The 103,662-nt window shown below is 51.7% G+C and overlaps 4 protein-coding genes, 1 long non-coding RNA gene, 1 other non-coding gene and 1 pseudogene across 17 annotated transcripts; 4 read left to right on the top strand and 3 right to left on the bottom strand.

Annotated features, from left to right (window-relative positions):
* Positions 1-9,368: 9,368 nt before the first annotated feature.
* Positions 9,369-17,830, bottom strand: CA4 (carbonic anhydrase 4). 3 transcript variants are annotated; one of them, XM_059908413.1, is made up of 8 exons: positions 17,740-17,830; positions 13,093-13,146; positions 11,950-12,105; positions 10,890-11,035; positions 10,672-10,770; positions 10,355-10,418; positions 10,059-10,222; positions 9,369-9,685 (listed from the first exon to the last, which is right to left on the bottom strand). In XM_059908413.1, exons 1-8 carry the CDS (start codon positions 17,828-17,830, stop codon positions 9,491-9,493), a joined length of 969 nt encoding a protein of 322 aa, XP_059764396.1. In that variant the 3' UTR covers positions 9,369-9,490. The 3 variants fall into 3 exon arrangements, with proteins under 3 accessions (XP_059764396.1, XP_059764397.1, XP_059764395.1); XM_059908414.1 differs by lacking the exon at positions 17,740-17,830 and adding an exon at positions 17,415-17,623; XM_059908412.1 differs by lacking the exon at positions 17,740-17,830 and adding an exon at positions 15,853-16,215.
* ZNHIT3 (zinc finger HIT-type containing 3) lies at positions 16,848-60,230 on the top strand. 3 transcript variants are annotated; one of them, XM_059908415.1, is made up of 10 exons: positions 16,848-17,131; positions 46,252-46,335; positions 46,982-47,117; positions 48,019-48,111; positions 49,551-49,786; positions 51,457-51,700; positions 51,800-51,831; positions 56,733-56,819; positions 57,812-57,892; positions 59,719-60,230. In XM_059908415.1, the coding sequence occupies exons 6-10, from the start codon at positions 51,615-51,617 to the stop codon at positions 59,898-59,900; spliced, it is 468 nt and encodes a 155-aa protein (XP_059764398.1). In that variant the 5' UTR covers positions 16,848-17,131; positions 46,252-46,335; positions 46,982-47,117; positions 48,019-48,111; positions 49,551-49,786; positions 51,457-51,614; the 3' UTR covers positions 59,901-60,230. The 3 variants fall into 3 exon arrangements, with proteins under 3 accessions (XP_059764398.1, XP_059764400.1, XP_059764399.1); XM_059908417.1 differs by having other exon boundaries at positions 46,982-47,032; XM_059908416.1 differs by lacking the exon at positions 16,848-17,131 and adding an exon at positions 38,062-38,131.
* LOC132354548 (large ribosomal subunit protein eL31-like) lies at positions 29,282-29,728 on the top strand (annotated as a pseudogene).
* Positions 60,134-95,520, bottom strand: MYO19 (myosin XIX). 6 transcript variants are annotated; one of them, XM_059908405.1, is made up of 27 exons: positions 95,440-95,520; positions 94,929-95,244; positions 94,102-94,258; positions 92,724-92,877; positions 89,170-89,308; positions 88,688-88,836; positions 86,379-86,492; positions 79,052-79,184; positions 78,338-78,407; positions 77,684-77,801; positions 76,939-77,035; positions 76,724-76,800; positions 74,958-75,048; positions 74,323-74,494; positions 72,239-72,312; positions 71,416-71,537; positions 71,106-71,219; positions 70,683-70,859; positions 70,194-70,346; positions 69,113-69,220; positions 68,148-68,218; positions 66,421-66,524; positions 64,298-64,446; positions 64,046-64,175; positions 63,351-63,436; positions 61,812-62,114; positions 60,134-60,856 (listed from the first exon to the last, which is right to left on the bottom strand). In XM_059908405.1, exons 4-27 carry the CDS (start codon positions 92,733-92,735, stop codon positions 60,728-60,730), a joined length of 2,892 nt encoding a protein of 963 aa, XP_059764388.1. In that variant the 5' UTR covers positions 92,736-92,877; positions 94,102-94,258; positions 94,929-95,244; positions 95,440-95,520; the 3' UTR covers positions 60,134-60,727. The 6 variants fall into 6 exon arrangements, 5 of the variants coding, with proteins under 5 accessions (XP_059764388.1, XP_059764387.1, XP_059764389.1 ...); XM_059908404.1 differs by having other exon boundaries at positions 94,929-95,502; XM_059908406.1 differs by having other exon boundaries at positions 77,684-77,786; positions 94,929-95,501.
* On the top strand, positions 62,299-62,427 carry LOC132356277 (small nucleolar RNA SNORA11). The gene has a single exon (XR_009499801.1). It is a non-coding gene; the product is annotated as a small nucleolar RNA SNORA11 (small nucleolar RNA).
* LOC132355853 (uncharacterized) lies at positions 79,541-80,721 on the bottom strand. Its single transcript, XR_009499705.1, has 2 exons — positions 80,557-80,721; positions 79,541-80,427 (listed from the first exon to the last, which is right to left on the bottom strand). It is a non-coding gene; the product is annotated as an uncharacterized LOC132355853 (long non-coding RNA).
* On the top strand, positions 94,605-98,537 carry PIGW (phosphatidylinositol glycan anchor biosynthesis class W). Of its 3 annotated transcripts, none has more exons than XM_059908411.1 (2): positions 94,605-94,700; positions 96,719-98,537. In XM_059908411.1, exon 2 carries the CDS (start codon positions 96,731-96,733, stop codon positions 98,240-98,242), a length of 1,512 nt encoding a protein of 503 aa, XP_059764394.1. In that variant the 5' UTR covers positions 94,605-94,700; positions 96,719-96,730; the 3' UTR covers positions 98,243-98,537. The 3 variants fall into 3 exon arrangements, with proteins under 3 accessions (XP_059764394.1, XP_059764393.1, XP_059764392.1); XM_059908410.1 differs by lacking the exon at positions 94,605-94,700 and adding an exon at positions 95,078-95,249; XM_059908409.1 differs by lacking the exon at positions 94,605-94,700 and adding an exon at positions 95,272-95,725.
* The last annotated feature ends 5,125 nt before the right edge of the window (positions 98,538-103,662 follow it).

The following is a 103,662-nucleotide window of genomic DNA, read 5'->3' on the forward strand; positions in this document are numbered from 1 at the left end:
GGAAGTGGGAGCAGGGAGGGAGAAAGAAAGGACTCTGGGGCGGGTCAAGGCCACTAGCTCCAAACTGGACTTTGGAGTGCCTGGTAGTATCAGGGATTTAGCAGGGAGGTGATTGTGCCAGAGGCAGGATGGGAAAGACCAGGATTGAATGAACTGGTTTCAGGAAGGCAGCCATCAGCCACAGAAGCCGTGAGAATCCCATGTTCCCCACAGGCCCCCTGCCAGACGGGCTACCTGAGATGCCTGACCTACCAAGTACAATGCCTCCTCCCTTCAGCTGAGGCCTTTTCCTTCCTGGCCTTTCCTGGGAAGGGAGGGAGAACAATCGAGCCTGACCATTTATAACTAGGTGTTTGCGCCCATAAGCCTGGGCTTCTAAACCAGATACCACATGTCCATCCAGCCCACAGAGTGGGCCAATCACGCAGCAGGCTGACTCCTCAGCGGCCTTCCATTCAATTCTGACTGTGCTGAGCCCCAAAGAAGCAGCCCATTGTCTTTTTCCCCAGGGTTTATGAGCCCAGCTTTGGTTTTCTCATCTCTCCCCTTTGATGATAATGAAATGTCAAGCCTCAATCCAAAACTCATATACGTCAGGAGAGAGAAAGTATGCCTAATCTGGACTCTGGGAACATAAGCAGTATAAATGTAGAGGGAAATCTAAACTCCCTGACTGATTAGAAAAGAAAGGGAATGTCCTGGAAGTGGCAGCATGGCCACAGCGCCCGGCAAAGGCTTGAACGAAACGTTTCATCTAATCCTGCTTGCATGGGTATTTGTTGAGGCAACCGTTTCCTCATCTAGAGCGCAGACCAGCCTCATCCTGCTCCCTGAACTTGAACCGTCACCAAATTCCACGGACAGCATCTGTGAACCAGCTTCTGTGCCGACTGTGTTGGCCTGGCCAAAGCAACCTTGGGCTTCAGTGAAGGTCACTCTCTGAATACACAGGTTTCAATGGATCTCACTCTTACTCCTGCAAAAATCCCACTCTCCGTCTACACATTGATGCAGCCTCCGGAGGGTATCTACATGTGTTTTGAACTAGTCCTTTCAGCTGTCATGTGGTATCCGCTGGGCAGGACCCCCTGATCTTTTAGGCACCCCTAATCCAACACCACCACTGCCTCCCCCCACAGACTGGGCACCAGGATCGGAGTCCCCCGCTGGGCCCTTCTACTCTGCTAGAGTGTTCCCACAGCAGAGCTGCTGTCCCCCACGTTAGTATTTGGGTAAAATTGCTCTTCCGGTTTTTATAAGCCACTTCCATTCCCCTTATGACCCCAGTGTGAACCCCAGAGGCTGACTGAGAGATGCCACTCCAAACTCCGCATCCCTTCACCCCTACAACTCTGAGGCTTCACGTGGACCCAGCATGTCACACCCAACGCCTCTCCCTTAGGAGAGGTGCCTCCCAGGAGTCCACTCGGGCAATAGTCCCAGCACCCGTGGAGGGTCCTATGACCCTCCAAGCAGCCCCAGTGTGACTCAATCCTTGATTGCATGTGAAGCCACAGCTTAAACTAGAGTGAAACCCCAATTTGACCTGCAGCCTTGTGGAGCCTGGCCAGGCCTGCAGGATGGAGGGGCAAAGGGACTTAGGGCCCAAGGATGGGGAAGCAGATTCACTGGGGAGAACACATGATGCTGGTGCACAGCGGAAGCCAAGGATTAAGCACCTCGTACAGGGCTTCCCTGGTGGCGCAGTGGTTAAGAATCTGCCTGCCAATGCAGGGGACACAAGTTTGAGCCCTGGTCCGGGAAGATCCCAGATGCTGCAGAGCAACTAAGTCCGTGCGCCACAACTACTGAGCTCGTGTGCCACAACTACTGAAGCCCACGTGCCTACAGCCCGTGCTCCATAACAAGAGAAGCCACCGCAATGAGAAGCCGGCGCACCACAACAAAGAGTAGCCCCCGCTCGCCACAACTAGAGAAAGCCCGCGTGCAGCAACGAAGACCCAACACAGCCAAAAATAAATAAATAAAATAAATAAAGCACCTCTTATGCCCTGGCCCCACGTGTGGAAACAGCTGTTCAAACTATAACAAAACCAGGTTGATTGTGTCAGTTACTGAAGGAAAGTCTGCATAAATAGAACTCAGAAAACAAGGATTATCTCTCAGGATTGCCCGATGGGCAAGGTAAATATTTAGTCCCAGCCCTGGACTGGTGCCTGCTAATTCTGTGCTTTACTGTCATCTTTCCGTTTATTCACTCACCCTGACATTTGTTGCCTGCCTCCCTCCCGCCCCCCGCCTCCACGTGGCCAACCCTGGCCTGGCACTTCCATCCTCCGACAGCTCGACAGCTCGGACGGGATCCTCCAGTCTTCCCTTAGGGGGTCTTGGTGGAGAAGGAGGGGAGCAGGGATCGGGGAAGCTTTCACAAAGGAGTTAACTTTTAAGCCAGGTTTTGGCTGCTGTGTGGACCTCATGAGACAAGCCACAAGCAGGGGAAGGGCAGGGAGAGCAGTGAAGATCTAGGGAACAGCATGTGTCCCCAGCATCTCTGGCCAGACTGGTGGTTTCTAAATCCAAGCTTCCCTCTGAGGACTCCTTAGAAGCACTTTCAGGCCAGCAGCACTCATTTCAAGCAGGGACTGTGGGGCTTGTAGATCGGGTGGCCACTCATTGGCTGGCAAGGGGCGAGATCCTTTACCTTGCTAAGCCTTGGTTTCCTTCCGAAAAGGGATGGTAAGAGGGTAGGCTTGAGTATCAGATGGTCTGGGTCCAAATCCTACTACTGCTCTCCTACTTGTCAGCTCTGGGTCCTCTGTCTCGTCTCTTCATCTGAAAGTGGAGGACATGCCCATCTCAGAAGCTCATTCTAAGGATTGAGATAGAGAGCATGTCAAATAGTTTCACCTGAGTAAACGTTAGCTGCTCTGATTATACCTTTATTTGTATAGAGTCAGGAGCAGCAATGCCTGCCCCAGGGTACTTCCAAGTGAGTATTGATTGAGAGCCCACCGTGTGCTCTGTACTGTTCGGACACTTGATGCCCTTGGGGTTGGCTTCCTGAGAAGCTGATGGCGTTGCGTGTGCAGGATGTTTATTAAGGAGTACCTCGAGGACCAGCACCTGTGGGAGGGAAGAGACGGAAGCAGGACTGGGGAGAGAAATGCAGCAGCCACGAGGGCCCAGTGCTAACCTCAACTGGCCCCACCGAGAGCTCTGATGCTGGAATGGCCCTTTGGGGTCACCCTAAATGGGGCCGGCCCTTTATCCCACTTTTTCCCCTGTTGGTCAGTCAACGGCTGCGGGTCTGCAGAGAGGAGTGTGACCTTGAGCAAAGAAGCCTCCCCTTCCTGGAGAGGCCAACGGCTGAAGAGGTCCGCATGCCACAGCACCCGGAGCTGGGACACACCATTCCTTGAAGGGGGCTCTGAGCCATGCATCACCATGCCCACCTCAAGCAGGAAACAAAACAGATGAAAATCCCCACTGTCCTGCAGCAGCTGTTCCAGTGGGAGTTTACGTTCTAAAGGTTGCTGTCAGGATGAGATGAGATAGTAGGTGTAAATTACCTTACAAACGGCCTTGCATAACAGTGCAGGAGTGCAAATAGTGAGAGCTAAAGGTCGTTAAACAGATGGGGAGATTACAAGGTGAAAGGAGTTAGAGGAAGAGCATCTGATTTGAACGGACCGGACTCAGTTGTCTGCTGGTGTCTCGATCCTTCTCTGCCTGCACCCCAGGCTGTGACGTGGACGGGCGTTTCAACCCCGTCGGGGTCCTGCACCTCTTGAGACTCTCCTCAGTTTGTAAATAAAATCCTGGCATCAGGCCCCTTCAGACCCCTCCTGGGACAGCCGCCAGGCGCTCCCTGGGGGCTCCCTTCCGCGAGAGGTGGCTGGGATGATGGGCGGGAGCCCGACTGCAGGAAGGGAGCCCCGGCACATCCAGCGCAGCGAGGGGGGCTCGGGCAGAGACCAGGAAAGGGAGATAAAGAGATGTCCTTGGCACCGGCCTCTCCCATTTCTTTGGAAAACAGTGGGGAGGAAATCCACTGGCAGAAGGGCCTGCTCCAGCTCCCTTCTGAGGCGGGCCCAGCTGCCCTCCCCATGGGGAGCCCGATACACCAGAATCTTCTATTCCGGGAGGGAAAACCAGTTGGCTAGCAGTTCCTGGGAGGTGTGGCCAGCCGGAGGGAGAAGGAGAAGGACCAGGAGGAGGAAGGGGTGGTGGTCTCAGCCTCTAGTCCCTTCTTTTGCCCACCCTTCTCTCTTTACCTCAGTTTCCCTGGCGTATGTGGGATGAGGGTAGGGCCATCAGATTCAGTAAATCCAAATACACGACCCTCAGTGCAATGTAAATCTCAGATAAACAACAGGTAATGTTTTAGTGTAAGTGTGCCCCATGCAACTTGGGAGGGATATATTTATACTAAAATTTACTTGTTTTTCTGTTTATTTGTTGTTTATACTGTCCGGCAACCCAGACCATGTGCTGGGGGAAGCCTGCAGCAAATGCGAATAGGAGAGGCCTGCTGGCAGACAGCAGGGACAGAGCCCATGCTGGAGAGAGGGATGGATCAGAGGGTGCGTGCGTGAGTTCGCGGCTCCTCGGGAAGAGGGAGGGGAGGGGCTGGAGGAAGGTGAACTAGGAGCCCAGTCAATCCCACAGGAGCAAAGCAAACTCCCACCCTGACCCCACCTAGCAAAGCAGGGACAGGAGAGCTGCAGGCAGCCTGGGCCTCCACTGGCCCCCTTGGCTCCTCCTGATGATGTCCTGAGGGACCCTAGGCAACGCTGGGCCGAGGTCGGGCTGGGAGGTCTGGCTCAGTGGACGTCTCTGTGCACGGGTGGGGTGGGGCGGAGGGCTCTGGGGACGCCCCTGCGTGTCTGAGCAGAGCGGCAGTCCCCGTGAGTGTGTTGGGGATGGGAGGGTCCCCCCTTGGGTAGGAGCAGCCCTGCTACCCAACCAAACATCAGCTGCTGACCCCAGAGGCGAACCAATGCATCAATCCTCGGAATTCCAGCCTCTGCCCACCCTTCCCTATCTCCATCCCCAGAAGCAGCCAGTGTTTCCCCATCTGTAGGCCTTACCCATCCTTCAGTGCTCTCTCTCTAGTAAAAAGAATCATAATAGTAACTACAAATTATTGAATACATCCTCCTGGCCAGGCACCTTGTTTCATCTTTACAGCAACCCTATGAGGTAAATGCCGTCCCGGTCCCCATTTTACAGATGAGGAAACAGGCTCAGAATGGTGAATTAAATTACCAAAGTCACCTCACCAAGCTAGTCAGCAGGGGAAAGGGACTCAAACCCCAGGTCCGGGGCCCCTGTGCCCCCCTCACGGCCCATGTTTTGTAGGCCCTCCGGTTGGGAGTCCTGTGGGAAAGGCACAGATGGGCCTTTTTCTCCCTGAATCATCAGTCTCTGGCACAGAGGAAATAATAGTGTTTGTTGAAAGACTCGATCTTGTTGAAAGAAAAATCTTGTTCCATGTACCCACGTCCCTTCCCGGGCCCCTGTGCCTATCCCCACCCTCCCAGGCTTTGCAGCAGCAACACTCGGAATATGAGTCCAGTCTCAGCTGGGACTAGGGCTCTGAGGAAGGAACTGGCTTGTGACTTGTCTGTCCTGTCACTCCCTCCAGAGGAAGCCCCTCCCTGGGCACAGGGGGGCCAGGAACATGTCCTTGGTCCCTAGAGGAGATAATGCCTTTGTCCCTATTCAGATAAACAAGCAGAGCCGCTAGAACTCGTGCAATGCAAGGTGCAGGAGCAGCGTCCCACCCACAGACACGGGCCTGGCCTTCCTGCCAAGGTCACCAGCAGGAGCCTGAGGACAGCTAGACCCCGTTAGATAGAAGGGCCAGCCTTAGCCCATTTTGCAGGGGAATAAAGAGGCCCGTAGCAGGGAAGCCACATTTCCATCCCTGCAAGGTTACCAGCTTCCCTGCCTCTTCCCACCCCTAACCCACTCAGAAGCACGGAGCCTCAGGGCCCACCACGCCGGGGCAGCGTTCACAATGCGGTCTCCGTACAGGCAGCCCCTGGAGTTTTGTGACACAGCAGCCTTTACACTTACATGTGCGCCTGGGCACGTCCACCACCACCACGCTTGATTCTGGGCCCCTACAGACCCTACTACTCCCCCCACCCCCTGCTTCCCTTATCCCCCTCCCAACACTGTCAGATCAGAGCCACAGGAACCGGGGCCAGCAAGTGTGCACACTGAGAGCCAAGACGGGGAAGTTTATTTTCTAAGAATCATCTAAACACATGGAGAGTATTTTTAGCCCCTGGCTCCCTCCCAGGTGCCAAATCTAAACAGGGGGCCAGAGGGACAGCCCATCAGGGATACAGAGCAGCATGTGGAGACAGGGTGGGACAGCGTGCTGCAGACCCCACCCCGCCCCTGTTCCAGAGGGAAAGCTGGCCGTGCAGCCCAAGAGGCAGAGAAGTGACCCCGGGTTCTGACAGGTCCCGTAACCCCTCTCTGTGCCTCAGCATCCTCATCCGTGCGACGGGAGAAATACCCCCCTTATAGGATTGTCGTGTGGCCCACGGCGGCGCCTGCAGGCATTCAGTGAACGTGCATATGGTCTGTGCTAAGGGACCTAGACGTCAGGTGGTGGCCCAAACCTTCAGCCATGGAGCCTTCCCCAGCCCTGGTCGGCCGCGGTGAAGTGTGTGTGCACGCGCGTGTGCTCGTGTGTGTGCGTACGTTGTTGTACCCAATGCAGGGACTCGGGAGTGGGTGAAAGTAGGGCTGGGGGCTGCTGGTAGCCCCCATCGTCTCTGGCGGAGCTGTGTCAGGAGCCAGGCTGGCTGGGCACCAGGAGCTTAGAGCACCTTCTCCAGAGAAGGGGTCTGCGGAGGGTGGAGGGCGGGGGCTGGCGGGGGCAGGGGAGTGAAACTGCTCAGAATCGGACGCTCTCAGGAGCACACGCGCGCAGCTCATTGGCCTCGGCCTTCAGGACGCAGGGGCCAGTTCCAGGGGCGGGGCTGCCCCCTCCTGGGGTGACTGGCCAGCAGTGACCTTGCTGTAAGTCGAGCGCTGACAGCACCTGCTCTGGCCTCCAGGTGCAGGGGCCTGGACAAGCTGTGCCCGTTCTGGCCCCCACTGGCCAGGTTTATTACTGCGGGGTCAGAGGGACGGTGGGGGGCGGGGTGGGGCCGGGGGGAGGGTCGTGTGCCTGCAGCGGGGGGTTGGAGAGGCCCAGGCTCCCCTACTCTCTAGAAAAGAGCTGGGACTTCCTGGTTCTGCTGCCACATTATTCACTGAACGTTGCCTTGAGGGTGTAGTTGGGGGGGAGGGGCAGTTCAGACTTGTGAGAGCCCTGAGCCTGAAAGGGGGAGGGGAGGAGGAGGGCGCAGCTTGGATCCTAGATCCCCCCAGCCTGCCTGCGTGGGAACCAAAGAGAACAGGTTTGTGTCCACACACCCCCTGCTGACACAAGCTGCCTGCTGTTGCCATAGTGACAGTAATACCAACCCCCCACCCCAAGGCTGGCTGTGTGGTCAGCAGTGAAGGGAGGGGGTGCTTATTCTTGGTCACGAAGGAGGAAAGGGAGAGGGAGGCTGCAGTGGAGGAGGAGCAGCCCTCGTCCCTCAGCCCAGCTGGGGGTGGTCAGGGACCTGAGGGTATCTGAGTGGGAGAAGGCTTAGAGGTCACCTCCAACCAGCTCCCCTCCAGAGACCAACGGCAAGCCAGGGCTTCCAGCGTCGGGTAATGGAATCCCGTGTGTGCTGGCCTAGCTCTGCGTCTTCCTGTGGGAATCCATCTCATCACCTCCAGACGGGAAGCCTGTTACAGAGAGGTTGTCCCCGCACCAGCTGACCTGGCCCCAGGGCCCCTCGCCACCCAGCAAGGCCCATTCTTGGCCTCTTCCCCTCTTCTCACGCTCCTCCAAAATCCATTCTTTTTTTTTTTTTTTATAAATTTATTTATTTTATTTATTTATTTTTGGCTGCGTTGGGTCCTTGCTGTGCACCGGCTTTCTCTAGTTGCGGCGAGCGGGGGCTACTCTTGGTTGCGGTGCGCGGGCTTCTCATTGCAGTGGCTTCTCTTGTTGCGGAGCACGGGCTCTAGGTGTGTGGGCTTCAGTAGTTGCGGCACGTGGGCTTCAGTAGTTGTGGCAAGTGGGCTCTAGAGCGCAGGCTCGGTAGTTGTAGCGCACGGGCCTAGTTGCTCCGTGGCACGTGGGATCTTCCCGGACCAGGGCTCGAGCCCGTGTCCCCTGCATCAGCAGGCAGATTCTTAACCACTGCGCCACCAGGGGAGCCCCCAAAATCCATTCTTAAAATCCATCTCACGCTCCTCCAAAACTCCAGCCCTGCCCTGGATGACGAGGTACCAGAGCCTGAGGCCCCTCAACCCCTGGCCCCCAGGGCCCAGCCTGGCCTGGGACCCAGCTGTGGGGCCCTTATTTCTTTCTCCCTGTTTTCTGGACCCTCCTCTCTGCACCTGCTGCCTCCTAGTCTCACTTCCTTCTTGGGCCCCAGAAAGGAAAAAGCCATTAGAGACACGATCTTGGGGCGGTGGGAGGGGTGCCTTCATTGACAGCTCCTAAGTTCAAGGGCCAAAGACCCTTGGATTCACCTGTGACCCAGTAGCTCCTGGATGAGGCATCAGGCTCCTAACTGCTCCCCTACTCCTCACCCCTGCAGCCCCTGCACCACAGCCCCCGCTCCCCTCTCCCCCTTCCCCCTCCCCACCCTCCTCTCTCGCCCACTGTCTCTCTCCCCCTCCCTCCCTCCCTCTCCTCCACGCATGAACACTTGCTGGCCTCCAGGTGGCCTCCCCCCACTGCCTCCTGCAAGTCTTCTGATGGATGCCCCTTCCCACTGATTGACCACAGCCGTCTGATACGGTGTACAATGTGTCTCTTTATTTATAGTGTCTCCTGCTACACTGCGAACTCCAGGAGGACAGGCATTTTGTCTGTCTCATGCCCCGCCATAGCCCCAGTGCCTAGAACATAGATGCTCAAGAAACACTGGGGCAAATAAATGAACCCCACCACCCACCCCGCCTAGACTGTGCCCACACAGGACCCGCACTCTCCACCCCTAGTACAGGGCGGAAGGTGCTGGCTGGCTCTCAGCTGGCTCTGCCGTGGCCTCACTATGTGGCCTCCACCCAGCCTCCTTTCCTTGCTGGGCCTCAGCTTCCCCCATTATATAATGAAAGGCTGGATTGGAACTTCTCCAGCTGTGGCTGTGTTGGAGCTCTGAGGTCCCTTCGGCATCTCTCCAAATGGGGCGTCAACGGGGAATTCACAAAGGTGGGAGGGGTGCCTGCTCAGAAGAAATCTCCAGGCCCTAAGGCCCCTACCCTGGCACGCGGGGGTGGGTTGAGGGGAACAGGGCAGCAGTAGTCGTGGGAACTAAAAACAGACGTGAGAGAGGTTTCTCCAAAAACATGTCCATATTTTAATCATCACCAAAGTCCAACCCGGGAAGCCTGAGGAACAGAGGCTCAAGCCCTCTTAAGGGCTGAGACCAGAGGTCAAGCGTGCAAACATGAGTCGTCATCGGAGGAAGCCTGCTGTCAGGCAGGTGAGCGCGAGGGTCAGCAGGGTGGGCAGTGGCAAGGGCAGCAGCCGTCCCGGGGCCTGGGACCTGAAAACCTGGCGCGGCCCCCGGGGCTGCAGGGGCCTGACATTGTCTGTCATTTGCAGCTTCTTCTCGTTGTCATAATACAGCTTCTGAGAGAATGCCAGGATCTGTGGAAGGCACAGGGCTCAGCAGGGAGGGATGAAGCTGGTGGAGCTGCACTCCTCACTGTGTGACCTCAGGCCAGTCGTCTGGCCTCTCTGAGCCCTCTCCGGTTCTTGTGCAGAGGAAAAGCGTCAGGGATGTAAAGTGCTTTGCATCCATGGGGGCTCAGCTCCCATGAGTTTCCTAAGCAGAGGGGACTCACAGCTCTGGGCTTTGAGGGCCTGTGATTGCTATTACTGTCATCACCGTTACCAGAGAACAGTGGTTCTCAAGCTTGAGCTTGCATTAGCCTCACCTGGGGGCTTGGTGAGCCCCAGACTGCTCTGGGGCCTCCCGCAAAGGGACAGTTTCCAGGAGCTGAGCCAGGGCCCCGTGTACCTGGTCCTCGTGGAGCTGAATGGGCTCCCGGAACACGGTCCAGACCACCTTCTCATCGCAGCCTGGTGTGGTGAGCGAGCCCAGGTAGCGGAAGTAGTGCCTCAGTTTCTCCTTCTTGGGGAGCAGGTCGAAGAGGCTGATGTCTTTCAGCGTGGTGTTCATATCTGGGGAGACTCGCACGCCTCACTCTGAGAGTACAGGCTCCTCCACCATCCAGACCGTCTTTTGTAGGAAGATGTCTTCTCCCCTCCCCCAGCCCCCCCCCCCCCCCGCCTCCCCTCACCATCCTGACTCACTGGGACTGGGGATGTCAGACAGCGCCTGCACCAGGGGCTGGAAGTTAACATTCTTGGATCCGGCCTGGAACAGGAGGGAAAGGGGCTTGAGAGAGGCTTGTGGGGAGCCGGTGGTGACCCAGTCTGGGGTGGGGCGGGCACGCAGCTTCTGGGACTGAGGCCCTCAAAGGCCCTGGGTTCCCCACATGGGGATGTACAAGTCACTGAGAAACAGAGGGGAAGTCGGGGCTTCTCCAGCCCCCTCCTGCCTTGCTGGGATCCCAGGTCTCTGGATCCTAAGAAGCAGCCCCTCAAACCCTGAGGGATGGCAGCCCCACCTCCACCATGAAGGCCAGCACTGCGATCTCATCTTTGGGGTCCTGGTTCTTGTTCGTGTTCCTCGATGTCCCCTTTTCTTTCTCATGTACCATGTGTATCTGGTAAGGGGTGAGAGGGATGGAGAGAGAACCCGTCAGGGTGCTGGACCCTCCTTCTTGCCCAAGGCAAGTATACCCAGAGCCCAGCCAAGGCATCCACCTGGGAAGAGGTCCCTCACCTCCATGGCAAAGCGATCCCCGTCGAAGCTATGCTCCGAGCCCCAATCCATCACCTTGGACCAGTGTAGGTGCAGCTGCTTGGCCCGGTACCGGGCGGTCAGTCCTCCTCCAGCAATCGAGGCCTCGTCCCCCAGCAACACCATCACTGGAGGGCACAGGAGGGGGCAGAGTCCTCGCACCCACCTCCCCCAGCCTCTCCCAGCCCCTCATCCCAGCTCCACCCAAGCAGGACCTTCTCTCCTACCTCGCACCCTTCACGGGCTACGGTCCTGGGCCTGAAGGGACAGGAACAGTGGTACAGCCTGGACCTTCCCCTGGCCCCCTCATTGGCCTCCCTGTCTGCCTCTCCCTCTGTACACCCCTCGCTGCCCAAACATGCAACTCAGCCCGGTCCCGCCCCTGCTTCAACCCCCTCCACGCGGTGCCCCAATGTTCCCAGGGCCACGTCCAGACTCCTCAGCCCTGGGCGACCTGCCCCAGGCCCGGCTGGACTGACCCTGGGCTGGCTCTGGCCGCTCCGGGCTTCTCTCTGTCCTCCATGCACATGGGGCCACATGCAGCCCTTTGAACACCCCAAGCTGTTTCACGCCTCTGTGCCTTTGCACATGCTGTTCCCTCTTCCTAGAACCTGTCCCCTCCCCCACTACAGATTGCTCTGATACAGGATTGAAAATACTGATACAATGTTCCCTCCTTTCCAACGTCCACCCTGTACAATGTGTCTCTTTATTTATAGTGTCTCCTGCTAGACTGTGAACTCCAGGAGGACAAGCATTTTGTCTGTCTCATTCCCTGCCATAGCCCCAGTGCCTAGAACATAGATGCTCAAGAAACACTGGGGCAAATAAATGAACCCCACCACCCACCCCACCTAGGCTGTGCCCACACAGGACCCGCACTCTCCCCCGCCCAGGGCTTTTCAGCCTCTCCTCAGCAGAAGTGGACCCCCCGGTGTGCCCTCCCAGGAGGAGCCCGACCCTCCAGTCCTTGGGGAACTTGGGTCCCAGGATCCCGCGCCCCTGCTGTCCGGGGCCTGCATCCAGCCCATCTGAGACCTACCTGAGTGGCCATTGTTTTGCACGGCCCACTTTTGCTTCTTGTCGTAGCCGGAGAAGGAGAAGGGTCCCAGGTTTGGGTCCAGCAGTGTCTTGGCAGTGACGATGTTGATGGGAGACTGGCGGTCATTCTGGCAGCTATCGCCCCACTGGTCCGGCCCTGAGCAGGGAGGGAGGGTGGGCCGGGAGTCAGGGGCGCCTGGCACCGAGGTGTGGCGTCCTCCACCCGACTCGGGTCAGGCCCGGCTCAAGGCAGCAAGGTCTTTGGATGGCTGGCAGGCTGTGCTGGGGGGACGCCCGGCACAGAACTCCGCCCTCACCCTTCTCCCTCCTCAGACACACACTCACACTCACACAAGACCAGCAAGGCGTGGTGTTGGACAGGGTGGGACTAGGGTGTGAGCTCCGGGGTAGGGGACCACCTCAGATGCTGGGCTGGGAAAGGAAAGCTCCGTGATAACCTGCTTCCTAGGGGTTCCGAAGTTCAAAGCAGGTGGATGGGAGAGTGCGTGGAAGCGGTGGCGTCCCCTGGAAGGGCCGCTTGTGAAAGGACCCCGTGACTTGACACTAAGCCTTATCTGAGCACTGGGAGGCAGGGAAGGAGCCCCAGGGGAGCCCAGCCCCCTGCACCCGGGACCTCCCACACCAGTGAGCGGGGCGGGGGTTGGGGAGCACTGCCCAGTCACCAAAACAGCAACGGTGGGAGGAAAGCAGATTGCAGGAGACCGGGCAGCGCTTGAAAAAGTACAAAGAACCGCCACCCAGGCCCACATGCAGGGGTGTCACTGGAACAGAATCAACTCTCCATTTTGTTATGAGAGGAGCAAACTGAATTTCTCCCTTTGATGCTGCTCCTGATTTATTTCAGAGGACCAGAGGGCTGACTCTCTTGGTGTCAGAGATGATGACAGGAGGTCCCAGTAAAAACTCAGGTCACTCTATGTTCCCTGTGCCCTGAGCACCGGGAGAGAGAGAGAGAGAGAGAGAGAGAGAGAGAGTGTGTGTGTGTGTGTGTGTGTGTGTGTGTGTGTGTGTGTGTGTTAGGAGCTGATATCTGACTGGGGCCACCATCACCTCATCCTTCCCACCTTCCCTGGGTCTCCATTTCAACCTGGAGGGTCCCTACCACAAGACTCGCTGCACTTACCCAAGCAGGTGTAGTTGGAGGGCTTGACTTGATTCTGGTAGCACCAGTGTGACCCTGGAACAGAGAGAGGAAGGATGTGAGGCCTGTGCAGAAACATGTCAGTGTATCTGTGTACACACATGTCTGTCTCTATGAGTGCTGGTGAACTGTGTGCACACAAGCAACTCTGTGTGTGTGTGTGTGTGTGTGTGTGTGTGTGTACACAGTGGGTCAGAGGCTGGGAATATCCCTGGAGTCAGAACCTGGCCTGGGATGGGATAGAGCATTCCTGGGGTGCCATCCTGGGGGACAGAGGGCCCAGGGGAAGGAGCCTTAAGAAGAAAATGTAGGGATGGAGAAGGAGGCGCTCAAAACCGCCAGGCTCCAGGTGTCCCTGACCCACAGCCAATCCGCTGGTCCTCTTGCCCAGGGCACTGTCCTCAGACAATGTAGACCAGACAGCCAGCAGCCCTCGAGGGGCCCTCCAAGGCGGGTCAGCTCTCCCCAGGGGCTAGCCTGGACACTACCTGTTGCTCATCGGCCTCCCCCTCCCTCCTTGCATCCCCGCCCTCAAACCTGGAAGGGAGGCTGGTGAGAGGGGAAGAGGAGGCCCCCCAGGACAATACCGCCACGTTCAGCTTGGCTGCTTTCCCAGAGTTGATGGGATGATGAGGGAGATTAGGCTAGTCCCTCCCTGGAACACACCCTCTTGTGCTATTAAGACCCATTCTTGCCTAAACTCTCACAGTCCTGCAGGGAGGAAGGCAGCTAGGTCTTTTCCCCTGTCCCTCCAACCTGCAGTCCTGGTGTTTGGGACCAGACAGACTTGCCTTCCAATCCCCCACTCTGCCTCCAGACAGGAGAACCAACATCTCTGAAAAGAAGGCTGCATCATGAACGTAGCTCACTAATGCAAGATGTTGACAACAGGGCAAACTGTGCACATGGGAACCCTCTCCTCTGTGCTCTCTGCTTGATGTTTCTGTAAACCTGAAACTGCTCTAAAATTAGTCTATTGATTTTTAAAAGAAAGTCTGTGCCAGCAGGGTGGACAAAGCATTTGATAAGAGCTGGAATTCTAGCTGGGCCACTTAGGAGCTGTGGGTTTAGGGACAAGTCACTTAATCTCTCTGAGCCTTAGTTTTGCTGTCTGTAAAATGGAACTAATACCATCCACCTCATAGGACTGTGGGGAGGATTAAATGAGAGATGGTAGAGAGTGTTCCAGGCAGTTGGAATTTAGTCAAGTCCCTGACGAGTCCTTCCCTTCTCCTTGGCTCCCTCCCTCCCTCCCCTCCTCAACCTCCTGTCAGGGCACAGATGGCCAAAGTCAAGGAGGGGTGGAGAGGAGAGAAATGAAGTGAGCTGGAAAGAACTCAGGGATGAGGAAATTCCTAAGAAAAGCAGAGCTTCCTGCTCAGCCTGAGCTAAGGCCTCTGAGCACATCCATCCCCACCCAAGCCCACCTCCTCTGGGGTCCCTGCAATGGGCATGGGGTGGAGAGGGGGGGGCAGGTTCTCAGTAGGGGGTGGGAGGAAGGCCAGGAGACTGAGCATCTATAGGAAATTGACCACCTCCGCACCCTGGGCCCTTCAGAGCCTCCTGGGGTTTCCCAGTCTCCCAGGTCTGGATCAAATGCTGTGCCTACTTTGCTGGCACAACCTCTTTCAGAGATGGACAGTCCCTGCAGTGTCTTCCCCTGGCCAGTCCACCCCCTGCCCGGGACAGGGCTCTGCTGACCCTGGGACTTGCTGCATCTGGGGAAGCCTGACGAGGGTCAACTCTGCAAAGGGCAGTGGCCACTTCCCATCCAGGCCCGTCTCTGCATGTTGGCAGAGCTCTGATGCCGGAGCCCATCACCCGGCCTCCAGTCCTGGCTCTGACTCTTGCTTATTCTCTGCAGGAGAGTTCATTAACTTTTCTGAGCCCACTTTCTTACTTGCTGCCTCAGGCAGAAGGAGCTGCCACTGATCTCCCAGAGTCAGTGTCTAAGGACACACTGGATGGGAGGTCATTTGCATCCGTGAAAGGCTTCCTGTTATGTTTCTCCTGGCTCTCCACCTCTCACAGGTCCTGAAGGCAGAAGGCGCCTCTGAGGTCGAGCTGGCCCCTCCTGGTGACTGACACCCAGGGGGAAGCTGTTTCAGGGGAAGCCTGGCTTGAGCCGGAATCCTCAGGAGCCAGCTCTGACGGGTGGAACCCCTGTCAGCCTCCCTGGAGCCCATCTGGTCCAGGCTGAGCTTTTCTTAGGAATTTGCTCTTCCCTGCTTCTGGCTACAGCTCCTAGGGTTGTCATGGTGACCTCTGATCCACTGTCTTAATCACAGAGACTTTTGACCTGCTTGGTTGAATGCTCTTGAAACTACCCTCTTTAGGAAGCAGGAGCCAGGAAAACATGATGTTGATGAGGCCAAGGCTGGGGGTCAGGTCTATATCCAAAGGCTGAAGGTAGGGGCTGGTTTTTAGGCAAGTGGTGGCAGGGTCACAAACCAGCTCAGGTTCCTGTACTGGTTCATAAGGGAGCGGCCCTTACAGATAATTACCAGCCAGTTCTCTCAGGCCACTTCCTAGAGGGCCTGGGAAGGAGAGGAGCTACCCACAGGTCTTGGCTCCAAGCTCAGGATGCTGCCTAGTCCGTCTGCCCTGACCAGAGATGGAGTGAGAGAACTAACGACCATCGCCAGTCACCCAGCCGCTGTCCCCCACCCTTGACGTGCCCACCACCCCAGCCCCCTGCTTTAGAGCTGATTGAAGAAGTTCTCTCGGGTGGACCTTGCTCACCCCACCCTCCCACTCCAGGGGGAGGGAGGAATCCTGAAAACCAGCTCAGCGAAACCCGAAGATGTCCTGGGCAAAGTCTCAGCAGCTCCTGGCTGGGTCTGGGACTCTGAAGGGGCCTATGACCCTCTCCCCTCCTCTCTCCCTGGCAGCAGATGGTCTGAGGACGTCGATGTACAGCCTGGTCACTCTCCAGCCTCAGGTTCCCTAGGAGATGAAATGGGGGAGGAAGGCCGGACCCTCGGCAGCTCCCAGTCAGAAAGCCCCAGTGCTTAAGGGGAGCACAGCCTGTGAGAGGGGGCGGCTGAGAGAGATTCCTGGCTGGCAGGGCCCAGGCCATGTGGCTATGGAGTGCCTGCTATGTGCCACACAGGCACGGCACTAAGCACCTACGCCCACTATCTTATTTGAATCCTTAGAACAATACCTGAGTCAGATTACTCTCTGTTTTGTAAGCGAGGAAACTGACTTACCCAAGGAGGAAACTGACTTACCAAGGAGGGAAGTGACCCAAAGCCACACAGCTACAAAGCAGCCACATTAATTGCAAAACGTTTCTCTTCTACAAGCCCAGCAGCTTAAGTAGGTTTCAAACCTCCAACCCTACATATAAAAATGTTCACATCCCGCCTTTTCTGTTTCCTCCTCTCCTAGGAAGAGGCCGGGAGTTGCTGCAGGATGCCCCTCATACCCCACCATGGGCCGGCTAAGGGTCTCCTTCTCTGCTGCTGAGGGCACACTCAGCCCGCACCCATGACTCCAAGAGAGGAGCATCTAGCTTTACAGAGGAGATTCGGCCAGGTGGACCCCAAGGACCATCCGAGGGGTAGCTGAGATGGGGACTGGCAGATGGGTACCTCCTTCCGAGGAGATGGCTCCCCGTGGGGTCGCAGAGAAGGTGCCAGATTGGATCCCTGTGCCCAGACGCTGGAGGCGCCTTCAACTCCTTATCAAATATTAACACCCCTCTCCTGCCACCTTCCACCTAGGCGAATAATTAAGAGCTCGGCCTCACCATTAATCTTTAAAGGAAAATCACCCCGGCCGGAAAGACCGGCTTGGCTCGGGTCTCCGGATGTCCCCCTCCAGGCTCCCTACACAGTTCTGGAGGTGAAGGATGCTGGCAGCGTCCGGGGACAAGGCACCCAGGGTGGGAAGCGGGGATGACCGGGCCCCACCGCACCCAATTTGTTGTCCTTGCCCCGGGCCGGGGGCAGCCACCAAGCACTGAGCCCCCGCGGGACGGACAGCGACCCACGCAGACGGAGGAACACCAGAAAGGGTGAGAAACGGAGGCGTGCGCCGCGGCGGCTCAGAGACGCATCCTTGCCCCGGACCCGCACGGCGCCCGGCCGAGGGCCGCGGGCCCCGCACACCGCAGTCGCGCACACGCTTTGCACCCGCTGCCCCGCGCCCGCCGCGCCCGGCCGCCCGCGCCTCTCCGCTCCCGCCGCCCGCGCCGCCCCATCGCCCCGGGCGCAGCCTCGGCGGGGTGCGCGGGGCCCGAGCGCCGAGGGGCCACGGAAGGGCCACCGAGGGGTCCCGGGGCCGAAGCCCTCGTTCACCTGCGCGGGCCCAGGGCCAGGCGGCGGCGAGGACCAGGAGCGCCGGTAGCAGCCGCATCCTGCGCAGGAGTGGCGACGCCGCCGAGCCGGGGACCGCGCGCTGAGGAGGCCGCCGGGCGGGCCGCGGTCCCGCCGACCCAGGTTTTATAGCGGAGCCGCGACGGGAGGGAGCCCCGACAGCAGGACGCGGGTAGCGGCTCCTCCCCCTGGCGGGTCCTCCCCTCACCTGTCCCTGATCTGAGAGCCTCCACCCCCCACTTGCGCGCCGCACCCACCCCCACCGCCTGGTCACCTTCCGACCGGTGCGCGAGGGCCCCTCACCCACCCCTGTCCTTCAGCGCAGAGGCGGCGTCCTCCTGCCTCGCTCCTCCCCCGTCCCACACCTGGTCTCTGGTTTGGGACCAGCGTAGCGACATCGCAAGGTACTCGATCCACACAAGGGTGGGGACCCCGGATTCCTGCCTTGGATCGTTTTGGCGCGGACCGCTGCGCAGCCCTCTCGCCTCGGAAGCAGCCCGGGGGGACCTTGGAATGGGCTGGGGCTGGAGGCTCGGGGAATGGAGATAGCGTCGGAGGGATGACGGAGTTGAGGGATGTGCGACGGTGTTTCTTGAATCCGGTGTCCCCAGAAAGAGAGCTTGCTTTTCTCTCTCAGGCAGTGACAGCTGATTCTCTGGGTCTTATCCCTTTTTCTGTTCCCTCCCAAGCTGCTCCAAACTTAATTTCTAAGCAACCCAGGTACTCCCGCGGTGGTCCAATGGCTAAGACTCTGTGCTCCCAATTCAGGGGGCCCGGGTTCGACCCCTGGTCAGGGAACTAGATCTCACATGCCGTAACTAAAGATCCCGTATGCCGCAACTAAGACGCCGTGCAGTCAAATAAATATTTGAATTTTATTTAAAAAAAAAAAGAAAAAAGCAACCCAAAGACTGTTCTTCTAACAGAGAGTGAGGACACCTATGAATTTCTGTGCGAGTGTGTATGTGATGGCCAGCGCTGGGGATGCTGAGGGGGCGGAACTGAGTAATGGATTGCAAAGAGTCTCAGTGAGAGAGGAACTAACGGGGTCAGAGGAGAGGGGCTGGTCCTGTTGAGCCCACCCCCCTCCCACCCCCAGACTCCAGAGATAAGATGGAAAGAGAAGAGACTGGGGTCTGAATGGACCTCTCCTTTTCTCATCTGCCAGAATCTTCAGAGGAGTTCAGGGAAAGGAAACTTTCCTGGGAGGAGGCCCTAGCATTTAGGGAAATGGGGCGGGGGGCCTCCACGAGAGGAAGCTGCCTCTTGTCTCAGGAGGGACGCCCCCTCTCCTGGACTTGGCTCCCCTGCTACAATGCCTCTATAGACTTCTCCATGGCTCTAGGTACTGTGTGTCCCACATGGGGTGGGGACTTCCGTGGCAGTTTGAGAAGCTCACTCAGACTTGAGTGGGGAAGATGGACTTGGGTGGGCCTGGGCCCCCTCCTTCAACAGGAAGCCCCAGTTTTCTGGTCTAGTCACTTCCCCATCCTCTGCCAACCTCTCAGCGCCCACGGGGCTTTGAACTTAGGCAAGAGACCTCTGAGGAGGGATTGCCTCCTCCAGAACTCTCTGGGCAAAGGGGCTTCCTCCAAGGTTAGAGTCCTAGCTGACTGCCCCCCCCCCCACCTTCTGGCCCAGGGTCACACAGCCTCAAGGAGCAGCTTTGATCTTCCAGAGAGGAGGGGGGTGGTATCCACATCAGGCTTAGAGTCCTATTGTCTGCGCTGCTTTAGAATTTCATCACCAGCCTGGGACTTGGACAGTCAGGGGAGGGATTCCACACCCCGGGATCTTTTCTGGGGGAGTGAATTTGTGTTCACAAGGCTGTAAAAATATATCTTTTAGGACTGGGGAATGGAGTGGGGAGGAAGCCCACTCCTGGGAATGAAGTCTACTTCAGGGGTCCCTGTAACCCCAAGCCAGCCCCCCTTACAGGCAGGAGAGAGACTTAGAAACCTTTGGTGGGGTTAAGGGGCTATTGACTGGTGACCTTAGAGTCACTTCAAAGTCCCTTTGGGAAGAGGAAGAGGAAGAGGAAGCTGATTTCTAAGTAATCCTCTCCCTTCCCATCAACGCACCCCCTACTATGTTTTGGGCCAATGAGCTGGGGGAGGAGAACCACGCCCCTGTGTGGTGTTCCTGCCGAGGCATGGGGAGGGGGAGGAGGTTAAGAATGGGCACTTCGGGCTTCCCTGGTGGCGCAGTGGTTGAGAATCTGCCTGCTAATGCAGGGGACACGGGTTCGAGCCCTGGTCTGGGAAGATCCCACATGCCGCGGAGCAACTAGGCCCGTGAGCCACAACTACTGAGCCTGCGCGTCTGGAGCCTGTGCTCCGCAACGAAAGGCAACGATAGTGAGGCCCGCGCACCCTGATGAAGAGTGGCCCCCACTTGCCACAGCTAGAGGAAGCCCTCGCACAGAAACGAAGACCCAACACAGCCAAAGATAAATAAATAAATAATAATTTAAAATAAAAAAAAAAAAAACTTAAAAAAAAAAAAAAAAAAAAAAAAAAAAGAATGGGCACTTCCTCAAGGATGCGTCTTAATCACGGGTACCACTGAGACCGCATATTTGCGATGCGGGAAGTCAAGGGGGGTGGCTCCTGCTCTATCCATCATCTCTGACTCCAAGGTTACACAAGGCAGGTTACTCTGCGTTACCAAGGTCACCCAGCCTTATCTCCCAGCCTGGACCCCTGTCCTGCCTGCCGTAAAGTTGTCACCTGTCACTATCTAGGTCACCCTGGGCCTAGTTTCCCTGGAGGGGACATGACCCCTCGTTACAACAGGGATCATTAGACCAGGGATGGGCCCTGCCATGTCTTGATGACTTATAGGGCCCATATAGCTGCCAGCCCAGGCCCAGCTGTCCCAGCCCTGCTACAGCCTCCTTCCTCTTACTCCACACAGGGTCCCCGAGCATCATGCGTTCAAGTCCCTGCTCTTCCTTTGACTCAGGGATGACCTTGGGCAACTTTCTTACTCCTCTCTGATTGCAACTTCCCCATCTATAAAGTGGGGATGATAAACCTGCCCTGCTGACCTCTGCCAATAAACAGTTATTGGGCCAGAGCCTGCCCAGCCCAGACTTTCACAAACAGCCTCCTGGCGCCTTGGGTGTAGCCACTGGCCCATTGCGGATGCAGAAATGAATCACAATTCTCATCCTCTGGGGGTTTTCACGCCATGGCCCTGTCTGGAACAGGAGGGAGGCACTGGGGGAGCTACAGGTCTTTGAGGTCAGACAACCCTGGATCACTTCTGGCTCTACCCACTTGCTTTGTGACATCAGCCAAGCCTTGGTTTTCTTCATCTGTGAAATAAAAATCATACCCCTAACTTCCTCATATGTTTCTTTCTTTTCTTTTTGACATGGACCATTTTTAAAGTCTTCGTTGAATTTATTACAATATTGCTTCTGTTTTATATTTTGGTTTTTTGGCTGCGAGGCACATGGGATCTTAGTTCCCCAACCAAGGATCGAACCCGCACCCCCTGCATTGGAAGGCAAAGTCTTAACCACTGGACCACCAGGGAAGTCCCCCTTATAGGTTTCTGATTCTCATAATTCATTGTGAGAACCCAAGTGACTAAAGCCTGAGGAGGGCTGACCAGGGGCCTGGGTACATTAGCATACTTCACCATGACCTCTATCTAAGTGGACGTCCTTTCACCTGGATTGAACATGACCCTAGGCAGGCATGGATGTGACATTGAGTGGAAGCGGACACTGAGCTAGGCCCAGGGAGGGGCCCTGGCACATCCAGGCTCCTCTTGGTCTCCCAAGGCCTAGGGAGGGGTGAGGAAGGCTGAGGGACAAGGAGAGAAGCCCCAACTGCAGGGACCCAAAAAAGGTGAGATTCGGATTCAGCCTCTCCTGGGACTCTGATGGGCATGGGGTGGAGACACAGGGGAGCAAGATGCTGCACTCCTGGTGTTCATAGGTCAGAGGAAGGCCTAGGACATATCCCTTAACAGGAGACTACCAGGTCTGTGATCGGGGGGTGAGGTGGGCAGATGGAGTGGAAGGCCAAAGCTTAGAATAGGTTTTGGAGCAACACTGCCCTGGATTCACATCCCCACCTCACACTCACCCTTCCCTCCTTCAAGCTCAGTGTCCTGATGGGGAAAATGGGGATGAAGACAGCGCCTCCCTCACATGTATGGTTAGGATTCAACTAGATAATGCTGGGTAAAGGGCCTGGTAGAGGTCCTGGCACTTAGCAAGCGCTCAATAAACCTCAGCTGTTAAGCATAACTGTTACGGGTAGGAATAGCAGATGCCCATGAGGTTACAGGAGCCCAGAGGACTGGCACCTGGCCCAGCCAGTGGGTGGGGAGCCGGGGCAGGGTAGGGGGGAGGCTTCCTGGAGAAAATGAGACTCAAGCTGAGTATTGGAAGACACACAGATGTTAACACGAAAAGGGAAGGGAAATCCAGGCAAAGGAAACACACTGAGAGAAGGCATAGAGGTGGGGTGAGAGGGAGAGTGCTCAGGAATGAGGCTGGAGAGGTATTTGGCCCCAGAGAGACCAGACTTGTTTGTTGGGATTAGAAAGTTGGACTGATCTTTCCTTTTTATTTAAACAAATTTATTTATTTTTGGTTGCATTGGGTCTTCGTTGCTGCGCGCGGGCTTTCTCTAGTTGTGGTGAGCGGAGGCTACTCTTCGCTGCGGTGCACAGGCTTATTTCAGTGGCTTCTCTTGTTGCGGAGCATGGGCTCTCGGCACGCGGGCTTCAGTAGTTGTGGTGCACAGGCTTACTAGTTGTGGCTCGCGGGCTAAGAGTGCAGGCTTAGTAGTTGTGGCGCACGGGCTTAGTTGCTCTGCAGCATGTGGGATCTTCCCGGACCAGGGCTCGAACATGTCCCCTGCATTGGCAGGTGGATTCTTAACCACTGCACCACCAGGGAAGTCCCCTGGTCTTTCCTTTGATAAGGGGTAGATATCAAGATCCTGATTTTATAGGCCAGGAAATATTCTCAGAGTCACTCGGCCGTAGAAAGAGACAGGGATCCTCAGCTACTTCTTTGAGTTGCAGAAGAGGGAGCTGAGGCTCAGAGAGCGTAGTGACTCACCCATGTTGCCCAGCAAGGATAGAGCAGAGCTGGGATTGGAACCCTAGTCTCCTGCCCCACCCCCATTCTCTTTCCATGCCATCTCATCCCCCCAACACACACACCTCCCTCCCATTGGAGCCCCCAGCCTCCATCTCCCCTTGCTTTCTGCACCTGCAGAGTCCCCTTCAATTAACAGGGAAACGTTTGCAGAGACTCCAGCTTTCGTGTCCCTGGATATTGAGATTAAACCTACATGCAAAGGGAGCACGTGCAGGGGCTTCCCTGGTGGCGCAGTGGTTAGGAATCCACCTGCCAATGCAGGGGACATGTTCGATCCCTGGTCCTGGAAGATCCCACATGCCGCGGAGCAACTAAGCCCGTGCGCCACAACTACTGAGCCTGTGGTCTAGAGCCCTTTCTCTGCAGCAAGAGTAGCCACCGCAATAAGAAGCCCGCGCACTGCAACGAAGAGTAGCCCCTGCTCGCCACAACCAGAGAAAGCCCATGCACAGCAACGAAGACCCAACGCAGCCAAAAATAAATAAATAAAATAAATAAATTTAAAAAAAAAAAAAAGGGAGCACATGCAAAGTGGGCTCCGCCATTCCGGAACCTGGATCTCTGCCATGATCTAGCAGAAACAAGAAAGCGCCTCTCCAGCCAGCATCTGTGGAAGATGCAGTCCCTCTTCCCTGGTCTTCACACCCACCCTATTTCTCTGGTCTGTAGAGAGAACCCCGGGGGAGCAGGAAGGGGGGAACAGAGAGGAGCTATCACGGGGGCAGGATTGGGGCCTCTTTAGTAGAGAGGTTTGTGGAAACTTCTGCCCCTGAAAATTTTGAAATAATAGTAGCAGGAAGAAGCATGGAATAATCCAGCAATGGAGATGCCATATGTCTGTTCCTGCCCCGTAGAGAGTTCAGGAAAACTCCCCCACGGCTGTCCCTCCCCTCTCAGCCACAGGAGCCGGATCACACCAGCAGGAGGCCAGGGTCAGAGCTTCTTTGGATTTTCCAATGTAGTATTCATATATATTCTGGTTTGTGGTGGAAGGAGCTCTAAAGAGGGGGATGAGGGTGGGACCAGGTGGGGAGAAAAGGCAAGAGCCACATAGGCTGCCTTGGGGGGCGGGGGGGAAAGGGAACATTCCCTCCTCGGTTAAATGGTATGGCAACACGGAGAGAACAGACTCTTTTAGGGGTGTGTGTGTGGGTCTGTTAATTTCTTTTTCTCTGGTCATCCAGATAATACCTACTCATTGTAGAATATTTGGAAAGAAGCAGGGGAAAAAATTGCAGATAACCTTATCTCCCAGAGGTAACCATTTTACAGTTTAACATATTTTTAAAAATTTATTTATTTTATTTATTTATTTTTGGCTGTGTTGGGTCTTCGTTGCTGTGCACGGGCTTTCTCTAGTTTCGACGAGCAGGGGCTACTCTTCATTGCGGTGCACGGGCTTCTCATTGCGGTGGCTTATCTTGTTGCGGAGCACGGGCTCTAGGCGCGCGTGCTTCAGTAGTTGTGGCACAAGGGCTCAGTTGTTGTGGCTCCCAGGCTCTAGAGCGCAGGCTCAGTAGTTGTGGCGCATGGGCTTAGTTGCTCTGGGGCATGTGGGATCTTCCCCGACCAGGGCTCAAACCTGTGTCCCCTGCATTGGCAGGCGGATTCTTAACTACTGCACCACCAGGGAAGCCCATTTTAATGTTTTGTTTTTTGTTTTTTTTTTTAAATTAATAGAGTTTTACTTTTTTTTTTTTAAGTATTTATTTATTTATTTATGGCTGTGTTGGGTCTTCATTTCTGTGCGAGGGCTTTCTCTAGTTGTGGCAAGCAGGGGCCACTCTTCATCGCGGTGCGCGGGCCTCTCACTATCGCGGCCTCTCTTGTTGCGGAGCACAGGCTCCAGACGCGCAGGCTCAGTAATTGTGGCTCACGGGCCCAGTTGCTCCGCAGCATGTGGGATCTTCCCAGACCAGGGCTCGAACCCGTGTCCCCTGCATTGGCAGGCAGATTCTCAACCACTGCGCCACCAGGGAAGCCCCCCAAATGTATTTTTAAGAAAAAATATTTTAAAGAGAATAGTCATCCACCCCCACCTTAATCCATCTGTTTCATTTTTCCAACTTCCCTTTCAAATTTAATCTATATGCACAACACTGCTGACATAGTCCTGCTTTCTAACCTTCACCTTCCAGTGTCAACATGAGTCCACGTTACCTCACAGCCTCTGCGACTGTCATTTTGTGGTTCCACAATGTACACGGCTTGTGTCATCAGCTTACTTTCCATTGTAAATAACACTGAAGAGAATATCTCCCCGCTGGAGAGTCAGGGCCACAGACTGGGGAAAGAAACCAGGGGTCCCAGATCCTTTCCTCAGCTCCTCATTGAGAAAAACTACTTTCAGTTTATGAAAATAGTTTGGAGGTGGGGTAAGTGTCCAAGGGACACCCAGAGGCCAGTTAAAGAATCTGAGTCAGGAGTTCTAACTGATCTCTGAAGTACCTGTAAGATAGGGAATATGGGGGGCAGGGTTCAGGGGGTAAGGAGTGTGTTTCTGTGTAGATTTGCAGGGTAGAGACGGTGTGAGAAAAAGTGTGTGCCTGCGGGCGCCTCCTCTTACGGGTGTGTGTGCACAGCAGCGCCCTCTGCTGTCCCTGCTCCCCCAACAGTTCTGTACCGTTTACGGTTTGAAAGTCCTTCCCCCTAACTTTAGTCTGTCTTTCCCCATATTTCTTTTTCAGTTGTGCGGAGCACAATAAAATAGCATTCAAAGAGTTGAAAAACAATTCTTTAGGTCCACCCTATACCCATTGCCCAGACCTTTAGCCCTGATAAAAAAACCATATTCACCTGAGTAAATTTTAAAGATCTTATTGGCTTTATTCAATGATTCATGAATTGGGCAGCATCCAACCTAGCAGATGGAAAGGAGCTGTACAAAATGAAAGACTTGTATAGGCAGAGGGAGTGGGAACAAGGAAGTTATACTAGATAAAAGAAGCAGATTGGCTGTGGAAAGGTCACTTTCCTTTAGAGAACAGTAGGGGTCGTTCAGAATGACGCAGATTACTTAACTAGTGCTGGTTAGGCAATTCCTGACTGATTTAAGATTCCATTTTGGGGAGAGATGAATCTAAGTTAAGTCTCAGTTGGGTGATGTGGGGCTAAGCATAAGTGATTCCATTTGTCTTGTTTTTAACAGCCCCCTTCAGGAGACTTCCAGGACACTACTATCATGTGCAACCTCATTTAATGTGAACTACTCTTAGGTGTCATAGGGAAACGGAGACAAGAAATTGAGAATGTGTCAGCAAGTCCCCTAAAGACCCCACCCTAGCCACTTCCTTCAGGAAGTGACTCCCTGGCCCTGGCTCACCCATGACCTGGGAACAGACGAGGGTGTCAGAGCTACAGGTAGAAGCTGAGATTTAGCAAGGCTGCATAGATAGCTCACCTCCCCACCTCTGATAACGGCTCCACATGGATACCTGCGGGATGGTGAGATCAATCTGCCCTGACTCTTCTCTTATTGTGGCAACAGAGGACAGGGGTGGCCGTGGTTCTGCTATAGTAAGTAACCCCAAAGTTAACCTTGAAGGGTACAGTTTATTTAATGACTCCCTTGTGGGATGGGTAGGGGCCGGGCCGCCTTCAAGGGCATGGGACTTGTATAGTTGCACAGGCGCTGCACTTGGTGTAATGTTCTGCTGTCGCCGTCTTGAAATTCTTAATTTTTGAACAAGAGGCTCTGCATTTTCATTCTGTAGCAGATCAGAGTTGGGGGCGGTAACGTGCAAGTCTTCTCACTGGATCTCCACACTCCCAGAGCTGGCTGGGAAGCAGCTGCGCAATGGCGCCTCGGAGAACCTGTGGACCAGCGGCCGCTTGTGGAGTCCTCGGCTGGCTTCGGTTCTGCTTTCTCGCAGGAAACGTTCCACACTCGCTTGCCCGAAACCCACGGCGCCGCGCTGCTGCGGCCCCTGCCCTCGAGGCCGGCAGTTCTACGTGCCGGTTCGCGCCTAGGCCTCCGGAGCGCTGCCGGCTCGGTGCAGAGCTGCGTGACTCTGAGGCGCGCGCCACTCCCAGCCCGAGCGCCGGCAACCCGGGTCAGCCTCCGCTGGGAGGTAGTGCCGGGCGCTTTCCGCAGGCTCTCCTGGAACGTGCTGGACAGCACCAGCAGGCCCCGCGCTGCAGACTTCTGCCTCCACTATCTGGTTTCACACCGTGCCCGGGGCTGACGATCAGAAGGTGCAAGAAGGCCCCGAGCTGCGTGCGGTCTTGGAAGACCGTGCAGGGGCACAGCGGAAACGCAGGTGCGGCGGGACCCTCCCAGGGCTCGGTGGAGTGCACGAGCCCGGCGTGCTGGCTCTTCATTGTACCTTCTGAGCCCTCATTTCTGAACTAGCCCCAGCTTCTTCGGGCTTCCCAGAATTACTACCATTGCGATCCACACCCTCAAGGGCAAAAAATCTGGACCGGGAGTTACGGTACTCTACATTGGGAACAGCTGGCACCTTCCTCCTTGCACAGTCTTTGGGAGGCACGGAATGGGGACGCCCACACGAGCTGGGGGTCACCCAGAGTCGAAGGAGGGCATATTCACTGTGTGAAAGGTACATGCGAGGAATTCTAGGGATTTTTCTCTCCTGCCTTGCAGGCAGCAGAGTCTGCACAGCTTGGATGCTTGTAAGGGGGTTGAGTCCGTGAAAACTGAGGGAGCCTTCCCAGTCTCACCAAACAATTCACAAGACAGGTTTGGAGTGGGCAGGGACTATGTCCATAATGTGTGAGCTCCTACCAGCCCCAGGACAGAGTATGAGATTCGAGTTTTGCCCACCTCTCCCGCGGTCCCTGGGTCTGGTCCCGTCATGGACATTCTCTCAGGCAAGCTCGGAGCTCCTGCGTGCCTCCAGTTCAAACCGGTGATGGTCTGAATTGTTGAGGCAGACGATGACCCATGCGGGTTATTGGACCAGTGTGAACATGCCCTGGAGTTCGGAGCGGATCCTGAGCAGGGGACGCGTCGTCTCCTAGGGGGCGGAGGCCTTGGGGAACTTCAGCACCATGGGATGGACAGCACCCTGGAGGTGCAGGCCTAAGCCCGGCAGGGGCTGTGAGCGCCCAACTTCCCCACGGCGAGCTTTAGGGTGGGAAGCCAGGCGGAGGGACGGTCCGGACGGGGCCGAGCTCCCGGACCCGGGCCTCAAGCCCCAGAGGCTGTGTGGGGCTTGGGGCCAGTGCTCAGAGGATAGGGCCCGAGTTTGAGGTCCCTGATGAGGGGGAAGGAGGCGGGGAGGGAGCCAGAGCCGAGCTAGCCTGGGAAAGCTGGTGTTCCAGAACCGCGGAGCCGACGGCTGAAGGCGAGTCCTGGTCAACCCCCCTTGAGCCTCCATCCGGTTCGCTTGGAATTCCAGTGTAGACGCTGACTCTGGTGTTCTTTGCGACAGATCTCTGGCATTCGCAGGCCCAGGTATGCAGCCTCCACTACCCGCCCCAGATTAAAAAGAAAGATAAGGGCATCTCTTGAAGGGAAATGGAGGTGTGGGAGGGCTACTCCAGGGGAGGGAGGCAGAGCACTCGGCAGAGCTGACCTGGTGACCGCGAGGAAAGTTACAGACTTCGAGGAACCGTATGAATGACCCTTCGTAGGGTTCAGATTACACACCTCACGGGAGCAGAGCCGCCTCCCTGAAGCCGAACCGGCCCCAGCGCCTCCGGGGGCCGGTCGTAGGGCGTCCCTGTCGGACTGCAGCCCCCGGACTGAGCGGACAAAGGCGGAGGGGGAGGCGCTTGGGATGGGCGGCAACTTGTGGCTCTGGGAGGGCGAGCGCGCAGGTGGCGCGGGAAACCTGACAGATGCCCCCCTCCCCATCCCGGGGCCAGATGAAACCCAGGTCTCCCACTAAACATGACTCCACCTAGACACAACACCCATCCCCTGAACTTGCATTTAAGGCACCTGTCACACCCCACTAACTCATCTCTGGCCACATCCACTCCGCAGGCAGTCCCAGGGTTCCACCTCGTCGCTATTTCGGTCTCCTCGAATTTCTGATTCCACCCACCCGGAACATCCTTCCTAGTCAGGCTTGAAGATCCCCTCTCTCCTGAAATGTCCTAGTTCCAACACCTCCAACCGGGCAGCATGTGCCGGGTCCTCTCCTCTGCCCAGGCTCCCTGCTCTTGTGGCAGATGTCACTCTGCGGGTCTCTCCTCTCTACCCTGGTCAGTCTCTCTCAACCCCAAGGCCCTGAGTTTTCTCAGGTCAGGAACCGGCTTGGCTTCTCCTACAGCAGCACTACACAGTAGGAGCTCCACAAATGTTTGTCAGTGAAGGAGGCTTGTCTTGCTTTACTCAGCGTGGGAAGCATGGACTGAGGAAAGGTGGGCTCCTGAGGGCTAGTGGCTCAGGATCGCCCCGGGGAGAGTCTAGGTGAAGTGACTGCCCCCCTGATCCAGCCGCTGGTCCCGATCTGGGTTTATCCAGTTGTAGGACGTATTGGCAGTGTTATGAAAATGACGTGACGGGGGAGAACCTTAGGGTCTCGGGCGTTCTGAATTTATTTTACAGATAGGGCTACAGGCCCAGAGACAGGGCTGTAATTTGTCCCAGGTCACATAGCAAGGAAAGGGAGGGCCAATGTCAGAGGTTTTTTAACGATGAACAGATAGGGGAAATCAATTTCCAGCCCCAGAAAACTGAACTGGGGAAAACCTGGCTGCAGTGTGTGTTATTGCTCAAAAAGCTTCAGCTTTCCAACCCTGGCCTGGCAGGATGGCTCCTGCAAAGAAGGGTGGTGAGAAGAAGGGCTGGTCCGCCATCAACTAGGTGGTGGCCAGAGAATACACTATCAACATTCACAAGCACATCCATGGAGCAGGTTTCAAGAAGTGTGCCCCTCAGGCACTCAAAGAAATCCGGAAATTTGCCATGAAGGAGATGGGGACTCCAGATGTACGCATTGACACTAGGCTCAACAAAGCTGTTTGGGCCAAAGGAATAAGGAAGGTCCCATACTATCTCTGTGTGTGGTTGTCCAGAAAACATAATGAAGATGAAGATTCACCAAACAAGCTCTATACGTTGGTTACCTATGTACCTGTTACCACTTTCAAAAATCTACAGGCAGTTAATGTGGATGATAACTTACTGCTGATTGTCCAATCAAGTTATAGACACCCCCCCCCCAAAAAAAGCTTCAGATGTCCCTGGCCAGGGTGAGACCACTGACATCATCCAGAAACACACAGGCGCTGATCCCGGGTTTGCTGGGCCAGGATAAACGAGGGACTGTAGAGACCGTTTTTGTCCCACTCATTCATTTTATAAGACCCAGAGAGAATAGATCACCGGCCCCAAGCCACACCGCGAGGTAGGGAGAGGGCCTGGGATAGTGTTCTTCTCGGACCTGAACTGTTCATGGACAATTTCCTTCCACGCGAAGGAACCTCGCCCTCCCAGACACGCATGAGGCAACCACCTAGCAAGGTCCTCCAACTTAGCAAGGTCTCTGCCTCGGCCCAGGGACCTGCCACCGATCGAGTGCACGACGCTCTACTTCTAGTCTTGAGTAAAAAGCAGGAGCAATCGATTGGTTTCCCTGCCCGGCGTCGCCGAGCACTGATTGGCTCTGGTTTGGAACGGGGAGCAAGGCGGGGGCGGAGCGGTGGGAGGGGCTTGGCGCCGAGCCTGAAGGTTCTGGAGCAGTAGGAGAGCAGTCCTGTGCAACAGGTACTCGGAGCCCAGGAGAGCTGTCCCGTCTGCAGGTGCTCAGTGAGTGCAGGAGGCCGGGCAGGGGCCGGGGGTCCCATTCCTCTTCACCGCCATGGGGTCTAAGTCCCGTCCAGTCCGCCTTTTAAATCGCCCTCAATCTGGCGCCTCCTTGCCGCGCTCAGAGGCCCTTCCGAGGCTCGCAGGCTCTATTGGCTCCGTCGCTAAAATTCACCCATCTTATAACCGCTCCTTCAGTCTCGATTTTAAAGTAGTTGTTTTCGAAAGAAGTCATTTGCAAGCGGCCCTCCCGTGCTGAAAGCAGGGCTGGGGGTCTAGGTTCGCGAACCCTTCTCTACACCCCTGGCCTCTGGGGTTCTGCCTTCAAGCACATTCCCGTTCTTTCTTGGTTGCCCGTAATACACAAAACGGTGGCCTTGGAACATTTACTCACCTAGTCACCATTTCCTCAGCTGGAAAGGGAGACAAGTTAGAGTAATAAGATTTGGAACAACAGCGACAACAAAAATCACAACAGCAAAAAATGTTACTAAATGCAATGCCATTTGAGAGAACAAGCTGTCAACAAAAAACACTCAATTCTCAGGAAGGGGGGGGGTGGGGAGGGGGAAGGAAGGTGACTCTGGAAAATTCCTAGATGTACTGATACAAATAATCCAAACCTAGATCCAAGAAGTGCAGGCCCAGCCAGTTTAGGGACAGCCGTTTACCCAGCTTCCCCTGGGGATTCCTGGGCTGTGCTGCCTGCCCTTTACAGTGGAGTCACAATCACACACAAGCTCCCTGAGGCAGTGCTCTGATGGATGTGACCCCAGCCCAGCTGTGTCCTACCATCTGGATAGTGTAATCACTGAGGCTGCCCCAGGGAAGCTGGAAGCAGGCCAGAAGCATCAGTTTCCTCTGAAGGCCCCTCGTATTCATGGAGGTGTGGTCCAGGGCCAGCCCCAGAGGCCAGAGGCAGATTATTGCCCCCAGGAGCCTGATCTGCACTGGGGGCAGTGGCAAGGACCTCACGGAACAGAGGGCCTGGAAGAAGGGATTCTCCTTCACTCCTTCAGTCCTTTGACCTTAAAAAAAATTCTCTATACTCCAAAAAAAGTTTTAAAAAATTCTCTATAACTTTAGATTTTCCAGCCCTCTAAATAGAAACTTGGAAGCAAAACTCTGTTTTAACATTTTCCAGTACCTGACTACAAACAGCTGGAGTCCTTTAACTGGACTGGCTCAGTGTGACTGCACTGGCCTTGTATTACCCGTGTCACTTTTTCACTCTTAGAACCTTGCAGTGTGGGTGGAATCACCCCATTTTATACACGAGGAATGCAAGGCTCAGAGAGGTTCAGCTGAGAAGCCACTCAGCTAGCAGTGGCAGAGCCAGTATTCTGACTCAGGTCTGTCTGATGTCAAAGTCTCTCTGTTGCCCCCCGCTCCCTTCCCAGGCCAGACAGTTAGATGCTCACTTTCCGCGTCCAGCCTCTGGTGTGTTTCTAAGTTAACCAGGAACCAGTGGCTAATAATTTCCTCCTGAAACTGAAAAGGTGGAACAATGAAAGTATCATTAGAGCAATCACTGTTGCTGCATTGATGCTGCAGCTTTGCTTAAAAGTTTGAAATGTGGGAGTTCCCTGGCAGTCCAGTGGTTAGGACCCGGCACATTCACTGCCGAGGGTGTGGGTTCAATCTTTGGTCGGGGAACTAAGATCCCACAAGCCGTGCGGCACGGTGAAAGTTTGAAATGTATTTTACTTTTTTATGAGGGCTGTATCATGCTTTTTCATAAAGGGTAAGTTCTGCACTGAGAACAAATAAAAAAGTTGTTTAAAAAAGATCCCTCAAACTGCCCTCAAGCTTGGAGAAATACTACACTTTGAAGAGGCAGATGGGAGCTGAGACTTGCTGAGGGGCTGAGGGCCCAGCAGAGTCATGCCTCCCGCCTCAAGCTCAGTCCTGGAGAGGAAAGGAGTGAACTACCTGCACCTTTTGAAATGCTTTCTTTCTCGTTTATTTTATTTTTTAAAAATTTATTTATTTGTTTTTATTTGTGGCTGCTTTGGTCTTTGTTGCTGCGCGCAGACTTTCTCTAGTTGCGGCCAGCGGGGGCTACTCTTCATTGTGGTGCGTGGGCTTCTCATTGCAGTGGCTTCTCGTTGTGGAGCACGGGCTCTAGGTGCACGGGCTTCAGTAGTTGCGGCACGCGGGCTCAGTAGTTGTGGCTCGCGGGCTCTAGAGCACAGGCTCAGTAGTTGTGGCACACAGGCTCAGTTGCTCCACGGTGTGTGGGATCTTCCGGGACCAGGGATCGAACCCGTGTCCCCTGCATTGGCAGGCAGATTTTTAACCACTACGCCACCAGGGAAGTCCAAAATTAGTTCATTCTTAGAAGTAGAATTACTGGGGTCCAAGTTATGAAGATTAAGCTTCTTGGTGCATACTGCCACAGAAGTAATAGGAGAGATTATGCCCAATATATATACACGCCCCAGTCAAGTTGACATATAAAATTAGGCATTGCAGGGGTAAATTACTGATACATGCTACAACATGTATGAAACTTGAAAACATTATGCTAAGTGAAAGAAGACAGTCACAAAGGACCACATATTGTATGTTTCCATTTATATGAAATGTCCAGAATAGGCAAATCTATATAGATAGAAAGTCTCTGTAGTGGTTGCCTAGGGCAAGGAGGATGGATGGATTTGGAGGTGATGACTGAGGGGTGTAGGGTTTCTTTCTGGGGCAATGGGAACGTTCTAAATTTACCATGGTGGCGTTTGCACAGCTCTGTGAGTATAATTAAAGGCATTGAATAGTACACTTTAAATGGATGAATTGTATGTTATGTCAATTATATCTCAATAAAGCTGCCAAAAATATAGCAGTCATTCATTTTAGCCAAAAGAGGGGTATGCTTGATATTTTATGGGTGGCAGCACAGTGACCTTATTTTTGTCCGTGCTTAGACAAAATTATGAAGGAGCCTTATTTTGTCTCATTTTATCATGGTCTCAGAATAACCTTGACTGAGGTTGGTATTCTGTGATTGTTTATGTCTGACAGAAAGAGAAAATGACCTGGCTCTGAGTGTCTGAGGTCTAACTGTGAACGTCAGATCAGTTCTGGATGTCAGGGGCTGCTTTTTCTTTTCCTCAGCAGACACTGGGAACCTCAGCTGGTCCCCCAGGGGCCCACAGGAATGTGAATAAACATACTTGGAAGGTCCACAGAAGCTCTGGTCCCAGCCTCCTGCTGGTGTGAGCCTGGGCTCCCGTGCCTGGGATCTGGGAGGTGGGGACACCAGGCCTGAAGAGAACATGTGTCACCTGATTTTTTGTGCTTGTTATGTTTGTTGCTATTGCAAAATATTTAAAGGCAGAAGTTTCCTCCACTGGCTCTGCCAAGGAGGCCCCCCAACATATTCCAGTGACCATGTCCAGCTCCCTCCCTGCTCTGTTTCCTCCCCCAGGACTCCCTCAGTAGCTCAGGGAGGACTTGTAGGGTGGGGGTGAAGGGGATGGGAGAGGGGCTGCAGCTTTTTCAGGCTTGGCAAGAAAGGGACTTTTCCTGTCTCTGCCTGCTCTCCGTTGCAGAGATCCGGACTGAGAGTTCAGGCTATTGATTAAACTTTATTTGTGTTGGGTTTATCTCAACAGACACCAAGGGGTATCCGGAGTCCCTGCAGACCCTTGCTGGTATCAGCTGCCCATCAGAGGACGCAGAGGACAGGATCCAGTAGGGGCTGGGTTCCCACTGAGAAGGCGGCAGCAGAATGGCATGGAAGGAGCACTAGCAGGGGGCAGAAGCCTAGGGTTTGAATTCCAGCCCTACTCCCTTCCTGCAGGAGACGGAAGGGCTTATTCCTAAGGAGAGCCACTCTTGTCTGGGCTTTCTCTCCTATTAACTCAAAGAGGTGGTTGAGATCCATCGTTTAGGGTCCAGTGACCCCTAACCTGTTTCCTCCCCTATAAAATCAGTGATCCCAACAAATAAGCTCACCCCTCTGGCTCCACGGACCTCCTCTCCAGTCTCACCTCTCAATGTTCCAGCCTCTCACCAGATGCTCTGTACACCCTACCTCTGTGCCTTCTCTCATTCTGTTCCCTGTGCTTGGATTGCCCTTCTTTCCTTCTTTGGTTAAAGTCTGCTCATTTCGAAAGACTGAGGTCAGTCGTCACCTCCTCCAGGAAGCCTTCCCCAATCTCCTGCCTACTGGCTGTGTTAGAAGCCTGTTTGATACTCTTCTGCTCAGTACCTCTGGGCCTAAGGTTCTGCTTTGGGGTGTGTGTTGTTGGCCCTTCCCTGAGCTGTCAGGACCAAGAGTGTGGGCCTCACTCCCCTGTGTTTCTTCCCCACGTCCAGTATGGGTCCAGGCAGAAATGAATTTAAATCTTACATTATCTGGGGCGGGGGAGGGATAAATTAGGAACTTGGGGTTAACATATACATGCTATTATGTGTAAAACAGATAAACAGCAAGGCCCTACTGTATAGCACAGGGAAATATATTCAATGCCTTTTTTTTTTTGGCCAAGCTGCGTGGCTTGCGGGATCTTAGTTCCCCAACCAGGGACTGAACCCAGGCCCTGGCAGTGAATGTGCCGAATCCTAACCAGTGGACTACCAGGAATTCCCTCAAGATCTTTCATAACTCATAATGGAAAAGAATCTGAAAAAGAATATGTATATATTATATATATAACTGAATCACTTTGCTGTACACCTGAAACACTATAAATCAACCATACTTCAATTTTAAAAAATCTTACATTACCTGGTCTGTATATATCCTCCCCATTGTAACCTTCCTCTCACTGCTTCCCACTCCTATTACTGGGTCTTGGTGGTCCAGGAATACCCTGCCCTGTACCTGGGGCCCCAGGGACAACAGGGTGATTGAACTCTTGTATTGGGGACCACACAGACCGACTATCCCCTACTGAGTCAACCCAAGGGCTCTTTTCTAGAAATGCTGGGTCCCTGCCCAGGAGGGACAGGTTTCTGACTTGAGGTTGTGAGTTAACACCTGGGTTTGGCCCAAGGCATAGTGCAGGAGACAGAGCCTGGCACACCTACCCTGAGGCCCAAGCCTTCAGTGACCTCTCTGTAAAATGGCCTCTGAGCAGGTTAAAAAGCCAGTGCACATAAAGCGCTTGGTGCCATGCCTGACACATGCTCAGGGCACCCCGGAAGTTAGCTGGATTACTTGTGGGAAGGGGTTTACTGGGGTAGCTGCCTGCCTCTCACTGGCATCACTGGCATCCGTTCCCACAGGGGCAGGGGCAGTGTTGAAGACCGGCAGGGGGAGGACAGAGGCCCCTGGGGTGGCCACAGGGCCACTGAGTGGCAGCATCACAGCTGGTACAAGAACATACTGTAGAAGCCTGATGAAGAGTGGCAAACTGGTCAAAGGGAACCACCTGCCGGGGCCTCACTTGTGACTTAGCACGTTTACTTTCATAAGACCTTCTCTGTCTGTGAACCGAGGCTGCCAACATCCATGTCTAAGAGCGTTGAGCTCCTGTAGTGTGCCAGCCCTGGGCCAGGTACTGGAGGTGGGAGGGTGGGGGAGAGCGATGAACAGTGCATCTTTCAGGCCTTCTGGGGGCTCTCAGTCCCCTGGAAGAGACAGTCAAAGAGACAGATGGGGACGGGAGGGTGAGAAGTGCCGTGACTGAGGGCAGTGCTGGGGGTGGTGGGGACAGAGGGGGGATGCCAAGCACGGGAAACAGGAGAGTGCATCTCTGAGATCTGTGTCAAGCAGTGGAGTGGCCCAGGCCTCCGCTCCTGGACAAAGCCTGAACTTCCCCAGAATGCAGAGCACGTGGGCTGTGCAGACTGTGATCACCTCCCACGATATGCTCACCAGACCAGGGCTGGACTTGGCCAGAGGCCCACACAGCTAGTTTCAGTGGCTCTCTGGTGGTTTTAAGTTTAATTTATTTGAGGAATTCCCTGATAGTCCAGTGGTTAGGACTCTGCCCTTTCATTGCCAAGGGCACGGGTTCAATCCCTAGTCAGGGAACTAAGATCCCACAAGCCCCGTATGGCACAGCGAAAAAAAAACAACTTTGTTTGTGTCTAAGTAATACAGGCAGGTGGTTGAAAAGAAAAAGAGTACTGTGAGGCTTATAACAGCGTCCTCCTCCCACATGTTCCAGGGCAGTTCCCTACTTTGAGAGGCAGCTGCTTTCGGATTGTTCTGTGGCTTTTGGAGCATGTATGTCCATATCTTTAAATCATATGCTTCTGTTGTTACTCACTGAGTTTAAAATTTTAGACATCTGTTCACTTCCTACTTTGATGAGGATTTAGCCTTTACTTTCTTTCCCTACAGTCTCGATATTATCACAATTTCTGATTAAGTTAATTTGCAATGTCTTTATTATTATTATTATTATATTATTATTATAATTATTATTATTATTATTTTGGCTGTGCCATGCGGCTTGCAGGATCTTAGTTCCCTGACCAGGGATCAAACCTGGGTCCCAGCAGTGAGCGCCAAGTCCTAACCACTGGACCACCAGGGAATTCCCTTCATTATTATGATCATGTAAATGTTGTTCACAGCAGAGTCTCATAATGCAATAGAACTGAATTTCCTATGTTGTAAAATGTTTTGTTTTTTCCTGTAGTTAATAGTTAACTTATTTTTCACTTGCTTAGTTTCTTTTATAGCTCATACATTTTATGTCATATTTAAGAACTCTTTCCCAAACGCTTTATCACCCCTTTGTTTTCTTCTAGAATTTTATAGTTTACCTTCTTACATTTATTTTTATTTATTTATTTTTTAATATTTATTTATTTATTTTTGGCTGCGCTGGGTCTTAGTTGCGGCACACGGGATCTTTGCTGCGACATGCGTGATCTTTTAGTTACGGCATGCGAGCTCATAGTTGTGGCATGCAGGCTTCTTATTTACAGCATGAGGACTTCTTAGTTTCGGCATGTGGACTCTTAGTTGCGGCATGCATGCGAGATCTATTTCCCCAACCAGGGATTGAACCCGGGACCCCTGCATTGGGAGTGCAGAGTCTTACCCACTGGACTACCAGGGAAGTCCCCCTCCTTACATTTAGGTCCATGATCCATTTTGAGTTAATTTTTCTATGTAGCATAAGATTGTAGTTGAATTTTTTTTTTTTTAGTGCATATGTCAATTTGTTGAAAAGCTTGTTCTTCCCCCCTATTGAATTGCTTTGGCACATTTGTCAAAAATCAGTTGACTGGGAATTCTCTGGTGGTCCAGTGGTTCGGACTCCATGCTTCCACTGCAGGGGGCATGGGTTCGATCCCTGGTCGAGGAACGAAGATCTACAAGCCGCATGGTGTGGCCGATAAAAAAAAAGGAAAAAATCAGCTGACCATATGGTATAGTCCTATTTCTGGATTCTCTATTCTGTTTCTATACACCTATTATTAATTCATTCCCGACCTGACCACAAGAGCCAGCAAACATCCATTGATCATGCTGGCAATCACGGCACGTCCCTGCAGCTCCCTTTCCCCTACAGACATCCTGGAGACTCTCAGACCTCATGCTCCTGTTTGGATTGGGAGCTGCCTAGTGCTGCTGTCACGTAACTGTCACCCAAGAGCATCTCTACACCTTCGTCTGGGGAGCCCCAGGCCCCTCTCCTATAACAGGTCCTCTTTTTCTGGATCTGGATCCCATGGCTTCCTCATCCTTTTTTTTTTTTTTTTAGATCTTTTGGCCAGGACATGGTTATTTCCCAACCAGGGATCGAACCTGTGCCTCCTGCATTGGAACCGCGGAGTCTTAACCACTGGACTACCAGGGAAGTCCCGGCTTCCTCATTCTTAGTTCACTTCTTTGTGTTTGTTGTGGAGCATATTCTCTGGCAGTTTCCTGGTAGAGGCACATGGAAGGTAAATTTTTGAGACCTTGAACATCTAATGATATTTTCTTTCTACCTTCATGTTTGGTTGATATTTGAATGGATAGATAATTCTATGTTGGAGATAATTTTCCCTCCAAAGTTTGAAGTTTTCTTCTGTATTCTTCTAGTGTGCTGTAACAATTCATAGTCCCTAGTGTGTGACTACTTTTTTTGCAGAAAGTTTTCAGATCTCTTTATCTATAAGTACTGTTAAAATTGCCAGTGCTGTGCCTTGTGTGATATTTCTCATCCATTGTGTGGGTATGTGGTATGAGTCCCTTCACCCTGTCAACTCATGCTCTTCCATTATGGGGATTAAAAAAATAGTTCTAAAAATTTCCTCCCTACCATTTTCTCTTTCTAGAACTCCTACTAATATGAAGTTTAATCATCTTAGTTTCTTATCTGTTTTTTAAAAATCCATTCTGTAACTCTCTGGGAAACTTTTCTCAAACTTAGCCTCCGATTCTGCCTGTTTTGAGGGGATGAGAGTATACAGAATTGGGGATGGGGGCAGAAGAGGGGACGGGGACCACCCTGGAGAAATGTATGGGGCGTTCTTACTGCTCTGTACACTGCCCGGTGTGATGTTCCCAACCTCGCCCCCGGTAATCCAGGCTGTGGAATTCTAGTTCACATGGATGCCCAATCATTCAATTCGGCAGGATCCCTGCCACACTGGCCTTTAGAGAAACTCTTTCTCGGTGGTCCCCTGCAGTGGCCCCTCCGCTGCCCTCACTCTGCCAGGCCTGCTGGATGTGTTTGGACTCACATTCTTCCCCAACAAGAGCCTGGCACAGCTGTGGCTCTCCTGCAATGAGAAGCTTAGGCAGCACTTCTGGCTCACCACCTGAGGGCCCAGCACGTGCGGGAGGTGTCAGTACTTCCACCAGGCCCCCTACCCTTCTCCCAGAGTTTGCCCAGCAGCCCCCTTCCTTCTTTGGATGCTGTTCATGTCCTTGCCATGGCTGTGGGGCCAGCCAAGGTCGGGCATGTTGACCCTCAGGCCACAGGAGCCCTCCTCACGTCCTCCTAGGATTCTGTTGTTGAGAGTCTGGAGTGGTCGTTTGTTACTTACCGTGGTAACCAGAGCTGTTTGGCTTTGACGGAGGGGACCGCCATTAGCATCGGCTCCTTGCCGGGTGAAGTGGAGATCACGTGACAGGAAGGAGGGTGTTGCAATAAGCTGAACATCAGAAAGTTGGGGGAATTACCTAGCAGACCAGTGGTTAGGACTCGGAGCTTACACTGCCATGGCTCCAGGTTCAAGCCCTGATCAGGGGAGCTAGATCCAAAAAACAAAAAAAAGTTGGACTTTCTCTGGGGCTTTGGTGACTGTCCCATGCCTTCTCTGCCCCTATTTTCCCATCTGCCTAATGGGTTTGCTAATATCCACTTTGCTCTCTTGGGGTCACTATGATGCCCAGGGCAACATTAGTTATTAGTCCATTGCCATGGGGGCTACAGGATGGGGCCCATGTGTTGGGGGATGGGGTTAGACCTTCTCATTCTGTGGTTGACTGTCCACTGCCGTCCCACACAGGTATGTCCCTTCAAGGGGCTAAGCGGCACTGGCCATCTTCAGGCACTCATCCAGGGTGCACCAGCAGGCACCCTGAATAAGGAGAGGGGTCAAGCAACTTGATTCACCATGCAGCACAATTTTAAGAATCCTCGTTCTGGGATGATTCAACAATCCTGAGGCTGCCGCCTGCTCTTCCTCATGGTGTGAACTCAACCCTGCCACCGTGCATTGTCCCCTGGGGCTCTTTGAGCCACATCCAGCCAGAATGCACTATATACCGCGGAGAACCTTAAACTGGAGTTGCGTGGCAGTTGTGGGCACTGAACTTGGGTACTTTCACGCATCTGAGGAGACCAGGGCATGACATTTGCTTTTGCCAAATGAGTGCTGGCCACAGAGTCAGCTCCTCTGGAGTACCCTTTTAAAACTCTCTAGCCTAGACTTGTACTTCTCTCTCCCAGCCTGAACTGAGGCTCGGCTGATGCTAAGGAGGTACGACTGGGTCCTGGGCTGCCACGATAGCTCTGTGGGGTCCTGGGGTGAGCCAGAACATGGTAGGTCCAGTGTGGGCTTGGTCCTGGACACCAGTGGCTACTCCTTTTGGCATCTTACCAGCCCTCTTTTCTGGACTAATTTCTGCCCTGTACCCAGCTTCTTCATGCTGCCCAGTATCACTGCCGTCACAATTATGCTCAAGTCACTGGGCAACCGTGTCATTTACTCCTTCGAGGGCAAGATTCTAGACTCCAAGTTGCAGAGCCCTTCACTGGGGACACCTGATCTCCCCTGCCTGCCTGGATGTTGGGTTGCGGGGAGGGGTTGTGAACATCCACGGAAGTTGAGGGTCATCCAGAATGGAGGGAGAGGCATCTTCACTACAGGGAATGTGTATGGGAGGAATTCCTGGGATTGTCTCACCCCACCCCCTTCAGGTAGCAGGGCCTGCTGGGTTTGGATGCAAGTGGGAAGAATTGAGTTCCTGGAAAGTAAACGGACCCTCCTCTGGGCCCAGTCTCCCCATATGACTCATAGGACAAGTCAGGAGGGGTCAGTGGAGATGCCCATAGTTTTACTGGTTCCAGGATGGAGCACAGGAATTGACTACTGTCCACTCTCCCTGGGCCTCCTCATGGACAAACTTGCTCTCCCTGGGCCTCCTCATGAAAGCTCGGGCCCCTGAGGCGATTCCAGTTTAAACCCGCTAGGCAGACAAGGATCCTTGTGGATTATTAGGCCAGTATGGACGAGACCTGGAGCCTGCCAGGTTGGGAAGGATCTCTGTTCTCAGTTGTCAGGGCGCGGGACGCTTCAGCACCGTGGGCTGGACAGCGCCTTCGGAGCAGGCGAGCGGCGCCCTACGGGAATGACTGTCAACTCTTTGCCAGAACTTCTCACCGAGGGGACAGGGCGGAGTTTCTGGGGCGGGCCCTGAGGGGGGAGGGGAAGGGAGGGGGCAAGGCATCCTTGACCGCGCGCGGGGCCAGGATTTGACCAAAGAAGGGAAGGCAAAGAGGGTGGCGAATTAAGGCTCTGGAAGGGCGAGCGCCACGTGGCATGAGAAACCCTAACAGGCTGGGATCCCCTCTGGGGCTGAGATGAGGCGCAGGGCTCCTGTTAAAGCGCGATTCAGTGTATACGTAACGCCCAGTCTCCTGAGCCTGGCTGCTCTAGGCCGGTCACAACCCGCCTGCAGGGACTAATTTCTGACCAGTCCACGCCCGAAGGCTCCTGGACCCAGAACTTCCTGGGCTAGGTCTGCCCGGCTGGGGCCCCTCATCCTGGACTTCACTCCCTTGGTACAGAGGTCACGGGGCAGGTCACTGGTTTGCTCCCTGCTCAGTCTCCCCACCCCATCCCCACCCCCAGGAAAGGCACCCGATCGGCTTCTGCCCACGGCCCCAGCGCCCGCTCCGTGCCGGGCAGAAAGTAAAAGCAACTCCATAATTATTTGTCAGGGGACGAGCCTCACCTTTCTTCGGCGAGGATGGCGGGGGCTGGAAAACAATCCCGAAGCGCAGATTCCTGCGAAACCTTGTAGGCGGCGCTGTGAGGCATGTCACCTGACCCAGCCAGAGTCGCAGAGTCGCCTTAAGCCCGTGCCGGGACTTGTTATGCAAATGACGTGGGCGGGGAGAACCCGGCCCCGCGGGCACGCGTGCTGCCTGTTGCCCCAGCCGCCAGGTCTTACGTACCGCAGGGTGTGCAGTCGGGCTACTGGCCCAGAGAGGGTCTGCGAACCGTTCCAAGCCACACAGCGAGGCAGGGGAGGGGCAGCACTGGGTAGGACCTGCAGCACTGGGGAAACATCATTCCAACTCAGATCTATGCGGGAAAACCGCCGAACAGCAGCTCCGAACTTAGCCTCTCGCTCTGGACTTGTGGACCCTCAGTCTGCGTGACCACTTCTCGCCTTTGTCAAGGCGACACATACAGCTGTGCTACATACTCCAGACAAGCTCTCAAGGTCCTGGCAGCATTAAGTGTTTTTTTTTTTTTTTTGTAATTTAAATTTATTTATTTATTTATTTATTTATTTATATTTTTGGCTGCATTGGGTCTTCCTTGCTGCGCGGGCTTTCTCTAGTTGCCACAGGTGGGGGCTACTCTTCGTTGCCGTGCGCGGGCTTCTCACTGCTGTGGCTTCTTTTGGTGCAGAGCAGGGGCTCTAGGCTCGTCGGCTTCAGTAGGTGCGGAGCATGGGCTCTTAGAGCACAGGCTCAGTAGTTGTGGGTTATGGGGCTCGAACCCGTGTCCCCTACATTGGCAGGCGGATTCTTAACCACTGCGCCACCCGGGAAGTTCCAGCCTTGCGTTTTGGACACTGTTCTGGGGTTTGTTGCGGCTGTGAGGCAGTGGGACTGGTTCTCAGGCCACAGCTGTCCCCTCCAGTCCCCGTAAGTGGAGAATGTGACTGAAGGAGTGCTCACTTGCCAGCTGCCAGGAGAACCAGAGCTGTTTGGATCTAACTGGGAAGACGAAGTGCAGATATCAGCTGTCTCCAGGTGTTCTCTTGAAGAAGAGCAATCAGGTAGAGGTGGATGGTACTGTGCCATCAGAAAAGGCCTATGAGCAGCATGGCTCCAGCATGTTTGTATGATAAGAGAGATCCAGGGGAGACCCCGATGCAGGAGAGGGCACTTTTTTAAAACTATGTTCATTTTTAAACTTCTTACTTTGAAATACTGCTTTGAAATGTACAGAAGAAGGTGGTACAAAGAACTTCAGTAAACCCATCGCTCATTTAATTATCCTTAATATTTTGCCAACTTTTCATGATTCTCTGCTTCCTCTCTCTCTCTGTGTGTCTCTCTCTCACTCTCTCACTGTCTTTGTCTCTCTAGCAGACACACACATTTGTTATTATCACTATTGTTTTCGAACCATTTGTAAATAAGTTGTATATTTCTTACCCACAAGGGGTCTTTGTGAAGGAGCCAGGTCTTTGGGCATTGCTGGGAGCTACAGCCCAGTGGGGAATCAGCCTAAGCGGGATGGAGAGACTTAGGAGGGGGTAGGTGGGGATCTAGGTAGAGTGGTAAGTTCAGTGGGGACACTGAGGGAGCCTGAATCTCATGGTTCTCATCTCTTTAATGAGCCTGTGAGGCAGGTTGTTGCATCCCTCAAAAGGAGGCAGGCAAGGTCCCAGCCTCTGTCAGGGTAAGTGCCCAACCAGGGGAGGAAGCCAATTCTAGTCCCTAAATCGGTGTGCAAGCTCCCATTGCGGGGCTGGAGTTGGGGAGGGGACTGAATTATCCCCCTACCACTTCCTGACCACCATCTACCATATTCAGCTATGTGCCCTCCCTTTAGTGGGACCAGAATCTTGGTGGGAGAGGGCAGGTGGGGCATTGGGAATAGGAAATGGGTCCTGTCTAAACAGAGTGGGACACCCATACAGCCTTACCTGGGGCCCAGTGGGCCCTGCTGAGACAGTTCTGCTCTGTTTTCCTCCTGTCTTGGGCACAGCTTTGTCACTTTCCTTTCACTCTCTCTTCTCCCCTCTCCCCGCCTCTCTCCACAGTGTGCTCTCCTGTTCTGTGTCTCTTGCCCGAAGTCCCCTGGCCCCTGGTTGATCTTGCTGCTGTTTCTCACCTGCTGTGTGTCCAGGGAGGCACTGGGCAGCTAAAGGTGGTCAGAGCTGTCAGGTAAATTCCAAGTCCACGGGAGTGGGCCCCATGAATGCAGGAGGACAGGCAGTGGGACCCACTCGGCCTTCACAGTGCTGGGAGGTCTCGTCTACCTTTTACTCCTGCGCACGGGGCGGTGAGAGGACTGGGCTGGGCTGCCCTCCTAGGCACTCACTGGGAGGCTTGGGACTCCAGGTTGGAAGGAGTCACCCTGCTGGCCACCAAGCAGTCTTTGCCCCCTGCCCAGGGAGCCCCACAGGAATAGAGGTCACAGGCCAGTCCAGGGCACAGCCTCAAGTGAGATTACAAGACTCCTCGGAATGGCCGGATCCCTGAACTCAGAAAACTGGGAGCCACCTCTGGCTTTCCCCTTCCCAAAGGGACAGACAGGGAAATTAGAGGCAGGAACAGCAGGAGAGGCCGGTGGAGTGTTGAGGGGGCAGAGCCATCCTTGGGGCTGGGGACGGGGATGCAGACAGCAGTGCACTGAGAGGCTCTAGTCTCTTGCCCTTGGGGTGGCCCCCAAGTCCCAAGGGTGTCAAGCTGCAACCTCTCTTCCAGAACATTCTCTAACTAGAGCAGTAGCCACACCTGCCACCCAGATGAAACCACTCCTGCCCCAGTGCAGTGTGACACCACCCGGGAGTTCACCAGTGTCTGTGTGGGAAATGTCTGAGTCACCCGGGAAGCAGAGGGGCGTGAGGACAGCTGCGGGCTCAGGCACAGCACTCCCGGGGCGCGGGGATGGGGACGGGCTCACGGGGCTGTGGGGCTGTGGCCCCTGGGGGTGCTGCCTTGCTGCTCGCTGGGGCCACGAGAGGTTATGGACAAACTCAACCGGGGGCTTTGAAAGTAAAGAGAAACAAAGAAGAAATGGGGGAAGAGAGACAGAGAGAAGGAAAGAGAGACAGAGACTGAAGAAGGAATTTCAAAAGGCGCAGGTAAATCGGACTCCCTGACTCGCTTCTGCTCCCTGAGTGAGTGTCCTGAATGGAGACTGAGAGGGGCTGGGGCCTCAGACAGTCCCAGCTCCCGCTGCCTCTTAAAAACTTAGGGATTTCTCCAAGCTATGGGTTGTTCCAGGGTTGTTCTTACAAGTAATTTCTGACTTTTGTGCTGACTTTAGGACCTAACCTTTATGAAGGAGTCTAATATATTCAAACCTTTACGGTAATGCTGGCATCCCTGCAGGAACAGGTTGCTAATAGCTCTAATGACACTTTTGTTTTTCTCCTTTTTCTGTTTGAGGCTGAAATTATTAGCAACTAGTTCTTGGTCAGCTCAGAAACATACCCGGAGGCTGCAGGTAACTGCTTTCCTCACCAAGCGCGCTTGGCGGAGCGGGGAGTGTCTGACTGTCCGGCCTGAGGGGGCGAGGAGGGCAGAGGAGGGTGACCAGGCACCAGACAGAGCTGGGTTGGAAGGCCGGCTCTGCCGCTGCTGCATGGGTGGCTTGGGCAAGTCATGAAACGCTTTTGGGCCTCGGGTTCCTCGTGTGTGAGGTGCGGGTGACACCACCCACACTGCAGCTTTCCCTCTGGGACGTATCTCAGGCCCTGGTGCTCCCAGACCAGAGCTAAGGCTGCATCTCTTTCTTCCTAGCCTCTGTCCATTATAGGACATGTCCACATGTTCACCCACACTGTCCCTGAGCCCAAGGCTTAAGGTGTGGCTGGATTTACTCAAATCAAATCCTGCTTGTAAAACACAGGCCCATTCAACCATGATCCCTCCTAGCCAAAGACTTCTTATGGGGGCATTTAAATTAGAATTTCTGGGACTTCCCCGGTGGCACAGTGGTTAAGAATCCACCTGCCAATGCAGGGGACACGGGTTCAAGCCCTGGTCTGGGAAGATCCCACATGCCTCGGAGCAACTAAGCCCATGTGCCGCGACTACTGAGCCTGCGCTCTAGAGCCCGCGAGCCACAACTACTGAGCCCATGCACCACATCTACTGAAGCCCATGCACCTAGAGCCCGTTCTCCGCAACAAGAGAAGCCACTGCAATGAGAAGCCCGCGCACTGCAACAAAGAGTAGCCCCTGCTCGCTGCAACTAGAGAAAGCCCACGCGCAGCAACGAAGACCCAATGCAGCCAAAAATAAAAAAATAAAATAAAGCAACAATTTAAAAAAATAAATTAGAATTTCCTTGAATGTTTAGATGAATTAGGGGATAACTAGCGTTTTTAGCACAGAAGATTAGCATTCCGTTACTTAGGTTCGCTTTAAAGTTTTTCTAATTGTTGTATAACTTCCTCCACAACATTTTATGATAGCGTTTTTATGGATTCCCCATGAGCACTTTGGAAGAGAAGGGTATGACTACCCAGGCAAAGTCAGAACGAAATGTGGCTGGAAATTTTGGCTGAAGGAGGAGGAAGTAAGGATTTGTAGTAGATGCATCCCTATGTTCATTGCAGTTTAAGTCAACCAACCCGTGTTTGTTTTCCACAGGCTGTTTTGAAGAATAGTGCCTGGTTTCTACAGAGAGCGCTGATCCAAACAATTCTCCTGATCAGATGGTTGCTTGGCCACACCGTTAGTGTTTTCATTTTTTTCAATATGCATAGGCTGAGAATCTTTAAGTTCTGCTCTTTTTCGCTTAGCAATTCCTCCTTTAAGTCACTTCTGTCTTCTCACATTTTATCGGATGCAGTCAAGAGGAGCCAAGCCAGACCTTCAAACGTCTTGCTTAGAAATTTCAGCTAAACATCCAGTGTCATCACTTGCAAGATCGGCCTTCCACAGAACTCTGAAACAGGAACATAGTTCAGCCAAGTTCTTTGCCACTTTATACTAAGGATCACCTTTCCTCCAATTTCCAATGTTCTTTAGTTCCTTCTGAGACCTCATCAGAACGGCCTTTACCATCTGTATTTCTACCAACATTCTGTTCACCACCACTTAGGTATTTGCTAAGATATAGCTCTCCTCCTCTTCTGAGCCTTCACTCAAATCACCTTTGAAGGTCCCTTCATGGCAATGTAGGCTTTTTCTAGCATGCATCTCAAAACTCTTCTGGCCTCTACCCATTATGCGGTTCCAAAGCCACTTTCACATTTTTAGGTTTATTACAGCAGTACCCTACTTCTTGGTACCAATTTCTGTCTTAGTGCGCTTGGGCTGCTGTAACAAGAATACTATAAAATGGGTGACTTAAACAACAAACATTTTTTTCTCACAGTTCTGGAGGCTGGGAAGTCCAAGATCACAGTGCCAGCAGATTTGGTGTCTGGTGAGAACCCTCTTCCTGCTTCACAGACTGTCACCTTCACACTGTGTCTTCACATGGTGGAAGGAGGGCACGAGAACTCTCTGAGGTATCTTTTATAAGGGCACTAGTACCATTCACGAGGGTTCCATCCTCATGACCTTATCACCTCCCACAGGCCCCACCTCCTAATACTATCACATTGGGGGTTAGGATTTCAATGTATGAATTTTGAGGGGACACAAACATCCAGTTCATAGCAGCCTCCTCGCAGGCACTTGGTATTGCCAGGGTTTGTAATTTTAGTTATTCTAGTAGGTGTGTGGTGTTATATTGTGATTTTAATTTCCATCTGGTGTCATTTTCCTATTGCCTGAATAACTTTCTTGTGCGGATCTGCTGATGAAGAATTCTCATGGCTTTTATTTGTCTGAAAAGTTGTTATTTTGTATTTAGTTTTAAAAGATGGGGAAGGAAACGGGATCTTACTTCCTTTTCCATGCTCCCCACTGAGCAGAGTTCCTATGCATTTCTGTGTAGGGACCCAGAGTAGGCCACCGCAAAATGTGCCTCAATGGTATATTGATTATTTTGAATTAAAGTTGCTTAAGAAATGGCCAATACAAGAGGGATGCTCTGACCCTCCTTGCTGTCTCCTCGAAAGCAGGGAAAAAAACCTCTCATGTGAAAGATGCACTCCCCGCATCTGGAGGTAGAAGGACCCCCTTATTGCCAAAGATAGGGAATTCGGGCCGAGAAGCCTATATAAACAAGCCTTGTTACTTCAATTTACTATCCCGAGCCCGAACTCTGTTCTAGTTCACTAGTTGGGCACCCAAAATCTGTTTCTTTGTCTTGTCAATTCCTCACAAATTCATTGTTTCTTTGTCTAGAAAGTATAAAAGCTGCCTGCTTTGGCCTATTCTTAGGTTTCATTTCTATGGGACCTCCATGCATATGAGTTAAATTTTGTTTCTTTTTCTCTTGTCTTGTGTCAATTTTATTATTAGTGCACTATTTATTATTAGCGGCAACCACAAGAACTCAAGAAGCATAGAGGGGGAAATTCTCCCTCCCTGACATCTGCCGTGTGGGAGATAGAGGTGAGTTAGGAGGTTTGTGCAAGCCCCACTCCCACTCCACATGGGACCTTTAGAGGTTCCGTGGAGAATCTGTCTGGGAAGTCCTGATTCCTTTGACCTCTGTCCTAGGGAATGTACGATGGGAGATATATGTTGATTTGCATGTGGGAGAGGGTGGGAGAAGAGTGTGGGGTTGTGGGCAGTACGGTGTATTCATGAAACAATGGTGACCTTTAAGGTCTGTGCTCTCCCATCAGTTCTGCTGTAGATAATGCAATTATTTTTCTTTTGTTGTTTGGAAGTTCTCCTTGGAGTCTAACTGAAGGTCAGACTGTCATTGTCTAGAGCTGGGGAATGAATGTCATTTCAAGATAAAATAACATGCAGAGAGTTGTAAATGGATGACTTGGAAACCACAACAGCAGAACCTCAGGCTTCCTTTATTTGATTCGTACCAGCAACCTCACCCCCTTTAACATCTGAACTACTCTCTTAGACACCAGAGAGTAAGTGGAGGGAAGGAGATGAGAACCGGGCAGTATAGGTCCTCTAAAGATACCATCCTAGACACTTCTCTTGCTGCCGCCAAGAGGGCGGAGGGATAGAGATGTTAGGGCTGCAGAAAGAAGCTGAGATTTAGCTACACAGAGAGCCCAGCCTTATCAACATCTGGCCTCAGATAAGGGCAACATGCAGCCCGCGTGCCCGCCCCATCATAGCATCAGGGAAGGTGCAGGGCAGTGGTGCACCCTAGTTAGTAACCTGAAAACTCCCGAAGTACTATTAAGCTTTCACCAGGCCAATGTGGGGTGGCCAGCGTCCAGCTGGATCTCCACCCCAGGGGTTGCCGAGAAGCGCGGGGCGATGGGCACCGCGGGAACTGCCCCTGGACAGCCAGGCGCATTTGGAGCCCTCGGCTGGCCTTGCGTGGGCCTTACTTTCATGGAAGAGACACCGCTGCCCATCCGGTCGCCTGCTTCAGCCCCTCTCTCCCGCCATTTGGCGATGATCGACGCGCCAGGCAGGCCTGTATTTACTCTTCCCTGAATGGCGAGACAGTATGGCCTCCCACGCAAGGTCGGTGCGAGCGGTGCTCCAGTCCAGCTCAGGCTACGCCAGGGCCGATCTCGATCTGGAGCGCCCTCTGGCGGTGCTGAGTGCCGGGCCTGGGACTCCACGCGCGTCTCCAGACTTTGGTGTTGGCGCCGGGCTCGGCCCGCCTGGAATGTGCTGGACAGCGCCTGCCAAGCAGCGGAGCTCCGGAAACCGTTCTGCCTCGATTATTACCTCGCCTCTCTCCAGGTCTGGCCCTGCTCCTCGGCTGACGCTGAGAAGGCGTGAGGCAGCCTTAGACAGCCGCTAGGAGGGCGTGATGGGGGACCAGGGAGAGCCAGGCCACATCAGTGTGGACATCTAGTTGCTGGGCCCAGAGTCATACCCGTCTTTCTTCTCTGAACTAGCCATTGCCCAGAGGAGCTGTACCCGGCGTCCTTCACTTCTTGGTGTTCTCCAACCTCATCACCATCAGAGATGAGCCACCTTCTTTCCTGGATATTGGAGCAGGAAGAGTGCGTCTTTCCAGGGAAGCTGGAGGTCACCCAGAGTAGAGGAAGAGGTATTTTTACTGAATGCAACGTGCATGAGAGGAATTCCAGGAATTTTCTTTTTGCTGGAGTCACCATCTCTGGACCCAAAGGTAGGAGAGTCAGCATGGTATGGGTGTGGGTGGGGTCAGGCTGAGCCCCTGAAAATTGTGGAGACTCTCCATGGCCTCAGCCTGCAAACACAACTCACAGTAAAAGTCTGGGTGGGCAGTGGTGAAGTACCTAGTAGGAGAATTTGTGCTGGTGCAAGACAGGGCATGGGGTTCAAATGTGGCCTGGACAAGTCACTGACCTCTGGCCTTCCCTGTTAAGCATGGGCTCTCTGGAATACTTCTGGGTCAAACCAGCAGTGGTCACAACTGTTGAGGAAGACAAGGAACGCTGCAGATTATTAGGTCAGTGTGGAAATGTTGGATTTTGGCCTGAGTTCTGTTTGGAGGCTGGAGGCAGGGGCAGCTGCATGCTGGGGCAGGTAGGCAACCGGAGGGGCCGGTGCCACTTCAGCACTGAGGACTGGACAGCGCCCTCAGGACAGTCTGGCAAAGCCAAAGGAGTGATGGATAGTCACTCAAGCCCAACCCCAGCATGGCTCACCGAGGCTGACAGTGAAACCCTTTTAGAGGGGCCTGAGGTCCAGGAACCTGGGCTCCAGGGACTTGGGGCCTGGAGCCCACGCTCATGGGGTAGGGACCAGGGCTCCAGGAGAGTTGCAGACTCTTCCTAGATATCACATAAATAACCTTTTTTAGCACTTCAGATCACAAACCTTTCTATAGTCTCCTCTCTGCCTTAAATAGCTCAGGAAAGTAGGCCTGAACATCCACTCTAATAGATGTAGGGTAGACAATTGTCCAAGTCACACAGCCAGAGAGGGGTTGGAGCTAAGACTTGAATGACTGCTTTGGTTGTAGCAGATTCATCCCCACAGACTGTGACAGTGGTTCGGGGCTCTTATAATAGTGAGATCCTGAGGGCTGATGGACCAACACAAAGGGGAGGCTCTTGGGGGTGAGGGTGACTTATGGCCCTAAGAGGGCACCCCACACGTGTGGGCTGGGAACCCTGGTTAGGCTGGACAATGCTCAGGGCTTTGAGGAGGAGCAGGGCTCCCAATAAAATGTGACTTTGTCTATTCCTAAAGCCTGAGGTGGCATTCAAGGCCCATCACAGTTCACCTCTCTGGACCAGGATCCCCACCTTTGGGCCAGAGGTAACTCATCTGTTCCCTGGCTAATCAATCCCACCCAGGGATTCTCCCTCCTGCCTTCACTCTAAGCCTTAAGGTCCCAGAGACCGTGCCTGCTAATCCCTGGGTGTCCCCAGCCCAGCGTCTGGGCAGTGCGAGGCTCACAGTTGGAGCTCAATAAACATCTATCAGCGGCCAAGCCTCATCTTCCTTTCCTGTGCGAAAGATGGCTGGGAAGGGCACATGTGTGTCATGTGATTTAACGGCCAGTGTGTGGACTTCTCATTTGCTAAAAAAAGCAAATGAGATGTGCGGGGAGAACCCAATGCCCGTGCAAGACTGAGAAAGTCCAGGCCAGAAGGTAAAGGACATTTAATCCCACGTATTCTTTTTACATACATACAGGGCAACAGAGCTGGAGAGTGAGAGTGACAGTGACTTGCTGCAAGTCACAGGGCCGCGTAGGGACAGGGACAGGGCTACATAACAAGTTCTTCGACGCCGTGACCTAATCAGAGAGAACCTCTGATGGGGGTACTGGTTGCGCATCGAGTGCATCGACTTTCTACTTCTCAGGCCTGAAACAATGAGCTGGATCAATCCATTGCTTTTGACTGCCAATAAGTGCTGCGCGCTGATTGGTCCTGGTTAAGGAAACGGAAGAAGAGGCGTGCACGTGGGACCTGCGGCGAGAGGTCTGAGCGCCGGGGAGGGAGCGCGTCCCGGGATAGACCATGGCGTCGCTCAATTGCAGCACCGCTGTCTGCGTTATCTGTTTGGAGAAACCCAAATACCGCTGCCCCGCCTGCCGCGTGCCCTAGTGAGTACCGGGGGTTGTGGGGAGCGGACGGGTGGCGGGGTGGCGAGAGGGTCCGCGCGGCCTTCGGTGCTGACGCGGCCTGTGGCTTTGTTTTTACAGCTGCTCGTTGACCTGCTTCCGGGAGCACAAAGGTAAGGCCCCCTCCTCGTGCACGGCAGCCCCCACGTCCCTCCGCCGTCCCCTGCTCCCTCCCGCCTTGCAACGCCTGATCCTGTGGGAGCTCCCCCTCCCGTTGCGGTGGGGGCGGATACCTCTACCTGCGAATGTCTCTCCACATTTTGGACAATCAAAATCCTTTCTTCTGCCCTGCTTTTCCTTCTACGTACCATTCTCTCTCTCTCTTTTTTTTTTTTTTTTGCATGTGCTGCGTGGTATGTGGGATCCTAGTTCCCTGACCAGGGATGGAACCCCTGTCCACTGCATTGGAAGCGCAAAGTCTTAACCACTGAACCGCCAGGGAAGTCCCCTAACCTCTTTTTCTTCTTTAAAGATAGTCGACCAGTTTTGCCGCAGAAGTCTCCCCTAGCTGTTCCTTCCTCTTAGTGTTCTGACGCAGCTCCGCATCATTTGTTGCGCTGGCTGAGGTTAACGACGTTTTCTTTCTTTTAAATAATATATTGATAAAAACGTGGAGGTAGACCAGTTTACAGTAAGGAGCAAGGTCTTTGTCAAGTCTACACTTTTTAAGTCTCTTCAATCCGCGCCTCTTCTTAGTCCTTAGGGACTCTTTCCCACGACCTCTCAGTGACTGTTCGGTTAAAGTTCCTCATTGGTGGTTTGCCTCTAGTTTCATCCCCTCCAGTCTCTGATTCACAGCTGTGTGTTTCAAGCACCACCCTCTCCGCCTCCCCCCCCCCCCGCTTTTTTTTCTTAACCCTAATGTCTCTGGAGCATTTTCAAAAGAAACCTTTCAGCTCAAGATAGACAGGAAAGAAGTAGAAATGCTTTGCTGAAACAGGGTTGGGGAGCTGGGTGTGGAACGCTTCCCTCTGGTCCTGCAGCCCTGTGAGACCTTACCAAGACCCCCTAGGGCAATCTGGAGCTCTTAACTATGAGACCTGGCAGCTGCCTGGGTAGTTTTTCTGAAATACAGATTTGAGTAATTCACTCCCTTGGTGAACACTCCAGTCTCTCTGGCAGTAGTTTTTTTTTTTTTTAAAGTGAAGTATAGTTGATTTACAATGTTTCGGGTGTACAGCAAAGTGATTCAGTGATATATATATATATATATATTCCTTTTTCATTTTTTTTCCATTATAAGTTATTACAAGATAATGAGTATAGTTCCCTATGCTATACAGTAGGTCTATATTGTTTATTTTATATATGTGTTTCTGTTAATCCCAAATTCCTAATTTATTCCTCCCCCACCCCTTCCCCTTTGGTAACCATAAATTTGTTTTCTATGTCAGTCTGTTTCTGTTTTGTAAATAAATTCACTTGTATCATTTTTTTTAGATTCCACATATAAGAGGTTTCATGATATTTGTCTTTCTCTGACCTACTTCACTCAGTACGATAATCTCTCGGTCCATCCATGTTGCTGCAAATGGCATTATTTCATTCTTTATTTATTGGCTGAGTAGTATTCCATTGTGTATATATACCTCATATTCTTTATCCATTCATCTGTCTGTGGATATTTAGGTTGCTTCCATGTCTTGGCTATTGTAAATAGTGCTGCTGTGAACATTGGGGTGTATGTATCTTTTTGAATTAAGAGTTTTCTCTGGATATATGTCCAGGAGTGGGATTACTGGATCATATGGCAACTCTATTTTTAGTGTTTTAAGGAACCTCCATACTGTTCACCATAGTGGTTGTGCCAGTTTACATTCCCACCAACAGTGGTAGGAGGGTTCCCTTTTCGCCACACCATCTCCAGCATTTATTATTTGTAGACTTTTTTTTTTTTTTGGCTTACTGAATTATTTATTACAAGGCAAACACCACCCAGATGAAGAAAATAGAACTTTGCCATCCACTCCGGGAACCCCTCCACATGACCTGTCCCGATCCAGTGCCCTCGCTTCCTATAAATAACCACTCTCCTGGGACTTACCTGGCGGTCCAGTAGTTAAGACTTTGCCTTCCAATGCAGGGGGTGCAGATTCAATCCCTGGTCGGGGAACTAAGATCCCACATGCCTAGGGGCCAAAAAACCAAAACATAAAACAGAAGCAATATTGTAACATATTCAATAAAGACTTTAAAAAACGGTTCACATCAGAAAAATAAAATCTTTTTAAAAAAAAAAAAGTAAAAAAAAAAAAAAAAAGTAACCACTGTCCTGACTTTTATAGTAATCACTTCTTTGCTTTTTAAATTTTATTATGTAAATACGTGTCCTGAAAGCATATCATTTAGTCTTGCCCATTAAAAAAAGGTGATATTTCTTTCTTTTTTTTTTTGTTGTTTTTGGGCCATGCTGCTCAGCTTGCAGGATCTCAGTTCCCTGAGATCCAGGGATCAGGATTGAACCCTGGCCCCAGCAGTGAAAGTGCCGAGTCCTAACCACTGGACCACCAGGGAATTCCCCCAAAATGTGATATTTCTTCTTTTTTTAAAAAATTTATTTACTTTATTTATTTATTTTTGGCTGCATTGGGTCTTCGTTGCTGCGCGTGGGCTTTCTCTAGCTGCGGAGAGTGTGGACTACTCTTAGTTGCAGTGCGCGGGCTTCTCATTGAGGTGGCTTCTCTTGTTGCGGAGCACGGGCTCTAGGCGCGCGGGCTTCAGTAGTTGCAGCACGTGGGCTCAGTAGTTGTGGCACACTGGCTGTAGAGCGCACGCTTAGTAGTTGTGGAGCACGGGCTTAGTTGCCCCGTGGCACGTGGGATCCTCCTGGACCACGGCTTGAACCCATGTCCCGTACATTGGCAGGCAGATTCTTAACCACTGCGCCACCAGGGAAGCCCGATATTTCTTTTAAGTCTCTTTTAATCTGTAAATTCCTCCTCCATCCTTTTTTTTTTGTTTTTTTTTCTTAACAATTTCTCTGTTGAAGAATTCAAGCCATTTGACTTGTACAGTTCCCCACAGTCTGGGCTTTGCTGATTGCAAGCTCATGGTGCAGTTAGGCATACTCCTCAGTCCTCTATTTCTTACAAATTGACAGATCAGAGACTGGATCAGAGCTCAGGGTCAGTCTCTCTGGCAAAACTACAGGTGGTCTTAGGCATGACTATAGAAGGTGCATAATGTCTGGTGGTCTTTATCTTTTTTTTTTTATTGAAGTATAGTTGATTTACAATGTGTTAACTTCTGTACAGCAAAGTGATTCAGTTATACACATATATATGTATATATAAAATTCTTTTTTCTTTATATTCTTTTCCATTATGGTTTATCACAGGATATTGAATATAATTCTCTGCTATGCAGTAGGACCTTGTTGTTTATCCGTTCTATATATAAAAGCTTACATCTGCTAACCCCAACCTCCCACTCTATCCCTCCTCCAACCCCCTCCTCCTTGGCAACCGCAAGTCTGTTCTCTGTGTCCGTGAGTCTGTTTCTGTTTTGCAGATAGGTTCATTTGTGCCATATTTTAGATTCCACATATAAGTGGTATCATATGGTATTTGTCTTTCTGACTTCACTTAGTATGATAATCTCTGGTTGCATCCATGTTGCTGCAAATGGCATAATTTCATTCTTTTTAATGGCTGAGTAGTATTCCACTGTGTATATATACCACATCTTCTTTATTCATTCATCTGTCGATGGACATTTAGGTTGTTTCCATGTCTTGGCTATTGTGAATAGTGCTGCTGTGAACATAGGGGTGCGTGTATCTTTTTGAATTATAGTTTTCTCTGGATATATGCCCAGGAGTGGGATTGCTGGATCCTATGGTAATTCTATTTTTAGTTTTCTGAGGAACCTCCATAGTGTTTTCCATAGTGACTGCACCAACTTACATTCCTACCAACAGTGCAGCAGGATTCCCTTTTCTCCACACCCTCTACAGCATTTGTTATTTGTAGACTTTTTGATGATAGCCATTCTGACCAGTGAGAGGTGATACTTTGTTGTGGTTTTGATTTGCATTTCTCTACTAATTATCGATGTTGAGCATCTTCTCGTGTGCCTGTTGCCCATCTGTATGTCTTCTCTGGAGCTCTGTCTATTTAGGTCTTCTGGCAGTGGTTCTTAACCTGGGTATTGCTCTCCCTAGAGACACGTGGTCACAGTGTTTTTGTTCTCACAGTAGCGGAGGCGATGGTGGTACTTCTGGTAACTGGTGTTGACTCACAAAAACAGCCTGGGGTGTGTGAGGTTATCCCACACCATTAAAGATCTCTCCAACCTGAATACAGTAGCGCCCTCTCTGAGAGACACTGGTCTGGGGAAGACAGACAGACCTGTGTGTGGCATTCTTTTGCTCGGCTTCCTCCTCTTGTGCCCCGGCCACATGCCTGGCCTGCCCCGCCCATCAGCTGCCAGTTGCTCATCACCATCTCCTTGCATCTGCCTACTCTTTCAAGAGTCCGGTCCAGCCATGGACCTTTCCCTCTGCCCCACATGCTCTTTCCACCTGGCAGCACCTTCCCCTCTCATCTCCCCGCCCTCTCAGGTGACTCGGATCAGACTCTCCTTATCTTGTCCATATCTCTGTCATCTGTGCGACTAAACCCCTCTGAGGGCCTGATGGCTTTCATCTGTGTGTTCCCAGCGGCATGTGGTACATGCAAATTTGGTTTCGGAAACTGCTGAGAACACAGTTTGATGCTGATTGAAGTCATTGTGCTACTGAATCGTGGTGAAAGCCCTGTGCGATTCGGCCAGGCAGGGAGGTTGGAGACAGGCCCTAGGGGGTGCACGAGGCCTGCTTCCTCAGCCCTTCTGCCGGGCTCAGGCTTTTACTGGCCCTTGAGTGGATCTCTCACTTCCTCTCCTTCATCCCCACCCCCACTACGTCCCTTACCCCATACATATGCTTCCCCCTAGAGGCTGGCTTGGTGGTGGCATGTGCGGCCTTGTCACTCAAGTGGAGGCGATGTGCACCTGAGATTTGTGTCTTTTTCAGAGCAGTGCAACCCTGAAACTCGTCCCGTCGAGAAAGAAATAAGATCGCATCCTACTGCAAAAACTAAAAAGCCTGTGGAAAACACAGGTGGGTTGGTTGACTCCAAACAAACAAACCTAGAGAAGGGTTTCAAATAGAATATGCTGAAAGGAGAGAGGAGAGGAGACTGGGCTGGGGCCAGGAGTCAAGTTCATTAGGGAGCAGCAGCTTCCTCAGCCCTGAGCACTGGGGCTGGGGGCACACGTCATCATGGGTGATGTTACAGAGCAGCCTGACGGTTCAGGAGAAGAAAGATGGGGGCAGGAGGCAGAGGGGGAGAAAGGCCATCGCCATGGTTTGGGGGTGAGTGGTGGACACTGCTGGCGGGAGCCTTCTCCAGTCACGGCTTCGGGTCCCCCTCCCTGCGCCTGGCTGGGGCTGTAGGTTCACCTGAGCTGGGCCTAGGCGGGGTGCTGCCTTTGGTCTCGCTGCCGCTGGGGCCCTCACAGCTCACAGCGGGAGTGGGCTGTCATCCTCTCCATCCATCTAGCCTTTCTTCTTTAATGCCTCCTGCGGGTGATGCACCATGCCAGGCTCTGGAAGCAGCCCCTCCCAGCGCCACCAAAGAGGCATTGAACATTCACAGCCAGGGGATGGCCCATTTCTGCCCTTTGAGAAACTGTTGTTGGGTTCAGAAATTTCTGCCCATGCTGAAAACACAGGGGAATCATGTCAGTGGGTTTTTACAGAGCACCTAATCTTTTGGCCATGACAGGGCTGGAGCCGCCATGGTGAGGGGAGATGGGGTGGCAAGAACTGGAAAATAAGGCCCTAAAGCCCACAGACCACAGGGAAACACAGAGTAAGCGTGTGAACACTAGGATGCATTTGTTAGTCACCAGTTCTTTGCTTTCCTAAAAGGAGTGTTGGTTTAGTCACAAATTCCAGAGAAGAGGTTACTTTTCTCTGTACCCACTTGCATATCTCTGTTCCTGTCGCGTGTGTGCACGTATATTTTTTATCCATTGGAGGAGTTATTAAAACCTGGCACCTAGGTTTCCTTTTCAGTCATAAGCAGTTGATTGTGTTATATTTCTCAGATGATGATGACTCTGTAGCTGATTTTCTCAGTAGTGATGAGGAAGAGGACAGAGTTTCTTTGCAGAATTTAAAGAATTTAGGTAAGTCTGTGCTGTGCTTGTTTACTTCTTTGTCAACCATTGAGATACACTGGATTGTACAGAATGATGTTTTAAAATAAATTTATTCATTTATTTTTGGTTGCATTGGGTCTTCGTTGCTGCGTGCAGGCTTTCTCTAGTTGTGGCGAGCGGGGGCTACTCTTCGTTGTGGTGCGCGGGCTTCTCATTGCGGTGGCTTCTCTTGTTGCTGAGCACGGGCTCTAGGTGCGCGGGCTTCAGCAGTTGTGGCTCCCAGGTTCTAGAGCACAGGCTCAGTAGTTATGGCGCATGGGCTTAGTTGCTCCGCAGCATGTGGGATCTTCCCAGACCAGGGCTGAAACCCCTGTCCCCTGCATTATCAGGTGGATTCTTAACCACTGTGCCACCAGGGAAGTCCAGAATGTGATTTTGTAAAGCTATTAAACGCTTTAGTATGGCAGGCAGAGCCCTTCCTCCAGCCACGTGATTCTGTAGGCACACAGGGCTTCTACACCTCCCAGCCTGCCTATAAGGCCTTCCTCTGGCCTGGAATCCTACTGACTTTGGGGGTTGGCAAAAATTCTGCTCCTCTTTTTTTTTTTTTTTAATAAATTTATTTATTTATTTATTTTTGGCTGCATTGGGTCTTCGTTGCTGTGCGCGGGCTTTCTCTAGTTGCGGCGAGCAGGGGCTACTCTTTGTTGCAGTGCATGGGCTTCTCTTGTTGGGAGCATGGACTCTAGGCGTGTGGGCTTCAGTAGTTGCAGCATGCGGGCTCAGTAGTTGTGGCTCACGGGCTCTAGAGCACAGGCTCAGTATTTGTGGTGCACGAGCTTAGTTGCTCTGCGGCCTGTGGGATCTTCCCGGACCAGGGCTCGAACCCGTGTCCCCTGCATTGGCAGGCGGATTCTCTACCACTGCACCACCAGGGAAGCCCAATTCTGCTCCTCTTTCAAGGCTTGGTTCAAATTTCCTTTCCTCAGCTAAACTTTTCTTGACCTTTTGTCTTACTCTCAGAATTAGGTACATTTTCAGCTTCCCATGGTGCCCTGTAATAGACCACCCCCCCACGTTTTGTGGTAGTTTGTCTCTCTCACACCAATCAGGGGCCTCCGTTTATTCCCGTTCCCAGTGCTCGCTTTACAGTCCAGTCATTCATGCAGACTGGGTCATCCCAGGATTTGATTTTTCAGAGGGACGCAGTGTTAATAATGCCCAGCATTTTTGTAGGACTGCATTTCTGTTATGTGTATAATTAACTGGCCAGTGTAATTCCTAAAAGTGGTGTTATTTTCATTTTCCCCATTTCACAGGGGTGGTGCTTTGTACCCAGTCCCATGGGAGTGATTAGTTAGACTGAGGTAGGAGCTGAGCTGGGTATAGGTGTGAATGATTTTGTAAACTGTAAAGCACCATCCACGTTAGTGTCAGTTCACTGCTATTCATCCTGCTTTATGCTGGATCAAGCGCAGACTTAAACATCATTCAGAGATTTGGTGTAACTGTCCTTGTCACTGAGGACCTTAATGCTTATAGAGAGAAAACATGCCAACATGCTGCTATTCTTTGTATTTGTGCTGGTAAAATAATGCCATTTCAGCCAAGAAAAAATTAAGTTAAAATATTTACAGAGATATAAAGAATAAGAATCTGATAGCGTTTAATTTGGAAATCATCTGATACGCTGATCTCACCTTATGTGAAGTGCTGGGTTAATTTGTGGGTTTAAAGGGTAAGGGGATGCCACATCCTTGGTATTTATTACACTTGAAACATTTGGCTTTCAGCTATCTCTGCCTATTCCCACTTGAACTCGGCTTGGCTCTCTTTCCCTGTTCATTTTTAAGGGGAGTCTGCAGCGCTGAGAAGCTTACTGCTCAGTCCACACCTTAGACAGTTGATGGTCAACCTCGATCAGGCAGACGACAAGGCAAAGCTCATGCGAGCCTGCATGCAGGAGCCTTTGTTTTTGGAGTTTGCTGACTGCTGTTTAAGGATCGTGGACCCATCCCCGAACGAGGATTCTTAAGGTGGATTATTGTGCTGCCTGCTGCTCCCAGGAGGCCAGCTCGCGTGGGGCCCTAAGCAGGGGCGGCGCTTTCCAGGACGTTGAGCGGCTGACGTCGGGTAGGTCCTGCACATCCTTACGTCCATTGCCGCAGGCTGGGGCGCAGGTGGACGGAGGTACTCCAGGTGGCAAACCCTTTATGGAGAGAGAACTTGACATTCAGATGGTTGCTTTTAAATGTTTTATTTTCGGTACAATTAAGACATAAATGATATGGCTTTCACACCCATTTGAGTTAAAACTTGCTCAGTGTTTCAAAATAAAATTAAAGTGTGGTGGTTCTGTGGTGCATTGCATTGCTCAAATTCTTGATTTATAATCTAGTTGCTTGAAATTACATTAAATGACAAATACTTAAATAGTAAGGCTTTGTTCCTTTTAAAGGAACTAAAGGCAAAATTTCTGCCAGCCAAAATTTTAGAGCTCATTTCAAGCTGACTTTGCCTGTGGGGTTGGAGGAGCGGGGTGCCTGCTGTCCAGCACCACCGAGTGGGGTCTGTGAAGGCCCTGAAGTTTCTTAATCCAGGTTTGGTAGCTACCAGCCCTGACACCCATCAGGGCTGGAGGTGTAGATCGGTGTCCCGGGCCACTGGTGCAGCTGCCGCCCCGGCCTGGCCTGCAGGCTGGAGCCGTGGCTCCCCGACGTGTGCTCCGAGTCGCTGTGGGAGTTGTTTGGCAGCTCTGTGTTGATTAGATGTCTTTGGCAAGGCAGCTGGCAGGAAAAGGCCTTGGAGAAACAAAGGCACCAGGGAGGGCCCGGCCAGGTGAGGATGGAACGTGAGGAGAGATCACACGTGGCCCAGCCTGTGTCTTTCCAGCAGGATCTGATTAAAGCCAGTAACAGTGTCGGGCGAAGGTTCAGGGCAGATGTCAGCATAGCGCAGTGGAGACTTTCTGCAGTGAAACTTTATCGAACCCTGGGGAAAGAGATGCAGCTTAACCCCAGCTCCCAGGAGTGCCAGGGCCAAAGGTACCTCACGGAGTGAACGCTAGAAATGCAGGGAGGCGGGGACATGTAAGTAAGTACCCAAGTGAGAGTCACAGCAGTAGCAGGATTGAGTTAGTCAATATTGTTTTCTCCTTATTCTAAAACAGTGGCAAAGTCCAAAACGGTATTAAAATACAAAATTTCACATCCATTCAATGCAAGACAGATGAGGAAACACTAGGAGGGAGCTCCCCCCTACTAGGAGGAAGGCCTGTCACATTCTTATGCCTGCTTAAAGCTGGAAGATCAAAGAACTGCACTTCTGTTTACACTCTGGCTGGCCTGTGTGTTGTCATGGAGATTTTATCTAGATTATGTCCTATAGGAATTCCTCTGGCAGGAAATTCAGTGTTTCCTTCCTTCTGCCTTGTCAGTGTCACCTAATCCTTGTAAAAGGTCGGTATTAGCCCTTTTCTGTGCTGGCTGGCTCTTTCCCTGGCTGCTCATAATATAAATTCTTGCAGCACTGACTCACGTGCTTGTCATTTCCTCGGCTGGAATAGGGTAAACCAAAGACTACAACTTGGGGAGAACATGGTGCCAAATCCAGCGCCATTGGAGGGAAGAAAGCTGCTGTCATCACGACCACAATTTTTTGGAAGTTGGGCTAATTTAAAGGCGATTCAGAGGAGACGCTAGAACACTTAGAGGCAGCTTTTAAAAAGTGAAAGGGCTCTGGAGAACTTGTAAGGATGCAAACAATCCACCTGCAGCCGCTTGGGATGCGCAGGCTTCTGGTTTCCCCAGCAGGGTCACGAGGCTCTTCTCGCAGCCCCAGTCCTGCTCCTGCTGTGACCCCTGGGCTCTGCCCCCTGCCCTCCACGGTGGGGCGTGAGGGATCTGGAGCCATCCTGGCAGGACGGCCAGCCCGTCACACGGCTCACCTGAGGCAGCGCTCGGATGGACGTGACTCCAGCTTGTTCTTGTGCTGTCTGGACAGTGTAGCTGCTGAGGCCGCCCACGGGGAGTGGGAGGCAGGCGAAGACCACCAGCTTCCTCCGGAAGCCGCGAGCACCCACGGCGGCGTTGGCCAGGACCAGTCCCAGGGGCCAGAAGCGGGTTACTGCCCCCAGGAGCCTGGTCTGTGCCTGGGGCAGTGGAAAGGAGCTCGGGGAACAGGTGACTTGAGACGAGTGTTGTTCTTCCACACCGTCCAGTTCTTTAGAAGCGAGGAAGGCCATTCTGATCTTAAAAAGAGAACACCACTTTATAGCTTTCTCTTAATGCAAAACAGAAACCAAGTGTCTGTCTAATAATTCAGCTTAACAAGGTGAACCGAAGGGCACCTGGTTTGATGTGGCACAACTTTATACCCAAGGCAGCTGTGCTGAGGCCTTACATACGCTGCTTTAAAAAAAATAACAGCCTTTGGGGGTGTGCTCAGAGCAGGGGGTCTGAAGAAATGGCTTGTCTGTTTACAACACACCCGACAGGAATCAGGGTTCGTTGTGACAAGGGGCACAAAACTTGTGGCTTCCTATGAGCAAATACCCAACACGTGTCCCCCGTTCACCTCCACGTGGCTGCTGGGCAGGACCAGTGGGACGGGGCTCAGTACTGGAAGGAAAGCTACGGTATTTAGTGGGGGTGTTTGCCACCTGGAGCCTGTCCGGTCCACGTGTGGCTGGGCCATGAGTGGTGTTACAGGCATAAAGGCTTTGAACCCCTCTCTTCAAGGAAAAAAAAAAAATAGATTCCGTCTATAAGCCATTCTGGAAAAGGCAAAACAATGGCGACAATAACAAGATCAGTGGTTGCCAGGAGTTTGGGGGGGAGGGGAGATGAATACGTAGAGTACAGAAGTTTTTTGAGCGGTGAAAATACTTTGTATGACATTATAATGATTTTATGTCGTCATACTTTTGTCCAAACCCATAGAACGTGCAACACTATTCACTTCATAAAGCGAACCCTAAGATGAACTAGGGACTTTGGTGATTATGATGTGTCAGTGCAGTTCAGCCTTCGTTAAAAAAAAAAGTCTTAAAAAGAATTAACACTCAGGGTAGACGTTATTGGCAAAACCTTTGTTTCACTTTTATATATGTATACACATTATATATGTGTGTGTGTGTTGGACTGTGATGTAAAATGTGATTTTTAGAATAAAAAAGTTTGCAGGTTACTGTAGTTATACTGGCAAATAAAAGCACAAATTAATCTAAAAAGAAAATAATAGCCTTATTGAGATCTAATTGAAATACCATGAGATTCATGCTTTTAAAGCGTACAGTTCCATGGTTTTTAGCATATTCCCAGAGTTGTTTGAGCCACTCTACCGTGTCATAGCCGTCCTGCAGTGTAGGCGGTGTCGTGTCCACTTCATTCATGAGGACACGAGGCCGCCCGCTTTGCAGTGGCGGGGCCAGCACTCCAGCCTGGGTCCATCATGGCCCACCCTGACTTCTCGGGTCAGTACTCACTCTCCACTCCTGCCACGCGCGTTTGATGACCGTGGCAGCTGCGTGCAGCCTCTGGATGTGCTTCCGAGTCAACCAGGAACGAACAGCTGAGGGGTTTGTCCAGAAACAGGAAATAAGAGTAAATGTTTGTCAGAGCTCTCGGTAACCAGGCTGCAGCACCACCAGAGCAGCTGTCAGATATTTGGGTTTCTAGTATTTTTGTTTTTCAAAATGAGGCTGCTGTGTCATGGTTCATACATTGCTTCCTTAATCAGATCGTCTCAGTTTTTACCTTCTCCTTAATTAAAGTCAGCACGCCCGGGAGCGCAGGTTATGATAAGAGTTGTCATAAAGGGAAAAAAAGGTGGCATAAACAGCTATCTAGGACCGGGAAAGGGGAATTGAAGGCAACTTTGGAGCCTCTACTACCTACAAAGCACCCTTAGTTGTGGTGTGGCCTGGTCTGCACTGAACTGGAGATGCTCTGGGTGAACTGGACAGGGAATTCGAATCCCAGCGCACCACAGGGACATGCAGTTAACCTCTTGAGGCTGGGACACAGTCAGCTTTGGTCTGTGGGGACTCTAGCAGCAGCATTTCGAAAGAAACAGGTATCATGTGGGCTGGATCGTGTGCAGCTGCAGACAGTGGCCGCATCTAGGCCCACCTGCTGGCCAGGAGCAAGGATTGCCGGCCCAGGGCCCCACCTCTCCTACCTGCCTGGATGAGCACGGCGGCCCGCCGCTGCCTCTCCTGCTTGCGGCCCCGGTGTCGCCTCCAGCCACCCTGAATGCAGCGGGCACACTGCTCCAGCACCTGGGCACGCCCACGTTCCAGAAGCTCCAGCTGGGAGAAGGGGCATCCACTGAAGTCCTCAGCCTCTCCTCCCCCTGCCCTCAGGAGGGCCCAGACCCTGTCCTGCTAAGGACAGCACATGGCTGGCCACTCCTCATCCCAAACCATCTTACCATGGAGTCCGTCATGAACACCTTGGTCCTGCCACAGTGCACTGGGGCCGGCGTGGCCTCAGCTGGTGCCCGAGCCAGGGCTGGCAGAGTGTGGAGGATGTCCTGGAGGAGGGCTTGCAGCGTGGCCTGCTCGGAGTGTGGAGACCATTCTGGGGGACGGAGACAGAGGTCCCATCAGTGCTTCATCGTCTGCACACTTCTGTGGCCTTAAGAAACTGGCCTGGTCTCCCTAACATTCCACAGGATTCTTTCCTGCTGTTCTTGCCTCTAACCATTTCTACCTCCTTCCTTTTGGGAGGAGGCCAGAGGTGGCCTCCCAGTGTCCCTCAGGTCCCTGACTGTTCTGAGGAATCTCGAAATCCCACTTGAGGCTGTGCCCTGGACTGGCCTGCAGCCTCCATTCCCGTGGGTCCCTTTGGGCAGGGTGGCAGAGGGCACCGGGTGCCTTGACTCCCACATGGACTCCCAGGCTGCTTCGCCAGCATCTGTTTCTACGGCCCCAAACATGCTGAGGGCCAAACGGGGCAGCCGGGCCACTCCCTCTGCCCCTGAGCCCTCCCGCCACTGACGGGAAAAGGGGAACAAATCCCAGCCCCGTGGAGGCCCACCGGGTCCCCCTGCCTGCCCTCCCACACCTGGCAGGGCCGGCTCCTGTAGAAGGAGGATTTACCTGAGGGCTCTGACCACCTTTAGCTGCCCAGTGCCTCTCTGGAGGCTGCCAAAGGAAACGCCGCAGACGAGAAACAGCAGCAAGATCAGCCAGAGGCCAGGGGGCTTTGGGCAAGAGACAGAACAGGAGAGCACACCATGGAGAGAGGGGGAGAGAGGGTGGGGAGAAAGGATGAAAGGAAAGTGACAAAATCGTGCCCAAGAGAGGGAAATACACAGCAGTACTGTGCCTGGGCTCTGCCGGGCCCCTGGGTGTGGGGTGGTGGGTGTGTGTGTGTGTGTGTGTGTGTGTGTGTGTGTGTGTGTGTGTGTGTGTGTGTGTGTGTGTGTGTGTGTTTCCTGTCCTCGGCCTCTTCTCCCTGTGTGTGTGTGTGTGTGTGTGTCCTTCGCCTCTTCTCCCTCCGTGTGGGTGTGTGTGTGTGTGTGTCCTGTCCTTGGCCTCTTCTCCGTGTGTGTGTGTGTGTGTGTGTGTGTGTGTGTGTGTGTGTGTGTGTCCTGTCCTCGGCCTCTTCTCCCTCTGTGTGTGTGTCCTGTCCTTGGCCTCTTCTCCCTCCCTGTGTGTGTGTGTGTGTGTGTGTCCTGTCCTTGGCCTCTTCTCCCTCCCTGTGTGTGTGTGTCCTGTCCTTGGCCTCTTCTCCCTCCACCTGTGCCCAGGCCTTCTCACTGACTCCCACAGCCTCAGTGACACCACACGCAACAACCCCAGCAGACCAGGCCTTTCCCCTGAGGTGGGAGCTGGCCAGTACCTTGCGGATGTCTCCACTGGCTGGGCAGGGCTCGGCAGCCTCCCCAGACCTCTCTTCCCCACCGGCCGGGCGTGGCTAATTCTCTCCTCTCCTCTCCTTCTACATCGAATCACATGCTTGCCAAGTCTGGCCAATTTCTTTCCAACATTTCCCGGCTGTGCCCACATCTCTAGCTTCCTCCCCTCTGGCCAACCACGGGGCCCCCCACGGTGGCCTCCAGAAAGCATGAGGCTGACGCCACTCGCTTCCTGCCCCGAAGTGCCTCCCATCTGCCTGGAGGAGAAGGTCCAGCTTCTGCGAGTGGGCCTGCCTGTCCCCCAGCCTCACCGCCTACTGTTCTCTGCCCTTACGAGCCAGCAACACTGAACAGCCGGGAGCTCCTCGCACACACAGTGCTGTCCCCTGCCTGTGGAATGCCCCTCACCTGGCTAATCCCATCTAGCCTCAGACACCACCTCCTTCAGGAAGCCTTCCCGATTCATACCCCTCCTAGCACCACCCACAGCATCCTGTTCCTAACTCTGTGTCGCCATGTTCCCCGTTGTTTAATTGTCTTCTTTTAGTCTGTTTCCCCCCACTGAGCCAAGAGCCACGAGGGCAGGGCTGTGTTTTATTCATCTCCGAAGCCCCAGCCCCTCGCCCTGAGATGGCCCAGGTAGGTGCTCGGGAAACTGGGTGAACAAGTGACTGGCAAATGGGCGCCCTCACCTGAGCGCCCTTCATCTGGAGGTGGGCCATGGGGGCTGGGGGCTGCGCCAGGACAGAGCCTTCTCAGTAACTCATACCGCTCCAGGAAGTTCCGGTGAGAGACCCTGGAAGCCAAAGCAGGCGGAAGGAGAGATGAAGTGACTTTGGCCGTGAGCCAGGAGTCACTGTTTAATCTGCTCAGCCACCAGCGAGGTGCTGCCCTGACTGTGCCCACTGAGCGGATGACATTACTAGGGCCCCTTGGCGGGAAGCCAGTGGAGACCACTTTATGCTGGGCCTCCTGCTCCTGCAGCCCTGGTCCTACCCAGACAGAGCCTTGCTCTTTTAGGAGGGGATTTGCAGCCTGCCTCCTCCCAAAGGGGCTCGCCAGCCTCTCCCCAGACACCTGGGTCACTCCTGCCGTGCACAGGGGCTCAGCACGTCTCCCCTCTGACGCCACGGCCTCCTCCACTGCCTCCCGGGGTCTCGGCTCCCCGTCACAGCAGCGCTTCTCTACACAGCGGTACTTCCTCCTCCTGAGTCTGGCTTCTGCCCCCAAAACTGCACCAGCGTGGCCACCAACTCCAGGGGTCAGTGCTCTGACCAGCCTCTAGGCAGCAGGTGCCCAGCTGACCCCTCTCCCTTGTAGAGCTCACTCGCTCTCAGCCTCCAGGACACCCACGGTCCTGGCTTCCTCCTTCACCCCGGCCCCCTCCAAGTTGTTGCTGGTTTCTCGTCATCACCCTCTCTAAACGTGAGCGTTCCTCAGGGAATGGCCTCAGACCTCCCTCTCCCCCTGTGATCTCCTTCTTGCTCACGGTGTTAAGAGTCACTGAGGACAGACCCTCACGTGCCCCTCCATTTCAAACCGGACTCTCCCCTCCCCTCTCCCCCAAACCATCCTGTGTCCCGATTCATCCACTTGCCTCAGATGGAAGCCTGGAAGTCGCTTCTGCAGCCTGGAAGTCGACGGCTCCCCTGCCCCGTACCCCACGGTCTACCCATTCACGGTCCCACTTCTACGGCAAGCCACACTCCACTTTTACCCACTTCTCTCCATGTGTCACTGGGCCCCCATCCCACCCGTCATACCTGTAACGGCCGCCCGCTCACCTCCTCCCTCCTCTCCTGACCCCGGGGCAGCCTCCGCACAACAGCCACAGAACAGGAGCGAGCGTGCAACATGCCCTGCTTACGACGCCCAGCGGCTCCCACGGCTCTCAGGAAGACCGCGGCCTTCACGTGGCCTGGAGCCTCCCCCCTTCCCCCGTCTGCTGTGTGTGCTCCGGTCACCTTAGCATCTCTCAGGTCCTAACCTGGGAGCTTTGGGGTTGCTGTTCCCTGGGTCTCGAATACTCTCCCCTCCTCCACATCTTCCCAGGCTGGCCCCTTGGCTTTGCTTCCCTAGGCCTGAGCTGCTCAGAGGGCCCCTCCCTGAGCAGCCCTGACCCCTTCCCCGTTAGTCCACCTAACGGCACTTTTTGTTCCTTTCCACAGCAATGTACACCCCAAGAGGGCAAGACTCACCTTTCTTATTCACTGATACACACCAGACACGGTGCCTCCACAAAACGGGCCACAGAAAGTGAGCGCAGCCCTAGAGCTCCAGGCCGACTTCTGTGGACCTGCCTCTTTCTCTTCATCTCCACATCCTGCTCTGGGCTGGTCAGGCTCTCGTCTGACCTGCGTCCTGAGCTCCACCCTGGCATTGGCCCTGCCCCCTGCACTGGACGGACCGGCCCACTCACCGGATGGGGAAGCCGGCGGCACTGATGTGGATGGTCTCCACGAGGCCACAGGCCTCCAGCTGGCTCAGGACCTGCAGGGGTGGGGAGACAGGGCTGCAGCATGGGGCCAGCAGGCCCCAAATGCCACCCTTCCCGTGGCCCTGCTGGTGTGGATCTGCAGGCTCTCCTATGGGCAGACAGTCTTTGGGGCAGTGAGAAATCAAGGGACCTTGAGAAAATCTCCCTGTTAGAAAGGGTCCTGGGGGCCCCAGGTCCCCTTACCTGAAGCCTGGCTTCTGGTACAACTGAGGCCAATGCTAGTCCTGGCTGTCTCACCGCTCCCGTCTTTGCCTCACAATGCAGCCCAATCCAATTCCTCTTTTTTATTTATTTTATATTCTGCAGTCGATAGAGTGAGTCACAGCTAAGAAGCAGGGGAGGTTATACTGTGAAGATGCTTCCGGGACCCAACCAAGGTCTTTACCACAGAGCAGTGGTCCTATGAATCCTAAGGTCATATCTGCCAGTCGACTGTGGGACACTCTCCAGCATCGTCCAGCTCTCATACCTCTTCCACATCCCTCCAAAGGGCAAAGGGCAGCTGCTGGCCACAGAGTGCTTTTGTGCAAATTTTAGAAACTATCCTTCCATCAGAAACAGTGCACTGTGTCTGGCCTGTAAGGTGACACAGACTTTCAGCTAATCACAAAAGACACCCATTCCTCTGGGCAGCCTCAGTCTCTTGTCAGGGCACATGGCTTGGTGAGCAGAGAGCAAGATGCACTGTAGCCCCTACTTGCCTCCTGTGGTTGGGCCACTGTGCATTGCACAGACCACACAACTGTACATGACCGTCCTGCCAGAGCTGGGAAGATAAGCCCTCCCTAATGTCACTCCATTTGGAGCAGACATCCTGCCCCTTACCCCTCCAGGGTCTTGGCTGAATGGGACCCTCCACAAAGCAGCTCTGGCCCAGTGTGAATTACCTCCTCCTGGTGGAACATCTGCGCCCGGCCCTGGCTGTTGGGCTTGATGCAGCGAATGTAGTGGGGTGTGGTGCTATGCAGGACCTGCAGAAGCTGCTCCAGGGAGGCCTGCAGAGGGGAGAGGCCGTGGGTCAGGCTGCTGGGGGGGCACCGGCTGGGCCCTGGCTAGTGACACGTCCAAGCAGCCCTCCCAGCCCCGAGACCTGGATCCTCACACACCCTGAATGACTCCTGGCGGCTCTCACTGGGTGTGCCCAAAGCACAAGCCACTCCTCACCTCCGCCTCCAGGGATCCTTCCTGACCTGTGACCCTCCCCACCTGGTTGGTCTCCCTGCATCTGGTCTCAGCCGCCCCCCACGAGAGCAACCTTTCCAGAAGAGAAGCATCTCAGAACCCCCTGCCATTTGTTCAGGCGACAGTTGTTCGGGCGACTAAGCCCGTCCTATGTGCTGGAAGCCTTGCCAGGGCTACGACACGGCCGTCTGCCATCGTCTCACAGCTCAGGGCCTAACGGGCCTTGCAGACGTGGGATGGGCTCTCTCAGTGGTGTCTGAGGCTGGGCAGGAAAGGGCTAACCAAACCTGGGCTCCCCTGGTTGCCTCCTCTGGGAGGTGATGAGAAGGCTGCGGTTGGAAGGAGGACAAGGAATAAACTAAGAGAAGTGGCATGGAGGGCGGGAGTGAGGGTGGAGCTGAGGGGTGGTGGAGCAGAACGTGCAAGGGCTGAGAGACGGCAGGAGGGGACAAGTCTGCGCTGGCCGAGGACAGAGTTTGAGCAGGAAGCTAGGGAACTGGGAGTGGGCCAGTCACAGAGGTTCAGGTAACTACTGCTCTTCCATGATCACCCTATCAGTAGTGGGCAAAAGGCCGCACTGCCACCCATGGGCCCCTAGGCTTCCTGTCACGTCAACTACACACAGTCTCTCTGTCAGTTTCCGGTCTCTGGCTTCCGTGGACCAGGACCACGGCTCCCTGACTCCTCAGTGCTCCCAGCACACAGCACTGATGCTGGGAGGTGCTTGGTAAGCACTGGAGATTGATTACTGAACCAAGCACGTCCCATCAGCACCACCGGACCCACCTTGAACTTGGACACCACGGTCAACACAGGGGCCCTGCTCTGGCCAGAGGGCTCCTCCTGGGACTTCTCTTCAGGGTCAGCAGGAAACAGTACCTTGAGCAGGGGGTCCTGGGATTGCTGCAGGAGCCTGGTCAGCTCAGGGGGGATGGGGTCCTATGGGGAAAGGACAAGGACAAGGGTGAGAGCAGGCGTGGTGCTGCCCACGGGCTGCCAGCCCTGCTCACCCAGGCCCCAGAAGAAGGGCAGTGCCTGAGCCCAGGAGACTCAGAGCTGGTCTACTGGGTGCCTAGAAACCAAGAAATGCAGTCATTTCTGGGCAGGTCGTGCCTGAGGAGCAGAGACCTCAGACAGGTGGGCCCAAGAGGCGACCCTGGATTCGGGAGGATGTTCAGGAGGGGAGGGTGCACGATAGAAGCTTCCACACGCATGCAGCAATGACTCGGCATCTCATTTCACGCCGGGGCCCACAGGCCACGGCCCAGCCCTCACCTTGTTCTTCTCCACCAGGCCTGCGGTGTGGTACCGCACAGACCCCGCATAATGCACCACGATGAAGCTGGGCTCCCGGCTGAGCTTGTTGTGGCCCAGGCAGGGGCTGCCTGCCAGGGAACTCTCAATGCGTGTCTGGAGCTGGGCTGCACTGCTTGGCCGATTAAGGCGGCATTCCTGTGTGGGCCGGGATGGGACAGGCGGTCAGCCACAAAGTGAGAGGGGCTCACAACCCTCAGAGTCCCCACCCTGTGGACCCATGGGAGCATCATAGTGACCCTGAAAAGGAGGGGTTATAGGGCTAGCACACCCATTATGCAGATGGAGAGAAAGAGGCACACAGAGGGCACAGGATGGTCTTCAAGGTCCCAGAGAAGCCCAAAGCCCCACTCGGGTGTTCTGCACACGAGCTGACCCCCCCACCTCGTTTATGAGGGAGCAGATGCTGATGGGGCTCCCCTCGATGAGATCCAAACAGGTCTGGTTGTCCTGGTAGCTGACAGTCGACCACTCCAGGCCCTCAGCTGTGTACTCCTCCTGGGGGCAGAGGTGGGAGTGGGGTGGCAGAAGGCAACTGCGGTCTGAGGTCCAGATGGCCATCCCACGCTGGCCTCAGCACCACAGCCCGTTCCAGAGCAGTGTCAAAGAAGGAACCGAAGACGTCTGGTCAGATCCAGGGATGGGGCTGGGGGCCAGGGAGAAAGAGAGGACGCAGGACCACCCTACCCCTCACCTGCTGGGCCCTGAGGTAGTGAGCCACGAAGTGCTGCTGCAGCTTCTCATTGGCATAGTTGATGCACAACTGTTCCAGACTGTTGGTGGGGAAGGACTCAAACCCGTACACATCCAGCAGGCCTGGCAGGAAGGGGAGATCCCGTGGGGCCAGTGCAGGAGGAGGCGGGGCCCGCGGGACGACAGGAGCCCAGGGTAAAGCCTCATGCTTGGCGGCCCGGAGCTGAGGCGGAGCGAGCACGATACCCAGCGGTGAGCAGAGCACCTCCCACCCCAGCGTGGTTCCCAGGGCAGCCTCCTGTCCCCTCAGAGCTCAGAGCAGGAAGAGGCCGAACGAGGTGTCAGGGGACCAGGTCCCGGGGAACGCTGTGTGTCCAACCCGGTTTGGACGGCCTGAGTCTCACGCGCTCAGTTGGTGCCTAGAATTCCACCATTCTGTGAGCAAACTTCACCGACGCTTCTGAGCTTTGCTTCCTCCCCTAGCAGGTTCCCATGATGTTACCATGTCCCCCATGTCCCTTCTAATCTAGCTCCTTCACCATCCCCCACTACTCTCCTGAGACCGGAGCTGGGTCTCCGGGGAGAGAAGGGGCCCCTCGTGGCCCGGCCGCCAGCTGAGCCTGCCTGGAGAGCTAGGGACGGTCAGATGCGGGCACCGGAGAGCAGAGACCTCGCCCACACACTGGCGGAGGGTGAGGAGACGGGTGCAGAGGAGGGAAAGGAGCTGCCCGGAGTCCCGCAGTAGACCCAGGGCTCTGCTCTCTGTGCGGGGCACTCCTGTCCTTTTTCTGGAGGAGGGTTCCTGGAGGGTGAGCCCCTGCTACCTATGAACGTGGTCCAGGAGTCGGGGTCCGCACAGATGCTGCTGTTGATCACCGATACCAGCCAGTCAAACAGCCTGTTGGGGCGGGGTGGGGGGGGGTTTGGTGAGAGGCGTCAGGCTGAGCCTGAGGGGTGGCAGGACTGTCCCTGCAGCCTGGGTGCCACACCTTGGAGGGCCTGTCTTCTGAGCCTGACAGGTCAAGGGCTAAACACTCTCCTCTCGTGTCCTGCCCATCCTGTCTTGACCCACTACACACACAGGCTGTAGTCATGCGTGTTTCCGGGCACACGAAGACCTGGCCTGTCCGCGAGCAAGACTGAGCACGGGACCAACTGCAGGCATATCCCTTTTTATTGTGCTTTGCTTTATTGCGTGTTTTACAAATTGAAGGTCTGTGGCAACCCTGCATCGAGCACGTCTATCAGCGCCATTTTCCCAACAGCGTTATTTTAAAATTAAGTTATGCACATTGTTCTTTTGGACATAAAGCTATTGCACACGTAATAGTCTACAGTATGGTGTAAATATAACATTGCTATGCACCACAAAACCAAGAAATTCGTGTGACTCACTTTATTGTGGTGGTCTGGAACTGAACCTGTGATACCACTGAGGTCTGGTATAGCCTCTGGGGCTAGATGGGGAGTGGGTCTGCCTCAGTCCCCTGGCCGGACACCCAGCTGCATCTTGATGAGAAGGGGCTGACAGGCAGCTCTGGGTGGGACTGTGAAGAACTGACTTCACTGGACTCCCCTGCAAACCTCGGCCTGCGGAGGCCAGAGCTCAAGGCCCCACCACATCCCCCTACTCCGTCCTGCACGAGGGGGCCCCGAGTCACCCGAGGTGGACAGTGGCATCCTGCACTCTGGAACCACCGCCGCTGAGATGATGGGGTGGTTGCTGTACAACGTGGTGACACATATGACACTACATAAGGGTTTCTTCCTTACCATTTATTTAAGTGATTGCTCTGCAACTTTTTTTCAATTCAGTAAATGATTCCTGTTTTTGCAACAAGGGCTTCAAATACCCATTTGAGGTACTAAAAATGAGTGGCCTAGTGATACAATGACCTGTTTGCTGTGTGTAAAATGATCCATGATTAGAGACTCACTGTGTCTGTGATCATCACACTTCACCTGCTCATTTTGCAGTGATTTGACACAAAAGCTTTAAAAATCTTTGGCCTCAAATTCTGACCTGAAATTCGCTTCTAGGGAGTGAGAACAGAGTACCTTGCTGAACTGGGTTCAGTCTGGGCCCAGCTGCCCTGGGCCATTTTCACTCAGAGGATCTTATTCCCTTAGCAGAGCTTCTCAGCCTCTTAGCTCTTGAGAAGTTCGTGAAAGCAGGGGGACCCTCTCCACAGGTACCCAAGTTCCTATAAGCACATGCACACACACATACACACATATGTGTTCTGTCCCATAATTTCAGAGCATCCTGGGCCCCCAGACACTCTCAATGGCACCCCAAAGGGTCTCAGAACCCAGAGTACCAAATCACTCCTTAACCACATGGCCAAAGGGTAGAGATGCCCACAGAACCAACAGGAAAAGACCAGGACCCCCGCCTTCCCCCTGTTCTGGGCTCCACTTGCTGCATAGTGTTGCTCAAGACTGTGGGCAAAGCTTCTGGCTCTACCACCATCTATCAAATTCCCCAGGTGACTACCAAGAGTACAAGGGCACACAGAGACAGAGGAGCCTATTCACCCATGGGTCTGCACCTGGACCTGGGAGGGACCCACATCACCTCTGGGGCCGGCCTTGCCAGCAGGCAGGCAGGCAGGCCTTCCTCACCTATCACCAAGGTCAAGGCAAGCTCCTGTACTTTAATAACATGCTGAATCTAGGCCAAGTGGCAACTTCTCCACGCAGAGTAGTCCGGAATCAAGCCAAGGGCCTTGCTTGGGGAAAGCCCAGGAGCCACTCCCTCCTGCCCCCCAGGGTCTGGGGAGCAGGGCAGGGAACCCGTCTGCTTTATCTGGCAGCCCTCACCCTGGGCCCAGCTGTACTGCCTGAGGGGTCTGTTCCAACTCCAGATGGGGGGGCCTGGGAGGAGGGCAGGGCCCAGAGCACTCACCGTGCATAGACCAGTTTGGCCAGACAGTCTCTGCGGGTGTCACACTCGGCCCGGGAGCAGGGCTTCCGGAACACCTGCTGCCGCCTGCCTGCCCTGATGGTCCGAATCTGCAGTGTCTCCAGCAGAGGGTCTTCTGGGAGCCGCAGCAGTGAGGCCGATGTCCTGACAGAGCCTGGGAGGCACAAACACCCTCCATCCAAACATCCCTCTGCACAAGGCCCCGTGAAGTCATCACAGTGGAAACACGACCCACCCAATGGGGCAGAGTGAACCCAGGTGCAGGTGGGTGAGGAGGCTTGGCCAAGGCAGAGGCAGGACTTGAACCCAGGGCTTCTGTGTGCCAGTCCACACGGCCATGAGTGGGATAAACCACTTTATAAACCCCCCAACTCTCGTTTTCTCATCTGTAAGATGCGGGTGATGCTATCTGCTGCAGCAGAGATGGGGTGAGGAGTAACTTCTCCAGGGCAGGGCCCTATAGCTTATGGCTTCAAAGGCACTGATTCCAAATTTCACCTTCTGGCCTCCCTCCCACCCAATCCCACCAAATGCTGCCTCTTTTCCGGCAGGGCCTGCCTTGCTCCCTGGGTGTGTGACCAGAGCCTGAGGTGCAGGCCCCCCATCCCTGCACTCACACTCAGCACCGTCCATCAGTGGGCAGGGCTGGGCTTCGTCCTCGGAGTCAGCAAACCGGGTGTTGCCGAGGTGCAGCAGTCCAGCTAGGGCCTGAGGGGGCAGGAGAGGACACGAAGTGGGCCCCTTCTCAAGGGCTAGAGCCCAGCCTGGGAAGGGTCTCTCTCCTGCTGAATATGAAGATTATGATAACAGAATAATAACAGCTCTCAATTACTGCCCACTTACTCCATGACTCGGCCAGGCACAATTCTACACAAGTTACATGCATCATTTCATGTAATCTTTTCAACAACCAATGAGGCACGTGCTATGGTGGTGCCCATGATAGAGATGAGATGGGGAGAGGTTAAATCACAAGCCCGAGGCCACACACTTGGTAAAGGAGAAAGGCAGGATGAGAACACAGGCAATCGGACTTCAGATCCCTCCCGGGGCAGCCACTGGGGCCGCCATGTCACCCCCAGTCTGTCCCCCTGCCCCCCGACTCCAGGAGCATACTGTGTGGGAAGGCCACTCCTGTTCCTCGTGGACCGGCCCTACCTCTGTGTGGCTGGTGGGGGCCTGGCTCTGGCTCCTTCTGGCTCTTTCTCAGCACTGCTGGGCTTCTGACAGCCCAGCCTAGGGCAGGATCTGTGATCTTGGTCTCTGTCCAGTGGGTGCTCCCTTGCCTTCGCACTCAATGACCCTCATGGATGAGCCCCCAGGGGCTGTAGAAAGGGGACCCCTGGGTCCAGCAACTTGGAAACCTTTGGACCTGGTATTGGTAGAGCAGGGCCTCTCCCACCATCCCTGTCTGGTCCCAGAGAGGGTGTGTCCACATGCTACTGGCTTTCAGGCCACAACCCACTTCAGGAGAAGACTACTGTGCTGATGGGCAGTGTGGCTGGGACAGAAGGTCATGCCACCCTCAAGCCAGCACTCCTGTCCAGACTCCTAGTGTCGTCCACTTGTCCTGGGCTTGTCCTATGTGCTGTCCCTCTGGCCAAGCTCTTGGCTGGCGGTGCCCATACTGGCTGTGATCTCCCCCCACAGCCTGAGCAGCCCCCTTCTGGAGGTGGAGGTCTCTTCCCACTGCACTGCCATCTCCCTGCAGCGGCATCCCTGCCTCTGCTGCCAGCCAATCCTCCAGATCCCCTCCCGCCACTCTGCAGGAGTGAGGAGAAAGATGGGAGAAGGGAGACCACCAGTGGGGATGAGCGGGGCCCAGTTCCTCTGGGTGAGCGCTGTGTCCCAGGAGGAAGAGGAAGAGGGTGGGAAATCGGAATTACTACGTCCGGTACAAACCCTATCTGCACCACCACTTAGTGTTGTCTGGCCGTGGGCAGGTCTCTAGTTTTCTCAAGCATAAAATGGGAATAATCTCCATACCCATGGTCTGTTGAAAAAGACCAAGTGAGCTAAGAGGTGTGAACATGATTTAAAAACTAACACACTAGACAAACACGTGGCAGCATCGTTTCTCTATTCTGATTAATGGAGCCATAACTGACCCAGGCACTTTGCCCTTTGACCTCCATGGGTCACTGTGCTGGCCTGTTCAATAGCACTATGTGCCCTGCCACTGTCCTCTCTTCCCCCATCCACCCTGACCCCCAGTCTCCAGGCTCAGCCTCACACAGAGGTGGTCGACTCCTTGGAGATTGTGCAGTGGGGCCTAACGTCCTAGACCCTCAGGAAAAGAGTCTCACACGTTGAGAGAAGGGCCCTATAAAAGGGGCTGCCCATCACCGCTGCCACATGTCAGTGGTGTGGCTTTTCCTCTGACCTGAAAGATGTTGTTCTGGGTGGGGGTATCGATGCCCAAAAGAAGCATGGCCTTCCTGGTCACCTCGAAACAATCCTCTGAAAAGGAATCCAAGTCACAGCCCAGTGTCAGGACCAGAGGTCAGCAGGGGCAGCGAGGGGTGAGGGAGGCGGGCCCTGTCGGGATGGGTGGGTGCTGCCGGGCCGGCCCAGGGTGCTGGGTAAGGCTCCCCCTACCTTCCAAGGTCCTCCCTGGGTTGGGCAGCCAGGAGAAGGCGGCTCCCTCAGGGAGGTGCCACTGGAGCCTCTCGTCCGCACTGGCTCCTTTGCAGATCTGTGGGGATGGGGACGGGGGCTGAGCTGGGGGTGCTGGGGAAGCCTAGGCCTGCGTAAGCCCGGGGTTGGGAAGAGAGCAGTGAGAAACGGCAGCAACGTCACAAGGCTGAGGTTCCCGTAGAGCCCAGGGCAGGCAGGGGGGCAAAAACAGCAGCAAGCAGTTCTGGGCGTCTCCACCCGATGCAAAAAAACTCACTGAGGGGGTCTGCAGTATGATGAAGAAAGCAAAACTCCACCTGGGGAGCCCCCAGTCCCAATCTGAGAGCAGGGAGACGTACTATCCATGCCTTGGGGGTCCCCCAGTCTGATGGAGGAGGCACAGTCTAGGGAAGTCCTTGTTCCCAGTTGCCGTTCGAGGACAAGCCTCTGTCTGAGAGTGAGAGTTTCCATTGCGGAGACAGTCCCAGCCTCAAGGACCTTCTGATCTGACAGAGAAGGCAAGCACGTTCCCATGCCAAAACCATCCCGGGAACCAAGATCCAGTGTGTGGCAGAAGTGTTACATAAAGTTTGCAGGAATAAGTGGTGGCATCGCTGAAACCAGGTGAATAGGCAGGCATGAAGCAAGGCAGGGAGGGGAAGGTTTAGGGGCACAGACCCATCTCCGCCCTGCATCTGGGCAGCTGTGGGCCCCACCTGGTACAGACCTGATAGAAGATGTGGAAGTTCCTCTCACTGGAGGCCTGGCAGGCCACTCGAGTTTTCTCTAGCAAGTAGGTCTGAACTGCGGCTCCAGTCATCTGCTGGGCCCTGGGCACAAGCAGGCTGGAGCCCATTAGTTGCCTGTTCATTCCATAGACATTTATTGGGCACTTACTGTGTGCCAGACTGCAACCTACCCCAACTCTTCCACTTAGGCAATGGGGGTTGTGAGGACTAGGGACCACTCAGCAGGTCCTTGGTTGGGGGTCTGGGACATTGCCCTCCAACCAGCTCAGGGGCAGGACCAAGGTCTCTGTACATTATTTGGCCCCATCCCGAGGCAGGAACAGAGCCCCAGCTTCAAGCTCAGAGGTGTGGCCAAGAGGTGGCAGTTTAGCTAGAAGTCTCTGAGCAAGGGTAGAAGCCGGAACACATGGGCTGCACAAGCACATTGCCCCAGGGTCCCTCAGGCTGGAGTAGTTAAGATTTCTCCAGGTTCAAAGATCACCCTCAGGTTCACTTATCACACAGAAAAACATACCAGGAGGAGCCGAGTTCTGCCCACAGGGGTGGCCCAGGCTGGGCACTGCCCCAGCCACTTTCACACTCCCCCCGCCCCCAGCAGCCAGACTGGCACAGAGACTGGCAGCAGAGGTTACCTGTTCAGCTGGAGCTGGATGAACTTCCCAAAGCGGCTACTGTTGTTATTCCTCAGCGTGCACGCGTTCCCTACAGATCACACCTTATGTTTACAGAGTCCCCACAGGCTAAGGTGGCCTCAGGTCTGCTGGGGCCAGGTCTCTATCCTCAAGTCACCTAAAGGACCCTTTGTTGGTTTCCATGTCACAAGGGACAGGACTAGGGACTGGGCACTCGGGCTTTAGCAAATGCGATTCAGCTGAGTTAGAACTTCCTGGCAATGAAGTGGAAAGAGCCAATCTAGGCAGTCAGGGACTATTTTCTTTGAAGGAGAAGAAGGATCAAAAACAAGCTGTTACTGTTGAGGCAGACGGTAAGGCACAACATCTAGAGTGCCAACATGGACACGAATTGTTGTGCATCCTTAGACAAGTCCCCTTCCCTGAACCATCAGGAAGCTGTTCGGAAGGATGGGGTTTGGACTGGGCGAGCCAGAAGGTCCTCTCCAGCACCACTGCTACACCTGCTCAGGCTAGAGGGAGGGGACGACAGAGTGACGTCACCTCTACTGGAAGGAGGCTGAGGGTACCTGGGAGGAAGTTGGGGACCCATGGCAGTGAATGATAAACTACCCTCCACCCCTCTCCTAAAGAGAACACTGCTCCTTTCCCTGGAAGGTGGCAAATCCCAGAGGAAATGGGACTGAGGTACTGTGCCGAGGACACCAAGCTCACCAAAAGCTTCCATGACAGGGTTGGAGTTCAATATTCGCTGTTCGATCCTCTCTGCAATCTTGTGGTTTTCCCAGGATGTGGGTGAGGCGGCCACCACAGCGTAGAACTTCATCAGGCAGCGGGACGTCCATGTCTGTGGCAGAAACAGCCCTGTGGGAGCTGTGTCCATGTTCCCTCCTGCTTCTGAGCCTCCCTGCTACAGCCCTCTTTTCCACCATGTATGTTGCTGACCAAAGGGTGAATGCTGAGTTCAGCTGTATCCTTGGGCAAGGCACTTCCCCGTCTGTGAAATGGGGACACTTACTTCTGCTTCTCCTAGCTCCTGAGGATGCATTTAAGAAATGAGGGGGGCTGGGGTAGAGGAGGACAGCCCACCCTGACCTGAGCAGGCTACTGACCTAAGGAGACTTTCCATGCATTTTCTTACCAACCCTACAGATGCAGATGCAATTACATACTACCTGTTTTCAAAATGATGAAACTCAGGCATAGAAAAAATTTAAATTTTATTGAAGAGTACATATCTAGTAAATGATAGGGCTCTGATTTATACCCAGGCAATCTAGTTAGAAAATTCTCACCGTTTTATTTTTAATCACCTGAGATGAGGTCTATTTTCATTTTAATTTCCATTTGTTCATTGCTAGGACATAGAAACAATAGATTTTAATATACTGACTGTATCCTGTCACCTTGATAAACTCCCTACACCTCACTACAAGTTTTTAGCTTTGTTTTTGTTTGGTTTTGGGTCTTTTTGGTAGCTTTTTTGGTAAATTCTTTTAGGTCTCCCTCTGAGGTGGGAGGTGCTCCCTCTCTGCTATTTTCTGAAAGAACTTGTATAGAACTGGTAACATTAATTCCTTAAATACTTGGTAGAATCCATAAAGTGAAGGCACCTGGGCCTGGAGCTTTCTATGAGGAAAGATTTTTTTTTTTTTTTGAAAACTCAGGGCCCCCTGCATATCCACACTGTGTCACTTCTCACTCCTCATGTCTCTCCTGTTCCCTTTGTGTTTTTGTGTCTTATTCCCTTAGTTCTTTTTTTCTTTAATTAATTAATTTATTTATTTATTTTTGGCTGCGTTGGCTCTTCGCTCCTGCACGTGGGCTTTCTCTAGTTGCGGCAAGCTGGGGCTACTGTTCGTTGAGGTGCACGGGCTCCCATTGTGGTGGCTTCTCTTGTTGCGGAGCAGGGGCTCTAGGCACGTGGGCTTCAGTAGTTGTGGCTCGCAGGCTCTAGAGCGCAGGCTCAGTAGTTGTGGTGTACGGGCTTAGTTGCTCCGCAGCATGTGGAATCTTCCCAGACCAGGGCTCGAATCCATGTCCCCTGCATTGGCAGGCGGGTTCTTAAGCACTGCGCCACCAGGGAAGCCCTGAGGAAAGATTTTTTTTTTTTTTTTTAATTTATTTATGGCTGTGTTGGGTCTTCATTTCTGTGCAAGGGCTTTCTCTAGTTGTGGCAAGCGGGGGCCACTCCTCATCGCGGTGCGCGGGCCTCTCACCGTCGCGGGCCTCTCTTGCTGCGGAGCACAGGCTCCAGACGCGCAGGCTCAGTAGTTGTGGCTCACGGGCCCAGCTGCTCTGCGGCATGTGGGATCTTCCCAGACCAGGGCTCGAACCCGTGTCCCCTGCATTGGCAGGCAGATTCTCAACCACTGCGCCACCAGGGAAGCCCTGAGGAAAGATTTTTAACGATGACTTAAATTTGTCTCATAGATTTAGATATTCAGGTTATATGTTTCTTCTTATGTGAGCTTCAGCAGTTTGTGTATTTCAAAATATTTCTCCATTTTATTAAGTTGTAGAATTTATTGTAATAAAGTTAATAAAAATCTCTTATCTGTAGGAGCTTTAGTTATGTCTATTCTTTCATTTCTGACATTTATAATTTGTCTGACTAGATTTTATTAATCTTTTCAAAGAAATAACCATTGATCTCACTTGCTTTATTATTTTTGTTTCTATTTTACTGGTTTTTTTTAAACTTTATTTCCTTCTTCTGCTTACTTTGGGTTTACTTTATTCTTTTTCCCTTAGTTTAAGGTAGAGGCTCAGGTCAATTATTTGAGTTTATTCTTTTTGAATATAAGCATTCAACGTTACAACAAATTTCCTACTAAGCACTGCTTTTTTTTTTAAGCACAAATTTTGATATGTTTTGCTTTAATTTTCACTCAGTTCAAAGTGTTTTCTAATATCCCTTGTGATTACTTCTTTGAACCAAAGGATATTTAGAAAGGTATTAATTTCCAAACGCTTTGGGATTTTCTAGATATCTTTGTTATTTACTTCTAGTTCAATTCTACCCAGGGCATAGAACAGTTTGTATTTTAATCTTTTCAAATTGAGATTTGTTTTGTGGTTCAGAAGATAGCCCATATCAGTTCCATGTGTACTTGAAAAGAATGCACAAATATCAAACAATTAATTTTGATTTTATTTCAATTGTTTTTGCTTTGTGTATTAATATAATACTTCAGCTTTCCTTTGATTAGTATTGGAATGGTATATCTTTTCCTATTCTTTTACTTTGAACCTATCTATACCTTTATAGTGGGTTTCTTTTTTTTTTTTTTAAGGAATTCCTTTATTTTTATTTATCTATTTTTGGCTGTGTTGGGTCTTCGTTTCTGTGCGAGGGCTTTCCCTAGTTGCGGCAAGCGGGGGCCACTCTTCATCGCGGTGTGCGGGCCTCTCACTGTCGCGGCCTCTCTTGTTGCGGAGCGCAAGCTCCAGACGCACAGGCTCAGTAGTTGTGGCTCATGGCCACTAGTTGCTCCGCAGCATGTGGGATCTTCCCAAACCAGGGCTCGAACCTGTGTCCCCTGCATTGGCAGGCAGATTCTCAACCACTGCGCCACCAAGGAAGCCTGTGGGTTTCTTTAAGACATCATATAATTTGAGTCTTGCCTTTTTAAAGAAAGCCACTCTGACATTCTCTGTCTTTAATTGAAGAGTTTAGTCCACTTACATTTAATTTAATAATCGCTATGGTTGGGTTTAAATCTACCATCTTATTTCTTTTTGAGTTGTTCCATGTGATCTTTGTTACTTTTTTCTCCTTTTATCGCTTCTGGTTGAATTGAGTACTTTTATGATTCCACTGTACCTCTACAATAAATTGTTACTATCTTCACCTTAGAATGAATGATTTTTTAAAAAATTTATTTATTCATTCATTCATTCATTTTTTGGGCTGCATTGGGTCTTCATTGCTGCACGCGGGCTTTCTCTAGTTGCGGCGAGCGGGGGCTACTCTTTGTTGCCGTGAGTGGGCTTCTCATTGCAGTGGTTTCTCATTGCGGAGCTTGGGCTCTAGGTGCGTGGGCTTCAGTAGTTGTGGCTCATGGGCTCAGCAGTTGTGGCTCGCGGGCTCTAGAGCAACAGGCTCAGTAGTTGTGGTGCACGGGCTTAGTTGCTCCGCAGCATGTGGGATCTTCTGGGACCAGGGCTCAAACCTGTGTCCCCTGCATTGGCAGGCAGATTCTTAACCACTGAGTCACCAGGGAAGTCCTTATCATTCTTATCTTTGTTCCTCTTTATGTATATTTTCCTGCTTCCTTAAAGATTTTTTCCTTATGTTTGGTTTCAGCAATTTGACTATAATGTGCCTAGGTGTGTCTTCTTTGTATGCATCCTACTTAGTGTTTCCTGAGCTTCTAGGATCTGTACTTGTTATCTTTTGCTAATTTTCTAAGATATTACTTCTGACCCACATTCTCTCTCTTCTCCTGGGACATCAATTACAAGTATGGTAAACCATCTGATATTGTACCAAAGCTCCTGAATGTGCTTTTCTTTTCGTTTTTCAATTTTCTCTCTCTTTTTTGTTTTGTTTTGTTTTGTTTTGGCCACAACATGTGGCACGTGGGATCTTAGTTCCCCAGCCAAGGATCAAACCCATGCCCTCTGCAGTGGAAGCACGGGCCCTAACCACTGGACCACCAGGGAATTCCCCAAGTTTCTCTTTATTTTTTGATTTCTATTGACTCACTCTCAAGCTCACTGATGTATTCTTCTGCATGTCTAGTCTGCTGATAAGAGTTGTTCATTGGGCTTTCCTGGTGGCGCAGTGGTTGAGAATCTGCCTGCTAATGCAGGGGACACGGGTTCGAGCCCTGGTCTGGGAAGATCCCGCATGCCGCGGAGCAACTAGGCCCATGAGCCACAACTACTGAGCCTGCGCGCCTGGAGCCTGTGCTCCGTAACAAAAGAGGCCACGATAGTGAGAGGCCCACGCACCGCGATGAAGAGTGGCCCCCGCTTGCCGCAACTAGAGAAAGCCCTTGCACAGAAACGAAGACCCAACACAGCCAAAAATAAAAACAAATAAAAAAATAATTAATTAAAAAAAAAAAAGAGTTGTTCATGCTTTTATCATTTCCTCTTAACTATAGTTTCCACCTCTCTCATGAAGAGATTGGAAGAATCTTTTCTGGAGATACTGACAAGCTCATGAGACAAGTTATGAACATTCAGGGTTCCACCAGTTTAGAAAGCTATCCATAGTGAGGCCTCCTGTCCATAAACATAAGAGATTCTAATCAGTTGCTTAATGCCTTATTCTGAAGTATGAACAGAAATTCAAGGATCATTAACTATTTGGTAAACTTCTTTTACATGAATGACAAATATCACAACAAAGGACGAAAAGGAACTAGAAGGAAATAGAAATGAATTTTGGAAATAGAAATGAAAGGAACAGAAGACAAGTAAAAATCATGAAATATCCTCAAAGATAAGAGAAGAAATAAGACCAGGATGCTGGGGGGAGAATATTCAGAGAACAAGAAAGAACTCTTTAGAATTAAAATTTTTAATAAAAATTCAAAACTCAAAAGGATTGAAGGGTAGAGAATATCTCCAAGAAGACAGGACAAAATACTAAGAGACAGAAGAATAGATGAGAAAAACAGGATATTAGACAATTTATCAAACTTCCTACTAATACGAATTCCAGAAAGGGAAAACAAGGGGAGTAAATTATTAAATTATTATCAACAGATATAGTATTTTTCCAAACTAAGGGACATGAGTTTCAAGGTTAAAAAGACCCACACAAAGTACCCAGAAAAGCAAGTGAGAAAAGACACGCCACTGTGAATTTCAATACCTATGGATAAAAAAGACGACCCTAAAAACTTTTGGAAAGAGAACACAAATCACCATTTATGGATTGGGACTTTCAACAGCAACACTCAAAAGAACATATAAGAAAATAACTTATAAATTCAGAAAGAAAATGATTTCCAATTTGAAATTATAATATCCAGCCAACATGTCAAATTAAGGCAGAATAAACATTTGCAGATGTGCAACAACTCAAAAATATGCCCTCCAAGTAACCTTTGTCGGGAAGCTACTAAAGAATATGCTCCATAAAAACAAGGCAGTAAAGGATGAAGAGGAAGCCACTGGGCTCCAACAAGAGATTTATCATAGAACAGAGGACAATCTGGATCCCCAGAGTGAGGCAGACAGCTCCCAGGTAATAGCTGTGTGGCAGCAGCCCTTGGCAGCCACCAGTCCGGACGGGAGTAGGAGACATGAGAACTCTAGGAAGGGCATCGCCAAGAAAAAAAAGCACCTGAGGGAATTCCCTGGCGGTCCAGTGGTAAGCGGTGTGGTTAAAAAAAAAATTTTAAAAAGCACCTGTTGGGTAGGTGTTTTCCAGTTTTGGTGACAAGTTTGATAATGAATTAATAATAGGTATATAGAAACTAAACAAGTGAAAAAGTGGGGGCAATTATTAAGTAGAGGGAAAGTAAAAATTATACAAGAAAAGAAATATAATCATAGTATGTTACAGGGCTCTGCTGGGAACAATACACACATACTTGTAATGTAAATACTATATATTAACTTACGCAGAAATCGTGATATAATTACGTATGTATTTGGGGGCAGGGAAACAGGGCTAAATCCTCATCAAAGTAGTAAATGAACAGATAAGGTCAAAACTGAAAAATCAATAACTAATAATATAAGCATATTGTTTAGAAATATGGATGGAGACACCCAAACAAACTGCTAAAAGATGTGAAAGCACAGGGTTGCTGTTTTTTTATGTAAGCCTTGTAGTATTGCTTGATTTTTGAGCTATGTCACTATGTTTCTACTTATCAAAAATAAATTAAAATTGAAAAAGATACCAGGCCCAGCCCATGACCACAGTGGCTGTTCAATAAAGGGTTACTGAGCTCTGGTTCCATGGGTCTAGGGCCAGGTCCAGCCTCAGCTGCCCAGAGCAATTCTGGAGGACAATGGGCTCATCCAGGAGCTGGGCATCAGCCACTTCACCGGCGACCTTGATATAGCTCTCAAAGATCCCCTCTTCACCCAAGTCCTAGCCCTCATCCCTACAGTTTGCTGTCTCCATCTGTTTCCTTGTCTGTCTTTCCCAGTGAGCTAAGAGCCCCCTGAAAGCCAGATGTTGCATTTTTCCTCTCTGTTCCTCCCCCTGCCACTCCTTACTGGCTAGCCCAGAGCCTAGAACCTGGCAGGTGCTCAGTGCTCAGCAATGCTTTCACATATGAGTGTAGGCAGAGGGGGTTTATGGTCCAAAGAATCCCTTGTGAAGGTAATGTTGAGGAAAGGGTGGGGTGGCTGGTGAGGCTTGACAAGAAGGTGGCGAGGCCTGGGCCAGTACCCTCCTCTGACCGGCCGTGCAACTCCTCACTCATCCTTGTACAACATTCTGTCTCACCTATTAAGATTTTGCCACCTAGGGACCACATGACCACATCAGGAGATTCTGTCCTTCCCCACAGCTGGCCCAATGCACTGCCCTTGCCATCAAGGGCAACCCAGAGATGCAGGTGGACTACTTCCTTATTGGAACGCTAACTACTTTTGGAGGAGTGCTGCCACAGGCCCAGCATGCCACCAAGTGCCTTACGTGCCCTAGTTCATTTAACTCTCACAGAAGTCCCATGAGTTACGTGTTGGTCTTTCCCTCCCTGCCATCTTACGCGTGAAAGAAATGAGGTTTGCAAAAGCTAAATATCTTTCTGATGTGCTCTTAAGCACTATGCTGGAACCCCCAACAGCTGACTTTTGTTTCCAATGGTGTCAGAGCTGAGAGAGTCCTTCAGTGAGAAAATGAAGGCTCAGAGAAAAAAGAGTCTCACCCAGCGTGACAGCAGAGCTGGTGGAAGAGCCTGGACTGGAGCCCTGCCTCTTGACTTCCTGCCCAGCTCCTGCCCAGCTCCTGCCCAGCTCCTGCCCACTGCTGCACACCGAATCCAGGAGGAGCGACCTCCTCTGCCTCTCTGCCCGTCCAGCCAGTCACGCAGTTGACAGGGTGGGAAAGAGGCCCTCTTACCTTTCCAGCACCACTCTCTCCACTGACGACAACAGACTGGTTGACTGGCTCGATCAGGCTCTTGACACTCCTGTAGGTCTGTTCACCCACAGTGAAGATGTGGGGCTTCAGTTTCTGAAACATCAAGGGGTGAAAGGTCATGTGAGCAAACACCTGTCTTCAAGGAGTGGTTGATCCAATGACGGCTGAGATGGGGAGCCTGCCCACTGCAGTGGCAGAGGCTTTGTCTAGAAAAATTTCCTGGAAGTAACAATGTTAGGCCCAACTGTGGGCTTTACCTATTCATCTTCTCTCAGTTTGGAAGCAGTGCTGGCCTTGACCAGTCTATGACATTAACACTTTATCCTCCCATCTCATCTTACCTCAACAGTCTTATTCTGCTATTTATTATTTTATGTTATTGTACTTTGCAATTTGCAAGAACTTTCTTACAAGGTATTGCCTAAGAAGTCTGTACATTAGTTGGATAGCTAACCGTATTTTATAGATAAGAAATCTGGGGCTTCCCTGGTGGCGCAGTGGTTGAGAGTCTGCCTGCCAATGCAGGGGACACGGGTTCGAGCCCTGGTCTGGGAAGATCCCACATGCCGCGGAGCGACTGGGCCCGTGAGCCACAATTGCTGAGCCTGCGCGTCTGGAGCCTGTGCTCCGCAACAAGAGAGGCCGCGATGGTGAGAGGCCTGCGCACCGCGATGAAGAGTGGCTCCCGCTCGCCGCAGCTGGAGGGGGCCCTCGCACAGAAACGAAGACTCAACACAGTCATAAATAAATAAATAAATAAATAAAAGGACATGAATTTCTTTTAAAAAAAAAAAAAAGAAATCTGAGGTTCAGACAGGTTAAATAACCTTCTCAAGTCCACACAGCAAATAAGTGCATCCATGTGATTTGAATTCCAAAGTCACTGTTCTCCTTTCCATCAACGAGTATTAATTGCCCTCAATGTGCTGGGCACTGAGGAAACAGAGGGGGCCAGGACATGGCTTTGCCTTTGAGGAAGCAGAGAGTCGGTAAGATACGGGCTCTCTGGCCAGGCCTCCCCTGGCTTCCACTCGGACACTAACCACGCGTGAGCCAGGCCACCTGCACAATGCACCGCCCGCACAGCACCACCTGGCCAGGAATGATTGCTTACCTACAGCTTCTTGAAGGGATAGGGCATCACTCTGGATGGTGTCAGAACCATCCCTCTCTCCCCCTGCCCTCACCCCATCCACCTCCCGCCTGGACCGTTACAAAGCCTCCAACTGTTCTCTGTCTCCTGTCTCACCTTCCTGAACCCAACTCCCCCACCTTCCAAGGTAATTATCCCCCCAGTCGGCTCTGCTCACAGCCCCACCCCCACGCCTGACGAAGAACCTCTGTGCACACGCTGCCTGCTGTGGGGCATCAGACCCTTCAACAGTCCTGGCTTATCTCACCTCCTGCCTCTGTCTGCAATACCTCCCTCTGGCCCGCAAGTCTGCTCTTGCTTCTCCCTGCACTTTAACATCAACTGGTCTATTCCCTGCCTGCACCAGCTCCATCCTCACCCCCACAAGAAGTTACCTGGCGGACTTCCCTGGTGGCGCAGTGGTTAAGAATCCGCCTGCCAATGCAGGGGACACGGGTTCGAGCCCTGGCCCGGGAAGATCCCACATGCCGCAGAGCAACTAAGCCCGTGAGCCACAACTACTGAGCCTGTGCTCTAGAGCTCGTGAGCCACAAGTACTGAGCCCCCGCGCCTAGAGCCTGTGCTCCGCAACAAGAGAAGCCACCGCAATGAGAAGCTCGCGCACTCGCGCACTGCAACGAAGAGTAGCCCCCGCTCGCTGCAACTAGAGAAAGCCCGTGCGCAGCAACGAAGACCCAACACAGCCAAAAATAAATAAATAAAATAAAATAAATAAATTTATAAAAAAAAGAAGTTACTTGGCATTCCAATCAGTGGAGATGAACATGTGCTGAATATTCTAGGGCAATCCTTATCACATGTAATTTTATCCTTTTCCCAAAAAAGTGGTTTGTTAAATATACAAATGTACCCTTGTAAATTCTTTCCTACTAATAAATTCACAAAGAAAATAAAAATCACCTGTCCTATGTCCCAATTTTAAGTTCCAAAATCAGTTGAACAAACATTTATCTCCAACTTTACACCTACTGGTATATGTCCAAACTTCTGTGAGCTACTGGTGGGCAGGGCCATGGCACCAGTAGACTTTGAATGACTACATGGCTGGTGAATACATGGATAAGGACAGGGAAGCCGCCAGGTAGCCGAGGGGAGGAGGGGGAGCCCTGAGGCCACAGGCAGCGGTGAGTCTTACCTGGGGCTGAGGAGCAGCGTGGTACTCTTGCATCAGCTCTGGTGAATAGAGCTGAGGGATGGGCTTGAAGGGGTTCAGAGCCACCAGGGTGCAGCCAGCGTTGGTGTAGAACATGTCTGCTGTGTACCGGGCCTGCAGACACCTCAGGACTGAGGCAGAGGTGCCTTTAGCAAACTCTGGCTCAAATGGAGACATAACTGCACATACAAACACCCGCCTTACAGCGCTCCCTCTGCAATTAGCCAAGAGGCATTAGATCCCAGCAGCTCCCTGAAGAGTAGGTACAAGATCTAATTAAGCTGAGCCCCACACCTGGAGCAAAGGCTGCACTGGGGAGCCCGGGGGCAGCTGCCAGGCAGAGGTCTGGCTCCAGGTCAGGAGTCCTGCCTGCCTCGGTCTGGCCAGGGGCAGCAGTGCTGAACACCTTCATCACACCTCCACCCACTGGAGACAGCACACTCGAGGAGAGGGGGCGCCCATACCTGTCTCCAGCGTCACAGGATTCACCTTGGTGAGGTCATCCAGCTGGTGCAGCGGGGCCTCCCCGCCCAGGAACTCCTGCAGGTCTTCTCTGAGGGATTCCCCGCCATGGGCATCAGAGCCTGAACTGTGGCCATTAACCTGGGAGGGAGTAACAGAGCCAGGAGAGCTGGGACTCAGACCTGCTGGCAGCTACATGAGGGTGGGGGCCTGTATAGTAGAAAGAGAACAGGCCTCTAGTATCATAGCCTGGTTGTTCAAACTTCAGCTCTGCCACTTACTAGGCCTGTGAGACTCGGTAAGTTACTTAACCTCTCTGAGCCACAGCTTCTTTATTTGTAAATTAGGAAAAATAAAATCAACTCACAGGGCTATTTGGAAGAAAAATAAGAAGACATATACAAAGCACTTAGTCAAGTGCCTGGCACATAACATGTACTCAGTAAATCAATAAATGCTATCCCCTCTCCTCTGCCATGAGTTCCAGCTTCTGGCCGGGCCAGCTACCAGCCTTACTGGGCTGGCAGGGGTGGGGCCCAAGGTGGGGGGTTGCTACAGGAGAACCGCAAAGGGAAAGAACCATGGTTTGGACCTTTTTTGAAAGAGACCATTCAGCTTGAGATGAAAAATCAGCTGTGAGGTAGCCCCACGCCTTCATCACCCGCCTCTTGGGGCTTAAATTTAGCCTGGTTAATTAATTAGCTCCTGCTGCCCTGGTCTACTTGAGAAGAAGCCTGGCTCAGAAGTCAGATGAGGTCAAGAACGAGCACCAAGGGGAAGTGGCCCTTTCTCCCTCTCCCTTGCCCATCCTCGATGCCAACACTTTCCACATGTTTCCTCTCCCCATTTTCCTCCTGTGATCCCATTGCTCCTCTTTTCTCCCTGGGGGTTGCAGGAAAGATGGTGTGGGTAATAGAAGAAGAGAGTAACTTGGCTGAAATCTGCTTTTGGAGGAAGGAGTCTGTGATATAACATGTGTGGGTTTCTAATGAGACTACTTAACCTTAGAGTTCAAACCCTCAAGCCAAGGAGGCAAGTGTCATTTGAGAGCCCCAGTAATAAGTTTCTTTCCAAAGATGTTGCCTGTTCTCTGAACTTGGACCCACGATGATGCATGTACAAAGCAGGCTCTTGGCCTCCAGGATAACTGCCAAGGTCAGAGCATGACTGGGTCCATGCGAATCCTTCTGCTTTAGGGAAAAAAAGAAAATCACTCAAAACCCATCCATAATTTTTTTTTTTTTTGCTTTTTTTTTTGGCTGCGCTGGGTCTTTGTTGCTGCGCGCAGCCTTTCTCTAGTTGCGGTGAGTGGGGGCTACTCTTCGTTGCGGTGCACGGACTTCTCACTGCGGTGGCTTCTCTTGTTGCGGAGCACGGGCTCTAGGCGCGTGGGCTTCAGTAGTTGCAGCACGCGGGCTCAGTAGTTGTGGCGCACGGGCTTAGTTGCTCCACGGCATGTGGGATCTTCCTGGACCAGGGATCGAACCCATGCCCCTGCATTGGCAGGCGGATTCTTAACCACTGCGCCACCAGGGAAGTCCCCCATCCATTATTTATGAACAGCTCTTATCCTACCAGAGAGGCAGCTGAGTATCATGGTCCTTGACTTGGACTTGAAAGCTAGATTGCCTGGGTTTGAATCCTGATTCTACCACTTCCTAGTTGTATAATCTTGTGTTAAGTTTCTTAATCTCTTTGTGCCTCAATTTTCCTCATCTGTAAAATGGGAATGGTGGTAGTATCTACCTCATAGATGCTAACAAGCACATAAAGTATTTAGAAAAGGCTTCTGGTCTCTTCCACCAAAAATTAGCTATTATAATATAGTTTTGTTAAAAGCAGTTCTTCTAATTAGGCAATAATATATTAAAGGCCTTAAAACTACGTATGTCCCTTAAGCCTGCAATTCTTCTTCTAGAACATGATCCTATGTAAAGGTCATAAAAATGTTCAGTATATATAGAAACACTTACAATTGCAAAACAATTGAAAATAACCCAAATGTCCAAACAGTAGCTTAAATTATAGTACATCCTTACAATGGAATAAAGCAGATTACAAAGAGAATGATACCTTTAAATATTTTAAAAATACATATTTAGGGAAAAAAATCTAGGATATTCTCTGAAACGTCGGTTATCTCTGGGCAGTACAATTATGGGTAACTTTAATGTTCTTTTTGCTTATCTGTATTTCCCACATTGCTTATAATGAACTTGACCTTGAATAAGTCACTTAACTGCTCTGAGCCTTATCTCCAAAATGGGGATATAATAGCACTATATATATAATATGGTATCTTTCTCAAGGACTAAACAAAACTATATGTGTAAAATGCTTAGTATAGTGCCTACTATATAGCAAGGGCTCAACACAGAGCAGCTGCTAGTACAGTTATGATAAATGTTACTGCTTTTTAAATAAGAAATAAGTCAAAAATGGACAATAAAAAAAGCCCAGAGTAGATGACTGTCCTGCCTGCTTCTCTCCAGCCTTCAAGCCTGTTTCATGAGCCAAAAGGCTGGGAGAAGGTCAAGCAGCAGAGTCTACCATGACTCCCTTGAGGCTGGCTGACCTCACTCTCGGTTATCCTGCCTTACCTGCCTAGGACTCCACTAGACCGTGATCTCCTAAAGGGCAGGAATGATCTGCCTCAGGCCAGTGGCAACACTCAGTAAATAAAAATTCAGCAAATATCTACTGGCATTGTCTTTGGACCAAGAGGTGCATGTGAAGGATGATATGGGTATGAGATAGGGCTCCACAGTGAAGGGCAGGACTGGGGCCATAGGAGCCTTTCAGAGGCAGAGGCCTGGAGTAAGGGCAGGTTTCAAGTCCCTACAGCAACCCACTGTGGACCCCATGATCCATTCATCAGAATTCTTATATATTTCCACATAGGTCATCTTCTCTCACATTTTCGCACAGGCTGACCTCTTGGCTTGGACTGCTTATTTTCCTTCTCCACCTGGCTAATTCCTACTTTTTTTTTTTTTGCCACACTGCGTGTCACGCAGGACCTTAGTTCCCCAACCAGGGATTGAACCCGTGCCCCCTGCAGTGGGAGGGCGGAGTCTTAACCACTGGACTGCCAGGGAAGTCCCAATTCCTACTTATTCTTTTTTTTTTTTTTTTTTTCCTACTTATTCTTTAAGGCTCAGCTTCAAGGAACACCTCCTCTTGGAGGCCACAGCCTTCCACTTGCCTTAATAACTCAGGCTGTGAGGGACATCTCTCAGGACTCCCTCACTGGTTCAGGCTTGTAAGGTCACCAAAATGCCCTAAGGATTCCCTCACCCAGCCCATCTTACCCATCCCAGGGGAAAGAGCTAAAAACCACAACAGGGGAGATTCAAATTAGGTATCAGGAAGAGCTTCTTGGAAACAGGTGAAAGGCACTGGAATGACTATCTGAAGACAGAAAAGAAGAAAGACCTTTAAGGGGTCTTTCCCATCCTTCCAGGTCAGAGCAGTGGAAGCTTCATTCAGGTAAATGAAAGATGCGGCGGTGCCTCAGGTGCTTGAGGGCCAGGGTTATCGAAGGGTGAGGGTTTACCTGCTGGAGCATCCTGCTTCAATGTGGTCAGCCAGGGTTCTGGGTCGCAGGCACAAGGAGTGCTATCCACCTGGTCATGGGGGCACAGGCTGGGGCATGAGTCCTGCAAAGGGCTCAGTTCTTGAGGAATCTCTGAGACGAATCACCCTAGAGCCTGTGGCATGAGAGAGAAGACAAGGGGCACACACAGGTGAGGGCTTCTCCAGGATGACTCACTCCTGCTCCTCCCACCAAGCAGGAAGAACCAAAATGAGAACCAGGGCGAGCCTGGGCAGAGAGGGAGAGTCTGTCCCGCCCCCTGCCAATGAGGGAACAGGGGAAACTTACAGGAGCCTCCAGAGGCGCCCGGGGCTCCTTCAGGGCCAGTTTTACTACGGGGTTTGAGGTGGGGCTGCAAATCTTCTGGGTTAGCGTGCCATGCAGGATGAGGACACCGGAAGACAGAGATGCCTCGTGCCCTATCCTCTCCAGCACACAGAAATGTCCTATCTTAGTACAGCCAGTAGTCAGTGGGGCAGGGAGGCTGGAGTCAACTTTTGATGTTCCAGGAAAGCTGCTGTGTGGAACGGAAGCCACAGCTCAGTCCTTCACTAGTAAGCCATCACACCTTCCCCACCCACCTTCATTCCTCATCTTGTCTACCTCACGAGGAGTGGCTGTGAAGGGCAACCAGGTGAAAGCACCCTACAAAGTACAAATCTGAATATTCATTCAGAGGAGAAATATTGTTAGTACTAAGGATGGATGATCCATTTGGGAGCACTAATCAGGTGGAACAGTTCAGTGTCAACTTTAAGAAGGTGAAGATTTCAGAGGAGGGGAACCCGTTCGAGAGAGGGGTGTTGTGAAGCTAGGCTTAGGCCAATCTCTGAAAAACTGTAAGTGACTCACAGACTTGGAATTTCCCAGGCTTCACACCTCCCCAGCAAGGAAGGATGAGGATGAGAATGAGGGGTGTCAGCAATGAATTGACCTTGGTGGAGACTTTCTTGAGGCCCTGAATACATCTAGCCTTTGAAAGAACTCAGGGATAGGGGCTCCCATGGAAACTGGAAAAACGACAATTCAGGCAGAGGAGGGCATCAGGACTGTGGTGGACACATTCACCCTGGACACTGACGGTACCCCATCCAGGGCACAGCCATGCAGAGGGCCCCAGAGACTCAAGGCCAACAAAGTTCCCTCAACTAGAAGCTCATCTTAAGAGAGAGGATCAGAGGGGAACACAACAGGTTGTAGGGTTAGAATCCAAAGCCCACAACCCCTCAAAAGCAGTTCACAAGACCCCTCTAAGCCTTATTCCGTTCCCTCATTTGCAAAAAGGACTACTAATACCCAGACCTCACAATGCTGAGTTAAGGATCAAATGGGATAGTACCTCTGAGACCGCTTTGCAAATGTTGGTTATTACAATGCAGGGTCCACTTCTTGCCAGAATCAAGTCAGATTAGAGCGGTTTTCTCCAGCTCTCCCAGCTCTTGCTCCCTGTCGGCTTCGCGATTACCAGCCAAGGGTTTCTGGTAAGGGTGTGACCACTGTGGGCAGGAGGGAGACGGTAATGAATAGATGAAAACCCCTAGTCAGGGCAGGCGGCAACCTGAACATCAGCTCTCCCCCTCCCTCCTCCCCTCCAGCCTCTGGTTCTTCCTCGGCTCAGACGACAGTGGGAGGGCAGACGAGAAGAGCAGGGTAAGGGTCCTGGGAGCCCCGCCCCCAGGTTCCCGGCGGGAACGGGCACTCCTTGTCCCCGCGAGGTGCCCGCCGGGCCCAGGGCTGGGATGCCGCTCCGGAAGCACCTGGCACGGGGACAGTATGTCCTTCCTGGGAAGGTGGACGTGACCCCTGCCAAGGGCGCGGCTGCCCCGACGCCTCCCCGGGCCAGCCGCCCCCTCCCAGGTCCCTAGACAAGGAGAGGAGAGGAGAGGAGCAGGAGCGGGACCTTTCCCCCACCCCGGGCCGCCCCCTGCCGGCTCGGTGGTGAGTGACTATGAAAGGTCCTTGTTCTGGAAAAAGGCAAAGAGCTGGGCTACCTCCTCCTGGGATACGAGAGGGTCAAAAAGAAAAGAGCAAAGGGAGGGGAAACGGCGCTTTGGAAAGGGGAGGGAGAGACGCCCCCTTCTTCCCCAGCGCCGCGGGGGCCCACCGGACTCCCCGGTCCCTTCGGGCACGCAAAGGGCTTCGGGCCCGTCTTGGGGTGGCACTCACCGGTCCCACGGCCTGAGCCGCCGAGCGTGCGGCCCCCGCCGGCCAGACTGGAAACGCAGACGGGCGGGCCGGGTGAGGCGGCGGGAAAAGCCCGGGGAGGAAGGGCGGAGGCAGGGGCAGGAGACAGCCGGAGAGGAGGGAAAGCTGGGAACGCCGGGTCGCAGCCGCGGGCTACAGTTGGGGCCAAGTGGCCGGGAACCGGCACGCTCCTCCCTCGGGGCGGGGCGCGCACTCGCGGCGCGGGGCGCACGTGGCCCGTCCGGGTCGCCGGCATCCGGAGTTGGGGGCTCGCTCCGGGACAAAATATTCTGAGAGCCTGGGGTAAGATGCGGGGGAGAAGGGAGGGAGGGCTTCAGGGCCTCCGGGCCCTCACGGGGCTGTGGGTCTCTCCGTAGGGAGACCAGGCGCCCTGGCCACCCCCACCCCCCACTGACGAGGCCTCGCCGTGGGGTCTGAGGGCCAGTGGTGAGGTGCGGGAAGCGCCTTTCCCGCCCGACCTCCTCTGACCGACCTGCCCGAGGCCAAGGCCCGAGAGCACCTGGGCTAGGCAAGCCCTTGACAGGGAAGGACGCGCATGGGGAGCCTGCGGGGCGTGGGAAACGAGCACTCTCGTGGGCGGGGACGCGCGCGGGGGGCCGGCCCAGAAGCGCAGGCCGCCCGGCGTCGGCCGGAAGCGCTGTTCGGGAGGCGGAAGCGGCTGGCTCGCGCGTGTCCCGCCCTTGCGGGGGTACCCCGCGCCCCGGCTCTCTTACGGGACCCTCTACCTCTGGGCGCAGAGACCACCAGGAACACGTGAGGTAACGGCCGGCGCGGCCAGGGAGCGTGTCTGTCGGGAAAAGGGCTCTTTTATTTTTAAAGGCCAGCAGGTTCGGATCGATTTGTTCTCGGGAGGTAATGCTGCTGGGCCCAGATAGGCCATCACGTATGCATGCATTCTTTTATTCAATATGGTTCTTGTTTGGCCAACAAATGTGTTCTTCCCAGGTGCCACTTTTCAGACATGGATATGTGGCAGAGAGGTGTTTTATATCCCTTTAAAACAATTAACACTAGTGTGTACTTTACGGACCCCTACTCCTCCTCCACGATTAGCCATCCATTCTACCTACCTACACCTTAACCTGTAAATGAGGTAAGGAGCAGCCTGGGGCTCAGGAGATCACTGGAGGATTCGTATTTTGTACTAGAAGCAGGAGGTTCAGAGAGGCTCAGGACAGAAACCAAGGCCCCCAACTCCAAAGTGTACTTAAATACCTTCTCTTTCCCTGTCCCTCTTCTCCTCCCGTCTCAGATTTGACTCTAAATCATTAGTGAGGTGTATTCAATTTTCATTATATTATCTTCATGACCTTTACATGCTTTGTAGTAGGAATTTCTATCCTACCGTGAGTCCACTCTCAGGTTTTGTATCTCACATTCACTTTCTTTGTGAGTCTGCCTTATACTGAGAATAGCTAAAGCTTTTTAACCAGTTATTTCATACTATTAGTATGACATCCTTATCCTCATATATTAGTGTTAGGCTTCTTCCAGCAATCCTTGTAAGGGGAATCGCAAGTCCTGGGTTCTGCTCCGAAACTCAGGAATAAGAGTAAAATCAAGTCAGGTGCATATTTATGCAAATTACCAAGTCATGTACATATATATGCCAGTTCCACAGGAACGTTGCTTTCCACAAATGCATCTTAGTTCTCCTGCCAGGGATCGAACCCGTGCCCCCTGCAGTGGAAGCAGAGTCTTAACTACTGGACTGCCAGATTAGCCCCATCCCTTTGCTCTTGTTTTCACAGGAAGAAGAAAAAATGTCTCAGAAGCAGATGAAGGAAGCTTTTGTCAGTAACCACAATGGAACGAGCGTGCTGGAAATCACCGAGGGCTTGTGCTTGCCTGCACTCTGTATCCTGTGTAGAGGGCTCCTGATCATTCTCTCACAGCACTTATGTTCTTCTTCACATACCTGGAGAACTCGATTCTTCATTGACTTTGCTTTCCTAATAGTTCCCCTGGTGACCACTTTGACCATTTTCGCTTCATTTGTCCTCCTTGAGTATCTCATTGTAATTATCTTTGGGGCAGTGCTGCTCTATGAAACATACTGCAGGAGAACTTGCTATGCCAGAATGCCTGTCGGGAAAATCCTTGAAAAATTCTTGAAAATCAGTCTAGAATCAGAATACATTCCAGCCATCTCCTGTTTCCGTGTAATTAACAGTGCATTTACTGCTGTTGCCATTTTGGCTGTGGACTTCCCTCTTTTTCCCAGAAGATTTGCCAAAACCGAGCTCTATGGGACAGGAGCAATGGATTTTGGAGTAGGAGCCTTTATTTTTGGGACTGCAATGGTTTGTCCAGAGGTTAGGAGAAAATATACAAAAGGGTCCAGACTTTGTTATCTTACAAAGTCATTGTACTCTGTTTGGCCATTAGTCTTCCTAGGAATGGGACGATTAGTCATTATAAAATCCATAGGCTATCAGGAACATTTAACTGAGTATGGAGTTCACTGGAATTTTTTCTTTACCTTAATAGTTGTGAAATTGATAACATCACCGCTTTTGATTATTTTTCCCCTAAATAAATCCTGGATTGTGGCTATCAGCATTACTGTATTCTACCAGCTAGCCCTTGATTTTACCCCACTGAAAAGGTTAGTTTTGTATGGCAGTGATGGCAGTGGCACAAGGGTTGGTTTATTAAATGCCAACCGAGAAGGAATAATCTCTACCTTGGGGTATGTGGCAATACACATGGCTGGTGTTCAAACAGGATCATACGTACTTAAAAAAAGATCACATATCAAAGACTGGATAAAAGTAGCATGTTATATTCTATTGACAGCTATTGGCTTCTTCATATCTCTTTACATAGTTCAGGTAAATGTAGAAGTAGCATCTCGAAGAATGGCCAATTTAGCCTTTTGTATTTGGATAGTTGCTTCTTGCCTGATCCTTCTTAGTAGTTTATTACTGGGTGATATAATTTTGAATTTTGCCAAATTTCTAATTAAAGGGGCAACAGTACCATGTTCTTGGAAACTTATCCAGTCACCTGCTGCAAATAGAAAGCATTCAGAATCTCTAGTCTCTGAAGCTGAAAGAAAGGAACCCACTCTTTGTTTAATCACAGCAATGAACAGAAACCAGTTAATTTTTTTCTTGCTGTCAAATGTAACAACTGGCCTAGTCAACCTGTTGGTAGATACATTACACAGCAGTACCTTGTGGGCCTTATTTGTACTCAATCTCTACATGTTTACCAACTGCTTAGTTATATATGTGCTGCACTTGCAAGATAAGACGGTAAAATTTTGGTGATCAGTACAGGTAGTATATATTTTGAGCAATATTATTTTAATGAGAAAGAATAAATATAAAATGGGCTTTTGGCAACTCAGTGTTAAGTGTATTTTATTATAAAATTTTCATTCCTACTCTAACAGTAGTGATGCTTAATATTTTAAATGTATCTCAACACCATGTAAAACAAACCAATACAGAAGAAACAAAGCCTTTTGACTTGTTAGAATATTTATAAATTTCAGTATTTTAAAGAAATTGTTGTGTTTACAGTTGTGATACTGGAAGATTGGAGGGTGAGGAGGAGGATTTTTACTTTCCATCTTTTTTTTTTTATAAATTTATTTATTTATTTTATTTTTGGCTGTGTTGGGTCTTCATTGCTGCGCGCGGGCTTTCTCTAGTTGCGGTGAGCAGGAGCTACTCTTTGTTACAGTGCGCAGGCCTCTCATTGTGGTGGCTTCTCTTATTGTGGAGCACGGGCTCTAGGTGCACAGGCTTCAGTAGTTGTGGCTCATGGGCTCAGTAGTTGTGGCATGCAGGCTCTAGAGCGCAGGCTCAGTAGTTGTGGCACACGGGCTTAGTTGCTCCACGGCATGTGGGATCTTCCCGGACCAGGGCTTGAACCCGTGTCCCCTGCATTGGCAGGCGGATTCTTAACCACTGCGCCACCAGGGAAGCTGCTACTTTCCATCTTATATCACCTATTATTCTGTATTTTTTATTGTATGTATTTTATAACATTTACATTGAAATATCTCAGTTGTGGAACTGTCAACACTACTGCTCAATTTTAGTCTTTTTAAGAAACCTCAGTATAAGAAAGCAAATGTTTAAAATCAAATACTTATAAAGTCAGAAAACAGTTAAATGCTCCATAGAATAGACTGAATTATTTGTTGTGGTTTATATACTTAATAATTATGGACAATAGTTTTGCCTTGAGACAAAACTGTTGTCTCAAGGCAAAGCTATTCATTTTTTTAGCCTACTCTCTCTCTGCTAGGGATGATAAGCAAAAATTTCCTGATATCTTGGAGCCTGCAATCTAATGGGGGAAACACATGAAACAACTGTTATAAACTGTGGTAAGTCATGAAGTATAGGTTGCCAAGAGTGTCAAATCAAGAATTGACTTTACAGTAGAGTCAAGAAAGTTCTCCCCGCAGATGGTATTTTTTGAGCTAGAGCTGATGGTTGGGATGAGGAGTTAGTGTTTGTGTGTCTGCAGAGTGGAGGGGCATATGCTGGTAAGAGAGGGGGTAAACAGCAAATATGACTATTATACTAATTAGTTTACTCCAATTTGTTATATTGATGATGGCTAATTTGGTATTTATGTGGCATTTTATCCTTGCTAACTACAATCAGTTATATTTGGAGGTAATCTATTATTGAAAGAAGTTTCCCCCTAAGAAAATCAGTCTATTGAATAGTTATATAGCTATAAAAACAAAAGTCAAATTTTATTTTCAATTGAAAAGGAAGACTTGAGGGACTTCCCTGGAGGTCCGGTGGTTAAGCCTTCGACTTTCAATGCAGTGGGTGTGGGTTCAATCCCTGGTCCCGGAGTTAGGATCCCACATGCCTCAGGGCCAAAAGAACAAAAATGTAAAACAGAAGCAATAGTGTAACAAATTCAATAGACTGAAAAAAAAAAAAGACTTGAAATTTAACCAATAAGATTATAGTATGTAAATTAAGCATGACTAGGAAAGGTGATTGGTTTTCCTGCTGTCACAGTGCTAATACCCTACAACTTACCTGTTCAAAGCATTCATAGGAGGCTGAGAGGCTCTAACCATATTGTCCTCTCATTAAAAAAATAGTAATTTAAAGTATTTGATGACTTAATGAGCATGTGTCTAATTGGTCTGCTGCTTCTTGTCCTAGGTCTTAAATATCTCTCAGTAAGTTTGTCTCCCAGTTATAGACATTGAATCATAACTAAGAACGAGATGTACTGTGTGTTTATTCCACCTCCAATTAGGAAAGTCAGGTAAGAGAAAGCTAATGAAATTGCATTAATAAAAACAGAGAAATTAATTAAAAAAAAGAGACCATTCTGACTTGATTTTAGTTTATAGAAGAGAAAGAGATCATTCAATAAAGGTTTATTGAGTTCCAGTGTGCCAGATATAGGTCCCGGGGGAAACAATGGAAAATAAGACCCAGCCCTCAAGGAGCTTACATTTTTTTTTTTTTTTTTTTAAAGAAATTCACATTCTTATTTATTTATTGATTGATTGATTGATTGCTGTGTTGGGTCTTCGTTTCTGTGCGAGGGCTTTCTCTAGTTGTGGCAAGCGGGGACCACTCTTCATCGCGGTGCGCGGGCCTCTCACTATCGCGGCCTCTCCTGTTGCGGAGCACAGGCTCCAGACGCGCAGGCTCAGTAACTGTGGCTCACGGGCCCAGCCGCTCCGCGGCATGTGGGATCTTCCCAGACCAGGGCTCGAACCCGTGTCCCCCGCATCGGCAGGCAGACTCTCAACCACTGCGCCACCAGGGAAGCCCAAGGAGCTTACATTTTAACTTGTGGATCTTATTCTTCCTTTAAAATTTTTTTAGTGGGGAAAATGTACCTCTGTTTTTGACAGATAGAACACAACTTCCCACTGTCAGGTCATGAAAAAGAAAACCCAATTCACAGATACTCAGATCTGGACAACTGTGGCAATTTAAATAACATCCTGCTGTTGATTTTGCTACCACATAAAACAATGTGGTTATTATAGTGAAAACAACAGTATGTATTCTAATGAATTTTCAACTATCAATTTTGAGGACAGAGAAGGGAGGGGGAAAGAGAAGAAAGGAAGAATATAATCTAGTCTAGGACCTTATCCTATGACCTTCAGAAAGTGACTCATTCCCATGCCTTTAATTTTACAGAGTTAGAAACTGGGGATGTCTACCACATATATATTAATAGCTTTGTGTTCAGAAAGTGACAATTTTATTTTTATTGAGCACCTTGTCCAATAGGTTGTATAAATTATACAAAAACATACTTTGCTCCCTAGGAATTTGTGTATAGTCTATGAAGATAGGAGTATAAGGAACAAATCAATATTCTGCATTTCTTTTAAACCCGGTTAGCTTGGAGACTAGTCATATCTCATTTATGTCTGAGTTTTGTGCTTGCCTTCTCACACATTGTGGACCTCCCAGAGAAGAAAAAGAATGGTATTTTGCTGATAATTTACCACATCTCCATCACACCAACTGTTCTTTATGAGGTACCAGCAAAATGTCTTCTGCTGTTGACTGCCCGCTCTTTCTTGGCCTTTAAAATTCTTTAGCCTTGCCCTTCACATTGCCAATATCGAAATTTAAAAAAGGCAACAACTGGCTTTTCTATGCAGTCATTTATTTTGTCAATTAAAGGTAGGCTCTCTGAGGCAGATACTTAGTCATGAAATATTTGCTGCAGCACTAAATATTATATTTGCTTAGTTGAAGATAGACCAATAGCGAAAAAGAGTGCCTGCTCTAAAATGAAGATGCATAGTTAAAATGTCTAAAAATTGTTTTACAGGGAAATAATTTCCTAATCATTTTCCCCTGAAATGGTTTTATCACATTTGTAGCGCCCAGGCTACCTCCTTGAGAAAGAGCAATTTATCAAGCAAAATTAGCTTTTTAGCCTTACAGTAAGTACTTACTAAATACCTATAGTATGTGAAACATTGTCCAAAGATACTAAGCAGTGTGCTCAGTGGATCTAAAAGACAAATCCAAATCAGGGAAAGTAATCTCAGATGGAAGGAGACTGTTGTGGTCTCCTCGTTTTGTTACTTTTTATATCTGGGTTTTAATGCCTTTTCTAACTTAGATTTAAACTCCCAGGGTGAATACTCTTTCTTTGCTAGTACCCAGTGTGTACTCAGTAATGAAAGTTATTAAAGTTAGCACCTATATATTGAACTTGTCATTTTCTTTTTTTTCTTTTTATTTTATTTTATTTTATTTTATTTTTGGCTGTGTTGGGTCTTCATTGCTGCGCACTGGCTTTCTCTAGTTGCGGTGAGCAGGAGCTACTCTTTGTTACAGTGCGCAGGCCTCTCATTGTGGTGGCTTCTCTTATTGTGGAGCACGGGCTCTAGGGTGCGCGGGCTTCAGTAGTTGTGGCACGCGGGCTCAGTAGTTGTGGCTCGCGGGCTGTAGAGCGCAGTCTCAGTAGTTGTGGCGCACGGGCTTAGTTGCTCCGCGGCATGTGGGATCTTCCTGGACCAGGGCTCGAACCCGTGTCCCCTGCGTTGGCAGGCGGATTCGTAACCACTGCGCCACCAGGGAAGGCCAAACTTGTCATTTTCAATGTCCTTTACCAACCGGGTCATCCAAAGGAAGTTTAAAAGGTATAAAGTAGGCACATTAACTGACATAGTCTTTATAGGAGCACCTACAGATCTTAAAAGCCACAGTATTCTTTTTTTCCTTAGGAGCGTTTTACATAAAACACAAGATTCTCTAAAAATGTGCAGATTTTGGCTATGTAGTCTAACTTGTCAGAATCTACATGCACATCCTATATGCCTATTGAATTTAAGCTAAGGACCATACACTGTTCTGCTCTCCTAACATGGCCAAAAACATAAATACTTAACTGGATAATCACACCTTTGGGACTGAACAATGGTTCTTCCAGTTTATTATGTCACCTAACCTAACAGTGACCACACAATGTCATAAGTCAACGTGGCTATGGGGTTGCACGCACTATGGGGTTTTTTGTTGCGAATCTCTACGGTTTCATGTGGTGTCCAAAATACTTTTTAAAGATCAGTATCACAGCTCTAGCCTATTCTACCAGGATTAGTTAGTTGTAAGAGCAGCAAATGTATTGATCCTTAAAATCATGAAGACTTTCATAGGCACAATACTTTCCAACAACTATATTGGCCTCCAAAGCCTTCAGGGTAGGAACCGAGTACATGATGGCACGCAGTGTCTTGACAGCAGCTCTGCTTCTCACGAGAGGGTCAGAGGGAAGGGCCTTTGGCCAGCACCAGCACTTTGCCCAAGGGAATCGGTGTCCTTTCTGAGCCTCTTATTAATATTAACCCAGTCCAAGAAGTTTCTCTGCCCAGGACGCATACACAAGCCACTCTCCACATAGTCTTCTATTTGTCTCTAGTGTAACAACGACAACAAAAAGCTGTCAGCACTTAAATATTTTCTGTCCCCTCGGCGGGATCGCGACTTGAGTCTGGGAAGCAGTAATGCGGAAGGCTCCTGGTAGATCAGGGGGTCAGGGAAAGCGGCGTCAAGGACCCAGAGTTTGTCCCTTAGCCCCCAGATGCACGTCTCCCCTCCCTCACTCCCACCTTTTGCTCTCACTGATTTGGAAAGCCTCAGCTCCTCCCCACTTACCCAAGTCCTCACTTGGCCCCGACCCTCGGATCGGCCCTGAGTCACCTCGGCTCCGCTCCCTT

This window comes from Balaenoptera ricei, chromosome 20 (genome assembly GCF_028023285.1).
Source record: "Balaenoptera ricei isolate mBalRic1 chromosome 20, mBalRic1.hap2, whole genome shotgun sequence".
In the NCBI taxonomy this organism is placed as follows: domain Eukaryota; kingdom Metazoa; phylum Chordata; class Mammalia; order Artiodactyla; family Balaenopteridae; genus Balaenoptera; species Balaenoptera ricei.

Bases quoted from the DNA above. Each gene is read 5' to 3' on its own strand.
- CA4 (XM_059908412.1), bottom strand. From the start codon at position 16,189: ATGGCCTGGGCCCTGCCAGCCAGGAATCTCTCTCAGCCGCCCCCTCTC. The intron at 11,036-11,949 runs GTAGGTCTCAGA...TGTGCCCTCCAG, and splicing joins GCAAAACAATGGCCACTCAG to TGATGGTGTTGCTGGGGGAC. The intron at 10,223-10,354 runs GTGAGTCAGGAT...GAGTCTCCCCAG, and splicing joins GTCTGACATCCCCAGTCCCA to ATATGAACACCACGCTGAAA.
- ZNHIT3 (XM_059908415.1), top strand. From the start codon at position 51,615: ATGGCGTCGCTCAATTGCAGCACCGCTGTCTGCGTTATCTGTTTGGAG. The intron at 56,820-57,811 runs GTGGGTTGGTTG...TATATTTCTCAG, and splicing joins AAAGCCTGTGGAAAACACAG to ATGATGATGACTCTGTAGCT. The intron at 57,893-59,718 runs GTAAGTCTGTGC...TTCATTTTTAAG, and splicing joins GCAGAATTTAAAGAATTTAG to GGGAGTCTGCAGCGCTGAGA.
- MYO19 (XM_059908405.1), bottom strand. The intron at 66,525-68,147 runs GTGAGTGGGCCG...TTTGGCTTCCAG, and splicing joins GCCGCCGGCTTCCCCATCCG to GGTCTCTCACCGGAACTTCC. The intron at 64,447-66,420 runs GTGAGGGCGCCC...TCCGTCCCCCAG, and splicing joins TCCAGATGAAGGGCGCTCAG to AATGGTCTCCACACTCCGAG.
- PIGW (XM_059908411.1), top strand. From the start codon at position 96,731: ATGTCTCAGAAGCAGATGAAGGAAGCTTTTGTCAGTAACCACAATGGA.